The sequence below is a fragment of the Heteronotia binoei genome, chromosome 6, assembly GCF_032191835.1.
Source record: "Heteronotia binoei isolate CCM8104 ecotype False Entrance Well chromosome 6, APGP_CSIRO_Hbin_v1, whole genome shotgun sequence".
In the NCBI taxonomy this organism is placed as follows: domain Eukaryota; kingdom Metazoa; phylum Chordata; class Lepidosauria; order Squamata; family Gekkonidae; genus Heteronotia; species Heteronotia binoei.
The window spans coordinates 79,100,348-79,244,526 of record NC_083228.1 but is presented as its reverse complement, the minus strand read 5'-3'; the positions used below and the strand labels follow the sequence as shown (position 1 = coordinate 79,244,526).

Below are 144,179 nucleotides of genomic sequence, written 5' to 3'. Positions count from 1 at the left end.
GGAGGTATGTAAAAGACCTCCATCTGAGACCTCTGAGACTGCTTAAGAGCAGCCTGAGGGGTCATTTTTTATTGAGGAAATGATGCAGAGGAGAAAAGATAAACCCTTTTTTCCATACCTTCAATCCATATTGCCATCTTACTTATGGCTGCCCAACAGGCTTGGAGAAAAATGCCTTGTGCCTTTAACACCTCTTAACTTTTACTCAGAAACAAATCCCAATGATTTCAGGGGTACAAATTCATCAAAGAACTCATAGGATTGAAACCTTACTGTGTTTTAACATTCTTTAATTTTAACTTGATTCTTTTAAATCTGGTTTTATATTGTACTTTTTGCTTTTGTTAAACTCCCGGAGCCCTGTGAACTCATGAAAGGATGGTATGTAAATTGACTTTATAAATAAATAATAGAGGCTTAATATGCAGATATGGCAGGTGAAGTTTTTCAGGGCATGGAAATAAATAACTTCATGTGGTACATAACATCCCATTAAACCTCTACTATAATTATTGTATATCTGTATGTAGTAAGGGACAGGACTTTATTTCCTCCCAGCAGTTGGTAATGCTATCTAGGCACCAGGCATGGTTAATGCTTGCAGGGGAATGAAGTGGTAGAATGGACTGGACCAGCTCAGAGTGCAGGTTGGGAAATCACTCTTTGAAATGCTTTCCTCCTGTTAAAATTAACTGCAAATACAAAACCACCACAACAAACAAAAAAAGGAAGGACTTGGTTGCCAGTTGACTTGGAGAAAAATGTCCCATCCTCTTAAAAGAAGCTAAGTGAGATGGTATTTACTGGTGAAGTTACTTCCCTTCATGATACGAAAAGCTTTAGCTGCCTATTTCTACACATTAAGAAACCATAGGGAGAACCTTTCTCATGGTTGTGCTGTTTTTTTAAAAAACAACTGGTGTAAATTTTTGTTTTGTTTGGAACTTTGAAAGCTGAGTTCCTACACCTGCATTATAGGGCAGCTACAGTCCTTTTTCTGGGCTCTGCTCATTCTCCTGCATACATGAACTGTGCCAGAATTGGGGACATAAGTACATTTTAGTGGCAAATAACTCTACAATCTCTAACCCTTCCTTCTAGAGCCAGTTTGGTGGAGTGGTTAAGTGTACGGACTTTTATCTGGGAGAACCAGGTTTAATTCCTCACTCCTCCACTTGCAACTGCTGGAATGGCCTTGGGTTAGCCATAGCTATCTCAGGAGTTGTTCTTGAAAGGAAAGCTGCTGTGAGAGCCCTCTCAGCCCCACCTACCTCACAGGGTGTCTGTTGTGAGGGGAAAAGATATAGGAGATTGTAAGCCGCTCTGAGTCTCTGATTCAGAGAGAAGGGTGGGGTATAAATCTGCAGTCGTCTTCTTCTCTCCCTGTAGCACTGCATGTAAGAAATTTGCTATAAAACCTCATTCCAGATTGAATCCAATTTATCTGTGGTGGCTAGAAATTTCTGTAAGTAGTGGAGTTGGCCCCATCCCCCATCAGAACTGATGTGTAAAAACTGTGCTCAAAATCAAATTACAGGAGTGTGAAAAGGTCATATTGTCATTGAATCGGAGCAAGGAGGAAATGCCTTCACCAAGGAGCTGCTGCTACAATTTTATATGGAATATTTCATGTCAGTTGTATATGCAAGTGACACAGAGCTCCCGATTTACAGGCGATTAAATACAGTTAAGCAATTTCTCTTCTGAAAAGCAAATTGCTAATAAATCAAATTTTAACAGCTTGCTAAAGCACAGCTTTCCAGTGTCTGGGCCCCAGCTCTCACTGAGCACACTGTAGCCACAGCTCACACAGACTGCCTCTTAATCTTGGTGAAAGAGGTGTGGGCTAGGTGCTCACAAAGTCTGTTCTCCAGTTTATGCCTCATTCATGCCCAGAGAGCTCTCATCCAAAATGTCTGAAATACTACAGAATGCAAGATAAATCTTTTGAACCTTTTATAGTGCTGAGAGGAAGAGAACAACTTTTTATCATAACAGTCAAAGAAAGCTAAGCCTAGCTGCTGGGCATATTTTCTTTAGAGTCACTCCTTTTAAGGAGGGGAGGTATGTCTCCATCTTTAACAACAGTAATGCAGGCAGATATCAAGCAGGTACAGCATTTTCCCCAGAACAGCGTAAATAATATAGGGATACCTTCCCTTGTTGAATTTACTTGCCATGCAGCTCTTGAATGCTCAAGTTCACGAGTTACAGTGAACACATGTTCTATCTGTGTATAGTTGACACTTGAGTTTTCTTTATACTGCATTAACTTCCCCATTCCATTTAATGCATGCACAGCAGAATGTGTGAATTAAACCCCGTCTTTATCCGAGTACAAGAGCCCCATGGCGCAGAGTGGTAAAGCTGCAGTACTACAATCCTAAGCTCTGCTCACGACCTGAGTTCGATCCCTGGTGGTAGCTGGGTTTTCAGGTAGCCGGCTCCAGGTTGACTCAGCCTTGCATCCTTCCAAGGTCGGTAAAATGAGCACCCAGCCTGTTGGGGGGAAAGTATAGATGACTGGGGAAGGAAATGGCAAACCACCCCATAAAAAATCTGCCATGAAAACGCTGTGAAAGTAACGTCACCCCAGAGTCGGAAATGACTGGTGCTTGCACAGGGGACCTTTCCTTTCCTTTCCTTTCCTTTCCTTTCCTTTCCTTTCCTTTCCTTTCCTTTCCTTTCCTTTCCTTTCCTTTCCTTTCCTTTCCTTTCCTTTCCTTTCCTTAGTACTGGTTCCTGGCTTCAATTCCAAGGTAAACACCCACTGGCTCTTTCTTACAAATACGCTACTGTAACATGTGAACAGGGCTAGAGTGTCTCTCCATAAATTAGGTGTCAATTGAAATCTGTAGAGGAACTTCCTGGGCCTGTTCCCAGCATGAAGCTCTTGCAAGAAACAGAAACACTTCACACAGGGGAGAGGCAATGACTAAGTGGAGGAGCATCTGCTTGGCATGCAGAAGTCCCAGTTTCAATCCCTGGCACTTCCAGTTAAAGGGACCATAGAAGGTGATGTGACCTCTACCTAAGACCATTGAGAGCTGCTGCCTGGTCAGAGTAGACAAAGGGTGCCTTGATGGACATCTGACTCAGCACGAGGAAGCTTAACATCCCTGCTTATTAATAGATTGCACTGTGACCCCCCCCCTCCTCAAATCTATTGTACAGATGTGGCAGACACTATAGAAAGGCTAAAACAAAGTATTTGTGCTTTTAACTACTGCATGACATGAGGTAACTTTCCCCATTTCTGCATGTCTACAGGAAGCAACGCACCCTTCACTTAATTTCTGCCTCTCATGCAGCTGCTAAAGGTTTGGGAGCCCTGTGGGTGGCCTGTGGCTCATGTGCCTTGGATACACTGAAAGAGGTTGGTTTGTGTCAATGGGATCAAAAAGAGTGACTCTGGCCTGTTGGTGCACAAAGAGTCTTGTGGCACCTAAAAATTAAATAGATTAATTGCAGGCTGCTGAAGCCACTGAGTGGACGACAACAGACCCTGCTGCTCATGCTCCAGGTCTACATGTGCTAAAGTGACCAAGGAGCCCCACTGAAGCATCAGCTAGTAGTGTTTAAGAGATCTGCTGTGTGTTTTCGAATTCATCAACTGTGTGTGAAGGATCAGATACTGGCTACCCACCTGTATTTGGGTGCTTCAGAAACTGTCTGTTCTGGGTTTCAAACAGGCCTGGAGAAGCATGTCCTGCCCCAACCAGAACTTAATATGTGAAAATGGGCAACTGAAGTTTTTCATGACATGGAGATAAATAGCATCCAATTAAACCTCTGTTATCTTTCTCCAGGCCATTTGGTAACCCTTTGCCTCTTTCTTTGAGCATAAGGACGATGAGACAGACTATACAGCAATATTCCCTTCATGGTCCTCCCTGTATAGTCCTCTCTCCCACAATGAGATACTTGCTTTTTGTAGCAGGCATGGGAGAGAAGATAGAGTGACAAAACCATTGCCATAGGAGAATAAGAGGCACACTGCATCCAGTTTTGCTAGCCTCGCGCTTTTACAAGGTTCAAGCAAGTAGGAACTCACAAATTAGCTGTAGAGGCTGCTGCTAGAGTTGCTATGCTCATTGCTTTTAACAGCAAACTTGTGGATATGTCATGGTAAGCAATGTTTCTTTCAACAAAATTGCCTATAGTTAGTTTAGAGAATCTTCAAGAATATATTTTCATTTCAAGAAACGTAAGTGCCATTAGTAATGAGTGTTACTGGGGTAGAGTTTTGAATATGTAATGAATGCATGCATTCCTTTTACATACTTCAAACTTGAGTTCCAAGCAATTCTTGAACAACCTTCAAAGATAATAGTAACCACCTTTGGGATAAAAGAGATAAAAAACAGAGCTAACGTTTCCGGTGCAGGGGGCTTTTTGTGAAATGCCATGTGCAGGAGGGGCCCTAGTTTGTTGTAACTGCTGCCTGCAGAGATTACAGCTCAGTAGAGACATTTGGGAAAGAGGATGTAATTGGGATGTTCAAGACGTTTGTGTGGGTGGTGAACGTTTCCCTTCATCATTCACTACTTGGAACGGAGACAAGTATTTTTCCTAACAAAGGTTGCATGTAGCTGCATTGATCCAAAGCAAAATACAAAACTTAAAAGCCACGTGATACTAATTATTTGGAGTCAGATCAACTACAGTGACACTAAATAGTATGCAAGTTTTTGTATTCTCTAGAACTCTTCATTATGCTGGATGTTTTGGTGTGTGTGTGTATGTGTGTGTGTGTCTCATAGGATGATCTTAAGGCCTTGATTTATACAGCCTGAGACATCTTTCCCTTTTTAAAAAATCCAGACTTATGAGGAGTTCTGGAGAATACAAAAGCTTGCCATTGTTGTCAGGCCTGACAATAGGTATCATGTGGCTTTTGATTTTGTATTTTCCTGATACATAGTCTTGAGACTGTCCCTACACTCCTTGTATGTTGTAACAGAGTCTGGTCTTGCAGAGTATCACCCTTTTGATTTATACAACTGATATGACTATAGAAGAGATTAAATGAGTACCGGGACCTATTTTCCTGGGCCAATTCATTTTAGTAACAGTAGACTACTTCACAAGTGTGCCTGAAATAGGCTATACCGTTTTATATTACATTTGGAGGGTAATATTTTTGAATGTTTCTCTGCATTAAGTCCCCTGACAACAAGGCTGTTGGCAGAAATAATTTGGGTTGGGCGAGGGACTCTATTAATTTTTACTTCAGATCAATATGTGTGGGACCTGAGGAGGATAAACACTCTTCTTGCTTCCTCATAGACACCAATACCTGCCAGTAGAACATCACAAGGAGCTAAGCTACATCCTTTCTCCTTGATGGGCTAGATATTTTTTTTTCTATTTAAAATGTGTAATAAAAGGAAATTACACTGGCATCTTAAAGATTAACACAATTTATTTAAAGCTCATATTGAAATGTATTGTTAGTCTTTAACATGCCAAGCGACTTTTGTTTTATTTTGCCATGACATGGCTACTGTTTTGTAATTAAATAAGTGGGACAGAATTCAGTAGTCTGAAGTGGTACAATCCACTATTTCTTCCTGCCACATGGTTAGAGGCAACCTCCATCTGTACATTACCAAAGCATGTTTGTTAGGCAGACCAGAGAGCTAACTTCCCTTTTATAAATAGACCAACATTACTTACTAATTCTTAGGAATCGCTTCAGAGGCACTGTGTCCAGGATTAGAACAAAGCAGTAGACAAGTGCACCTTTAAGACCCACTAAGTTTTATTCAGAATGTAAGCTTTCGTATGCTCTTAAGCAGATGTCTGATGAAGTCTGCTTAAGAGCATACGAAAGCTTACATTCTGAATAAAACTTAGTGGGTCTTAAAGGTGCACTTGTCTACTGCTTTGTTCTACTGCTTCAGACCAACACGGCTGCCTACTGGGATGTGTCCAGGATGTAAGGGATCCCCCAGCCATCTGCACCATCACATTTAAAAACACTAAAATGGTACACTAAAATGCCATATATAAATGAAAACAGGTTTCCTGCCCATAGGCTTGCAATTCAAAAGAAAACCCTAAGCAAAACACATGTAATATACAGAGAATGTGCACATGTACAATCCTTCTACCTTTAAAAGAGAAGAGACTACATTCTCAAAAATATTTTCTAGCAGGGAAATGCATAGGCATCAGTCAAAACCAAACTACTCAGTGAGAGAAAATCCCAGTCTACTGCTAAGTTTAGTTAATGGGTTTTACACCATGCCTTAATAGTACTGACAATGATCTGGATAGGAAAAGGTCCTGTCCTTTTAATAGATTTAATGGAATGTTACCAGTGCCCGAATAGCCCAGCAGAGGCTGGGAGCTAAGCATGGTTGGCCATGTTCAGAACTTGTGTGGGAGACCACCAAGGAAGACTGAGACTCCTATGCAGAAGAAGCTCCGCTCATCTCTTGCCTAGAGCACCCCATACACAGGGTAGCCATGAGTCCTTTGTGTCTTGATGGCACATTCTTCTTCTTAGTGTAATGTTATATACCAGGGCTGTTACTTAGCTCCATCTCATGAAAAGTTTCAGCTGCCTATCTCCATGCAACAAACTTCTATCAAAGGGACAGGATATTTTTATCACAGCCTGTTGGCAACCCTATGCCTTAAGGAAGAGTAGCAAACATTAATGAAAGGGCTAAAAAATCTTGTAGGTACAAGTTGAAAAACTATTGAGAAAATGGTTGCAGCCCCACAGGAACCTGCCTCTAAGCCCCAGCCATAAAGACGTTGAGCTGCAAGCAAAGTGAAAGGCAAGAGGAATTTAGTGCTTCTTTCTAGACTAAGTCTGTTCCCCCTACTTTTCCAACAACACTGAAGAATTTCTGAGCTTTGTTGACTTTTAATGATGGTTCAGAGTAAATTTATGCCTCTCCATTTTCATAGTATTCATTCCAGAAACACTATCCTAAGTGCACTTGGACCAGTGGACTAATAGAGGGCCAGCAACAATGTTCTGGCTCATAAGCAACCTTCTGGAATAAATCAGTGTGCAGATTTGTGGTGTTGCTACCCCCAAAGTACCGGTATTCTTATCTCTGCTGTTTCCTTACACCAATCCAGCTTGTTTGATTCTCCTAAATTTCCCCCATCTGCCTTCTCACTGTACTCCCATCAGTTTATCATCCAGACCATTCTGTCATTAATTAATCCCATATTAATTAAATTTGTTATCTTACAATAAATTATGGGGTATAAGCACAAATATTTGTCTGAAAACCACTGATCACACTGTTCTTGAACTACTGAGAACCAGGCCAGTCTGTGGTAGTAGAAAGCAGGATGTTTCAAGCGTCTCACAAATTCAAGAGTCACTTCAAAGGATAATCTGGAAACTTTTAAACATGAGGCATGGGTGTAACTCTCAAGGTGCTGACTAAGTTGCCTAGTATTTTCTCAAAGCTGTATAGCAGGTGATTTGTAAATCCCACCAGTTAATGAAGATATTTAACCTCCATGCAGGCTAGTTTTTCACTGTGACCCTCTTGGCTTGTGTTCTCTCCTCAGTTACCTTATAGGTTGTGATAAGATTTCTTCACTGGTGGCTCCTTACATATAAGGTGGCACCTGCACACATAGTCACACAGTTCACCTATGTATGCCCTTTGCAGAAATCTTGCTGACAGGGTGGAAAGAAGGAACCATGTCCTTGCAATCAACCTTTGGGTGACCTTCCAGAAACATTCTAGAAGCCACTGGGAAAAAAATTCTTATTGTGTTGTCTAGGAGTTTCCAAGGAATTAGTCAGCAGGCTGGAATTGTGCAGCCTCCCCCCTCCATCTCTGGAGCTGGACCGCTCTGAGAGAAATGTTGCCAGGGTGACAGCAAGATGTGATGGATGGACAGAAAGTGGCTGCAGAGTGGCAGGGCTGCTGGTCAGTAACCCAGGCCTGTGTTTATATGAAGGAAGAGGCTGTTTCCTGGAGTGAACATAATGCAGCTCTAAAAACAGCAAGGGAAATACATCATGCAAGGGGAGGGTTGCTGGGGAGCTGAGGACCAGAGCAAGGCTCCAGGTCAAGGTGCCTCCGACAGGCTTTTTTAATGGACTGTTTGCGTGAGAGTTTGCTGCTGTTTCTCCATAGTCCCATTGGCAGTCCAAGGCCTAGCCAGGATTTGGGGAGGGCCTGGCTCTAAACTGCCTCTTTCCAGGACTTGCTGATTTATTTAGAAAATAAATAACCAGCAACTGACTATTGTTTAAGGGCTGTCAATGACAATCCCTCCCTTGTGCATTGGTCTTCTCCCTCTCAGTCCCACTGCAAATGGAGAACCACTCTCAAAGAGCCTGTTTTGTGGACAGAGTTCATCTGCCAAGGAAGCAGCAAGATGAATTTTGCTCTGAATGGAACACTGTATTGTTCCACCCATAACCTCCTCTGCCTTGACTGCCTTTGGCTGTGTCAACTCAGGAGGCAAGGACTCCATTCCATCAGCCACTCCAGAGGAAACAGAGTCTCCTGTCACCTTGTGTACCCCACAGAGTATTTTATTTCCATGTCATCTAATTATGAAATATCTATACACATTTAATTGCTTAAATGAACTTTATCTGAGACTATAAATCAAAGGAATAATTCATACTTCTTAAATCTGTGACTTGTCCTCTTGTTGTCAACTTGGAACCAACTGGTAATTGAAACTGTTACAAATTTTTTATATCTAGCATCTAGGAGACACTTAATGTATTTGCAAATTGCCATTTGATGGATGGATTGGTTCCCTGTTATGTTCAATATCATGCCAATAAAGGTTATTGTATTGTATTGAATTTTTAGCCCCACAAGCAAATTTGACACTGGATTGGAGATGTGCCACCAGGACAGATTTGCAAGAGAGGCAGGCAGATGAGATCTGCTAATATCTATATAGGGCTCTGAACACCATTCGGCAGCTATCTGAAACTAACTCTGGAGTTCATCTTCTCCTGGCATGAACAGTGACTCCCATTCTCCTTTCAATGTCTATGTATTTCCATCCTTTTTAATGCATCTTTCTGTCCAGAAGCCCTTTAGTCCAAAGTATCCAGCTGGCTAGGACCCTCATCTTAATTAATTTCTTTTCTTTTCTTTTTTAAACTTAGCCATTCTACCCTGTTTTTCCAGAGACAATGAAGTCTTCAGGAAATAACTTGTATTGATTCCAAAAAATGCACAAAATGTGGCTGGTGCACTTGATGTCCCCGCTCCCCTCACATTTGGGTTCCTGTTGGGCCTGCTGCTATCTAAGTGCTTTCAGAGAGGTAGACATTTTCTGTTTAAGGTGGGAGCAATTCTGAAAGCCAGGACCTGGGGGAGACTAAATACAGAGACTGGAACTAGGTTGATCCCTTCTCTCTCCTCAAGTCTGAAATTGTAGGAAACTATATGTAATGATTTTAATGATTTTATTATTAATAATATGTTGTTTTTAACTGTTGTTAGCTGCCCTGAGCTCATTAGGGGAGGGCAGGATACAAATATAATAAACAAACAAACAAATGAATAAATGAATAAGTAAGTAAGTCACTAGACTCTGAAGTTCCACTGACTGTTTGGGAGAGTGGGTAATCAGAAAAGCTACACAAGCTTCCAGACTTGTGGTGTGAACCACAGTGATTTCCTCCCTTTATCCAATCAGTGGGTCCAGGCAACTTAAGAAATTTTTTTTTTACAGTTTCAACTTTATCATATGTCCTGTTAAGCCTGGTTCTCTGTGCACCACAGCATCAAGCTATGGGAATAAGTGGGTGGCAATCCAAAACAGGGTTTCTTTCAGTAGTTGCATTTTGCCTTTGGAATGCCCCCCCTCTGTTACTGTTCTTTAGGTGCCAGGACATAGCATTCACCTAGGTTCACAGGATTTAATGTTTTCCATCTGTTTAATGTCTGATCCTATCCAGAGGACCATTTTATGAATATGATTTTAGACTGTTACATTTTATACACTTTTAGGTCAGGGCTTGGTTTTATTGGTTTGTTTTTATTTACTTAGGATGTTTTACTGATTTGTTTTTAATGGTATGATTTGCTTTTATTGCTCTGAGCTGCTGAGAGCAGATTTGCAGAAGCAAGTATATCTTCTAAATAAAACAAACATAGACTGATAGAATTGTCCTTCCACAGACCCAAGGATTGACTCCATCATCTCATCTATTGACCTCCCCTCTGTCGTTAACCTCATCCTTTAGAAATATTTCAGAGTGGTAGCTATCTTATTCTGCTGCAGTCAAAATAACAAAGAGCTTTCCTGACATCTTAAAGGCAAACAAATTTGCTGTAGCATAGACTTTCATAAAGCCAGAAAGCAGTTCATCATATTCAAAAAGTAATACATTCTGTTGACAGAGAACTGTACAGCCAAAACTACAGACAGTGGAAGGGGTGGGGGTGGGGGGCGGAAGGACTTATTATAAAGAGGGGTGAAAAGATCCATTTTCTCGGGACACTAGAGAACTATGCTACATTGTAGGGCACAGATGGAAGATCTTCCCTCCACTAAACATTTATTACTCTCTGGCCAAATCCTTATGATGTTCAGTGGGACTTACTCCCAAGAACATGAATGTAGCCTTTCCTAGCCTTTCTATCCAGAAAAATCTATCTAGCTAATTAGCCTGTCTTGTGGTTCATTTTGAGGTTTCCTGCATTTTGTTAATAATATTCACCTGTGTAATAGATAGTGAATATACTGTCCTTGAGCAAAGGAGAAGTTGTAGAGAATGGGCTGGCAATGAAGGATTCTATCCTTATTCCTATTGAACTTTGTTATAAAGTTCCAATTAAGCTACTTCAGAAGCAGAGCCATCATACAAAATTATCTGTTGCATCACTGGTGCTCTCATATATCAATGGACACAATGACTGCCATCAGCATAGTACCTATTGGCAGGGTATCTGAGCATGGTGTAGCCTATATCGTTGTGCCTTTGCTTAGCAGGCATATCCCACATAAATGATAATTCTCTGCATGTGGCTACCAGCCAGCTAATTCAGAGATGGTTTTGCTTTCAGACTGTATTTTTAATACTGTAGTGCTTAATACGTTTTTACTATCACTTCTGCCTCCCATTGTCATTAATTCATATTCTTTTCTGAATTAAATGCATATGTATTTCTTCTAGTACTTACAAGATAAGCACCCTGGTGCCAGATTACTTAGCTAAGTAATATATGTTGGTTGGAGTGGCGTTGCAACTACTTGGTGCCACTCTCTTTATAGTTTGCTTGTGACTCCTGAGCACAGCAGCAGGGATATTCCTTTTGAATATCTAGTACCAAATATGGGTCTTCTGTCCACATGATGCATTTAGAGGGCACATTAATGGAATTAATCCTTCAAAAAACATGAGGCTTAATTTATAATGTTTATTTTCTAGATCAATTTTCAGTGTACAGAGGATTTCTACTGTTCTGCTTTCCTGAGAAATGCAACTTGCAGAGTTTGTATATGGTTGATTTTCTAAATACTGATGGTAATTTAAGTTCCATAAATTGTATGTAGGGAAAAAAGAGAAGAGATATACTATGGGAAAGCAATGCTCAACAGTATAGCATCTTCACCCAATTCTGTCATAGCCATATTACAGTGTATACCTATTATAACTTATTCACAACTATATCTGATATTATCATTGCTACTATTTCTTATTTTTAAACCCTTATACACAAAAAATGCTACTCTCCCTATTCCTCTAGCCTAAAAGTATTTGTTAAATAATTTTGTTAGTAACATGGCTTAGGGTTTATTTATTTATTTTTGTAGATTTATAGGCTGCCCTTTCCCATAGTAAAGGGGTGACCAACGGTAGCTCGCCAGATGTTTTTTGCCTACAACTCCCATCAGCCCCAGTCAGCATGACCAATGGCTGGGCTGATGGGAGTTGTAGGCAAAAAACATCTGGAGAGCTAGCGTTGGCCACCCCTGCCATAGTGGGCTCAGGGCAGCTTCCAACACCTTAAAACAATCAAATCAGTTTAAAACAAAACAGTTAAAACAGTTTAAATTAAAACAATTATGCCATAACTCACAATTAGGTAAGGCGGCAAAGATGGTATTAACAGATCTCTTCAGCTTGCTTGTCCCAACCCAGATGTTCAAATCCCGGCTAAGAATCAGTACAATGGAGTCGGTGCAGGGGGGACCGTTTAAATGATAGGATGCCCGTCTGCCTCAGCCATAGGCCCAATGGAACAGCTCCATCTTACAGGGCTTCCGGAATGGTGACAGATCCTGGAGGGCCTGAACCTCCACCGAGAGCTGATTCCACCAGGTCACGGCCAGGGCTGAAAAAGCCCTGGCCCTGGTTGAGGCAAGGCGGACATCCTTTGGGCCAGGGATGGTCAGAAGGTGTTGGCCAGCCGATCGTAGTGACCTCCGGGGCTCCTATGGGGAGAGTCACATTCTCAAGGTGCAGGCAGGCAGGAATACAAAACCAGTCCAAGGTCAAAGTCCAGGAAGTCAAGCAGGAGCCAAGTCACCAATGCAGAATCACAAACCAGAATCAGAAGTCAATGTCCAAAAGCCAAAAGGCCAGGGTGCCAAGGAAATCAAGCAGATCAGGAAGGAGCGTGGATGCAAGCCAGAGAATAGACTTGTTGCTTCCACAAGGTTACCAGGTCCTGGGTGGGAGCTATATGGGAGCCTCAATCAGCGTGCTCCCTGGGTGGCAGTAACTCTGCTAGAACTCAGGGCTGAGAGATCTGAAGCATCGGTGTGCCTCATGTCTTCACTCTGAAAGTTCTTTCTAGAGCCTGCTTCGAACTCTTGAGATGGGAGGAGGAGAGCTTGGAGAAGATTGATCGTCAACAGCTGACACTGGTGCCTGGAGAGTGATTGATGGGCCAGCTGCTGTTTGTTCAGCTGAGGAACTGGCTGGCAACTCTTCCAGGTCTGTTAACCCTTCCAGCTCCCCCTCATCAGGGCTCATGACAGGGAGAGATGGTTGTTGAGGTTCATTCCCAATGCCTTGCATTTCTGAAGATTTGATCCTCTACTCATCTATTTCAGCTCCATTACAACTCTGCAGCCAGATCTGATGTTGGCAGGAACTCTGCCAAATCACTGCCAACTGGGCTTCTGCTATTGTTATTAATCTCCCAGACCAAACTCAGCTCTCTTAGCGCCCCCAAATTAGTACTGGGGAGGGGAGACGTGTGGAGTGTCCCACACATTTTATTGTCTGTGCTCTCACCAGGAATATTTTTGTTTGTGCAGTGCAAATCTATTCTTTTGAGAAGCCTGATTTTTCCAAGTTCAGATTCTTTAATGTTTTGGAGATTTCCTTTGCTTTGGCTAGGAAGAAGCTGAACAGTGATGTCTGTTCTGATAGTTGTTACTCCAGTTGAGCACACAGCACTGAGTAAGGTCCCCCCCCTAACTTTCCTGGTTGTCACTGAAAGGAGTGTTGTTCTGAATAGTAAATATGATTAAGCAGCAGGGATATTCCTTTTGAAACTTGGAGGATGCAAGTGAGCAGTGTTCCCAGTCTGTGGTAGGAGCAAGGCATGACTCTGCTTGTCTGGGAGAATAGCCTGGAGGTCTCTCTTCCATGGCTGAATGAGATGTTGGGCTCGCTTGCATTCTCCTGTCAATCTCTGCCAACGATTGGCCAAACACAGCATCTTGTCTGGTTAGACAAAGGGAAGACATGGGTGTTTCCTTTAAGGAGGTTGAGGCTTGCTGAGTGAAGTTCTAGGAATGAGACTGAGTCATAAGGCCCACAGAGATCAGGCTCTGTATTAAGAGCCTGGACTTGCTCTGGCTGAAGTCAAAGGAGGGTTTAGCAACAGTGAATCCAATGGGAGTGGGGCTGAACTGAAAAGCTGCATAGCTAGAGCACTGCCCTCTTGTGTTGGAGCTAGCAGCAATTTGAATGAACATCCTCAGCTACAGTAGTCCTGGAAGAAAATTTCAGATGCTTAGAATTCTCCCCCATACTTCCAGCTTTTTTCTTGGCAGCAGACTAAATACTTACCCTAGTTGCTGGAAGCAGAATCATTTAGTCTATTTTGGACCTTTTCAGATTTGGTTAAGAATTTTACTTATTTAAAATATTTATCCTCCATGTCTACATCAAACGACCTACATGGCAGCTTACATTAAAGCAAAAAACAAAGTACATTAAAATCAACATAATAAAACAACTGTGGCACAGGATAAATACAACAAATTGTTAGAACTGGTAAGAAAAAGCAGGAACATCGGCAGTCTATCCACATCCTCCTAAACCCTATGAAAAAATAATGTTTTTACTAGCTACTTAAAGCTTATCAATAGGGAAGGTGGATGAAGTTCTCTTAGCAGAGAATTCAACGTAGATCCTGCCCCAGAAAATTACCAACTACACATTGGATGGTGAAGGAATGTGAAGTAAGGCCTTCAAAGAAGAACTACAAAGAGTAAGCATGCAGAATAAACCTTTATATGAGAGAAGGTAGTAATTCAGATATCCTGGCCCCAAAGATACTTAGGACTTAAAGGCTGTGACCAAGCACACTAAATAATGCACTTTCAACCCACTTCCGATGCACTTTCCAACTGGATTTTACTGTGTGAACTGGCAAAAACCAGTTGGAAAGTGCATTGAAAGTGGATTGAAAGTGCATTGTTTGGTGTGTGTGATCTCAGCCAAAGAGTCAGTACCAGCACTTTGAATTCAGTCCTTGTATCAACTGAAAACTAGTGACATCGAAACAATATTAGAGTCAGGCCTCAGATTCAGTGGGAGCTCACAGGAGCGCAGTTCCTGAATCTTTCTGAGAGTTCCACCTCCTTCTTCTGAGAGTTCCACCTCCTTGTCCATTGAATAGTATGTACAGCTGCATAGCAATCCCTGGATGAGCTCCACCATCTATTTTTCTACAAAATGGCCCCTGATTAGAGTAATATGCTCCTTACAGTAAAACCTGTCAACAGCCTATGCTATTGAATTCTGGTCCAGTTGTGTTTCTAAACATTTTTCAGAATGTATAGAACTCATTTATTTGACTCCAAGGAATGACCTCTTATTTACATTGTCATGAGTAGTGACAGATTTTAATAGTCTGAGAAGTCAGACACCACTCACATTCCCACTTGACCGGTTTAAACAAGTCCAGCCATTATTTTGGATGAATGAACAACTCATAAGGGCTTTTCAGTAATGAATTTCAGAAGCTTTCATGAAGTGAGTTACTATGGTAGGAGAAGATCTGGGGTTGTAAAAAATCCCAAACCATGAGAACTGATTCAGGGTAAATTCCCATTCTGAGGTTCCACCCCCCCACACCCCATTTGTTGGTATCTTTCTGTTATCCCAGCCACTGACTTTAGGTGATATACCCAGTGATGACTGGTGCTATGGGATTTTCTTACTGTGTACTGCTAATGTGACCCTCATAAGTGGAAAGTCTAACACAAGCCAAACTGTGGCTCGGGAACCACACGTGGCTCTTTCACACATATTTGTGGCTCTCGAAGCCCCCCCCACCCCATCAGCCAGCTTGGAAAAGGCATTTTTCTCTTTAAATCACTTCTCCAAGCCAAGCCAGCCAGTGACTTGGAGAATGCATTTAAAGTTAAAATTGCTTTCTTTCCACTCTATCATCTATCTATCCATTATCCATCCATCCATTCATCCATCCTTCCTTCCTTTCTTCTCTCAAATATCTTATGTTCATGTCTTGCATCTCTCAGGTATCTAATGTTCATGTCTGGCAGCTTTCAAATAATCTGACGTTTATTCTGTGTGGCTCTTACATTAAGCTGTCTAGCATAAGCACCTTGACACTGGATTTCCCCCCCAGTAGTTTTTTAAATTTCCTCTAGAGTGGTAAGTTGAAACTAGCTGTAGTCACTTTCACATAAGGTCTTTGAATTGTCAGAGGAGATGATGGCATCCTATTCCCCCAGGTGCCTTGTAAATTCAACTTTGTAACAAAGAAATTGTCGTAATTAACACTATGATGTTGAAGACTGAAGCAGGTTATTTAACGCAAACCCTTGCATGAGTTCATCAAATTTTATTGCTGGATGGGACCAAAGGTTGTTTAAGTTGATCCTTGTCCCCAGGCAGGACACTTATAGCACTCAGTTCAATGGAGCAAGTAGCTCCAGCCTCCAGATGCCTTATACATGATAATTCTTTCATCCATGTGCTGCAGAGGAAAGCAACTCCCCCACGACAGTTCTCTATTTTTTCCCATTAGAAATGGAAAAAAGAGCAGTAATTCTACCTTTGTGATCAGGCCTCAGATTCAGTGGGAGCTCACAGGAGCACAGCTCCTGAACCTTTCTGAGAGTTCCACCTCCTTGTCCATTGAATAGTATTGCAACTGTATAACAATCCCTGGATGAGCTTCACCACCTATTTTTCTACAAAACAACCCTGTTTGTGATGCTTCTCATGTTTTGCTGTTAAAACTGAAGAATTTTCTTTAGCCATTGCAAATACACCATAAAGAGCATAGACAAGAATTTTGAAGCTATGCTAGTTAAAATGTATACAGTGATCATAACTAAGAATCAGTACTATCTACCACATCACTAAAATAAATTTAAACCACCCTAAATATTCTTTACATTATCATCACAAAAACACATGAAATTTGGAACTATTTGTTTGCCCTACAAACTGCTGCCTAAGCTAAGGGACTACCAACTCAAGTGGTTCTCATATATTTATTCGTTATGTGATAACTGACAAAGTGACTAGAGTCAGAGGAATAAATCCTACTCAAGAATGAGGGTCTAACAGTTTTTTAGATTTGCTGCATATATTGCATCATAAATAATTAGGAAGATCATCTACTTAAATTATATAAGAGAAGGTGAGCTGGAACTGACTAATGACCATCTAGTCTAGCATCCTATTTTCCTCGGTTGCCCTCCAATTGCCCCTAGAAAGCCTTCAAGCAGGGCATGGAGGCCGAAGTATCCCTCTATTGCTCCCACAGTATTGATAGTTTTACTTAATTTCATAATTGTGGCTAATAGCCTTTGAAGAGAACTGTGAACCAATTAGAGCCATAGAAACTCTGGAGGGTTTGTTTCAAAGTTGTTCTTTCAGACCTAATTGTAACAAAAACAGGCACTCCAAAATGTGGATTTTATTTATTTTTTTTAAATTACTACTACTATTACTACTATCACCACCACCATCACTACTGCTACTTGTTTATTGCCCATCCCAGCTTGCACCAGGTTCTGGGCAATACACAATATTAAAATAACATACAATAATCAGTTAAAAACAGCAACAATCCATTAAAATTTATAAAATTCAGATGGCATCCTATAGATGTTTTCTGAGGTTCTGGATGCTGGGTGATATGCTGATAGGGAGGGAACTTACAGACATTGAAGGGGGAGAGGAGGAAGGTGCCAGGCATGATAAACCATTCCTGTCCTCAGCCAAACACCTGGTGGAACATCTCTGCATTACAGGCCCTACGGAATTGCATAAGGTCCTGCAGGACATTGATGTCATCTGGCAGAGAGTTCCACCAGGATGGAAAAAGCCCTGGCCCTAGTCGAGGACAGCTGGACTTCCCTAGGGCCATGGATCACCAGAGCGTTGTTACCAACAGAGTACAGTGCTCTTCCAGGGACATACCAGAGATATCCTTGTTTGTGTGTTTGTTTATGCCCTTATTTCTTCCCAGGGGGACCTAAAGTGGATTAAACAGCAACTTTCTAAGGTTGGTTAGGCTGAGAGTATGTGCCTGGCCCAAGGTCACTCAATAAGCTTCTGTGACGGAGTAGGGATTTGAATCTGGGTCTCCCTCATCCTAGTCCTATACTTTAATAGGAGAGTGCTGTGCTGTGTGCTTTAGGTACACTGGAACATCTCATTACTTCTACATCTCATTAGAAATATCAAGAATAGATTTTTAACATTTATTGGAATTATCTCCATGTATTTAAAGTCCCTCTAACCTTTAATTCTTCTCTATACACAATTAGTGCACAAATCTTGTTTTCTTTAGGTTCATGGGAGTGATCATGTTTTGCTTTTTAAAATTGCATGGAACCCAAACAGGCTATGTGATAGTCAGGGAAGAGTTTACTTGACTATCAGTACTTGTATGCCCTGTAAGAGATGCAGGGTCTCTATTATATTTGAAGTGGAACTGATTAGTGAAACTTCTTCCTAAATGTGCTCTTCAGACCCCGTGTGGAGCAAGACAGGCCTTGGAACCAGGGTGTAGGTATGTGCTGGGCCTCCTCCCAGACATCTGGTAGGTCCTCTTCCCTCACTTAGCTTGACATTATCTCCCAAACAATCACCGCCAACTTGTTTTCTTTGGCTTGGCTTGTTATTTACAGTCCTCATCCTGCTTATGGTTCATGGTTTCATTTTTCTCTTGGTGTTTACAGAGATCCTTCCCGAATATTTGCGACATGATTTTATTAGGGGACATGAGGAGAGACTTCAGACAGTCACCATCTGTCTCATCAGCTTCCACCAGCATCCCAGCCTAGGCCTGTGGATGGATTTCTGGTCAGGCTGTTGGCTGTGGTTTCTGCTGGGAACTAGTTCATGTATTGCTGGATTACTCTGGGAGTCAGTCTACTGTGAATTCCGCATAGCTCAAGTAGAATCTGTAAAGCAGAATCATATGCATTGGGTGAATTGTAGGTTTCCCATCATACACATTTATTATGCTCATACTAGGGTTGGCAACTTCCAGGTGGGTCCTGGAGATCTCTCAGAATGACAACTGATCTTCATACAACAGAGGTCAGTTTTCCTGGAGAAAATGGCTGTTTGGAGGGCAGACTCTATGGCAGTGGTCCCCAACCTTTTTGGCACCAGGGACCGGTTTTCTGGAAGACAATTTTTCCATGGACTTGTGTGGGAGGGAATGTTTTTGGGATGATACAATTGTGCACTTTATTTCTATTAGTTTAGTGCGGTGGTTAAGTGTGCAGACTCTTATCTGGGAGAACTGGGTTTGATTCCCTACTCCTCCACTTGTAGCTGCTGGAATGACCTTGGGTCAGCCATAGCTATCGAAAGATTTGTCCTTGAAAGGGCAGCTGCTGTAAGAGCCCTCTCAGCCCCACCCACCTCACAGGATGTCTGTTGTGTGGGAGGAAGGTAAAGGAGATTGTGAGCCACTCTGAGACTCTGAGATTTGAAGTGGAGGGCAGGATATGAATCCAATGTATTATTATTATTATTACTACTACATTGTAATATATAATGAAATAATTATACAATTCACGGTCTGGTTGCTAACAAGCCACGGACCAGGACTGGTCCACAGACTGGGGGCTGGAGACCTCTGTTCTATGGCATTCTAACTCATATTATACCTTACTGAAATCTCTCCCATTCCTAAACCATGCCCTCCCCAGACTCTACCCCCCAAATATCCAGGAATTTCCTGACTGGGATTTGGTACCCCTAGCTCAGACCAAAGACAAATGCCACTCAAAGCATAATATTGCACATAATATATAGTGTAGCTTAATTTGGTGTCTTGCACTTAGATTGTTTCATGAAATTATGTTACATAGCATCAAGTAAAGATTCTATAGCCCGTTCCTACCACCCCAGAGTGAGACTGAAAAGCAACAACTCTATCTGTGTTTTTCTACTGCCAATTACTTCTGGTTTTGAACACCCCCCCCACCTCACTGTGATGAGGTAATAGTTTCAATTTTTCTTTTGCTGTTTCAAAATTAGTACTAGAAACTTATTTGCTTTAGTTAATCAATATATACATTTTGTCTGGCTGCAGGAACTGTTAAACCTCTTTGAAACAACCTTGCTTCAGTTTCATAATGTCTTTGATGCTGGCACAGCAGTGGCAGACTGGACAGGGTGTCAGCTTGCCCAATGGCAAGTGGGCCCCTGATGAAGTGGGCCCCCTTAAACATTAGACAATTTGTTAAAAATGTTAATGTTCTTTTAGTAGCTTGAAAATATAATAGAAGTTCTAATATTATTACTGTATTGCAACTAAAATTTACATTGTATTAGAATTGCCAGCCTCCAGGTCTGGGGATCTCCTGCGGCCTGGGGATCTCCCGCTTTTACAACTGATCTCCAGCTGGCAGAGATCAGCTCCCCTGGAGAAAACAGCAATCTGTATTTCCATTTAATATCTACTGCATACCACCAGTAAAATTATATATTATACATACATATATACACATACACACACACACACATTTATTTCACAAAAATTTTAATTGTACCTTTTTCCCATATTTTTTTTGAAAATTTTATTTATTTCTTATCAAAATTAAATGATAGTCTTATAGTTGTGGGTGGGCCCCCTTTGTTTCCTGGCAACCAATATTTTTAGACCCAGTCCATCACTGCACAGCAGCATATGTGGTTAGTGTATCCTTCTTGCAAATGCAAAAAGTTAATTATATTCTAATATCTGGAAAAAATCATCTAATCTGACAGAATACTTCTCTTCACAATAAATACCTGCCATTTTGCTGCAAGTCAGGGACATGATCCAGTTACAACTAAGTACTTTTAAATTCCCAGCATTTTGATAGGCAAGAGTGAAGTGCTTGTTTATTCTCTCATTGAAATAAAGTAAACTAAAAGAGCTTAATATGTTTGAATTGTACCACACACAAATATTGAATTTTTGGTATTTGCATTAAACGTATGGATGAAAAAATCTTATGTAAGAAACATACAGAAAGAGCATAATTACCTGTAAAATAGAAACCATGTTAAATTATTATACACAGCCATTGCAGGATGTTTCCCATATCCATTCTTTTAAATCTCAGCTGCCAGATTGTTTTCTCCCACACCCTCATGGAGTTTTGCCATACGTGCAGTCCAATGTTGTATAACAAATCCTTTTTTTGCAGTAATTCCTTTTCTTCCAGTTTAACTACCATAATTACAGCTTTCTTAATTCTGTAGGTCTAATTTTAAGTGCAATTGAGCCCAAAAAAGTACTTTTAATTTACAAGTATCTCAATGAGAGAGATTTCAGCAGATGTTTAATTTACCCACTGAAACAAATGTAAGCGGAAAATACTTACATTTTGGATGGATCATACCCTTTAATTCTTACAATACTGGATGAACTTAAAAAGCTCGTCAATGAAATGTGAGACAGGATACAACTGGCAGCTTAAAATACACTTAAGAGGGGACGGATGGCGCATAACAAGGTCTCAGTTAATTACTCTTCGCCCTCTACAATTAAGAGGGATACATTTATACATCTGTCTTCAATTCTAACATATTTATTTGCTTCACTGCCCCCCCACCGGAATTAACTACAAACAAATGGTGACCCTATAAATTTAGCTTATTATTTCTGTTTGTGTCTGTTAAAACATCTTTATTATGTTGTATGCTGATTTGCTATTCAACCTATATGTATGGACTGATAACTTCCATTTCAGTATATCTGATGAAGGATGCATGCACACGAAAGCTCATATCTTGAATAAAACTCTGTTGGTCTTAAAGCTGCCACTGAACTCAAACTTTGTTCTGTTGCTTCAAATCAACACTGCTATCCACCTGGATCTAACATGGCTGGATTACTGTAACACGCTCTATATAGGGCTGCCCTTGAAGACAAAATGGAAACTTTAATTCATACAAAATACAGCTGCCTGATATTTAATTAGAGCACACTGACATGGTCATATAAGATCTTAATTAGCGGCATACTTGTTTCTAGGCTCACTTTAAAGTGCTAGTTCTTATCTTTAAAGCACTTCACAGTCTGGGAATCACATATTTGAAGGATCAGTCTCTCCTGATATGAGCCCTTGTCAGATGCACTCCTTTCATTGGGTCTTAATTGTTTTGCCTGCTCATTCTCTGCCCAGCTGTAGGTTTTTGGGTCATAGTACCAATTTATTAGAATGGTTTGCCAGAGAATGGAAATTTGGTACTTACATTACTGGCATTCAGGAGGGGCTCTTTCAAAGGGCTTTTTGTTAATTAGGATGTTGAATTTATTATTTTTTTAAACTGAAGGGTGGATGGGATGTTGAATAATATAATCTATGTCGCTTGCATGGTAAATGGTTTGTGGGTGGGGGTGTTGTTTTATGGCTATCAAGTTACAGTGGTTGTAGATTTTTTATAAGATGCTTTGGGCCCTGTGTGTGCGTGAGGCAAAATATCAATGTTTTAAATAAAGAAATGCATTCTAAGGAAATGTGGCCAAAAATTGTATGAGTTCTTTATGAATGCCTCACCCGTGCTGTCCCTTGAACTGAGAAATGTTGTGATACAGTTTTTTAAAAGTATAATATCTGGATATTAAAACTTTTGTTATGATTACTATAGTTAGAATCTTTCAAAGATAGATACTTTCCATTACCTGATTTTGGAAGTGTATTGTCTTTCTAACTTACAGAAATTTAAAGGAGGTTAGTTTTGCTCCTCCAGATTTACTAGTCATCACTTCATAAAACATTCATCATTTCTGACCTGATGGGAGGTATCAAGCAGGTCTGTTTCCAGCAGCCTCTCAGCTTATGAGAATCTTTGCTTGGGGGAGAATAAATACACCATCTTCTAAGAATTTATGCTCCTTGATATTTTAGAATTTTAGAAATATCTAAGAATTTATGCTCCTTGAGAGCCAGTTTGGTGTAGTGGTTAAGTGTGCGGACTCTTATCTGGGAGAACCGGGTTTGATTCCCCACTCCTCCACTTGCACCTGCTGGAATGGCCTTGGGTCAGCCATAGCTCTGGCAGAAGTTGTCCTTGAAAGGGCAGCTGCTGTGAGAGCCCTCTCCAGCCCCACCCACCTCACAGGGTGTTTGTTGTGGGGGAGGAAGGTAAAGGAGATTGTGAGCCGCTCTGAGACTCTTCGGAGTGGAGGGCGGGATATAAATCCAATATCTTCTTCTTCTTCTTCTTCTTCTTCTTCTTCTTCTTCTTCTTCTTCTTCTTCTTCTTCTTCTTCTTCTTCTTCATTTATTATTTATATATTACTTGAGATTTCTATCCCGCCCTTCCCCGCAAGTGGGCTCAGGGCAGGTTACAATAATCAATAAGACAGATAAAAACAGTTCTACATAAATTAGAATATAAACCTAGAATCTAATTAACAGAGACGGTGAGCTAAAAAAACAGCAGAATCAACAAAGTCCCATGGGTGTATCGTAAAAATGTACAAAATATGTAAAGTCAATTGCATACACAGGAAACAACACAGCACTCTTTCTCTAGGTTTACTTTGTAGGTACAAAAGGCAATTATCTTTAAAAATGAAAGGTATTCTGCATATGCTCAGTGATGCTCTGCTCATAGCAACAAATATTCTTGCCCAAATGTTTGCCATCCTCCTGAGTAGAAATGGATGTCTGAGATCAGTTCAGCTTCTCCACAGGAATTAAAGCAGGTTGTGGTGGAAATTAATCAGACCTTGAATTCCAGGGGTGTGGATAGCCCTTTCCTGCCAGCAAAAGTGCTGCTATGCTTGTGGGAATGGGGCAGCCTCAGAGGGAGGGCAGTGTCAGTTCCTTTGTCTTCCAGCAGGAGTTTATCTCCAGGGATCTCACCAGGTTTCCCGGGTTAGCCTACACTTCTTTGTTATCAGCAAACACAGGAACAGCCCTCTCCAGAGCCAAACTGTGCACAAACCTCTCAACCTTCATGCAGGGGCAGGACACAATGCAGTCACACACACTCTCCCCCCCTCCCCCGCCCAAGGGAGAGAGAAAGCTGAGTGGAAGGCAGTGTCAGCACACTGATTAGAGTCTAGACTGTTCCTTCCAGGCCTTCCCAATTCCCACTCAGTCAGCACCGCCTTGCTTACTGGGTAATGTCACTTTCCAGCAAGTAAGATTTCCTCCTTATTGAGTTGTTCCCTTTAGCTTTGTCCAAAAGAACTATAGCATGAAGAGCCTTCATTTTTTCTCCTCCTGAGCAAGAGGCTATGGGATCTTGCCAAACAGGACTGTTTTGATAAAACTTGTGAAGCACTTAGAACACCAAAAATGCTACACAGATTTAAGACTGATTCTGCAGTCATTGTTTCTTCACCCCTGGGCTTCTGCTTTCATCAGATCAAGCAATCATTCTCCACCGGTTGCTGTGCAGCCACATTTGACCCACGGCTCCCTCCAATTTCCCTTGCATCTACTCGATCGCTAAAAAGCAGCCCCTGAACAAATATCTCCTCATGTAACTAGGAATCCCCTGATCTAGAACAATGCACTTCCCTGCTGGAATGATTGGATGGAAGCAAATGTCAGAATGAAGCCAGAGACCTCTCAGTGTATACTCTTGCTCCTCTCCCGAACACACACCTCAAGTCTGGTCCAAAGGAACAAGGGCATCCCTAGACAGTGTGCTCCATCTCCAGAGCCCCACCCTTCTGCTGTTTCCAGTGCACCAGGCATCTCTTCTGCAAGCACAAACTATTAATGTTTTCTATTCTAGCATTTCTAATAAATAACTGGAGATTCTGTGTCACAAAACCTGTGATTAGTTCAGTGTGGCTTCTGATACCAGGACAGACATGGCCACCCACTGCCTGACCCCACCACTTCATCCTCCACTGGGACAAGACTGCCTTTGTTTGAATTCCTGGATGAGTAAATGCCTGGGCTGATGCTGCCCAAACAAGGGGAAGCAGTTTTCAATACTATAAACCATGTTCCACCTCACTTTCAGCAGGGCCTAAAAGAGAAGTGACAAAGCTGGAATCATCATTCCAAAACCATTTGTCTGAACTTCTAAAAGAACCATCTCTTTTCCCTGCAGAGCCCAACAGAGATAGTTTTTTCCCACGATATTTTGCTTGGTAAAAATTTTCCACCTCTAGCACTGAGATGAGGCAGCTGGAACTTCTCCCATGAATTATTCCTTGGTCATTTTTCTCTGCCCCCTTTCCATGCTTACTCTGGTTATAAAAGTGTAGCCATGTTAGGCAGCAATTGTTCCAAAGCCATGTTAGGCTTCAAGGCTGGATGGGAGACAGCAAAAGGAGTGAATGACCATTAAAAAATGAGCAGAAGTGTGTGATAGATATGTGCAAGTTCTAAAAGATCTTTAAAAGCATGACACACTTTATGGATAGGCTGTAGAGAAAAGAATGGGTCTGTGATAGTTTTAAATTAGAGATGTCTTTAGACTGCAGTCTTGCCAAGTATATTTCAGATACTGACAGCTTCCTAAAATAGATTTTAGTTCTTTCAAACATGTTGGTTGTTTTTAATTTTTCTCACCATGGGAAGAAAACATAAACCACAATTTTTTACTGTGTTTGTGTGAGATAAGCTGCTGCACATGAAAGCTTATACTCAGAGCTAACTTTTGTTGGTCTTAAACAGGGGTGACCAAACTTGCTTAATGTAAGAGCCACATAGAAAAAAGTCAGATGTTTGAGAGATATGGGGAGGGAGGGGGGAGGAAACAGATGGGGAGGGAGGGGGAGGGAGGAAGGAAGGCGGGGGAAGAGAGACAGAGAGAAAGAGGTGGAAACAAAGCAAATAGGAGGGGAGAGGGGAAAAGAAAGCACCTTTAAATGTATTCTCCAAGCCCACCACCCACTCCCATTCCAGCCAGCTTGGCTTGGAGAGCAAATGTTTTCTCTAAGCCAAGCTAACCAGCCAGCGCAATGATGGGGTGGATCTTGGAGAATATATTTTAGAGGGGAAGGGAAGAAAGAAAGCAAATAGATGGGGAGGAGGGAGAGAGAGGTGGAAAGAAAGCAGGTTTAAATTTAAATGTATTCTCCAAGCTGCCAGCTGGCTTGGCTTGGAGAAGGGATTTAAAGAAACAAATGCCTTCTCCAAACCAGCTGATGAGACAGTGGGGACTTAAAGAGCCATGCAAAAGAGTCACATGTGGCCCCCAAGCCACAGTTTGGTCACCCCTGTTCTAGGTGAATGGACAGTTTGTAAAATATATTTTCCCCCACAGTTGAAGGGGTTTTTTTTTAAATCAATCTCAGTTTTTTTCCTGTTCATCAAGGAAATGGAGAAGACAGTTTCCTCTCTCTAAACATGGCAGATACAGCTTTGCTCTTATGATACTGTTTCCTCAGAAGGAACAGGCCCTTCTCCAAAAATGGAAGCAGGTAACCTAAAACAAGATGAATGCCTGTAAGACAGAGACAAGGCTGGAGTAACCTTTGGTGAGTCACCATGAATATGTGAATATGGAATTCGTTCATTCTGTGTGTGTGTGTGTGTGTGTGTGTATGAAGAGATTGTTCTGGAAATTGGAGGAGTAGTGTGGAATGGCAGCTAAAAACTGAAGACATTCAGGAAGTCATAAAGGAAAAGGAGGATACTTTGTGATTCTTTATGGTGATTCACAGACAGAAAGAGTGGGAGGTCTCTTCTTGGGTACTGGCTGTTATGGCAAGATTTGACAGAAACTCATATAGAGTTGAGGGGGCATAGTTTGTATTCATCTATTTATTCCATTGTATTTATATCCCGCCACCCTCTCCACAAACGGACTTAGGTCAGACCATATAGGGCTTTATATGCCAGCACCAGCACCTTGAACTGGATTCAGAATGCAACAGGCAGCCATTGCAGCGCTTTTGTTGTTGTTGTTCAGTCGCACAGTTGAGTCTGACTCTTTGCAACCCCATGGACAAAGTCACACCAGGCCCTCCTGTTTTCCACCATCCTCTGAAGTCTGCTCAAATTCGTGTTTGTTACATCAGTAACGCTGTCCAGCCATCTCATCTTTTGCCGTCCCCTTCTTCTTTTGCCTTCTGTCTTTCCTAGCATCAGGATCTTCTCCAGGGAGTGCTCCCTTCTCATTTGGTGGCCAAAGTATTTGAGCTTCAGCATCTGACCTTCCAGGGAACAGTCTGGGTTGATTTCCCTTTGGGCTGACAGATTTGATCTTCTTACAGTCCAAGGGTCTTCTCCAGCACCACATCTCAAAAGCATCTATTCTTCTGTGCTTGGCCTTCACACAGCCATACATTACTACTGGGAATACCATCACTTTGACTATACGCACTTTTGTTGGCAGGGTGATGTCTCTGCTTTTTATTACGCTGCCCAGGTTCGCCATAGCTGTCTTCCCAAGGAGCAAACATCTTTTAATTTCATGGCTACAGTCACCATCTGCAGTGATCTTGGATCCCAGAAATGTGAAGTCTGTCACTACTTCCATGTCTTCCCCTTCAATTTGCCAAGGTGTGATGGGGCCAGATGCCATGATCTTAGTTTTTTTGAAGTTGAGTTTCAAGCCTACTTTTGTACTCTCCTCTTTCACCCTCAACAAGAGGTTCTTTAGGTCCTCCTCACTTTCTGCCATTAGAGTAGTGTCATTTGCATATCTGAGGTTGTTGATGTTTTTCCCGGCAATCTTAATTCCGGTTTGTGCTTCATCCAGGCCAGCATTTCGCATGATGTACTCTGCATATAAATTAAATAAGCAGGGTGACAATATACATCCTTGTCGAACTCCTTTTCCTATTTTAAACCAATTGTTTGTTCCATATCCTGTTCTGACAGTTGTTTCTTGACCCTTATACAGGTTTCTTAGGAGACATGTGAGGTGGTCTGGTACTCCAATCTCTTTAAGAATTTACCACAGTTTGTTGTGATCCACATAATCAAAGGCTTTAGCTTAGTCAATGAAGCAGAAATAGACGTGTTTCTGATACTCCTGTGCTTTCTCCATAATCCATCGAATGTTGGCAATTTGATCTCTAGTTCCTCTACCTCTCCAAAATCCAGCTTGAACTTCTGGTAGTTCCAGATCTACACACTGCTGAAGTCTAGCTTGTAGAATCTTTAACATGACCTTGCTGGCATGTGAAATGAGTGCAATGGTGTGATAGTTTGAACATTCCTTGGCATTACCCTTCTTTGGGATTGGAATATAAACTGATCTTTTCCAATCCTGTGGCCACTGTTGTGTTTTCCAAATTTGTTGACATAATGTGTGCATCACTTTAACAGCATCATCTTTTAGGACTTTGAATAGCTCAACTGGGATACCATCATCTCCGCTCGCTTTGTTGTTAGTAATGCTTTCTAAAGACCATTTGACCTCACATTCCAGGATGTCTGGCTCAAGGTCATTGATTTCACTGTCATGGTTGTCTGGGACACTGAAATCCTTCTTGTATAATTCTTCTGTGTATTCTTGCCACTCTTCCTGATCTCTTCTGCTTCTGTTAGGTCCCTACCATTTTTGTCCTTTATCATGGCCATCTTTGCACGAAACGTTCCCTTGATTTCTCCAATTTTCTTGAAGAGATCTCTTGTCCTTCCCATTCTATTATTTTCTTCTATTGCTTTGCATTGTTCCTTCAGGAAGGCCTCCTTATCTCTCCTTGCTGTTCTCTGGAAATCTGCATTCAGTTGGGTAAATCTTTCCTTTTCACTTTTGCCTTTTGCCTTCCTTCTTTATTCAGCTATTTGTAAAGCCTCATCAGACAGCCACTTTGCTTTCTTGCATTTCTTTTTCTTTGGGATGGTGCCGATTGCTGCCTTCTGTACAATGTCACGAACCTCCGTCCATAGTTCTTCAAGCACTCTATCAACTCTAGTTCCTTAAACCCATCCTTCAGTTATGGCGTATATGCATAAGGGATGTGATCAAGGTCAAACCTGAATGGTCTAATGGCTTCCCCAGTTTTCTTCAGTTTAAGCCTGAATTTTGCAATGAGTAGCTCATGATCTGAGCCGCAGTCAGCTCCAGGTCTTGTTTTTGTAAGGAGTTTCTCCATCTTTGACTGCAGAGTATATCAGTCTGATTTCTGTGTTGCCCATCAGGTGATATCCACGTGTAGAGTTGCCTTTTAGGTTGTTGGAAGAGGGTGTTTGCTATGACCAGCTTGTTCTCTTGACAAAACTCTAATAGTCTTTGCCCGACTTCATTTTGTTCTCCAAGGCCAAACTTGTCAGTTGTTCCGGTTACCTTTTGACTTCCTACTTAGGCATTCCAGTCCCCTATGAGGAGGAGGACATCTTTTTTTGGTGTTAATTCTAGAAGGTGTTGTAGATCTTCATAGAACTGGTCTGCTTCAGCCTCTTCTGCATCAATGGTTGGGGCACAGACTTGGATTACTGTGATATTGAACAGGTTAAATGTGCTCCTGTCAAGGGAGCCTCGTCAACAATCTGGCTGCTGCATTCTGCACCAGCTGCAGCCTTCAGCTTCTGGATCTGAATCAAGGGCAGCCTCATGTAGAGGGCATTACAGTAGTCTCTTCTCGAGGTGACCATAGCATGGATCACCATTGCTAAGCTGCTATGCTCAAGGTAAGGAACCAACTGCCATATCCACCGAAGGTGGAAAAAGATGGATTTGGCAGTGGCTACTACCTGGGCCTCCAAGAGAGGGCTCCAGGAGCACTCTCAGGATCTTGACCTGACACCCCGTCAAAAGCCAGTAAGGGAATCTCCCTTCCCAGGCTGCTGCAACTTAGGTAGAGAACCTCCATTTTTGTCGGATTCAACTTCAGTTGACTTAGCTTGAGCCAAGACAATATGGCTTGTAGTCCCAGGTCCAAATTATCTGGGGTGCAGTCGGACCAGCCACCCATCAATAGATAGAATTGGGTGTCATCTGCATATTGATGACATCCCAGTCCATACTTTCTGACAATCTGGGCAAGGGGGTGCATGGGGGTTAAACAACATCGGGGAGAGAACCGTCTCTTGGGGCATGCAACATATAAGTGGGTGTCTCTGGGATGATTGCTCCCCTATCACCACCCCTTGTCCCTGACCCTGGAGAAAAGAGGAAAGCCACAGTAAGGCAGACCCCTGAATCCCCACATCGGCAAGAGGACTAGATAGTAGCTGGTGGTCAACTGTATCAAATGCAGACAACAGATCTAACAACAGCGACACTGCTGAGCTGTCCCAATCCAGATGTTGCAGGAGGTCATCATTAATGTATGGAAGCTTGAATTCTTATATATTTACACAAACATGTGAGTATATAAATGTAAAAAGAGGACTACTGTGTCATGTGGATCAAACCTGCTGAGTAATTTTGGGTGGACAATGTATTGGTATGAGGTTTACAAAATTATGCATAGAGTAGAGAGAATAGCATTATAGTAAGGACAAAACAGAGAGAAGATTATTACTTCTTTAGTGGTGTGTACTCTTGCATCATCCAAATAGATTTCCTACCATCCAAAACAGAAAATAATGTTATAATAAGTTTTAAAAGTTTATGCTTTGCATTCTCAAAGAAGGCTGCTACAAAAGTGGCTTCCAGTTTGGTGTAGTACCAGTTTGATGTAGTGGTTAGGAGCATGGACTCTAATCTGGGAGAACCAGGTTTGATTCCTCCACATGCAGCTGCTTGGGACAGTCACAATTCTCAAAAGAGCAGCTCTCTCAGACCTCCCACCTACTTCACAGGGTGTCTGTTGTGGGGAGAGGAGAACAGAGATTGTAAGCCACTCTGAGATTCCAAGTGAAGGGTGGAGTATAAATGCAATCATCTCCTCCTCCTTCTAACAATGAAAGGTAATAACTTTAAAAGTTAAATAACTTTAGATAATAACTTTAAAAATGTAATTGGTAATTAGCAATAAAACAAAGGAACAACAAAAAGTATTAAAATGTTTCAAAGACTAAGGCTGTATCAATGCATTATTTGATACTGTACTACAGGGCTTTTTATGTAGAAAAAGCCCAGCAAGAACATTTGCACATTATGTCACACTCCCTGACACCAAGCCAGCCAGAACTGTGTTCCTGCTCAAAAAAAGCCCTGCTGTGCTATAACAATTATTTGCAATTAGACTGTCTTGTCCACAAAGGAAAATCCACTTGCAAATGATTACTATAACTCAATGATGCAAATGATTACTTGCAAATGATTACTATAACTCAATGATTTCCAATGATGTATGGCTGCAGCCCAATAAAAGATTCAAAATAGCAACAAAAAGCAGTAAAATAGTAGAGCCTGTCCCAATGTTAGTGAGGACATTTCTTTTGCTTAAAAACAAGGAAACCTGAGTTTTATGCTTTGAATCAAATTCATTTTTAACTTAAGACAATCAGCCTTCTCATTACAAGCATCCCAAATCAAAGCTATCCAAAATCTAAGAGACCAGTTCCTTCTGCACTACATCTGTGCACATCCATTTTGCACACAGAGAACTAAAGCTGAAGGATAAATAACTTGCCTAAACCCAGAAAGTGAGTCCATGGCAGAGAACTTCCACTGAATTAAAGCAGAAGCTACAGATTTCAAGTTAGCTGCTCCTCTGCATACTAATACATCTTCTAGTACTTACATTCCCTGACTACATGGTCCTCCTCACTGATAACTTTTTTTCTCTTGTCTGGGTTAATTGCTGTGGAATGAAATACACTGGGGGTTCCACCTTCCTCACACACTTGTTTCTTCCAACCAGAGTAAAGGAAGAGAGTTGTTCTCTCACATTTTCTGTAGCTCTTACTGTTTGGTTTTTTCCTTTGACATCTCAGCAATTTTATATTTGTTTGATTAACCCAGATTCATGGATGACTGCATGATGTGATCTAATGTATGGAGAGATAAACTAGGAAATCTTGTCCAGTCACTTCAGAGTCAAGCTCATGTACTCACTTGAATAGCCTTGGGCAAGTCACTGTTAGTTCTCCCATCAGTAGAAACAATAAGTTACCAACTTCACAGAACTCTTCTGGTATGGTGACATAACACTACACAACCAATCACCTCACCTCAAAGAAAAGGATGATGTTAGTTAACTTACCTCCATGCTTGAGAGGAGACAGATGGAGCATAACAACAGGATCTCAATTGATTACTCTCAGCTTTCCACAATTATAGATAAATTTATACATCACTCTCCAGTTTTGAAAGATTTATTTGCTTCAGCATGTTATCCCCTGAAGTTAAAGCCAGATAAATGGTAGCCATGTAAATGTAGCTAGTTATTCCTATTTGATCCTTGTGTCTGTTAAAACATCTTCATTATGTACTAATTTGCTGCTTACCCTCTAGCTATATGTATGGACTGGTAATTTCCATTTCAATGTACCTGAAGAAGTGTGTGTGTACACAAAAGCTCATACATTTAATAAAACTTGGTTGGTCTTGGTCTTAAAGGTGCCACTGGACTCAAACTTTGTTCTAGGACTCTTCTAAGTACACTTGGAAGAACTAATGATTATGGGGGCGTGGCATGCTCTGCTGAGAGGAAGACGTGTTTTATTTGAGCTCCCGGTAGAATGCTAAAGGGAATTAAGTATTCCTTCTTCTGGTGATAAAAATAACAAAGCCTTGAAGACTTTAATATAAGCTGGTGATAGTGGTGAAGTGGGAGTCTGGAAGTTGGCTAGAGGCTAAAGTTAAAACTAATTGGTTTTGAGAGAAACGGCAATGGCGACCTTGGACTCAGAAGCTGAAAGTGAAGATAAGGTAATGAAACCGAAAGATTTTCAATTAGAAGTTAAGAAGGCAGTGGGAGCTGCCAAGCACAGCATTATTAAAGCAATAACGAAGATAGTGGATGAAAAAATAACTAATTTAGCTGAGGCCGTTGAAGCTATGGCAGAGACTGTGAATAGTGCATGGGAAATGGCGCAGCTAAATGAGAAGAAAATTAACTTGTTGCAAAAACAGTCCAGACAGTTGGAAAAGCAAAATAAATACTTTAAAGATAAACTGATGGACTTGGAAAATCGGGCCAGAAGGTCAAATTTGCGGTTGAAAAATATTCCAGAAACGGAGGATATGGATAATGTGATTAAATGGATGGCTGAAATGCTCCCAGACTTAGAAATTTCAAGGGAAGTTTTGGACCGTATTCATCGAGTTGGGAAGCAGACAGCTGAGTGGAAGTGGCCGAGAGATGTGGTAATGTGCTTTGGAAGAACTAATGATTATCAAGTCTGTCAGTACCCTCAAAAGTCAGGTATAAATGCTTAACCACACCACTAATGATTTGCTCTTATGTTTACTCCCATAATTGGCAGAAAAAAAGTATTGTGTGGACTGGAGGATGTAATAGAAAAGAGTAAGAGTCCAGCAGCACCTAAGACTAACAAAACTTGTGGTTGGGTATGAGTTTTTGTGAGTCACAGCTCACTTCTTCAGATTGTATTGAGAATAGTAGCCAATAGAGAACAGTCAGGATCCACTCACTCTTGCCATTTAAAGACCAAGGGTGTACATCTACTTCTGCGCAGACATAGAACTATCTTCCAGTTCCTTCTGTGTCTCTTCTTATGGCTGCAGCAATAATGCCTGAGTGCTCTCTTAAGACCAAGTATGTTTCTTTGACTTGGGAAGTTCACTGGAAAAGCTTAAGTGCATTGGCCAGAGGGGGGCTGTGCTCCTCCATTGTCTCAGGAATAATCTGTAGTCAAGTCCCAAAGGATCCCAAAGTAATTTAACTCTCCCTTTTTGGAAACTCAAACTCTAAACAGACCCTCCCCAAGCCAGAGAATTATTGTGTTCAAAATAGAATGTGAGCTAGTAGGCAAAGGGTAGAGAGGACTTTGCAGCAAAGGCTATTCACATACCAGACCAGTCCCCACAGCTATCCCTCCCCAGAAGTAATAGCTCAGACTCAAGCCAGGCCAGTTTTGCACAGAGAATGAAGAGAGAAAGCCCATTGTCCAGGATGCCTCATTTGTTCATGCCTGTCCTGGGATAAGAACCAGAGAGCCAGAGAGAGCAAAGCTACAACATGTTTACATTCCTCTGCCTGCAAGTGCTTTCGAAGAAGAAGAAGAAGAAGAAGAAGAAGAAGAAGAAGAAGAAGAAGAAGAAGAAGAAGAAGAAGAAGAAGAAGAAGAAGAAGAAGAAGAAGAAGAAGAAGAAGAAGAAGAAGAAGAAGAAGAAGAAGAAGAAGAAGAAGAAGAGGAGAATGGGTGGGACGAGATGGAAGCCATCTCAGCAGAAACTGATCATTAAGAAGAACTTACTGATTTGACTTGTGGTTTTGTAGATGGTGGCAAAAGCATCTAATGGTGGCTGCATTCCTGGTAACCATGGAAATACTGCTTTTGAGAGGAACAAGGCATTAGATGGAAGATTTGAGGCACCACAGAAGGATGGTGTTATTAAACTGAATAGAACAAAGTTTGAGTTTCAGTGGACCTTTAAGACCAACAAAGGCTTATTCAAGGTATGAGCCACTGAAATCAAACTTTGTTCTACTGCTTCAGACCAACAATACTATCCACCTGATTGAATTGAATAATTAGTTTGAATGGAAATGAATAGTTGTTGAATTGTATTCTACCTTTTTGCTTCAAGGGAAAAGGACAGCATTTCATTTTTTTGTCAGGTGGGGTTGTGGCCCAGCCTTGGAGAGGTTACAGGAAGATGAAGGCCTGCAGCCACTGGGATGTTTGCAGATCTGGAATTCCATATCTTTTGATCCATCTCACCTTTATCCCACCATTTCTTCAAGGTTTTCAGTGCTGTGTGTATGATTATCTCTCCTCCATTTTATCATCACAATTGTATTTATTTACAATTTATACCCCACCTTTCTCCCACTAGGAACCCAAAGCAGCTTTATCAGCCTCCTCTCCTCAGTTTTATTTTCACAATGATCTTGTGAGGTAAGTTAGTCTGAGTGTGTGTGACTGGCCCAAGGAGACTGGGACAGGCACAGAGGAAAGGACTCCACCATAGAACAGGCAAATAAGGTGAAGCAGGGCAACATTGAAAAGTGAACCTGACACAAGTTTAGGCAAGCTGACTACTCAGGTATTCTATTGAATGAATCATCACAAGGCTATGACATCCCTGTATGTTCTTGACTTTAGCCAGAATGGTTCTCATAGGTTGGCAGCATCACTGCCGTTCTGAACCTGGGTTTTGAATTCAGGAGGGGGGCTTGAAAACATCACATCTATTCTGGACTTGGTCTATCAAATGCTATCTTGGACTTGATTCTCACCAATAGGGAAGAACTGGTTCAAGAGGTGAAAGTAGTGGGCATCCTGGGTAGTAGTGACCATGTAATTTTAGATTTTACAGTCTTGGGGAAGGGAAAAGCTGTATGTAGCCAAGACATATAGGTTGGACTTCAAGAAAGCAAATTTTGACAAACTTAAACTTATGCTGGGTAGAATCCCATAGTCAGAAATACTTAAGGAGAAGGGAGTTCAAGAGGGGTGGGAATTTCTTAAAAGCAAAATATTGAAGGCACAATCACAAATGATTTATATAAGAAGGAAAAATGAGAAGAGTCTAAAGAAGCCAAGGTGACTCCATAAACAGCTTTCTGATAAATAAAAAAGACTCATTTAGGAAATGGAAGGAAGGCCTTATAACCAAGGATGAATTTAAACAACTAGTGCTGGTAGAGAGAAAGTTAGGAAAGCTAAAGCTCAGTATTAGCTTAGGCTAGTAAGAGATGCTAAAAACAACAAAAATGTTCTTTTATTATGTTCAAAGTTAAAAAAGATCAAGGGTATGATAGGCCCATTGAAGGGACAAGAAAGTGAAATTGTAACGGGTGATGAAGAAAGGGCAGAACTGCTCAATTCATACTTTTCCTCAGTCTTCTCTTGTGAGGGAAATGGTGCTCAACATGGCAAAAAACAGAACACATGATGAGGGAAAGGAATTGCAACTTCCAATATCTGCTGTTTTTTGGCATGTCTGCAACTTGTATGGAGAAACAAGAGACTGATAAGAGGTGAGACAGAAACAGGCAGAGAGAGGAGAGAATCAGATAGGGCCAGATATCAGCAAGAGGTACAGAGAGTGACTGAAAATATGAGCATATAACAAGTCAGTGAAAGCAATGGGCTGATAAAGAAGGAGAAATTTCTGAGCTAGGCTGTGCCTGTCATCTTCGCTACATACTCTGGCATAGAATTCCACATGTTAGTCACTTGTTGAGTAAAGAAGTACTTCCTTTTCTGTCCTAAATCTATTGTCCATCAACTATATTGGGTGCCTTCACATTCTAGTGTTTGGGAAGAGGAGAAAATTGTGTCTATTCTTTAGCCACTAGCAGTATATGTGTCTTTGTCACTAGCAGTATATGTGTCTTTTTTGTGTGTCATGCTTATGGAAACACAGCTCTAGAACAGTCAACACCTGTGATAAAACAATATTTGCAAATGGCTTCTGATGAGTGGAGGTGCCTAATAATGGGGTATACACTTTCCCAATGAAACCGCAAGCAGTATTATATACTTGTCTTAAGACTAAAGGCCATCCTTGTACATCTCACAATGCTGTGCTTTTGGCTATAATATCCTCAGCCCTCATCTCATGCATTCAGTCGTTAAATAATCCTGGGCTGGCAATGGTCTCACCCCTCCACATCACCCTACAGAAGAGACACTCATAATCTGTATGAGAAAGAAGGGAATGGTGGGTGCAGGACAATAAAGGGGTTAATACAGATTACTACCGCCACAGATCTGACTGATCTGTAAATCTGAGAACTGGCAGCAGAAAAAGATTCCTGACCTGATCTTGGGACTGAAAATGAAAACAGGCCACTCTCCCTACTTGGGAACAAACTGCCAGAGAACAGCTGCAGTCAGAAGAATGCTGATGTTGCTAGGCATTAAGAGTGAGGGGATAATGGGTGTGAGTAATATAGGAATGAAGTAGGATGCAAGTTGGGAAAGAAGGTACTAGACCAGGGGTGGCCAAACCTGCTTAACATAAGAGTCACATATAATAAACATCAGCTGTTTGAAAGCTGCAAGACTAGAACAAATATCGCGCACACATTTTTATTAAAACTGTTAATACTTTCTAATACTTTCTTTGCACAGAAAGATAAAGTACATATTTATGCACTTTACATAATGATCATGCTAGAAGGAGCCTTTTTTAAAAAAAACAAAAGCTGGGAATAAAAGTTCCCATAAGACCAGCATAAGGAAAGGTTAGCTATTTTTTTTTTTTTTGCACCAGTGGGAGAAGGAAACACATATATACCATATTGTAAAGTGAGTTCAGCCAGCTCTGAAGCAACCAAGAACACTTTATTGCGAGTAGAAACAGTCACAAACAGCATAGACACTTCACTCATTATATACACTCTGGCCATGGTTAACCACACCCCCCCCAACAGGCAACAGTTACTCCTATGAGTATTATTATGAGTGTATTATGAGTGTCTCTTCTGTAGGGTGATGTGGAGGGGTGAGACCATTGCCAGCCCAGGATTATTTAACAAGACTGAATGCATGAGATGAGGGCTGAGGATATTATAGACAAAAGCACAGCATTGTGAGATGTACAAGGATGGTCTTTAGTCTTAAGACAAGTATATAATACTGCTTGTGGAGCCAGTTTGGTGTAGTGGTTAAGTGAGTGGACTCTTATCTGGGAGAACCGGGTTTGATTCCCCACTCCTCCACTTGCACCTGCTGGAATGGCCTTGGGTCAGCCATAGCTCTGGCAGAGGTTGTCCTTGAAAGGGCAGCTGCTGTGAGAGCCCTCTCAGCCCCACCCACCTCACAGGGTGTCTGTTGTGGGGGGAGAAGATATAGGAGATTGTAAGCCGCTCTGAGTCTCTGATTCAGAGAGAAGGGCGGGGTATAAATCTGCAATTCTTCTTCTTCTTCTTCTTCTTCTTCTTCTTCTTCTTCTTCTTCTTCTTCTTCTTCTTCTTCTATTGGCTCACTCCAGAATCCTTCATTTGCATGACCTCCAGGAGCCACACAACATGTGTGAATGAGCTGCATCTGGCTTCTGAGCTGCACTTTGGCCACCCCTGCCTTAGACTGACAGTGCAACATTGCCTTCATCTGCTGGGTGGTGCTAGTGAAAATTCTTCAGAAGAACCCAGGAGATCATCTTTAGTATGAAAGGTGGTTGCCAGTCCCTGACCAAGAAACACCATTGATTCCCTCCAACAGCTTCAAGGGAGCAAAGTATTCTTCAACAACTGTGTCCCTTGTCCTACTGAGGTGATGATGCTCTATTCTTCTAGCGTAACCCCTACACTCTAATTTTCTTTCACATCAGCAAGAAGAACATACTTTTTCACATCACCAAGGAGAACTGCCAGTCAGAATACTTCACTGCTGAGGGGCTATGAAGGTTGTCCCCTGATCAAACATGTGTCATACTTGCTTTAAAAGCTAATTCTCTGTCTGGGAGAGTGTGGGGTATTGATTCAGTGGATGCTGAATTATTGACTGAGATGACTTCAGTCTGATTGACTGGCTGGCTTTTTCTGAAGGCCTAAGGTATGGTTAGGCACAGGAAAAATGACATTGACAGACTTTTTTTGTTCTGAAATTTGAAATAGTATATTTGGGTGTGGGACTGAGAAACTCCCCAGAAAGCAGTTCCTGGCATTAGAGTGCTTGTGCCCATTCCAGTTCTCCTCTTTCCAGCCCCTCCATCTTCTCTGTGGGGAGTCTTTTTCCAAGGCCTCCATGGTGGATGTCAAAACATAAACATGGATTCACTTCAGGGGCCTTGCATCAGGGTGGGGCAGTTTAAGTGCTTGATGGTGGAGGCTCTCTCTCTCTCTCTCTCAGCTCAGGTGTACAACTGTTCATGTTGAATGGCAGGTCATTTCTCTGTGTCAATCATAGCCAGGAGATTAAGGGATGGGGTGCCTCAGGGCCCCTTTCTGCATTTTCTCTTTGTGTATACTTTTCCATGGCAGCTTTTGTGTACTGGTGTGGGATTAAAACACTAGCGGGTAGGGAGGTTGAAGGTGGGGAATTAACTTTGATTTACTAGACTGCCACATGGTGGAGGGTCTAGATGCCCTCTGGTTAGGGTAACCTCATGAAACTGTTAAGGATTAATAATCCAGAATTGGTTCTAGGGCTGAGATTGTCTGAAGGGGGCAGAAAACAATGCATTTACCATTGCTTAACATTGCTCTAGCCTACAATACACTAAGTAAACAAGAACAGGGGACAGATCAATAATGATCCTTTCTGCTTCTCTAATACCCCAGTATTAATAGACTAGGAAATCCTAGAAAATGCAAATGGTAACACATGAGTAGTGAGATGCATTTTCATTGTGCTCTTAATTGTGACTCTGCATCAGTTCTGGGAATGCATAATTGTATGCATGAGTGGGCTGGAAGGACCCTGATTTCAATCCAGATCTGAAGCTTTCTGTACTAAATGCCACTTAGATTCTCCTAAAAGACATTGGGAAAGAGCCACTCTGGTTTCCCCAATACACAGTTAATGTCCTTTTTCTGTTCACAATAGCAAGCCAGCATGGCTGAATTCATGTGCTGCAGAGGAAAGGATTCAGAAGGAATTCTTCAAGTGAATCTAAGAACAGGGTTACAGATATAATGGAACAGCTAAAGTCCCGTAGCACCTTAGAGACCAACAAGATTTTTTGGGTATAAGCCTCTGGGAGTCAAAGCTCCCTTCATCAGGTATAATGGAAGGTTCTACTTTTAAGGGTGGGGCAAAACGCCGCATCGTGTAGAATCTTGCATACATGGAGGCAACAGTGTTTACACAGAACTAACACTTTCCTAGCATTTCTTGACCTAGCAGAGGATGAAGCCAGGTACCTGTCTTTAAGGAATATTCTGAGTATCTTAAATTTTAAATCCTTTCTCACCTGCACGTTGTTCATCCTTTGATGCCAATGTATTGTTAGATGGCAAGATGTTCATAAGAATTATGCAAAAAGTAAAGTTGAAGCTGATTGGATGAGATCAACTTAAGTGAGATCGGAGGTACATGTTTTATAGTCCTAACCTCTGCTCTCCAAAGTAGTGTCTACAACAGCTTTGCCTATAGATCGAGAAGGAAGTGAACCCATAGGGTTGCCAGCCTCCATATGGGGCCTGGAGATCTCCCACTTTTACAACTGATCTCCAGCTGGCTGAGATAAGCTTCCCTAGAGAAAATGGCTGCTTTGAAGGGTGGACTCTATGGAATTGCACCATGTTGAGGTCCCTCCCTTCTCCAAACCCCACCCTCCCCTGGATCCACCCCCAAAGTCTCCAGGTATTTTCTAACACAGACCTAGCAACGCTATTTCCCACATCTACAATAGGCTTCCATAGGGCCCCCCACCCCACCCCATCCCATCCCATCCAATCCAGTAGTCTGGGAGTTGCCTTTGGCACTGCCCGAGAGGCTCTAAACTGTGCAAATTCACTATTCCCTAGACAATCTAGAATAATAGAATTATAAAGTTGAAAGGGGCTGTATAGGCTATCTAGTCCAACCCTCAGCTCAATGCAGGATCAGCCTAGAGTATCTCTGGCAAATATTTGTCCAGCCGCTGCTTAAAGACTGCCAGTGAATGGGAGCTTATCACCTCTCTAGATAGCTGATTCCACTGCTAAATGACTCTTACAAGCTCCCGGCCTCTGTAATATCAGTAGTGCCTCAGGCATACTCTGGAGTATAAGGCCTAAATTTGCTTATAGGCTTACTTTGCATCTTGGTCGTCTTCATAACTGGCCTACAGGTTATAGCTTTACTGCCACCTAGTGGTTACTGGTTTTATTGCTTCTATTATTTTGAATCTTGTTTTTAGCTTTTGAAATTTTATGCAAATAAGAGGGACTGCTCTTTAATTTTTGTGATGCAACTAAAAAAACTGGATTTTGTTAGAAGCTTGTTAATGGTGTTTAACCTTTCATTTCCCCCGCTGTAGCATTAATTTAATGATAGAGAAACAGATAGCCAGACAGAAGACTAAAAAGAGACTGAGCTTTTACCTATTCCTACAACCCACATTAAATTAGTATGTCAAAAAGAATAACATTTTTCACCCTATTGACAAAACCTAATTTTATTTTATTTTAGGAGATTTATATTCTGCCCTACCCCACATGCTGCCTCGGGGCGGTAACATCATAATCAAATAATTAAAATATGTAAAAACATAAAGCAATTAATATCATCTGATGGTGGAGCAGGTGAGAATTTAATTCTCATTAATGCTATTTCCAGCTGGAACCAAAAATCAAGATGTCAATAAACTTTAAGACAGTATCTTTACATCAACGAGGACTGCAGATAAGCTAAATTAATTATCTGCATCTGTGTTTATTGTGGAAAGTACTGGGCATGTAATCTCAGGACCAGCAACTATTTTCAGGAAGGAAGTATGAAGAACTAAGTCAAACTAAGGTGACAAGAGATGAAACATAAGAAAAGTCCTGCTGGATCAGATGAGTGGTCCATCTAGTCCACTAGAGATGAATTTCTAGATGTACTGGAGGAATTAAAAAACAGTAAATCTTCAGTTCCTGATGGTATGCACCTGAGGGGTCTTAGGAAACTCATATGTGAAATGGTTGATTTAACATGTCACTAAAACTAGTCTACCAAAGGACTGGAGAGTGGCAAATGTTACATGGAGTTTTTAAAAGGGGCCCAAAGGAGAATCAGGAAATTAGAGGCCAGTTAGCCTAACATCTGTCCCAGGTAGCAGAAACCATAATTAAGTATAAAATTATTAGACACACAAAGGACCAAAGTCCTCAGAATTAAAATCAGCATGTCTTCTGACAAAGGAACTCCTGCCTCATTGGGAGTTCTTTTGAGAAAGTGAACAAATACTTGTATAACAGTCATCTGGTAGACATTATATATTTGGGCTTTTGACACGGGATCCCACCAAGGACTCCTGAGTAAGCTTGGCAGTCATGGGTTAAGAGAATGAGTTTTATGGATTAAAAACTGGCCTAACAAAAGTAAAGAGTAGGAATAAATGGACAGTTCTCTCACTGAAAGGAAGGAAGCAGTGGGGTCCCAGAAAGGTGGGTACTGGACTGGTGCAATTTAATTTGTTCATAAATGACCTTGAACTGTAGCAGTGCAGTGGCCAAATAAACCGATGATACAAAATTATTCAGGTTGGTGGCACCAAGGTCAATTGGGAAGAGCTCCAAAAGGCTACCCACAAACTGGATGAGTGGGCAACAATGCGGCAAATGAAATTCAATGTAGGTAAGTAAGCCTACAGTGAAGCACACTGAATCAAAAACAAATCCCTACTTTAAATACATGCCAGTAGGGTCTGAACTTGTTGAGACTGAGATTGAAAGAGGCCTTCTGGTAATGGATAACACAAAACTGTCAATCCAAAGTGCCACAGGAATTATTAGGAAAGGGAAAGAACATAAAACAGCCAATATTATAATGCCCCTGTATAGATCTATTGTGTAGCCTCATTTGGAATACTGTGTACAGATCTGGTCAATGTCTCTTTAGAAGGACATTGCAGAGCTCGAAAAAGTACACGAGAGGACAACCAAGATGGGATTTTCTCTTTCTGAATTTTAATAATACACTGATTCACAGATGTGTCCTCGGTATAGATGCAAACAGTAATAATTTGGTTTACAAACATAGCCATAAGTTGCAGGTTGTTTTTACAAAAACAAAACAAAACATGCTATCTCCCTGCAACAAAGCTTTTGTGAGAAATCCTTTCCTTCCTTTATCTTCCACCAAACCATAGTTAAATAGAGAAAAACACTCCCACCTCTCCTCTGATCAACCAAAAGCAGATTTGACTAGATTTCAAGGTTGGTTGATAAGATGGCAAATGTTTTGCACAGATCTGGCCAATTGCAACATTATCTGCACAGTGAAAATTGCACTTGCATCATAAACAGTAAATAGTTGCAGTCTCATGATTGTATCTTTAGATACTGCTGGGTAGAGTCCACATTGCTTTGGAAAGCATCTTTTTGAACTTTAAAAGCATGTATACAGAAATGTGGATTATTCCAGACCTAGATAAAATATCTAGTTATACATATAAAGCTTGGGCATTGCCAGCAACGAGTCAACAGAGACTGGCTTACTGGGGGACTTGCCATCTTATCAACTCTGAATAAAAATTGGATTCCAAATTAATAGAACTTCCTAATTGCCCTTGTCTTCTGACAGTTGAAGTTTGGCACGAGGAATCTTTTTTTTTTGCTAATTGTGGCTAGTAGTTACATTCCTAATAATTTCAAGCATATTTAAACAATGTTGGACAACAACAGAATTCTTCCATTGATTTGCTGGTGAATAATTAAGCAAATCTGGTAATGAAAGCAGAAGGCAATTTTAATGACCAATTGTGATCAGAGCTTAAGGATATTTTAGGGGGAGCGTCTGGAACCAAGGGACCTCAAGTCAATCCTCAACAGAACAAAACCACAGAATGATAACACGTTATTTAATTTTTGGCTCATATTTAGGAGATTACATGCCTAGATTCAGCAAAAATGACACAGTAGCACCCTCTACTGGTACTACCATGTCCTGACCTGGACAGCCCAGGCAAGCCTGATCACAGAAGCTAAGGAGAGTCAGCCCTGGCTAGTATTTGGATTGGAGATCACCAAGGAATACCAAGGTTGAGAGGCAGGCAACAGAAAACCACCTTTGAATGTCATTTTGGAGCTAGGAACTTTTGAAAAAAATTATATATAAACCATGGACATGATACAGTAGGATAAACAGATGCAGGGCATTTTTTGTCGAAAAAGCCCAGCAGGAACTAATTGCATTATTAGGCCATACCCCCTGACGTCACCATTGTTTCACATAGGGCTTTTTAATAGAAAAGGCACAGTGGAAACTCATTTGCATATTAAGCCATGCCAGCCAGAACTGCATTCCTGCTCAAAAAAAGCCCCGAATGTATAATAAGGAAATGGGAAAAGCAATTGATTCAATGCTATTGACCCAATAACAGCTGCTGAGGGCATGTGCAAATTTTCAAATTACAGAAAGCTCTAGGCATACTTTAGAGAATTATGACCTAATTACAAAATCTATTTTTCACTATGACATGTAATACATTAATCCAGTGGTTGCTGATGTGGCACCATGGTGCTTGCCAGTACCTTGTCTGGTGCCAAACAAGCGTTTTTAGAAAGTGGGTGTGGCCATGTTGGGCTCCTGCCTTAGCAGGGCTTCTAATTGGCCCCTGGAGATCCAGTTGGCTGTGTAGATTAAAGGAATCTTGTTTCAGCAGCTGCTACCACCACAATATTGGTTTTATTCTTTCCCATTCCTCTTTCACAGTGTATTTAAAAACTACTTCTCCGGGCACTGATGCTTCCTTTGCGTGTGTGGTGTGACCTCCTGCAGCAGCCATTTTGTGGTTGTGCCCACCATCCCTGTGTCAGAATTCCAAAGGTGCCCACAGGGTCAAAAAGTTGAGGATCTTTATTAATCAGTGGAAGACTTTGAATGGACATTGTAACAGATTAGTGAAATGGTTTCCAGTCTCAAAAGCTATTGCCAGTAAAATCCTAGGAAGAAAACTCCTTGTTTCCATGGTGACACATCTGGTCCATCCTTATTTTTCTATAACTGGAAGACTTCCAGCTTACGGGGTGGTACTTCCTTAGCACTGGCATCTCACACTTTGCAGGAATATCTAGAAAGGCAAAATATGGAGAAAGGGGGCAGATGTTTTTAAGGCCAGGTAGTATGCAAAGTAGCTTGATTATGAGCTTTTAAAAAGGAACTCAGCCTTTCAGCCATAAATCCCCTTGTATTGTCTCTGTTTCCCTGTTGTAAAATTTCAATTTCTGAATCTCCCCTGCCCTTCACTGCTGCTTCAAATTCTGTTTTCTGTCCCACTCACAGCTACTAGGATTGGTATTTTATTTTTTGTGCTGGTAGGACTCCTGTGTCTTTAACATTTGGCACAAACAAACAGAAAGTCAACATGTAAAGCATTCCCCCATCTATGCTGGGAAAAACTTCACATGACCTGATGCATTTCTGCCTGGCATGTTAATGGCACAGGAAACCTGCTATATAAAAATCTGCACCCCACCCCTTTCCAAGCGTGGAGGTCAGAATGGGGCACAGTGAAGGGGGCCACAGAGGAATCATAAGGATGGGAGGCCTTAGTAATACAGGAAGCCAGTAATCCAAACATCTTCTGTTATCTGACGCACTCTCACATCCATCGATGAAAAGGAGGAGGGAGGGAGGAGCCCAACAACCCAATCACTGAAAGGACAGCAAGGCAGCCTTAGATGGTATCAAAGGTTGCTTCATTTTTGTACCCCGTTATTCAGCCAAAAGCGACTCACAACGAACTCTCATTTCGAAGCATTCCTTGGAGATTCCACGTTGAGTGGGATTCATGCACGATGGGAGGGAGCCCCTTTGTCCTCCACTTGATGGCCTCAGCCTCCTCTGCAATTAACTTCTTACATCTTCTATTCCAGGAACAAACACAATGTATCCTCCTCCTTTTTTGACCGACACATTAAGTTGTTACCCACTTAAAGCTACGTCGAGAGTAAGTCCCGTCGAACAGCACAAGACTTACTTCTAAGCAACCACGTCTAGGATAGCGCTATAAAAATGCTTCTGCTTCAGTCACACTAGCTAGCAGTCGTCTGTACACCTTGAGATCCCCTCTGCTGCAAGCTCCAAAAGGCAGGCGGCACAATTGGCCTCTAGAATATAGTTGAGCGAGTCATTCGTTTTAGCCGCTGTGACGTTCTCATACAGCCGAGTGATTGGATAATAAAGTAACTGCCCGCCTCTGAGAAATAGAGATTGGCTAAAAAGCTGTCACTTCCATCCTTTGAGGTACCCAATTAGTCAAGCTGGCCGGCAGTTTTAAATCTTGTACGATTGGCTCTTTCACCTTGGACCCTTCGACAGCGGTGGTGCGATTGGACAGTGCGCGCCCTCCCTCGCTTTTGGCGTTGGCGATTGGTTCTTTCCGCCTCTTGCTGTGAAGGTGAAAGTCTCCTCTAGGCAGAGACTGAGACACCAGTCCCGGCAAAGTCTTGCAATGGCTCCTGTCGTAGGGTCCGTGTTTGCCTCAGTCCCACAGGCCGCGCCAGTAGCCGTCTTCCAGCTCACGGCGGATTTCCGCGCCGACGTCGACCCTCGCAAGGTCAACCTGGGAGTGGGAGGTGAGAAAGCCGGAGTGGCGAATTCGACGGTGTAGGGAGTGGAGAATGCCTGTCTGAGCTGTTTTTATACATTCATGGTCCATGGGAGTCAGTTCATGTTCACCCTACATGCTCAGACGACATATAGATATATAGTGAGACAATCGTTCATTCCTCCGCCTTCTTGATCTGGATTTTTATCAGGAGCAGCGTACCGGGCCCTGGTTACAAAATCCAAACGCACATTCTCAGAAATGTATGCGCGTCGTGAATGGATGCATTATCTGTTGTGACCTAAGCTAGCACTTGTATTTGAGAGGTAGAAGGCTTAATTCTGATACCATGGGGAGGTGTGGGCGGTAGGGAGGATGATGCCGTTCTTTGGGTGAAGAGTGGCTACTCTTGTTAGAAGGTAGGTGTCTCCTTTTTAAGACAGCCTCTGGAAAAATTCTGTGACAGCTGCTGATATTCTAGTTTAGGGCTAGAACTATCTAGGAAATTCAGCACCAAGAAGAAGTTGTTCAAAGTGGTGTGTACTTATGCATACATGAAGCTACTTTATGTGGAATCAGACTATTGGTCTATCATCCTGGTCAGTATTATCTACTCAGACTGGCAGTGGCTGTTCAGGGTCTCAGGCAGAGGTCTTTTCTATAACTTACCTGGTCCCTTTGGTTGGAGAATAGAGCTTGGGACTTTCTGTGTGCTAAGCAGATGCTCTGCCATCAAGCCACAGCCTCTCTCCGAAAGTCAGAATTCTGCAGCTGCTGTGTTTTGTAGGCTTTGACCTGCAATGGGACAGAAGAGTTCTTTGGTATTGTAAATGCTAACAGGTGTATTGTGATTCCTCATAGGCTACTATGTTCTATGTAAGTTTTTATCAGTCTGCTGTATTGGTATTTTCAGATGTTTTTCCCATACTGTGTAGTAACATTGGTGCTAGTTCCCATGAATGATCAGCATGGTGTAAAATGGTGGCAAAATACTGATAGCTGTGGAGATTGCCTTGAGCCTGATACTGTTGTTTGAGAGACCCATTTACAAAGTGGTAGTTACCAGAATGAGGGCTCTTTGTTGCAGTGTTGGGTCTCTAGACTTGTGAAGTGGGGCATTGGTACCAATACTTAATGCCAAGAAAGGAAGTGGTGCCACTGTGTGGGTGTTGGGGGTAGTAGGGTCAGAACAAGGATAATTTTTAGACTGGTAATTATTTTATTTTTTTTGTTGCCTTGCTCCTAGTATGATATTACATGATTAAAGTCTGTTTTGGGCCCAGAGAACAGAAAAAACATCTTCTACCTGCATTTCTCTCTGACTTAATTTCCCTTTCTACCTCACTCTTCTGGTTTGCTGTCCATCTTATGTCCTCTTCTGGCTTTGTTTCTGCCTTGTGCTGCCTCCTTCTGGTCTCTTTGTGGTTTGGTTTCCTTCAGGTATGATGCCTGCCAAGGGTTTCTGACATGTAATATTCTTATGGCTGGAGTATAGCTGTCAGGAGCATCTGGGCTGCTATCCAAGTTCAGCTTGAGCTAGCCTGATAACCTTGGGTAGATTATTTTCTGTGCCTTGAAGAAACTTGAAAGGGACTCTGTCCCGGTGCTAAGAATCAGTGTTCAGGCTCACTGCCAGCCTTGCAGCCTCTAAAACATTGCTCTATGCTCTGAAACAATTTCACCTGTATTCAATTTATTGCTGCTTCTTGGATCACTGCAGCTTTATCAAGGCTTAATATCTATCTGCTCATGTAAAAAGGTAAACTTTTCTGTTTGTTCTTGTGCTAGAGTTCTCTGGGATTTTTGTCTGTTGTTGTTTGTCACCTCTCCTGTACATGATGCAGAGCACCTGCTCAGTTGTGAGATACTTAGGGTATGGATTTTTGCAGCTGTCGAGATGGTCCCCCTGTTGACTTCAGGTACTGTTGGCCTTGGCACATGGGCATTCAGCCCTTGGCACCCCTGAGATGCCAAACATGCTGGACACAGGGAGCTTCCAAACTGACACAGTTGATAACCTCTAAGCACCAGTCATTTCCCACTCTGGGGTGACGTCGCATCATGACGTTTTCACTGCAGACTTTTTATGGGGTGGTTTGCCATTGCCTTTCCCAGTCATCTACACTTCCCCCCTAACAAGCTGGGTACTAACTTCACCAGCCTCAGAAGGATGGAAGGCTGAGTCAACTTTGAGCCTGCTACCTGAATCCAGCTTTCACCAGGATCGAACTCAGGTCATGAGCAGAGAGGTTGGACATCTCACAGAGGTCTGAGAGAGAGCAGAACAGAGCAGAGCAGCTCTGATATCTGAGACAGCTGGAGAAGTTGCTGAGAATTTCTGAGTTTTGAAAGACTTCATTCTGAGGTTTGTGGGATTGCTTAAAATTCTGAGTTGTGATAGCTGGGGAACTGCTGTTTGTTTGGTTGAGTGGGCTAAAGGTGAAAGTGACTGAGAGTGATTGCTGCTGATTGCGTAGGAGTGGCTCTGCTCACCCTCTTTGCATTTTAAGCTGTGCTTTGCCAGAGAGCTAAAGGGCTCTTGGCCTGTGGCTCTTCGCCTTGGGGCTCTCTAAGGACCAGGAACCCATATCCCTAATTTCCTTGTTCTCCCAATAAGGTAAGTTGACCCTCCAGAAGGGGAGCCACTTAAACAAACAGCATTTAAAGAGGACTGTATATTTTAAATATATATATATATATATATATCATGAAGATAGAATGCCAGCAGGGGGGTGGGGGCTTTCCAGTGTTTTGCACTGAGTGTCACATGTATGACTGTCTGCCCAAAGGACAGAAGTCTTGGGTGTGTGCTCGATGCAAGGAGCTCCTGGTCCTCAGGGAACGAGTTCGTACCCTTGAGGCCGAGGTGACTGCCCTGGAGAAGCAGAGACAGTCAGTTAGGCACTTGGGGAAGACTCTCGGGGGCGTATTAGAGCCCTGCTCTGAACGTAGCATGAGGGTCAAGAGGGAACGGCACCGTGCTGAGGATAAGGGGAATGCGCCTTCAGAAGGGACCTCTTCTTCGGTTGGTGAGCGGGAATCCTTTCGCGCCAAGGAACCATCCCTGGGCAGAGGGAGGGGGGGGGGGGGTTGGTAGTTGGTGATTCGATCCTTAGGCAAGTAGACAGCTGGGTGGCGAAACCGCGTACTGACTGTATGGTGACTTGCCTGCTTGGTGCGAAGGTAGCGGACATTACGCGTGTAGTAGATAGGCTGATAGACAGTGCTGGGGAGGAGCCTGTGGTCGTGGTACATGTTGGCACCAACGATGTGGGGAAATGCAGTCGTGAGGTCCTGGAGGAAAAATTTAGGCTGCTAGGCGGGAGACTTAAGGCCAGGACCTCCAAGGTAGCCTTCTCAGAAGTGCTACCTGTTCCACGTGCAGGGCAGGAGAGACAGGCACAAATTAGAAGTCTCAATGTGTGGATGAGACACTGGTGTAAGGAGGAAGGGTTTAAGTTTGTTAGGCACTGGGATGCTTTCTGGAACAAGCGGGAGCTGTACAAAAGAGACGGTCTCTACTTGTCCCCGGATGGAACCAGGCTGCTGGCGCTTATAATCAAAAAGATGGCAGAGCAGTTTTTAAACTAAATCTTGGGGGAAAGCCGACAGATGAAATGTCTCTGGTTCGGGAGGACTCATCTCAAAGAGATGAAGGGTTGGCTGCTATTTTTCTACCGGGTAACGGATCAGAGTTGTCCACTGTGATGGTGACAAACAGTATGGACTGTCTGCCAGAGTCTCGAGGCGACAGGAGGAAGGTGGCGGGCCTAGCTTGCCTGGGAAATTATAGATGTTTGTATGCAGATGCTAGAAGTGTTCGAAGTAAAAGTAAAATTGGTGAATTGGAGTGTTTAGTGTTGGGAGAAAACATAGACATAGACATTGTGGGAATTTCAGAAACTTGGTGGAATGAGGAGAATCAGTGGGACATGGTGATTCCTGGATATGTTATATCGGAAGGATAGGGAGGGAAGGGTTGGAGGTGGGGTGGCTCTGTATGTCAGAGAGGATATACGGTCCAGTAAGACTGAGGTCAGAGAATTAGATTCCCTTTTAGAAATGCTTTGGGTTGAAATAGAGGGCCCAAAAGGAAATTTAACTATGGGAGTTTGTTATCGCCCACCAAATCAAAAGAGAGAGGACAATTATAATATGATGGAAGGCTTAAAGATAGCACCTAAACGTAAAAACTGTGTCGTAATAGGTGATTTTAACTACCTGCAGATTGATTGGGTCAATATGTGTTCTGGTTGAGAGAAAGAGATTGAGTTTCTTGATGCTCTCAGTGACTGTGCTATGGAGCAGATGGTCTCAGAACCTACCAGAGGTGGGGCAATCCTGGATTTGGTCCTAAGTAATGCCCAAGACTTGGTGAGAGATGTAAAAGTGATTGCGCCACTTGGGAGCAGTGACCATAATGTTATTGATTTCACCGTTTGTATAAATAGGGAGTTGCCCAAAAAGACCGCCACAACCACGTTTAACTTTAAAAGGGGTAAATTCTCTGAGATGAGGAGGCATGTGAGGAGGAAACTGAAAGGAAAGGTAAATACGGTCAAAACCCTTGGGGAAGCTTCGAGACTATTTAAAACTATAATCCTAGAAGCTCAGATAAAATACATACCACAAGTTAGGAAAGGCACAAACAGGCATAAGAAAAGGCCTGCATGGTTAACAAACAAAGTAATGGAAGCTGTAAAAGGTAAGAAGGATTCCTTTAAGCAGTGGAAAACCAGTCCAAGTGAGATTAATATAAGGGAACACAGACTGTGGCAAATCAAATGCAAGACTGTGATCAGGGAGGCAGAAAGGGACTATGAAGAGCATATTGCAAAAAACATAAAGACCAACAATAAAAATTTCTTCAAATATATTAGAAGCAGGAAACCAGCCAGGGAGGCAGTGGGGCCCTTGGATGACCATGGGGTAAAAGGATTACTGAAGAAGGATAGGGAAGTGGCTGAGAAGCTGAATGCATTTTTTGCCTCTGTCTTCACTGTGGAAGATGAGAACTTTTTGCCCGCCACAGAACCACTAATTTTGGAAGGGGTGTTGAAAGACCTGAGTCAGATTGAGGTGACAAAAGAGGAGGTCCTACAACTGATAGATGAATTAAAAACTAATAAGTCACTGGGTCCGGATGGCATACATCCGAGAGTTCTGAAAGAACTCAAAGTTGAACTTGTGTGGATCTTCTAACAAAAACCTGTAATCTTTAATTGAAATCTGCCTCCGTTCCTGAGGACTGGAAGGTAGCAAATGTCACCTTCATCTTTAAAAAGGGTTCCAGAGGAGATCCGGGAAATTACATGCCAGTCAGTCTGACTTCAATACCGGGAAAGTTGGTAGAAACCATTATCAAGGACAGAATGAGTAGGCGCATTGATGAACACAGGTTATTGAGGAAGACTCAGCATGGGTTCTGTAGGGGAAGATCTTGCCTCACTAACCTGTTACATTTCTTTGAGGGGGTGAACAAACATGTGGACAAAGGAGACCCGATAGATGTTGTTTACCTTGACTTCCAGAAAGCTTTTGATAAAGTTCCTCATCAAAGGCTCCTTAGAAAGCTTGAGAGTCATGGAGTAAAAGGACAGGTCCTCTTGTGGATCAAAAACTGGCTGAGTAATAGGAAGCAGAGAGTGAGTATAAATGGGCAGTCTTCGCAGTGAAGGACGGTAAGCAGTGGGGTGCCGCAGGGCTCGGTACTGGGTCCCATGCTCTTTAACTTGTTCATAAATGATTTAGAGTTGGGAGTGAGCAGTGAAGTGGCCAAGTTTGCGGATGACACTAAATTGTTCAGGGTGGTGAGAACCAGAGAGGATTGTGAGGAACTCCAAAGGGATCTGTTGAGGCTGGGTGAGTGGGCGTCAACATGGCAGATGCGGTTCAATGTGGCCAAGTGCGAAGTAATGCACATTGGGGCCAAGAATCCCAGCTACAAATACAAGTTGATGGGTTGTGAACTGGCAGAGACTGACCGAGAGAGATCTTGGGGTCGTGGTAGATAACTCACTGAAAATGTCAAGACAGTGTGCGTTTGCAATAAAAAAGGCCAACGTCATGCTGGGAATTATTAGGAAGGGAATTCAAAACAAATCCGCCAGTATCATAATGCCCCTGTATAAATCGATGGTGCGGTCTCATTTGGAGTACTGTGTGCAGTTCTGGTCGCTGCACCTCAAAAAGGATATTATATCATTGGGGAAAGTCCAGAAAAGGGCAACTAGAATGATTAAAGGGCTGGAACACTTTCCCTATGAAGAAAGGTTGAAACGCTTGGGGCTCTTTAGCTTGGAGAAACGTCGACTGCGGAGTGACATGATAGAGGTTTACAAGATAATGCATGGGATGGAAAAAGTAGAGAAAGAAGTACTTTTCTCCCTTTCTCACAATACAAGAACTCGTGGACATTCGATGAAATTGCTGAGCAGACAGGTTAAAATGGATAAAAGGAAGTACTTCTTCACCCAAAGGGTGATTAACATGTGGAATTCACTGCCACAGGAGGTGGTGGCGGCCACAAGCATAGCCACCTTCAAGAGGGGGTTAGATAAAAATATGGAGCAGAGGTCCATCAGTGGCTATTAGCCACAGTGTGTATATGTGTGTGTGTATATATATATATAATTTTTTTGGCCACTGTGTGACACAGAGTGTTGGACTGGATGGGCCATTGGCCTGATCTAACATGGCTTCTCTTATGTTCTTATGACTGCAGTACTGCAGCTTTACCACCCTGCACCACCACAAAAAGCTTATGAGAAGTGGCAAGCCCTGGATGGGAAAGTTTGTCCCCAACTTTTTAAAAAAAAAACCCAAACTTTTAAAATCCTGGCTATGGTCCTGCCTGAGGAAAGGTTGATGGAGCTGGGTGTTTAGCCTGGAGAGGAGATGACTGAGAGGTGATATGATCACCATCTTCAAGTACTTAAAGGGCTGCCATATAGAGGATGGCGGAGATTTGTTTTCTATTGCCTGGAAGGTCAGACCAGAACCAATGGGTTGAAATTAAATCAAAAAGGTTTCTGGCTCAACATTAGGAAGAACTTCCTGACAGAGTGGTTCCTCAGTGGAACAGGCTTCTTCAGGAGATGGTGGGCTCTTCTCCCTTGGAGGTTTTAAAACAGAGGCTAGATGGCCATTTGACAGCAATGCTGATTCTCTGAATTAGGCAAATCATGAGGAAGGTAGGATGGGTTGCATCAGTGCTTAGTTCTTACATGCCCAGGGGAATGCTGATTGTCACTTTGTGGTCAGTCAGCAATTTTTCTCCAGGCTGGTTTGGCAAGGGATCCTGGAGGTTTTGCCATCTTCTGGACATGGATCAGGGGTCACTGGGGATGTATATGTATGGGGGATGTATCTGTGAAATTTCTGCACTGTGCAGGGGGTTGGACTAGATGACCATAAAGGTCTCTATGATTCTATGATTGTGGGAATAGTGCAGTAGTGGGCGCTGGACACTAATATAACAATAGATATTCCACAGTAAAGTTTTGAAGTAGAAATTGAAAACGTAGAATGAAAGAGGCAGAGCACAAAAGGATGTGTGTAGTAAGTGCTTCCCTACCACAGTAACATGTTTAAAGTAATCTCCTTCCCTACTCCCCTACAGCTTATCGCACAGATGAAGGGCAACCTTGGGTCTTGCCAGTGGTCCGGAAAGTGGAGCAGATGATTGCCAAGGACACCAGTTTAAATCATGAGTATCTTCCAATCCTGGGCTTGCCAGAGTTCCGTGCCAGTTCCTCAAGAATTGCCTTAGGAGAGGACAGTCCAGCCATCCAGGAGAACAGGGTGAGCCTGACAATGAGGAATTCCTTATTCTTAAACTGGTATGGGCTGGTGGAAGGAACTGGGAGTGTTCTGGCTTTCAATGGTATTTAGATAAAGATTTTTTTTGTTTCTTCCTGTTTCCATTGTGCTGTTTAACTATCAGGAATTGTAGACTGAATGCTGATGAATAAACACAGGCAACAGGTCTCAGATATCCTTAAAATGAGTAGCTCTCACCTAGAGGAATGGGCAGTGGAAAGAGACAACCTGAAGTAGGATGAAAGGTGGGGAATGGCAGGGCTATGTAGTGCCATTGCCATACCAGATGGCGTTGCTCAGCAGTAGAATCTCTGAGGCTCAGGGAGAATTTGGGTACAGTCCAGTGCAAGAAAAAAGGAGGTGTTACTTGAAAACTGAAGACTCGCTGAGAATAAGAATTCTTATTGGGGGAAAAGTATCAGTCTTCTGATGAAACCTTATTCCTGCTTTTTTCAGGTCGGAGGTGTCCAGTCTTTAGGAGGCACAGGGGCCCTGCGTATTGGAGCAGAATTCTTGATACGCTGGTATAATGGAACCAACAACACAGCAACCCCTGTCTATATTTCTTCCCCTTCCTGGGGTGAGCATTGAAGCCTGGCTAGCATCTTTGCTATGGCATGGAGCAGGGAGAGGGATGGCAGGCAGCTGAATAAAAAGAAGTGGTTGAATATCCCCACCACGTGAGGCTCTGCATGGCTTGAGCCTTGGCTCAGTGACAAATACTTCTCTCTTCCCCTCCAGAGAACCATAATTCTGTCTTCACACATGCTGGCTTCAAAGACATCCGAACCTATCGTTATTGGGATGGTGCCAAGAGGGGGCTGGACATGCAGGGATTCCTGGAAGACTTGGAAGTAAGTCAAGTTGCCCTACATCTTGGATGTAACCTGGGCAGAGATTGGAGTAAAGATGCAAGGATTAGGATTAGGTCAGCCTGGGAATTTGTGACCATGTGTAGTTACTCTATTGAGCATGGCTTTATGCTGCAGAGGGCTGAAGTAATTGGACTGGAAGATCTGATTCATACTTGGTTAGCCATATACTTCTTTGATGGCGCTGAGCTCTGCCTAATTACTTACAGTGATCCCTGGTGCATCTAAAACTACCAGTTGCCTGACACGGCTGTATAGCCTGAGTTCCAAGCAAGCAAGCCTTGGAGAAAAATAATAATGTGCATGTGCATGGCACATCAAAAATGGTCAGAAAATGACATCCATAAAATCTCATCTGAATGTGAACAAAGTGTCTGTGGTGTTTTTCTGGGTGCATTGCTTGATAGACTTCCTTCATGGAATTATAAACTTTTTGGGTCCCCTATAGACTTGATTTCCCATCCAGAATAGTATTCTGCTGCATGGTTGGCTTAGCAAAGATTTGCCATGTGTCATATGGGCACTCATCATATCTACTCATGCTTCCAGTGTCCTTTATATCCCCTGGGAAGCTAATTTCTAAAGGCAGGGGACTTTTCATAGCAGCCTCCTGGATGGAGCTGCAGTCATAAGCTGAAATCTGGAGTCCTCTGCTGCACTATAGACATGCTTGAGAATGTGTATAGTCCTTCTGGACTGGTGTTTGAGTGTATGCACATAGGAAGCTGCCCTATACAAAGTTAGATGACAGGTCCACCTAGCTAAGTTCTGTCTAGTCTGACTAGCAGTAGCTCTGTGGGGTGTTGGACAATAGCCTGTTGCAGCACCTCTTAACTGGAGACTAGGGCTTTTTGCATGCAACACATGTATTCTCTCCCCTCGCTTAATAGAACCATGGTTTGGGTGAGGGGTTGCCAGTTTCTGGTAGAAACCCTTCTGGCAGTTCCTGACCTATTTCTATCATCCTCCATTTTATGTAGGCTAGGATACTTTACTTCAGCATTCTGTATGGTAAATTGTGAACTAAATTACATACAAGTAACATCAATTATATAGAACATTTCTTCTAAATTAAGAGATTTGGAGAGATCTGAGAAGACATACCCTTTGTATGATATTTGTATGAAAGATTATGTGCCCTTAGAGATCATACAGATCTGTCCTAATAGCTTTACATACAGCTTTGGTCCTGTTTGCCTATCCATGCCAGTCTGCAGTTTTGTTTTGCTTTTTTGCTAGACTATCAGCAGCATGCAGCCATATGCACATTACAATTCTATCAGTATGGTTCACACATTAGTGGGCAGTGAGCACCTTGGATATACGCCAAAGCCTGTTTAATTTCTCTCTTTCCCCTCCTGCTTTCCAGAAAGCCCCAGAGTTCTCCATCTTCATCCTGCATGCCTGTGCACATAATCCCACAGGCACAGACCCCACCCAGGAGCAGTGGAAACAAATTGCTGCTGTTATGAAGGTATTTGCTCACTTAATGCAGCCAAAGGTCAACAAGACTGTGTATGCTTAGTAATGAAAGGCTAAATTTTGTGACCAGCAAGTTTTCTTCAACTCTGGCTGCTTCCACACCAAGGATTTCCCATATTTCAGCCACCAAACTGGTGTATTTCAAAAATGTTTCTATATGAAGTCATCTTTTGTTTGAGCACAGACCATTAATAGTCCTTTCAAAACTGAAAACCTGCTTTATTTTAAATGCTTCTTTGAAAAGAATGTATTTTCTGGGCAGGACACTAATGGTGGGAACAATTTCTTGTGGCTGAGGGAGAAACAGCATAAATTCAGGATTTCATGAAAAGCTAGTTACTTGCTCACAACACCAAGGGGACATTCCCTGGCAACAATCACGTAATGTTAACTTCCTGGTTTTAGATGTCTTTTAACTTGTTGATTTGTTTTTAATATTGTGAATTTTAGGATGGAACCTGCCCTGAGCCTGCTTGTGCGGAGGGTAGGATACAAATAAAAATAACAAAATTTCCTGCCTTTTAGGCAAAGGAGTGGGGATTTTCTGCAAATATTTTTTTTAAAGTTGTTAACAGGATTGTGTCATTCTTATACAGCATTACTCATGTTTAGTTTATTTAAAAAGCGAAATCATCCACAGCTGAGCCTGTCTTTTAGGATGAGGCTCCCTGGAAGTGTCTGCAAATATGTGGAGCTTGGTTTTTTAAAGTATTATTTCCATGCAGCTTTGGGTTACCCATGCTCCTCAAAATAAAATAAAAAAACAAGAGTGGGCAGAAAATTCTGAGGGTCACATGATTATGGGTGGAGGGCTTCAATTAACATCAGGCGTGAAAGAAAAAAACACAGCTAAAAATAGAAAACAGATTACCGTTGGCTGTCTGGAATCTCCATTGCAAGGGCAATTTCACACAGATTCACATCGGCAACCAGACTACCATGGAAAATTACTCTGGTGTGCAAGTAGCCCAGGACATCTTAACAGTGGAAGACAACTTGCATATTTTGTAAAAAGTTTCTTCTAGCTATGGATCTGCTGGTCTACTTGGTGTCAAGGGAAGAAATATGTAGGCACCAGCATATAAGTAAGTATTTCTAGGGATGGTGTGCAGTGAAGCTATGCTCACAGAAAGCCAACTGGCTTTCAAACAATTCCTTCCTTCCTTGCAGCGCCGGTTCCTGTTCCCATTCTTTGACTCTGCCTATCAAGGTTTTGCCTCCGGTTGTCTGAATAGGGATGCCTGGGCTGTGCGTTTCTTTGTTTCCGAGGGCTTCGAACTCTTCTGTGCACAATCCTTCTCCAAAAACTTTGGGCTTTACAGTAAGTGTCTTATATAGGGAAGGGACATGAAGGGGACTTCCTTCTCATTGTGGGCTAAAAGTACAGCACAAGAGTGCTTATGTAGGGCTTCAGGCTTATGGTCATTCTCTTTTTCTTGCCTCTCTTCAGATGAACGGGTGGGAAACCTGACAGTTGTGGCAAAGGATGCAGATAATGTGCAGCGTACCCTGTCCCAGATGGAGAAGATAGTCCGCACTACATGGTCTAACCCGCCATCACAGGGTGCTCGTATTGTGGCTACTACACTCACTTCACCAGAGCTGTTTGCTGAATGGTAAGGATCATCAGGACAGGAGGCGGACACTGATCTTTGTTTCACAGGAGTACAGGGTATGGCTTATGGTCCATGGTTGCTCCTAGACCCATGGGCAAAGCTGGTGTTGGGCCTAGCTTAAACTTTTTCTGTGGTAGGAAAGGAAATGTGAAGACAATGGCAGATCGGGTTTTGCTGATGCGAGCAGAACTGAGGTCTCGGCTTGAGGCCCTGGGCACTCCAGGCACTTGGAACCACATCACAGAGCAGATTGGCATGTTCAGCTTCACTGGGCTCAACTGTAAGTACACATCTGGTTGGCAGAGGGGGAGACAGAAGGGGCACCAAATGGTAATGGGTTGGTTAGAAGGAGGATGCTCCAGGGAGCCAGTCTTCCTCTTAGATCTGCTTTGGTGACCGGGCCTCACCCGTTTGACATTCTTATCCAGCTCCCTAGAGAGATGCATCGATTCTAGACTTCTGCTTCACTTGCAGAGGGCTGATGATGAACCACTGACTGCTCGTATTGAGGACTAAGCTGGCAAATCTTAGTAAAGATTGTCTTGGGTTGCTGGTGACAGTTAGGAGGGAACCTGATATTTCCCTTCCTCTTCTTCCTTCAGCTAAGCAAGTCCTGTACCTCATCAAGGAGAAGCACATCTACCTAATGGCCAGTGGCCGCATCAACATGTGTGGCTTGACCACCAAGAACTTGGACTACGTTGCTCGTTCCATCCATGAAGCAATCACCAAGATCCAGTAAGGCTGCAGCCAAATATTATGTGCGTGTGTGTGTAACTTTCTGCTCTGTTTTGCAGTAAAAAAGAAATACCCAGGAGCAGTCAGTGGAAAATGTGGGTATTACAGTGGAAGGAGGAGCAAGGGCTGAGTGAAAAATAGCTACTGCCCTCCTCTGTTTAGACCTGCAACCTCCTGAGGCTGCCCTTGGGTTAAAAAACCAACCAACCAGAACAGCTGAATGAAACTACACACAACTGCACGTAACATTTAGTCCCCCCCCCCCCAAAAGCAACCAAATCCTTCACCTTTGTATATTTGCTCCCTGAGCTCATCTTTTTCATTGTTGGAACTCAGCAAAAACTGTAATACCATCAGGAATAGGTCTCTTGGCCTTTATTTGTGTAGGAGACAGACTATGTGAAATGCATGTAAACTGTACATCTGCATACATTGTATTAATGGCTATTATTAAGTCTGGATGTCCAGCACATGGCTTCTTCCACCTACCTTGTCCAGACTTCTTCCACCTATCTTGTCCGTATTATGCCCCTTTGCACTTTATGTAACCAGTCCTACTGCAGTAAAACAGCAGGGTTTGGGGGAAAAGATACCAAAATGGGTGTTCTGTGTTACTGGCAGCATTGATTGTTTCAGGGAGCAAGGCTGGAGCTGGTTTCCATTTTCCAGTCTTCCATGAGCAAAGATTGTAACCATAACTGTACCTTTTCTGTTAGTACAATAAACAGTTAAACAGTCTTCATTTTCATCTTGTCTGTTGGCTGACATGAAATGGGGCTGGGTTGGACTGAGGTGAACAGAACTAGCTGTGTAAAACAACTTCCCTGAATGCTGCAGTCCCTCATTTGGTGCACATATAACTTCTTCCTGAAGCTTAAAGGTGGGAAATTGAGCCCCTCACAAGTGTCTTAACGGGGTATTTCCTTGCTAAGCTATATTCATGCCAGTGCCTGAGGCAAGACAAATGTTTCCTGTGTTCCTTCTGAGGCTGATAAAATTGAGAGTAAAAGGCCTATTAGGTGAGTTTGTCAGTTATCAAGAATAGTTTTGCTCCAGGCGAGGCATCCTCTCAACAGCATAGCAATGGAAAAGGTGCTTATAGATCAAGTTTCCATCTGAAAAGAGCTTTATTGAGAGCAGCTGAGATTTCCATGGGCTTAAAAATATAACATTGCTGTGACTCTTTTGATCTTGCAGGCCTTGGTTCTCCTTCACAGGTTTTCTGCAGCCCTATAAAAGACACCATGCCTTCCCAGCCAAAGGCACACAAGCTGCTGGAGGTAGTTAGTTTAGGCAGAAGCAGGCCCCAAGAGAAACTTCTCTCTGAGACACTTAAGAAGAGTCAATAAAAAATGGCTAAGTTTGGCAGAAGTGCCTCACAAAACCAATAAGGCAGATTCTTGAACACTAACAAAAACACCTAAGGTTGAGACACCACCGCTTTCCAGTTTCTACTGACACTGGGAATGCCAATTTCAGTTCCTCAGTCTCATACTGATATGGCTTCTGTGCTCACTGCAAGGCTAGATAATTCTAGCCCCAAATCCTGGGATGAAAAAAAAAATAGGGAAAAATATTAAAACACTTCCAGACAGCCCTTTTAGGCTGCTTACTTCCAATAAAATACCTGGCTAACATAGTCCAGATGTACTTTTCTTCCTTCTCCCCAATATACATGCTCAACATTCTACAAAGAAGAGATGGACAGACTTCATGTAAAACAAGTACATTTTATTTCTCCCTTATTGATGTTTGACTTCAAAACTCCCTCTTTCTTCTGAACTGAGCTGGAAGGCCAGGCTCTGTTTGGAGCCACACTCCTATGTTTGTTTGATTTTGTGCTCACAGATGAAAGGTGATCAGTGTACTGGTCTGTGAGACAAGCTGCAAACCCAAAGCCAACTGGTTCTAGACAACAATAGATCTCAGACATGTCCTGGAGAATGCTTGTATGTTGATGACTACAGGGGGAGTGTTACTGCACATACATGCACAGGAGGGAGTCCAATGTGCAGGACCATGCGTAAGGAAGGGTAGATACTTCCAGCTGGGATTGTGTGCCTGTTCTCATTGGGCATTACCCTGCTGGAAGTAATTTGTGATGGTGAGGTTTAAGCTACCCACAGGGTCCTACACCCTCCAATGCTCTGCTACCTTTCTTTATCCACCTTTTGTGAAGACCCGATGGTCAACTCTTTTAAGTTCTGGCTCCACCTCTCCAGCTTGGCTCTCAAACATCTGCCATCTGAATCGCAAGCCCTGGAGGCGTGACAGATAATGTGGGAGAGAAGCAAGTGCCATCACACGCACACATGAACCTTGTTCAGTTAGATGTCATGCTGCAAACCTGTGAAGAAAACAGCTGTTCAGAATGGTGCACAGCTGTAAAGAGGGTCTCATGCAGCCCCCGTATGTGTACAGAATAATACAAAGGCAGCATGGAAGATGCCCCCCTGCACAGCATTTTAAGTTTAGGACCCTTTTTTTTACTATCAGTTTCTTAAATGCACCCTATTCATAATGCAATACTCTCAAAACAGGCTGCTATTTGCCCCCTTCGGATAAGGCTGGATGATCCTCTAAAATCTGCTTCATACAGCAGGAAAATGCAAAACCACTGTTGAACCTTAAGCAGCATGGGAAGACTCAAAAATGAGGGGAAACAGTCCTGAGAACAGCCTTGTTGTCTTTGCCCCAAGAGCCATCTAGCTTACTATCCTGTTTTCACAACCAAACCTCCACAAAGGAGGCATGAAGGCAACAGCCACACTTCGTTGTTGCATCCTAGCAGCTACTGTTTAGAGAGGGCACTGCGTCTGAACATGGAAGCTTCATCTGGTCCTGTTATTCTTCACACATCTATGTGCTTCCAGGACTTGGGACTGTATAGCAAAAAGCCCCTGAAGAAATGAAAAATTCTGCAAATTAAAAGCTCACAAAATGTGTGTGTGCATGAGTCCTTAGGCCAGAGCTTGATGCATAGCTGAGGAGATGGGCCGCTAGGGAAATGACAGCGTACATCACTCACCTGTGGGAGGCTCAAAAGCTCTCATGTGATGAGAGGGGTGAAGTTGGAATTATCATCAGAACTCTTTTCACTCTCTGCTGATGGCTTTCTTCTCCTCCCACCTGCCACACCAAGTGGTTCACAGTCAGTGCTGAGGAAGTGTAGTCTGTATCCTCCCACATCAGTCTTTCTCCTCCGTGCCTCTTCCTAGTCAGTACATCCCAAGCAGCTGCTGAACCTAAGACTGTCAATTCCCTTGGAAAATGCTCCGAGAGAAGGGATGCCTCTCAAGGGATGCATATGTCTAACTGGAGCAGTGAGCCCACTGTGGAAGCACATGCACCACATATCTGAAACATACAGCTGCCTTATGAGGATAAGGCTTGAGGAAGAACCTGTTGTAGCTTAGAACAGAAACTTAATTTGCACAGCACTACCTGCCTGACCTGCATATCATAGTGCTGACTAACATGTATCTGTTAAAATGCCACATCTCCCCTCCTTCCCTAACTAGAGCAGATTTCAAAGTTTAAATATAAGCTGGGGGGGGGGGAGTTTTGACAAAATTAAACAAATATGCAAATGTTTGCATATTCTAACATAATGGGTGGGCACTTGGCAATAGAGCAAAGCAGACAGCTTGACTGAAGTGGGAGTAGGGAATGCCTTTGATCCAGAGCCTCTACACCAGATTAAGAGATAGGGAAACAGGAGTTTCCCCCATGGTTGAAAAGCCTGCTCTTGATGTCTGTACATGCATAAGAGTGAGCAGAATTGGGCATCAGCAATCAAAATTGTACACCTGTATCTCTCAGAAATATGATGGGGTCAACTCCCCTCCCATTCTCCCACTTCAAGAGCTGTGGTGTGACTCACTGAGGGTACGAAGCAGTTTCTTGCCTAGGGGCTCCTCTGGACCACTGGGGGATGTGCTGGTCTCCATTTCTCTCTTTGAAGTCTCAGGTTCCAATGTGACACCACAGCCTTCATTTTCTGGAAGGTCACGGCAATTAGCATAAGGCTGCAATCAGTTCAGACCCTCAGATATCCATTTTCCCCCTCCCCCCTGTTTGCTTGCATTAATGTGCTCCTCAAGTACTCACTCTGCTGTGTGTTGCTTTCTGTCCCCCTTGCCAGCTCCTCTTGGATGTGCGGGATTCCCTCCATGTGCAAAAACACAGAGTCTGTGGGGCTCTTCAAGCGCCCATCTGAATGGCTAACTGCAGGATGCAGATGGGGGAAACCACAACTGTATGTGTGTCAGGGCATACACATGACCTTTCATACACAAGTGTGATCACATGGCTAAAGATCAGGGGTGACAGTGCAGTCATACAAGACATTCTTTTGACCATGTAACATTCACATTAGCTAAACCTTCCCAGTTTGGTCTGCTTTTGACAGTTTGGTGGTTGCAAATTTTTTGCTAATTTACATGTTTCAAGAACAGCCTCTGATTTTGCACAGAAATGTGCACTGTGAAACACACAGCTTTGTGCACAAGTGCTCTGTTGGAATAGAGTATATCCCTTTGCTGTACCTACCTACAATGCTGTTTCTCATATTCAGGAGAATGGCAGGATCATCCTTGGGTGTCTGTGGAGTGCCCCTGACTGTGGGAGCCTTTGTGGAGTCTCCATCGTTAAAAACCTCCATGTCGGGGGTCTGGGGTGAGCTATCCATGTGGCTAGCACCCAGTGCTTTCTGGTACTGCTGCCGTGTGATCTAGGCATGGGGCAAAGGAATCAATGTTCAAATGGATGATGCCTGTTTCATCTTTTTCAGTGTCTCTAAAATTCTTCCATCATCTGCTAAAGCCTACGTCTAGGTCACTTCCCACCTTACTACTGGAAACTCTCCTATTTGTTTCACTATGACATTTCTCTTTCCATTCAGAATGGTGCTGCTAAAAACCATCTCTCTCCAATCTTAGGAACCTTCTGCAGGTCTGTTGGTTCCCTTGCATTGTGACCTCTATCCTTACACTTAATATGCTTTCCATCACTCGGACCCTCACTATATTGCTTTGTCCAAGCATCTTTTGTTTTCCTCAGCTTTTCCTCCTCATAATCTCACTTCCTTTCTTCCCTTCTTTTGCATCCATTGTCTGGAATGGCCTAACTAGACATCAAACCTTTCCTTCATTATCTCCTGCCTTCAAAATTTTGCTTCAGTCACACAGTCTAGAAGATACCTTGACAAACTGTACATCACAGAGGATGTGTACAGAGTAGTCTGGTGTGTAGATGTTGTTGTTGCTGCCACTGTGGAGCTGGGTGCTGCTGCCTCCATAGTCATTACGCTCTCGGATAGGGGATTCAGAGCGATTCAGGCCACTGCATCGCGAAGGTGACTGGTTCACTGGAAACAAAAGAGGAAACAGTGAGCAAAACAGTTAAATGAAGACGCAACAGCAAAATTGCCAAGACCGTAAAAGGACTGCTTTATTGCTCAAGGAGATATTGCTTGGTCTCTTGGGCTTCTTATGAGAAGCTGCTCTTCCTTTAGGTTTGCATTTTTGCTTATTTGCAGTGATCATCAGCTGTGCACATTACAGTAGTGCTCTAGGGTGGGGGGAGGGGTAGCACCATACAACTGCTGTGGGGGAAAGTGCTGAACATTTGCAGAGAACAGAATCATGGATCATGGCAAAAGAAGAAACAGGGCAGTGCAGCATGCAAACATCACAAGCCATGCAACAGTGCTGGAGGGAGCAGGGGGTTTGTCAAAAGTCATTTTTGTTTCAGCACCCACCCTCCTCAAAAACCACATAATGTATGCACTGTGCCCCCTCAAGCAGATGATGCAGAGAGAATATTAGCAAGAGAGATGACACAGAAAAAATATTAGCGGTAGGGATATTTGAAAGATTTTTCACATGATGATTCAGGTCACAGCAGTAGCTCAACCTTTTGCAAGAAGAAAACAAGATGGAATAAGTATGGGGCAAGCAAAAAGGGGAATGCCTGCTCCCTTTCACTTGTTTAATAAACAAAACAGGACAGGTTTACCAAATGGATTTGATGACATGGGACTGTTACTATTACAGTTAGGACTTCCCACTTTTTAAAAATGTGTGTGTGTGTCTGCACCTGGAAGTCCTAGTGACCTTTGGTGACTGATTGCTTCTGGGGGCCTGGAGGATATTTAGACAGGTGGTTGAATAAAGTCTACCCCATCCTCCCAGCTACAGGTATTCCAAGGTGATCTCCCATCCATGTACTTGCCAGAGTTGACCCTGCTTAACTTCCAAGATCAGGCTTGTCTGAGCTATACAGGGCACGGCAGGACTTCCCAGTTTTGAGTGGCAGATGTGACTGCAATAATAGGGCTGCACTGAGCACTGGGCAAAGATCAGCAATAAAACCAGCTGGATATGTTTATTTCCCCGACCCACTCTTCTAAGAACAGCACTCTATATGTGTCTGTTTGTCTCTGTCTAATGAAGGAAGAAAGAATCTAGTAGAACCTGGAAGCCCACAGAAAATTAAATTACCAAAGCAAAAATATTCTAACTTGATAAATATGGGAGAAAAAGCATCCTGATGCTTATTTCATCGCAGCTTTGCCTATGGGATTGGTTTCTCTCAGCCTAGCACTATACCTTCACCTTCCACTCATATAATCAGAGGACAGTAATACCACCTGCACAGACCATGTGATTTATCCTAGTAGTACATAACTAAGTGATCTTCTTCTGACTTAAAAAGCCCTGAAACCTCATGATCCGTTCGCCAAATGCCCCACCTATGTCAATTTAACTGTCTGAAAAAGTTCCTCACATAAATCACTAGCCTCTTATGTAATAATACATTCTAAAGGCCTTGTTATCATGTGACACTTTTTATGCTACTTTAGACACAGTTGTTTAAGTTTCTCTATTGTCTTTATTTCTGTGTTCAAGTGATTATTTTTCATACTTTACAATTTCAGGAAAAACCAAAAGTTGTTCTTTTTCTTTTTTGTCACAAGAGTACAAAAGTTGTTCTTTTTCTTTTTTGTCACGAGAGTAAAATCCCCTCCCCCATCTCATCATACGTTGCTAAGCTACATCATGATAATGCATTAGCCAACACAGTAAGGTTGCTAAGAACTGTGAGCCAGGATGTCCCCAGTTCAAATCCCTCCACAAATTCACTAACCACAGGCAAGCCACTCAGCCTGTGCAATATGAAGATAAAAACACTGGCTTAATTTAAAGGACTGCTTTTGAGTCCAGTGGCATCATTAAGACCAACGAAAGTTTATTCACAGTATCAGCTTTTGTGGGCAGGCACACTTCAGATATATAGAAGTGGAAATTCAACTTTTCTCATATATATATATATATATATACACATACACACACACACACACACACACACAAAGATGCCTCTAAGTACATGAAGAGCAAATTAGCAATAATGAAGATATATGGAAAGACATTTAGCAATAACAAGCTAAATTTCTGGGTCACAATACGTTTGGATTTTATTATGGGAAAAAACTCAGTGGAGCGACAAATATGTAAAAGAAGAAAACGATACAATTATCTTTCTTAATTGATAAGAGTAATTGAGACTCTGAAGTTATACTCCACTTGTCTCTTCTCATGCATGGAGTTAGATATCATCCTTTCCTTTGAGGTGGGGTGCTGTGTTATGTCAGAGAAACATGTTCCAATATTCATTGCATTATATTACATTTGTTATTCAAATACACTATTCCAAAAACAAATACGCTAAGATACAGAGGATATTTAGCCCCTCTTGGTGAGAATACATATGTAAGATCTGGATCAGTTCAGCATACGTAATGAGATAAAAAAAAATCTCTGTTAAGTCTAGGGGGAGGGGGGTTCCCAGTTTTGTAATAATTTGTAGTTAAGCAACATATTCCTCTGACATAGCACCCTACCTCAAAGGAAACGATGGTATCAGGTAACTCCATGCTTGAGAGGAGACGAATGGAGTTTAACTGCAGAGTCTCAATTACTCAACAATTAAGAAAGCTATTTTTACAGATCAGTTTCCTACTTTGGCATATGTACTACTCCACTATTTTCTCTCCATAATTAAATCCAAATATATTGTGACATAGAAACTTACAGCACAATCCGGGAGGGGGGACAAGTCTTTTGGGAGCAGACAAGCTGCTATGTGGGCGCAGGAAGGGTTTGCGCCAACATATGACTGGTGCCGCCACAGTGGAGGGAAGTTACGTAGGCAGGGGGCCACCTGAGCGCCACTCTGCCCGAAAGCAGCGGCGCCTGAGGGCTGCGCCCGAGCGTGGGCGGAAGTGAGGTGGAGTGCGGCGTTCAGGCGGAGGAGGGGGTGGAGTTGGGGGCATGGCCATGCTTAGGCGGCTTCCTGAGCAGTTTGGCCCATGACACACCCCCCCCTGAGAGGCACAACGTTATGCCTGCAAAAATAACGGCATGTCCCATAGGCACTCATTGAAACCAAAAACAAAGTTCGCCTCCACCGCTGTGGAAGCTCACAAACCCTGTAGGGAGCGGCGTGATTGCCTCACCAATCTCCTAGCGCCTTGGCCTGGCGAGCCCCCTCCTCAGTGCCCAATAGTGGCCCCCCCTCCTAGAAATACTTCCGCTCTGCCTCGTACAACTCAGTCGTTAGGGTCAAGTTCGCGTGGCGGGAAGCTCTGCCGGTGAGCTTCCAGCCATACAGACTTAGAGTGAGGGACAGGCAGGCACGTTGGTGATGGGTTTTGCACCACACGGTTGCTTTTGACAGTATCTTTGACATGAGAGGGGGAGAGAGAGGTCTGTCCCCTGGGGCTAACTGCTCTTGTTTCCAGGTCTCCACAGATTCCGGGCTCCTAGAGGCTCTGAATGTGAGGACTGTCACTCATGACTGGGTAAGTTCCACTGTCCCCCCCCCCCCCCAGCCTCCCCCTCCCCTCGCTCTCGACTGCTCAGTGTGCGAACATCTCTGGCACTTGAACCCGGCAGTGGGCTCCAGCAGGGGGCATTTGCTGAGCCCATTCCCTTGTGCTGCTGCCTGCTCCCTTCCCTTGGTGTGCCCTCTGCCGCATTCCCAACCCCTGGAAGGGCACAGGGTGTGTGTGTGTGTGGCAGCTGCCCCAATGCGGGGAGGTGGATCAGAGACTGTCCCTTTAAGAGAGCACTCAGCTGAAATGCAGCCTGCTCTTCCAGCTGCTGCCCCTGCAGGTGCTCTTGATCTGTCTCCGTTTTGCAGGTGGGACTCCAACACAGATGCTTCCACGTGTGTTGCTCCACTGTCCCCCCCACTCCCTCAGCTGCTTCTGCCTGCCACTCGGAATGGAGCCCCGCCTACAGCAAGACTGCCCAGCGCACTCCAGGGAGACTGTTGCACTCTGTTCCGGAAAAATAAAGTCTGAGCTATGCCCTCTGTTGTCTCTCCCGCTTGGCATCTGCTGCACATTCCTGGGGCAACCCCCACCCTGGTCAGTGGCCTCTCCGAGGGAATGCCTGGGAGCGTGGGCAGACTTGGTTCTTTGTGTCGATGCGCGTAGAGAGACCCAGAGGGTGATGCTTAGCGACGCAAGAATGAAGGCTGTACACAGTAGCTGTAAAACCACTATATACATTTATTTACACCAACTCACTCTCCTGACTGACAATATGCTCCGCTGCACTCCAACTCCTTAAACCCACAATCACCACAGTTGCTCTGTACATTTATACATGGGACAGCCAATCAGCAACTTGCTGTGTCATGCTGACTCTGCTTGGCTGATGCAATCCTTCTGGCAGCCAGCCACCGCTGTCAGGTAGATCATCTAAGCCTCTCCGATCTACTTTCTGTTTTGCAGCACATGCTATAAGCTGTCTGTTTACACATAATAGTGACACCCCTCCTCAGGTTATAGCGGTGCTGACATCCATCCATTACAAAATTGCTTATACATATTGATTATTTCTTCATCAATATATTGATTACATAGCCTTCCATATATACATTACAGTTCAGTTACTTCCATTCTTCCTGGACACATACACATTTTTCTCCGCTTGCCAATTAACTTGCAAGCACATTGTTATCAGTTGGCACTCTGCCCAGACTGACCATATCTCCTCAGTTGGCTCTCTGCCCAGACTGAGCACTTGCCTTATCTTTTTTGCTGGCTTGTTTCCCAGACTTGTTAGTAACATACATTACCGTACCTTGTGGTGTAAAGGTGCACATACATTTCAAATCACATTTGCTTGCAGACTTGTTACAGATTGCAGGGTTTTTTCACACATTTTTACAGTTTTTTAGAAATTGTTACATCTCAGTCCAGTTTAATTTTACAATAGTCACATAGTTTAGTGACATTTTCAAACAGTAAGTTTGTTTAACATTACAGCATTGTTTTTACAGCACATATTCATTGTACATTGCAACCTTTTAAAATCAGTTATTGCTTACAGCCTTGCCTTCCAGGCTTTGCTCAGGTGTCTCCTTCTCCAAGAGACATTTCATTCAACAGTTCCAGCACACTGGGATATGTTTTAGGATGGTCATCGTATACATAAGTATAACCATTTTCCTCCCTAGTGAAGGAAGTATCCACATGTACCTCTGGTGCACTTACACTGCCTTTTGGCTTTGAATCTGGCAAACTGTTTCCCTTGCCCAGATAATTCACATCAGTGTCATCACCATATCTTTTTGGCGGCACCCCCTTATTTTCTCTTGCAGAGACTCTGACTTCAACCGGCTCCCTTTTTACAGCCTCAGAAGTCTCTTGCTGTTGACTGCTGCCTGCTCTGCTGTCACTGTCTTCCTCCTGCTTCAGTGAGCTTTCTGGCTTTTGCCCCTCCTCACTTGTCAAAGACAGTTGCAGTTTATTATCTCCAGGCATTTCATTGGCATGAATCTTTGACCAGTTTTCATCCTCGCAAAACGAGGCAGACCTACTCAGCCTTATCAAGTTATTATTGTCCACAAACCTCCAGGACTTCATGCCATTTTGGTACCCTATAAACACAAGCTTTCTGGCTTTGGGACCTCCCTTTCTCCTCTCATCCAGAGGGATGTTCACCCAAGCCTTTGAGCCAAATATTCTGAGGTGATCTAGAGATGGCTTTCTCCCATACAGAACCCTGTAGGGTATATCGTCTATAGCCTCTGTCCATAAACGGTTGGAAATATAACAGGACACCTTTAAGGCTTCCCCCCAGTATGCCTGCCTGAGACCACTATCTTGCAACAAAGCATGGCAAATACCTTGGAGTACTCCAGCTTTCCGTTCCACAATCCCATCCTCCCACGAGGAGGAAACATTGGCCACCCTGTGCTCTATGCCTTCTTGCCTCAAATAGTTGGCAAACTCTTTATTCAGGAACTCACCCCCCTGGTCAGTCTGTATTGAGGCAATCTTAGCATTTAGCTGTTTTTGCACTCTCCTAGCTCAGTATTTGAAGGTGGCACAGACATCACTTTTGTGCTTAATGGCATATACCCACGCAAACCTGCTGTGGTCATCAACCAAAATTAAGCCAAACCTATTTTTAGAAACACTGGGTGCATACGGCCCTACCAGGTCGGCATGTATTAATTGGAGTGGTCTCTCCGACACACGCACACTCCTTGTGGTCGATGGAACTGCCCTTGATTTGGATTCTTTACATACATTGCAATCTAAAAAGGTATTGCACTTGTCAACCTTCACTCCCTCTAATATTTCTAGAGTTTTGTTTATTGTATTGTAGCTGGCGTGGCCCAGCCTTCTATGCAGCCTGTGAATGCACCTGTTGTGTGGCTGCCTATTCCACACAGTATGAGCTTTCCCCACATTTTGCATGAGCTCATACACATTGGATTTCAGAGTGCCTTTAGCCAGCTGTTTACCTTGTTTCAGAATTGCACAGCCCTGCTTATCAAATACTACGGTAAACCCAGCTTTTGCCAGAACAGAGACACTTAACAAGTTAGTTTCTAGCTCGGGGACACATAGTACATTTTCAAACCTGTGTTTGAGTCCAGGAAAATAGACTGCACCTTGGCAAAGAACACTAGCTTGTCTCCCATCAGCTAAGCTGACAGTCTTCTGATCAGCTGGCTTGCAGTCTTGAAGCTCCTCTTCACAGCAGCAGAATATCTGAGTAGCCCCAGAATCCACAACCCAAGGCTGACTCTGCAGTCCCGGACCAGTTCTTACCAGAGTCACCTGGGGAGTCCTTGAAGACTGCTGCCGACTCTTCCTCTGTTGCTGGGGACAAAATCTTTGTAAATGTCCGAGCTGTTTACACCGATAGCAGCGCCTCCTCCGCACCTGCAAGGCTTTTTCCTCCTCCTCGGCTTGCCAGCTGGAACCAGCCCCGACAGACCTCGGCTTCTCTTCTTCCTTGGCTCGAGTCTGCTCTCTCTTGCTTTCCAGCTGCTTCTGCTCTTCAGCCAGGAGTTTGCCGGTCACATAAGGCAAAGTTAGCTTGTCAGCATCCTGCCCTTCAAATGCTAACACCAGCATGTCATATCTCTCGTCCAGAGAGCTCAACAAGATGTACACCTTATCTTCGTCAGCCACGGCCTTCCCTCTTGCTTCAAGGTCTTGGACACAATTAGACATACCGTCGAGGTGGTCCCTCATCGACTTCCCGGCCAGCATACGTTTCCTGTAGAGCCTCCTCCATAGGGATATCAGCGTGCCGGCTGACTTCTGCACATACACAGCCTTGAGAGCTTCCCAAGCCTCCTTTGCTTTCTGGTGCCCACGGACATGCACCAGCTGGTCGTCTGCAACACTTAGAATGATGTTGGCTAGAGCTTTTTGATCCTTAACGGCCTCTGCCGCTGTGGGATTAGCTGGAGGAGCTGACACACAGTCCCAAAGTCCCTCTTTCTTCAGGAAATGCTCTAACCTCAGCGACCAGGTGTTGTAGTTGGTAGTGGTGAGCTTATCCACCAGCACTGTAGCTGCTGCTGTAGCCATCCTGCTCAGACTCCTTTCAGCCACTGCTGGTCTCACCTCCTAGGCAGCCTCTGGAGCAAGTCAGCGTCCTTTCTCTACCACCTCTCTCTCAGGTCTCAGGTTCTAGGCGCAGCGGAAGCGTGCTGGGCCCATAACCCTGTCGATGCGTGTAGAGAGACCCAGAGGGTGATGCTTAGCGACGCAAGAATGAAGGCTGTACACAGTAGCTGTAAAACCACTATATACATTTATTTACACCAACTCACTCTCCTGACTGACAATATGCTCCGCTGCACTCCAACTCCTTAAACCCACAATCACCACAGTTGCTCTGTACATTTATACATGGGACAGCCAATCAGCAACTTGCTGTGTCATGCTGACTCTGCTTGGCTGATGCAATCCTTCTGGCAGCCAGCCACCAGCTGTCAGGTAGATCATCTAAGCCTCTCCGATCTACTTTCTGTTTTGCAGCACATGCTATAAGCTGTCTGTTTACACATAATAGTGACACTTTGGGGGAGGGATGGGCTACAAGCCGCCATGCTGCCCCCCGTGTGGCTGGACAGGGGAGGGGGGGTGCCGCCCCTCAGTCTGCCCGGGCTGACGGCCTACCCGACCACACAGGGCTGTTGTGCGCTGGGCACTTGGGGGGGCTCGCTGAAGTGGATGCATGCCCAGCGGCTTGCACTCTGAGTTCTGCGGCCCCCAGGGGAGGTGTTCCTTGCACATAACAGGGGACAGCAGCAGGCCAACATCGGGGTGGGGGCGTGGGCTCCAGAGGCTGTCTTTCAGACTTGGTCTGGCTGCTCTCAGACATACATTCCAGCTGCTGTCTAGGACAGTGAACTCCTGCACTTGGCACTTCCTGCTTGTCCGTGCATGTCTCTGCCTGCCTGCCATTGGCAGAGTCTCTTGACAGCGGGAGGGAGTGGGGGGACTGACGGCCTCTCAGGAGCGAACTTTCCGCCCCCTCGCCCGGTCACGTGCAACAGGCTGGCCAATCCCATGGTCCCGCGACTCCCCCACCACCGCCTCAGCACCGGGCCAATGGCATGTGCCTGGGCGGAATCACCATGGCGACAGGTTCTCGCTCGCTCGTCGGGCTGCTCTTCCCCCTCCAAGCATGATGTAACGTCTCCCCTTTGGAAGCCAACAAGCGGCACTGTAGATCCGCCCGTGCCTGAGCGGCCGGCTGCTATGTATATCTGGATTGGGCTGCCCGTTTGCTATTGCTATCTAGTCTTTGCACGTGTCAAAGCATCTTCACTGAGCTGGATGCTAATTTGCTTTTCACCTATGTAGAGGCATTTATCTATATATATGAAATGTTAACTTCCATTTCTATGTATCTGAAGAAGTGCCTGCACATGAAAGCTCATACCTTAAAAAAACTTTTGTTGGTCATAAAGGTGCCACTGGACTCAAAATTTGTTCTACTGCTTCAGATCAACATGGCTGCCCACCTGGATCCATCTTAAAGGACTGCTGTAAGAATTGCAGATATAATGCACATAAATTGCTCTGAAATCTGAAAGTGCTATACTAAGTATTAAGAATTGCCAAAGTTATTAATGTATTTTTATTTGTAATGACTGTTATTGACTTCCTTTCCTTTATAATTGAGTCTGTGGTCTTATGAATCTCTGGCTATCAAAACACAGTCAACTTTGTCCATTGGACAGCAAGGGCTGGAAACCCTACTGATCAGCCAGCCATTCAGCTGCATGTAGGCTCCTTCTCCAAAATAGCATGCAGCATATTTGTCTGTCTGTCTGTCTCTCTCTCTCTGAGGCAAACCTCTGCAGAATTTTGGCTCCCAAGGTTGGAAGCTGCCTGAGCGGTCTCTATGACTGGAGTGGCCCACAACAATACAGCATCTCATCTGAGCATGAGCATGGACACCAGTACCAAAACTTGCAATAAACCCAAGTGCCAACTTTGCTGCCACATACACCCAGACAACACCATCACTGGGCCTAAGCATTAACTACACGATCTCAGGCTCATTCACTTGTTAATCTTGCAACATTATATACGCCATTAAATGCCAACAATGCCCTTCAGTTCTCTACATAGGGCAAACAGGACAAACCCTAAGCCAAAGGATAAATGGACACAAATCTGACATTAGGAATTACAGAACTGAGAAATCTGTGAGAGCACACTTTAATCTTCCAAAGCATTCAGTGGGTGACCTCAAGGTAACTGTTTTACTGCAAAGGAACTTCAAGAACAGAATGGAGAGAGAAATTGCTGAATTACAAATTATTATGAAACTTAGAACAAACACCTCTCCAGGACTGAACAGGGACATTGGTTTTTTATCTCATTACATATGCTAAACCCACTCTCAGTGAGTATTGCTATATACCCACAGTATTCCAATGTATTTCTCTTTTATAATAGTGTATCAGAATAATGTTTTATATTGACATACTCAAATAAGGGATATTGGCTATTTATCTCATTACATATACTCAACCCATTTTCATTTTATGTATTCTTGTTTCTAATGGCAGACTAGAATGTTTAATATGTATAGAATGATGTTGGTAAGTTGATTGGGTGGACTACAAGTTGAAAATACATGTCCTTTTGTGATTCACCTAGATTTGCAAAAACACCATTTGGCAGAGAATTTTATTACCTTTTATGGCTATTCAGACAAAATGGCCTAACCACAGTGTTTTATGTGACCATGTGACCTGTTAGTTTGCCAGACTGCTTGTATTTCAGCTCACAATACCTGATCCCCTCATCTGATGAAGTGTGCATAAGAGATCGCACGAAAGCTTACATTCTGAATAAAAATTGGTTGGTCTTAAAGGTGTGACTTGATTCCTGCTTTGTTCTACTGCTTCAGACCAACACGGCTGTACACTTGGATCTATCTACATCATCTGTTAGTAAGATATTCTTTGTTCTACTTATTCATTGAAATTACTCAGTTTTCAGTTTTGAATCCCCTTAAGATCTGACTCCTTCATGAACTCTACTACTGTTCTCAAGACTTGAAAATTCAAGTTATTTCTACCTTGCTTCTCCTCTCAAGGGAGCCCAAAGCAGCTTACAGTATTATTCTCCCCTCCTCCATAAAATCCTCACAACAATCCCATTCACAACCAGCCCAGAGTTACCCAGCAAGCTTCCATGGCAGACTGCAGATTTGAACCTAGGGTTCCTAGATCCTCTAACTTCTACACCACACTCCCAGATCCTCCAACTTCTATACCACACTGGTTCTAAAAGAATACAGCTGCAGAAAGTGAACTTGCATCCTTCAAATGGGGAACTGTGCCTCTGGATTTCCACTGGGCCAGATTTTGTCTTGGAATGCATTTTCTGGCTCTAGACAATGTGCTTCTACACATGCGTACATCCGTACAGTACATTCATCTTCATATGTGGCAGATCCAATTGCATGCTTATCTATGATGCAGTATGAAAGCATAGTAGTCTATCTACAGCTCAGGGTAAAGAACATTGCTTAGCACTGGAAAAGAGGTACAGATCTCTGAAGTACTAAATGTGTAGAAGCATTCACCAAATATTCAGTTGCGCATGCATACTGAAGCATGCACTCTTCCAAACCTTTTCAATATTTTGTGTTTTGCGTAAGAAGTTGACAGATAAGACATAGATTAAGGCAGAATGGGAACCTGTTCTTGGATGCTCTGTATACAGTTACCTGGGGAGCCAGCCAAAGATTCCCCTCTGCTGAAGGCGAAGGTACGAGACATGGACACAGGTACTAGAGAGGCAGGGTAGGATCAGTAGACAAGAACCAGGGTAGGAAGGGGGGGGGCAAGATAATGGATTTAAAAGGAAGAGAGCGTGAACTTGTAGGATTGACATCAGGACACTGACTTCATGATGCCCCTACAAAGCAAGATATAGTCCACACCTGGCCTATGACTAAGGGAGAGCTGCATTCTTTGCAGCTATAAAATGAATAGGCAGGCACTGAAGGATTCATCGGACAACCTCCCGTATGCAGGACAGAAGAGAACCTGCACAAGCCCTCATCTCTGACTTATTTGTGGGCCCAAATAAAATGTAGAAGAGATTCATTGCACATGCCACACCCTATTTCATTGCTCATTAGCGTCTTTAGATTCATGAGGGGGAAAAGTGGATTTAATAAATACTTCATGAGTATTTATAGATGTATGATGCAATTCCACAAAACACCACAGGGTGGCACATGATAAGGAATGCAGATAGCTAAATAGTTGGGTTATTTGGGGAATTTATTTACTCCATTTCTATACTGCTTATTGGTCAAAACAGTTCACAGTAAAACCAGACAGACAGTTTAAAACCAACCAAAACCCAACAAATTAAAAGAACAACCAAAATATATATCATCTTATTAAATCAGACAAAATATCACCTAAATATCACACCAATAACCAACTTGTCATTTGAAAAACAGAACTGGCAGCCCATTCTATGGGGATATGGTTGCTACAGAAATCTCACAAAGGATTACTATTTTTTTCAATGCAATTCACCATGATTAACATGTTTTATTATTGTGTTTTATGAGTTATGTGCTGAAAACAGCTTCAAATAATAATACTTTGGAAATGGAGATGACCATATTGGAGCATCCCAAGGAAAATGTAGAATACAAGTTCCGAGGGTGTGAGGGGGAGAGATGGATCACAGTATTTCCCTGACTGAAACAGGAAGCCCAGTCCTTTATCCCTTGACCCATAGCCAATGGACTGAGGAAGGCCCAGCCCAAAACACACCCTGTTCGCCCTCTCACCAACAAAAGAATAGGTCACAGAGAAGATACATACACAGGAAAGATGATCCTGCCAGGCTGCTCATTTTGCGCACATCATTATCTGAAAATACAGGGAAGGTGAATCCCAGTCAGTCAGAGCTTTGTTGTAGCACCCCTACCCTGTACAGGGAAGAGACATTTTCTCAAGGGAGTGAGAAGGCAGATGTGTTATACCATGGTGGCCAAACTTGCTTTAATGTAACAGCCACATAGAATACATGTCAGATGTTTGAGAACCACAGGACAGAAAGGAAAATGGATAGGAGGGGGGGAGAGATGGAAAGAAAGCAACTTTAAATGCATTCTCCAAGCCATCATCTGGCTTGGCAAAGTGATTTAAAGAGACAAATGCCTTTTCCAAGATGGCCAACGGGGCAATGGGGGCTTTGAGAGCCACACAATGTGTGTGAAAGAGCCACATTTGGCTCCAAAGCTGCACTTTGGCAACCCCTGTGTTATACCAACTGTAGCATCTTTAGATTGGCATCAGATAAGTGACACTTTTTTCCCACAGGCACAGTTTGACTCTTTTTTTACAAAGCTTGTGTTTAGAAGGTGAAGGAAGTGTCTTCCCAATAGATGTCTTTAATCCAAACATGCAACTTTCTGGCATTATTTCCCATTCCTACTGTCTATATGGCTATAAAGAGCTTCCCCTAACAAGCCATCATTTGTTCCATGGTTCTGAAACCATGGGACTTCCACCAGACCACCTTCATCATTCCTTCTGGTTAGACTGATCACGTAGAATAAAGCGAAAAATACAAGTTCAACTTTCCTTCAGCATTATGTTAACATTCTCATTTCAAAGTTTTAATCAGAGGTTTGAATGCATCCACAATGTCTTCTGAAAGCTCAAGTCTTCCTCTTATTATGAAAATGCTACTGGCAAAGTTACTCAAATTTACCCATTAAATTTATATTTTCTTTCCATGAATATTGGTGCCCTTTCTAACACCTTCTTTGACGCTAAAGTCATTTTGGGGAACATCCAGATTTATTAAAATATTTATACACGCCTTTCCTTTATGGTTCAAAGTAACCAGGAATGAATTATGTAGATTTGTAACTAAGTTCGAGTTCAGTGGCACCTTTAAGATCAATCAAGTTTTATTCAAGGAATAATTTTTGTGTGCATACACACTTTTTCAGATACACTGAAATGGAAGTTACCAGTTCATACATATAGGCAGAGGATGAGCAGCCAATCAGCATTCAACAGAATGAAAATGTTTATTGGATTGGACTTCCGGGGGAGGAAAATGCCAAGCTGAGCTGCTTCTCATAATGGGAGCAGGCTGGAACTTCTGTTCGGGGTAGTGGAAAGCAAATTAATGCCTACTGCCTACTTTTCTCAGTTAAGAGAATAGTCCAAGATATGCACAGAAAACTTTGAGGAGATTTACCTTGGCTAAAAGGGAGTCCTGGGGGGGCTCCTTTGAGGGGTCTCCGGGAAGAGTTGCATTTTCATCATCTGCAGAAGCGCTCAGAGTCATTTATTTTACATAAGCTTGATGGAATCCTAACCTTCTTGGACATTATTAAACATCTAAAGCTACACAAGAGTGGTGTGGAGCTGGATAATTGGCAGAAAAGGTACAGATTACTATCTTTCATTCTGGGACTATTTACAGTTAAATAGAATAAATTCCGAAGGAAATTGGAAATCTAGAAAGCTTGGAAGAAGAAGGGAGGAAGAGGTGAAATTTGGACTTTGTAAATTTAAAGGACAGTGCTAAAAAAGTAGAAAGGAATTTATTGTTTGGTCTACTTGTGGTTTTGAAAAAAAGAGCACCATCGTCACAGACCTGCAGTACATACAATCAACACAGAAAGTATGTCAAGCATCGTAAGATCTCTTTACCAGTGAAAATGAGATTTGGTGGCAAGTAAAGCAGAAAATAGCGGATGAAAAGCCTACTCTAGGACTATAATACCATTGAGAAACATCGGTGGCCATTGCTTGGACGTAAAAATTAAAATAATGTTTTTAAAGTGTTTGGGACATTAAAAATTGTTGGAATTAATTGAGATGATGACAAGAAGATAAATACTATTGGACATATTGTTTGTAATGAACTTTAGAAGCCTTTAAAAGAAAAAGGGGGAAAAGTTGTAGAGAGAAGCAAAAAGTCGCGACCGCCATTTTGAAGGATTTAAAAATTTAAAAAATTAATATCTCGGCCTGGGAAGCTCTGAGGACGGTGAAATTAGGCTTGTTATAAAAAGCAAGCTCTAATCTTTTGAATCTGATAGTTAAATTTGAAATTGGTGAGATCAAAATTTTCGGTGTTTTTAAATGTCAGAACACAAGCAAACCCGTACAAGGGCTGCTTCATTGGAGAAAATGCAAGGATCAATTAGAGGCAATGGAGGCCAGAATGATGAAAGGCATGAGAAAGATGATAACTGCATCAAAAAAGAAATTATAGAAGAGATTAAAAAAGATATGGAAGATCTCAGAAAGGAAACAGAGGAAACATCTAAGAAAGTGCAGGAGGTAGAAGGGAGAATGAAAGTACATGATTCCACCTTGTCAAAAATGCAAGAAAAAGTGACAATCCATGACTGCAAATTCATGGAGACTCTGAGAGGAGTACCTGAAAAGGAAGATGGTGACCTGAAAGAATATATAATAAAAATAATTGCAGAATTTTTAGAGGAAGATCCTGAAGAGACTAAAAATATGTATGGCTATATGTATAGAGTGAACTCACTCTATGCCAAGAAAAATAATTTACTAAGAGATGTTGTCATAAGATACATGACAAAAGAAATGGTGGGAAAGATCATGAATAAAAACTTTGAAAAGACATTGATAGTGGGAGGCAGCAGAGTAAGAATTATGAAGGAGTTGCCAAGGCAAGTGATAAATGATAGAAGAACATATAAAAAACTGACAGAAAAATTACGGGACAATGAAATGAGGTTTAGATGGATAATACCTGAAGGCTTGAGTTTTGAACTTCAGGGGAAAAGAATCACAATTACAAATGCACAGGAACTGCGTAGATTTTATGAAGAACATAAAGAATTTGCACCATGATGGATTACAAATTATTGTCTTGGAATATAAATGGACTAAATTCACCACAAAAAAGAAGGGCAACATTTCATTGGATTAAGAAGCAAAATTGTAATATAGTTTGTTTACAAGAAATGCATATTAAACAAAAGGATTAAAAAATTTTATGGAATAAACAATTGGGGTTAGAATTTTTTTCATTGGCTGAACAGAAGAAAAGGGGAGTGATTTTTTATATTAAACAAGAATTGGAGCCAAAATTAGTGTTTAAGATTTAAATAATGACTATAAAATATATACAAGAATCTTGGCAGAATGGCTTAAACAACATTTGATAAATTTTATAAAGGAAGATCAAGCAGGGTTTCTTCCCAAAAAGCAAATAAGAGACAATATCAGAACTGTTGTAAATATTGTAGAATATTATGAAAGACATCCAAAAAAGGAAGTAGCATTATTTTTTGCAGATGCAGAGAAAGCGTTTGACAATTTAAACTGGGACTTTATGTTTGCAGTAATGGAGAAAATGGAGCTGGGAGAAAGCTTTATAAGAATGATAAAAACAATATACACTGAACAACGTGCAAGGCTATGTATAAATGCAGATCTTACAGAAGATATGATAATTAGCAAAGGTACAAGACAAGGTTGTCCGCTTTCCCCACTGTTGTTTATAATGACTCTTGAAATATTACTGATGCAGATCCAAGAAGAAAAAGAAATAGAAGGATTAAAATAAAAGGATTTACTTACAAATACAGAGCATTTGCAGATAATATAATGTTTACAAATGAAAACCCCATACAAGTCACACTTTTGTTGTTAGCCAAAATACATGAATATGGGGAGTTGGCGGGACTTTGTATTAATAAAGAAAAATCAAAACTTCTATGTAAAAATATGCAAATAAATAAGCAACAAGAATTGCAGAGACTAACGGGCTGTGAAGTCACCTCCAAGGTAAAATATTTGGGTGTGGAGAAAACAATGAAGAATACTGATCTGTTTAAAAATAATTATGAGAAGCTATGGCGTAAAATGGATGAAAATATGTTAAAATGGAATAAACTTAATTTGTCACTGCTGGGTAGAATAGCTGCAATTAAAATGAATATTCTACCAAGAATAATGTATTTGTTTCAAACTATTCCCATTGTGAAAGATAGTAAACAATTTGATAAATGGCGAAGAAAAATTTCAGAATTTGTGTGGGCTGGGAAGAAACCAAGGATCAAAATGAAAATTTTGAAATATGCAAGAGAGGTGGATTTCAATTACCAAATTTAAAATTATATCAGGAAGCATTTTGTTTAGTGTAGATAAAAGAATGGATAACGCTGTTAAAAAAAACCTCTTCGTGCTGGAAGGTCACGGAAATACATTGGGTTGGCACGCGTATTTGTATTATGGAAAAAAGAAGATGGATGGTTTTTTCTCTCACCATTACATAAGAAATAATTTGCTAAATACATGGATGAAATACAAGAAATATGGAGATGAGAGAAGACCGTTATGGATAGTGCCAGCTGAAGTAATAAAAATAACGGCTGAGATAGGTGATGAAAAGTGGTTGTCATATAATCAATTATTAAAAATACAAAGTGGCAAAATAGAATTGAAAACTGCTGAAGAGTTGAATAATAAATATGATTGGTTCCAAATGCAACAAATAAAGAGCTTGGTGGATAATGATATCAAAACTGAAGGAATAAGAAAAGAACAAGAAATGGAAAAAGTTCTGCTTGGAGATAATGAAAAATTAATTTCAAAAATATATAAATTACTTTTAAAATGGTCTACGGAGGATGAAGTAGTGAAATCTCAAATGATTAAATGGGCAATTAATGTAAATAAAGAAATACAGATGGAAACTTGGGAATACTTGTGGAAGAATTCTATGAATTAGAATGACATGTCATAGTATTAAAGAGAACTGTTTTAAAATGATGTATAGATGGTATATGACTCCTAAAAAATTGGCAAAGATGAACAATAAGATGCCAGACAGATGATGGAAATGTAAAAAACATGAAGGTTCTTTCTACCATATGTGGTGGACTTGTGAAAGAGCAAAAAAGTATTGGCAGATGATTTAGCAAGAAATTTTTAAGATCTTGGGATATGAATTCAAGAAAGTTGCAAAGACTTTTCTGTTGGGTTACAAATGGAAACATTTCCAAAAGAAGATAGAACTGTAATTTGGTACTTGCTTTCAGCTGCTAGGACATTATATGTGCAGTTGTGGAAGCAAGAAAAAATACCAGAGAATTGGGATTGCATTATAAAAGTTATGACATGGAGTGAAATGGACAAATTAACAAGAATATTAAGAGACTATGATTTAGAAGTTTTTAAGACGGAGTGGAAAAAGTTTAGAAGATATGTAGAAAAAGAGTGGAAAATAAAAGGACATTGGACAATTTTTGATAATGATTAGGTTTTAAAAAGAAGAAGAATATACATTTTTGTTTTAATAGTTAAGGGTACCTTTAAATATTTGCATTTTAAGTAAATAACACCGGCGGGGGTCAAGTAACGGGGGGAGGGGTGGGTAGAAAGTAATATATAGGGTAGATAAAATAAGTTATTGAAGATGTAAGAAATAGATTTATTACCATATGTTACCAATAAAAATTGTTTTAACTTGAAAATGTTTAACGGATTAAAGGATCAAACAGGAATAACAAGCTTAGTTTATATGGTTACCAGTTGTTTGGGTTTAATTTTGGAGGGAACATAATGAAGGAAATAAATATTTCAAAATTGGAGACCAATGGGCAGATGTGCCCTTAATTGTGGGATGCTAAGAGTAATTAACTGAGACCCTGCCATTACGCTCCACCCGTCTCCTTTTGTTGGAATCCACAAGTGTCCCCACTTGTGTCATGAAAGGGTTAATCTGTTGTTTGTGTTTACAACTAGTAGGTATTAGCACAGGGCCAATTAGGCATCACATAGATTTTCCAGCTAGAGAAAGAGGACGAGGTATTCTAAATAAGGGAATCTAGGTTTCTGTATTGTTTTACTGGGATTATTGCATGCTTTTGGTCATGTAGGCAGTTTTAGGGGGGGGAATGTTTTATTTGTTCTAGTCAGAAGAAGGGTTTTAGGCAACATGATGTTTAGATCAGGAGCAGTTAGACAATTTATTATTTTATATCCTCATTTAACCATTCCTTTTATTTCTTAGTAGTTTTCTTTTTAATCAAACGCACAAGACTATGTGCTGCTTTTATTTCCACTGTGCATTTTTAGTCCTCTGCTAATTTTTTTCCCAGCACCTCTCAGGCATGGAGGCAACTTTACAGCATCCACTTCTTTGAGCTGGGGCAATTGGCTGTGCAGTGTATCCTCTCTGCCCCCAGACCAGAGAAATACATTCCAATCTATCATTCCAAATTATATTACATTCTACTGGACACTGGTATCATGGACACTGGTACCAGAGTTTGCAATAAAATCAGATACCAAATCTGCTGCCACATAAACCTTAGACAACTTGGTCACTGGACTTAACATCGACACCAATTCAGTCTCATTCAATTGATCATCTTCTAACACTGTATATGCCATTAAATGCAAACAATACCCTTCGGTTCTCTACACAGGACAAACAGTTCAACCTCTGCGCCAAAGGATAAATCGATACAAATCAGACACCAAGAATCACCTGAGAAACCTACAGGAGAACACTTCAGCCTTCCAGAACATTCAACAGGTGACCTTGAAATAGCTGTTTTATTGCAAAGGAACTTCAGAAACACACTGGGAAGGGAAATTGCTGAGTTACAATCTCCCCACCTCAAAGAAGAGAATGCTGTCAGGTCACCTCCACACTTGAGAGGAGACGGATGGAGCATAATGACAGGGTCTCAGTTAATTCCTTTGAGCATTCTACAGTTAAGAAGGGATCATCTCCAATTCTGATATATTTATTTTCTTCACTATGTTTCCCCACAAAATTAAACCTGAACAAATGGTAACCATATAAGCTAAACTTGTTATTCCTGTTTGGTCCTTGAATTTGTTAAAAATCTTCATTATGATGTATGCTAATTTACTGCTCAAATCAGCCTCTGCCTTTATGTATGGACTGGTAACTTCGAGTAAGGCTTTCAAGTAAGGACAGCAACAGTTGCCAGCTGGCACCTCATCCCCCCTGACCCTCTAAGCTCTCCCCCTCAAGATGATGCACAACAGCAGCTTGAAGCAGAAGAAATTGGGAGTACCATTGGAGATGGGGGGTGAATAATATAATACGTTTTAGCTTGAATTGTTTTATGGGTTGTAATGTATGTATTTTTCAGAGCCCAGTGGTAGCTAGGATAGGACGATTAATAAATAAAAAATAACAACTTCCACATGCATTTCTGCTGGGCCTGAGTGGTTCTATTTAGTCTCTCAGCTACTCCATTCTGTTGTGGTGAATAAGGCATAGTGGTTCAATGCCTTCTTGCTTCATTAATCTTTGGAATTCACTGCCACTGTATTCAGTTCCATTGTTTGTTAACAATATTTCTGGAACGCTGCTAAATTTATTTTTCATAGTTGCAAGGTAAGCTCTGAACTTGTCAAAACTCCACTTTGGTGTAGTGATTAAAAGCAGAGGACTCTAATCTGGAGAACTGGGTTTGATTCCCCACTCCTCCAAATGCAGCTGCTGCGTGACCTTGGATCAGTCACTGTTCTCTCAACAGCAGTCCTCTCAGAGCTCTCTCAGCCCCACATACCTCAAAGGGTGTTTGCTGTGAGGAGAGGATGAGGAGATTGCAAGCTGATCTAAGACTCCAAGTGAAGGCCAGGGTATAAATTCAATCTCTTCTTCGCTTCCATTTCAATGTATCTGAAGAAGTATGCATATACATGAAAGCTTATACCTTGAATAAAATTTTGTTGATCTTGAAAGTGTCACTGAACTTGAACTTCAGACCAGCATGGCTATCCAGCTGAATCTATCTGCAGATTTATGTAAGCTGTGCATTTTGGCTACTTTATGGGGAATAGTGAACAAGAGATTTTGTTACCTGATATGTCCTACCCTGTGGACTGGCTCTGGCTCTTACCTGAGCAGACAACAGCCATGATGGCTGGGACACCATAGTAGGTAAAGGCTCCATTCTCAAAACGCAGGCCTTCCTTTCCTACTTCCACCTCCACTCTTCCCTAGAAAGAAAAGAAAATGCAACTCAGTGACACCAACATTCCCTGTCCATACAGGACAGTGTCATTCATTAAAATTGCTGCAGAATCTGAGGTTACATGAGCTTGGGACTTCCTGTTTTTCTGTGTTATGTAGGTTTTGCTACCACTGACTTTGGTTTATTGGTTCTGAAATTCCATAAGCCTTTGTTTTTCTGCTAGCAGCCTAGGTGTAAAATATAAGGCCATGCCCTGTAAATGCACTCTTGCCTGAATTTGAATCTGACATTCCCCATTCTCCAAGTGCCAGGCTCCAAAGCCTAAATGTATACTGCTATGAAGATGCCGTAGCTGTCTGGGTGTTGCTAACATCACAGTTAATAAAATGCATCTGGGCAAAAGTTCATCCTTGCAAAAGTTCATGTTATCACCATACAGTGGGCTGGCCTTGTACATTCTGGATTGAAACGTCCATTAAATTATATAGACTGGAAAGAGTATAAAAATGTGGCTCTGGATTTTGTTCTGGGCTGTTTGGCCAACATCCACAAATGTGTGTAAGGGTCTTGGTCCTGCAGTCCAGGAACATTCCTTGTGCTTTCTAAGAGTTCACACTGTATCAAGTATATAGACTTTTATATGCTATTGAGTATTGTGTATGATTTTAAAGAGTTAATAAACTGTTTTAAGTTTTAAGCTATTATTCTCTCTGGTCCTTTTCCTCTGGAGGCCTGTGTTCCCTAGCCTGTCTCCATCCACCCATTGAAAAGAACCCCACAGGGTTTCGGAGAGTCCCCAACAAAAGCAAACAAAAACTCTGCAGCCTAACAACTTTACACTAGGCAAACAAGCCCTTAGTCAAAGACAACTTAGACTTGTAGGTGATTCTTCACAAAAAACAGAAAATAGGAGATGCACGTCAAGAATGTTGGCAATATCAGAGGGGTAGGGCCTGGAACAATGGAGAAAATAGGCTAGGGGAGAATTGATGAATATCAATGAAAATGGTATTAGGAAAAACTTTCACTCAAAAGAATTAACAATGGCACACTGATTTTTTTAATCATGTCACAACTATGAACATACATATGTATGTTATATAAAGTTGCCTTGCTCTATCTAGTCAGCACTGCCTACGCTATTCTGACTGGTGGTGGAAGTTCTCCAGGGTCTCAGACAGAGAAATGCCTTTCCCAACACCTGTTACCCAACCCTTTAACTGGAGATGAGAAACCTGAAGTAGTCCTACACTGTACTCTCTTTCCCATATACCGGAGGTCCTGAGGCAGGAAGCTGAAGAGTTTGTGGGTGGAAAAAAGGATAAGTGGGCCCCCTGCACACAAACCATGTGCTTGTACCACCAAGCTGCAGCCTGTCCCATGACACCACTAAACATCCACTGCTGACAGAGGACCTGAAACTTGAAAACTGAATATCCAGATGAGTGTTGTGGTTCTGTAATATCAGAGCTAGGACTCTGGTATTACAGATCTTTAGGATAACACCCCACCACATGCTCCAGTCTTTAGAGTGCACCTTTAAAAAGTATTGCTAGATAAGTGAAGCCACAGTACAGAGGTAGGGATGCCCATACTACATAGTTTCCACCCTCTGGGATGAATGACTTCTACCAGAGGCCTTGACAAACCTGCAAGATGAGCACAAAGTAGTCAACCGGCCTGTTGCGCTGATAGAGGTAGTGTTCAGGGGCTCGTTTGTTCTTGTGGTCAAATTTCATTTCTTGGATGACATTGGGCTGTTTGAGGAGCAGCAGCAGGATCTTCTCTGAAAGATATGGTGGCTTGAAGGGTTCCACCTCTGCAGGAGAAAGAGGCAGGAAAGCAGCAGGTGTTTATGAGGGACTTAAGTGTTCTTACTTGTTTGACTCATCATGGTCACTGTGTGTTATGGAAGCTCAGGCCAGGAAAAGCTCCAGTACAGGCTGCACATGTGATCACGTGAAGTAGCTACACAAAATGGAAGCCCAGAGTAGCCCTGCACTCCATTATTTTTCATATATAAGAGAAGTCTTGAAGTAAGAAAGCTGAAGAACTCATGGGGAAAAAACATTAACTGCTCAAGGCATTCAGGTACTCATTCAGACAATACTGGTCTGAGGCACAGAGAGGGATGCCAGCCTTCAGGTGGGACCCAGGGATCCCCTGGAATTACAGCATCTCCAGAGTAGAGAGATAAATTCCCCTGCATAAAATAGATGTTTTGGAAGCTTGACTATATGGCATTGTACCCCACTGGGGTCCCTATCCTTCCAGGCTCCATCCCCAAATCTCCAGGAGTTTCCCAACCTGGATCTAGCAACCCTAGACCCCACCAGTAGCATGGAGAAACCAAGCAACCCTAGGCACAGAATTGCCAGAAGTACAAAGAAAGGACAATACCAGTTTTATTTCTGGTATTTTAAGGTCTGGATACCTGGGAAAGGATGGATACCTGTAGCCATGAAGCGATGTGTGGCCAGCAGAAGCTGAGGAGAAATCTTCACTCTTATCTCACTATCTGAAAGCTGGAAAATGGAGAAGTCATGGGGTTTCCGACCCCGATGGGGTGCTCGCTCCTTCTTCCGATTGTCAGCTAAAGGTGAGACCAGCAAAGATCATACTTGTAGTAAAGGTACTGTAGATCCACAACAGGCACTCTCTTCCTCCAGTCTTCTAGCCTGAAACTTCTGGGTTTTTAGTTAAGCAGATTTCAAGACTAACATTTCAAGACTGATCTGAAATTTTGAGACTATGATGCCTCCTCAAACGTTTCCAGGATTTTCTGATCATGTTCAGGAAGCTGCATTTAAGCTGTGATTCACTTAGCTACACCCCCCACCCCCATCTCTATCGAGCAGATCCAATTAGATGTTCTTCAATATTCCTGATTTCAAGGGCAATAAAGTTATTGTATACAATGATTATGATGCATACATGTCTGCAGGAAACACATTTTAATTTCACTTAAACAGATCCATGAAAACAATTAGTGGTGAGGTAAAGGCATTTTGCACATCCTGAGATGTACTGAGATTGATGTTTCCAGGTTCAGAGATGTTCAAGAATAGAACCAGCTGCAAGAATTCGGATTCCCATATCCACCCAGGTCTGTTTTTCCTATGAGGAAAGCTGCTTACAAAGCACTGTCACAGCTCTTGCCGGGAGCAGCAGCTCCAGTCTTTGTATATACTCCATCCATAGAGTCCATCCTAATGAGAGAGCTACCCCATGAAAGCTGGGTCTCAGGCATTAGAATTTTTTCCACTGCCAGGGCCAGCTGTGCAACATTCACTATTTCTCCCTGCCATTTGTTTGCAGAGGGGACACACAGCTGGACATATAACAGAAAAACATTTAAAATGTAATATAATAATCAACAGACTCCAAGATATGGATGAGGGGGCTTATATTTCAACACCTTTGGGATTCTGACTAGACAAGCCTTTCTCCAGTCCTAGGGATATAGCAAGAGTGCATCAAATACTCACTGTAGAGGTCGGTTTCATCCAGAATCTCTGATTTGATAATTTCCTCAATCACATCTTCAAGAGTTACAATCCCCATCACTTCATAGAAGGGGTCTCCTTCACCTTCATTATTCACCCGCTGCACAATTGCCAGATGTGACTTTCCTGCAAGGAGTGAAATAACAGACATAAGAAGCTCTAGTGCACTGCCCATCCACACACACCAAAGGCCAGAAATTAAATATTTGAGAATCTGCTGTTGACACCAGTGAATAGCAAGTCCCTCTTGAAATGAGTTATATACGCAAAAGATGGGAACAGATTCACCTTGACTAAATTTCAGGTTTTAGTTACAATGTGAAGTTTGGGGGGGGGGGGGAAGAGGTACATTCCTCTTGTTGCAAATGAAGGAACTACAGACTAACGGAGATGAAGCTATAATACTCAGCAGTGGTGAAAGTGAGTTTATAATAACATGAGAGAAAAAAAGGCTTGACAAGGAATCACTCATTCTGTGACAACATAAAACAACCAGTCAAGGAAGTCAAGAAACCTTAGCAATTGGCCCAATTTTTAAGTTTCCAGTCACATATATAAAGAAGTATTCTCTCACTGAGTACAGTCCTAATTGTAAAGCAGTAGCTATGTTAGTCTGTTGTAGTAAAACTAAAGTCCAGTGGCACCTTAAAGACTAACAATATTTATTTCAATACGAGTTCTTATAAGTCACAACTCACTTTGGATAAGCTACAATGTACTATGTGTCCATGGAAGTCTGTGGTGTAACTTTTCTTAAGACTGCACTGTCAGTCAATGGTTATGAACTGAAGCACTATAATCTCTTAGCAATTTTTTATTCTAATTTTTTTATAAATAACCATTTGTTCAAATAATATGAAACAAAGAGGATTTAGGCTAGGTTTCCAATAATCCGGACACCGGCGGGTAGGGAAGAAGAAGAGAAAAAATGTCCTGAATTTAGCTCTACTGTATACAGAATTCTCTGCTCTATAGCAAATAACTCTATGGGACAATACTGGCAACTGCTGTTTTCCAAATATACTGCTTCAGGCAGAGACCTCTATATGAGAAATTGTTCACTAAGAGATAGTACTGAGAGAAAAACAAGTCAAACATGACTCAGCAAGATTATTCTACACCGCATCAACCAAGTCAAGTCATGCAATACAATGCTCAGTACTAGTGAGTGAGACCTTTGAGAATTATATGCCATTTTGAATCCCACTTCAGTAGATGTTTTTATCTGTCACAGAAATACTCATGCCCCCCTTATTACAGTTCTAAGGAAAGCAATATCCTTGCTATTTGCCTCCTGCATTCTGATGGCTTTTAAGTTCTGCATTTAGGTATTTATATCCTGCTTCTTTCCCTAATAGGAACCCAAAGTGGCCTGCATAATTTTATCTTCCTCCACTTTATCCTCACAAGAACCCAGTGAAGTAGTTTAAGCTGACAGAGAGACACTAGCTGAAAATCACACAATGATCTTCCATGACAGAGTGAGGATTTGAACCTGGGACTCCCAGATCATAGTCTGACATGCTACCCACTACATCACACTGATGTATTGCCCTTTATCTTCCTTTATAATTGCACTGAATGGCTAGAAACTGAACTTAAAAAGAAAAGATTAGAGCAAAATTCCCAGTATTTTAGTTGTTGGAGCTTTATTACAAGGTTTGCAATAAAACGTTTGCAATATCACAAGATTTGCAATAAAACTGTGAAAGCTGGTGACCATGAACAACATCAAGGACCCATACTAGGCTCCATATGACCTAGGCAAAGTTGTCAAGTATCAAGGGAGTCTCAGTGTACACTTGGAGATTAAAGAAAAAAATCAAACATTTAGTTCCTCTATGATAAGAGGAATAAGTAACTGTCTTAGGTTGCCTATGTTTGAAACAGCGGCCAGCCACTAATCAGCACAGCCATTCAGGAATGAATGGACACACTCAGCAAAACTGAAGGATATAATGAACATATGAAGCACCCTTACCCTGAATCAGATCACTGGTTTTTCAAAATCAGTATTGACTAGAAATGACTCTCCAGGATCTCAGGCAGCAGTCTTTCATATCACCTACTACCTGATGTTTCCAATTAGAAAAGGATAACAGGAAGCTGAGTCCCACAGGGGACTTCTCCTTGCCTGGCTCACTTGGTTTATTCGTTTAATTTAAGTGGAAAACATTGTCAACAGTCTTTTCATCAACACAGCAGAAGCCAAAAGTTTCCAAGCAAAACTCTCCATCCTCTCTTCCCCAATCACCATCCCAACTAAAAACATGCTAACATTCCCATTTATTTGTTAGGCGTTTGGATTCCATGCAAAACTAATGCAGGCAAAATGTAAATTGTTTTTGTGGATGTTGCTGCCTCCAAAATGAGTTCCTAAATGCCCAAAACTTCAAGGAAACATTCTAAGACTTTGTGGTAAACAGACATGCCAGCTAAAATTCAAACAGACAACCACTGATTGCACTAAAGTATTGCTTCTTGATTTCATGTTCCATTTCACATTCACAAGTACCAAACTTGCATATATTGCACAGGAGAGGATCAAATGTTCAGTGCCATGCTTGAAAATTAATGACAATGGTGCAGGGAGAAACTGGGATTCATTTAGTTGCAGCCAGTATACCTTAAAACTCAGAGAATAATGGATAGGTAGCTGTTTTCAGCAGCTATCACATTGTGAATACATAGAATATCCATAGCACACCATGATCTGACCCAGGTTAGCCTGATCTTATCAGATCTTGAGAGCTAAACTGGATTGGCCCTTGTTAGTATTTGGATTGGAGACCACCTGAGAAATTCAGAATCACAATGCAGAGGAAGGCAATGACAGAACATCTCTGAATGTTTCCTGCCTTGAAAATCCTATGGGGTCACCACATGTTCCACCAGCACCCACAATGCTGCCAAACTCTACTGGCATGAGTTATGATGGAACCATCTCCTCTTTTAACAGAGTAAGAAAGCCACTTCACGTGCGGCCCCTTGCATGGGGTCAGACCACTCGTCTGTCAAGGTCAGCATTGTCTACTTTGACTGACAGTAGCTCCTCAGAAGCTTAAGTGTCTCACCGTTCACATCGCTCCCTACTTGAGTCTTTCAAATGAAAATGTAGGGATGGAACCTGGCACCTTCAGCATGCAAAGCAGATGCTCTACTGCTGAGCCACAGGCAATGTCATGCAACTCAGAGTCCTTGTGTGAACAGTGAATGAGAAATATGTGGGAGCAGTTAGTGTAAGCACTACGCATATTAGGTAGGACAAAGGCAGGGGCAAGAGATGTCTTTATGGAGATGCCTTCATCCCCAAGCAACTTTAGAAAAACATCCTTTATACCCATGTGGACAGAGTCAGCTAGAAGCTAATCTAGGGTTGTCAAGTCCTCTTAGCCCTCCAGTGGCAGGTGGGAGGAAGCTCTATGGGAGTGCAGGGGTGGGGCTATGTAATTGCATGCAGCACTCCAGCATGATAGTCACCACGTTGAGGATGCAGCACAGAGATGCTTCTAAAATACTAGAACGTCACCACATAGCCCCCCCAGCATGATTAAATCACTTTCACATGATATCACCACACAATGAGGATGTTGCACTGTGTGGTGGGGCTTCCCCCCCACTGGCCACTTAGTTGGCAGCAGATTGGAGCCCACCAAATTGTAGGATTCCCCCACTCCCACCTGGGGGCTAGCAACCCTAACCAAATCTCAGTGTAATTCCGGTTAATTGCTAGGGGCATGCAGAACCAGACTTCACACATGCATGCGCACATGCATGCCTGAGTACACAAAGACCCAGGTTAGGCAGCAGGTAGAGGACAGGGCAAGGCAGGAGGGAGCACTGTGGAGTCCCAGGGTACCTCGCAAGCAGGGCACGTGGGGAGCAGAGAGGAATGTGATGCTTGAGGGAGGTGAGCGGCTGGGGCCCCAGGCCCTCACCCTTCTTGAACTCCTCCAGCAGAGCATCCAGTCGTGTGTCATGGAACACGCAGTGTAGTGGCCGACGGTAGAAACGGGTGACGGTCTGCAGAGGGGTGCAGTCATCAGGATCTACAAAGGCCAAGTCCTTGACGAAAAGCAAGTCGACAATGTTGTCCCGCCGCTCGCCTTCGTAGACTGGGATGCGTGTGTAGCCCGAGCGAAGGATCTCAGAGATGGTGGCAAAGTCCAGCACGGCATCCGAGTGCAACATGAAGCAGTCACTCAGGGGCGTCAGGATGTCCTCAACGGCTTTGGTACGCAGTTCCAGCGCGCCCTGCACCATGGCCAGCTCCCCACTCACCAGGTCCCCATGTGGGTCAGCCGAACGCAGCGTCTCCATCAGCCGCTCCCGCGTGGAGAACGTGCTCAGCTCCTGCCTCAAGGCCCAGTCCAGCAGACGGCTGAGCGGATAGCAGAGCGGGAAGGTGGCAGCCATGAGCAGGCGGGTGAGGCAAAGCGTGTGCGCAGCGATGGCCAGCCCGTGGCGGGAGCACACCGAGTAGGGCAACACCTCGCCGCCCAGGAAGACCAGGCCGGTGCAGAGGAGCACAGGCACCCAGGGCACGCCTCGGCCGGCCTCCACCAGGGGGCTGGGGTCGCCGTGCAGCGCGGCGCACAGCCAGCCAGCTAGCACGGCGTTGGCGCCGGCCTGGCCCAGCAGCAAGGTGCACAGGAGGTGAGTCCCGCTCCCGCCGCGGCCGCGCGCCGCCTCCACCTTGCGCGCCTGCTCCCGCTCGGCCGCCGAGCCGCTGTTGCGCAGCACGCGCAGCTCCAGCGGGTCCAGCGACAGCACCGCCAAGCGCAGGCCGCTGAAGAGCGCCGACAGGCCCAGCAGCACCAGCGCCACCAGCGCCCGCAGCCAGCCCGCCGCCGGCAGCGGGACCAGCCCCGCAGCCAAAGCCGCCGCAGCCTCCTCCACCTGCAGCACGAAGCCGCCGGGCGCGCCGTGCAGTTGCCAGGCGCGCCCGTCCCAGGCGCACAGCCAGAAGCGGCGGCCCCCCCGCGCCCCGCCCGCCTCGCCCTTGCGCGGCTCCCGCACCTTCACCTCGGCCAGGGCCGAGCCGGCCGAGCCTCCGGGCAGCAGCGGGCCCAGCACCTCCACCTCCGAGGCCCAGGCGCTGCGCTCGGGACAGCGCTCCAGCTCGGCCGGCTCCTCCACGAAGACCAGCCGTCGCTCGCTGTGCTCCTCCAGCCCCCTGCTGCTGGCGTTGCCGTCGGCCGTCGGCTGGAAGTAGAGGCGCAGAAGGAAGCGGGACCCCTCGGCCGCCCGCAGCGCTCCCCCTTCGAGCCACACGCGCCCGGGCGCCGTGTCCTCCGGCCGTAGCCCCAGCAGCCACGCCGCTGCGCCCGGGGGCCGCGGCGACAGCGAGAAGAAGAGCAGCAGAACCGCGCCCCGACTCCGGCCCCAGCAGCAGCCGCCGCCTCTGCGCCCCAGCCCGGGACCCAAGCCCGCGACCATCCTCCACATCCCAGGCGCGCTTCTCAAAGCCCGGCTGCGAAGGGCAGGCACCGTCCGCACGTGACACTGCAGCGGAGGGGGCGGTGGGAGCGCTCGCCAGCCACGTGGGTGGGAGGCGGGCCGACCAGCCCCTTGGCAGGCCTCATTGGCCCTGCGGCCCCCTACCAGCTGTCACGTGGCCCCGAGCCGCCTCACGGGACCTCCAGCACAGGGACTCCGGGCAGGAGGGTTGTGGCCCGGGTAAAGGGTTGCCTTCCAAAGTCAAGTCAGCGTTCCGCCTTCCAGTGGCCTGGTCCTTTGTGACGCCGATGGATCTTCTGTAACCAAGGAGATCATCTGGCTATACACGCACACGCCGAACTGCGATCGTTAACGATCATTTAGTCGAGCGCAGGAATTCATCCTTACTGATAGCTAAAAAAAAGTTGTGCAGTCGGTTATTTCGAGTTGGGCCTACCGCCTTAAAAAAAAATTGGGAAAAAGGATGCTGAAAATGGAATTCTGAATGAATTTGTGTTGTAGTGGATGTGAAATGTTTTCCAGGCATTTCCTCTGTTCTGGTTTGAAAATAAGCATAGAAATAGAAAATGAACTTTGTAATACAATGATTTATCAAATCCAAGAGGCCTAGAAGGACTTAGCCAAACATTATTAGGACAACTGGCACGTGTGAATAGATAAATCCATAAGGTCAATACAAGGAAGAAGATATTGAAGAAGATATTGGATTTATATCCCGCCCTCCACTCCGAAGAGTCTCAGAGCGGCTCACAATCTCCTTTACCTTCCTCCTCCACAACAAACATCCTGTGAGGTGGGTGGGGCTGGAGAGGGCTCTCACAGCAGCTGCCCTTTCAAGGAGAACCTCTGCCAGAGCTATGGCTGACCCAAGGCCATGCTAGCAGGTGCAAGTGGAGGAGTGGGGAATCAAACCGGGTTCTCCAGATAAGAGTCTGCACACTTAACCACTACACCAAACTGGCTCTTAACAGCATGCTTAACACTAGTAACCTTAATAAATTACTTTGGGACGGGTCGTTTTGTAGAAAAATAGGTGGTGGAGCTCATTCAGAGATTGTTAAGCAGCTGCAACTACTATTCAATGGACAAAGTAGGTAGGTGGGGAGGAGGAGGAGGAACTCTCAGAAAGGTTCGGGAGCTGTGCTCCTGTGAGCTCCTGCTGAATTCAAGGCCTGCTTTGGGATTAATTTCTTCTGTGCATGAAGCAGTAGTCTGGTGGCCTGTTGACCACAAAAATTTCATCTAGTTATTGAACTGTTGTAGAAACTGACTTTAGAATACAGCAAGGGGGTTTATATATTGCCCCAGTATAATTAGATTTACTAATCCAATTTGGGGTTTGAATCCATGTGGGGGTGGTATTACTGCAGCTGTCAATGTGTTGGGCATTTGAGTTGTCTGAAACATGATGATTTTGCTGAGATTGCTGGGTGACAGGTTGTTGATAAAAGGAACTGTGACATCTGGGAGCTGTAGATGTCTGCGGTCATCACCTGTAAGAATGGGATCTCAAGCAGTGCTCTGGGGGAATGTTGTGTATGTTTATGAGAAGAATAAAGTACATCCCTTTCCTCATCAAACCACATTCCAAAGTGACAGGTGCCCCGCCCCCACACCAGCCCCCACCTCCTCACCCCACAAATGAATGCCTGACGTAGTGGGATTGTACTTTTTTGCTGCCCCTTCTAATACATTAATTGTAACCATCCCAGCATTTTCTTACACATTAAATCCTAACATTTACCTAGCCACCTAACAGCATTTTAGATGCCTATTCTAATACATTAATTGTAAACATATAGCATTTTCTTACACATTAAATCCTAACATTTTTCTATCATCTTCAGTGCCTGTTCTCAGAGTGAGACAAAAGTATTTGACCTTAAAAGGTCAAGTGCTGAAATGTATATCTCGCAGACGTGGGAGGATATTCACCCTGTGAGAGAGAGCAAGAATCTTAGCAAATTATTTAATGCTGACACAGTTTAGACCTGGACAAAATAAACAGATGAAATTAGGTTCTCACGCAATAAATTTCCTGTTCTTATGGTCTGTGATTTAAAATAGCTTTTCCATCAAATTTATGTATGGGCTAATTGTGAGAATAGTGTTTGACCCCCAAAAATGGTCCTAAGAGGTCAAGGGGTTTTATGGCTGTGAAGTGCAGAAAAATGTAGACTTAAGAAAAATGCAAAAGCAGGACAGAGATATACAATTTAGGTTATTTTAAATATAAACAAAGATAGGATTTTCTGACATGTATAGAAACACACAGGTTACAGAATGCCCCATTGGTTTTTTTGTGGATATACTCTGACTGTGTCCAATATGTAGATAAAATAAAATTTTAAATAAAAACAAGCAACAGTAAGCAGTGTTTTAAATGATTTTAGTTCTACATGCCCTGTTAAATGTGCATTCACCCCATGTTCCCCAAGTATTGTTGACAACACAAATATTTACTGCCAACTTTGGTGATTTTTGATATGGTTCCACCAAGATCAGGATCTGAGCCTTTAATTGTATTCAAGTAGGCATTCATTTGCTTTTGATGGAACTCTTAACATCAGAAGATCTGGGGCTTAGTTCTGAGCCATGCAGCTCACTTAATATCTTGGCACACAATACAACTTTTTTCCATCGTCAGCATCCTCCACCTGTTAGCACTCCAAGGAGCTGTCTGGGGGGTTACTTGAGCAATGAACAGGGCCCCGGCAGTAGGAGGTTGCCTAGGATTCTATAAGAAAAAGAAGAGCTTATCGTTGCTGCTTTAGGGAGAAGAGGGGGTTGTGGGTCACGGGCAGCCTAGGAACTGATCTCCTTGATGAACCAAGGGTGCAGAGAGAGGAGCGAATTCCACATTTTAATCACTCTCTGTGTAAAATAGTATTTCCTTTTGTCCACCCTGAATATGCTATCAGCCTCGTTGTATTGAGTTCTAGTATTTTGAAAGGGGGAAAAAGTTCTGTTTGTCAACTCTCTCCACCCCTTGCATAATTTTATAAACCTCTATCTTGACCCCACACCCTCCCCCTCCCCTAACATAGCCATCGCTTTTCTAAACTGAAAAGTCACTCATCAGCCTTTCCTCATAGAGAAGGTGCTCCCCCCCCCCAACCCCCCCCAATCAACTTTGCTGCCCTTCTCTGTACTTTTTCTAGCTCTGCAATGTCCTTTTGGAGATACGGTGACCAGAATTGTACACACTATTCCAAACAAGGCTGCGATATAGATCTATATGGGGGCATTACAATATAGGCTGTTTTATTCTCAATCCCGTTCCCAAGAATACCTACCACAGACTTTGCCTTTTTCACCGCTGCAGCACACAGGGTTGACACTTTCACCAAACTATCCACAACACACTTGGGATTTTCCCCCCTCTCAGTCACAGCAAGTTCTATCCCTATTAGCTTATACGTGAAGTGGGGATTTTTTTTGACCCACTATGCCATCACCTTACACTTACCAGCACATCACCCCTTAGTTCCTAATCATTTATGAATAAATGAAATAGTCTTGCCCCCGTACCAATCCTTATCGGACCCCGTAGCATACTTCCCTACATTGTGAGAATTGTCCACAGATCCCCACTCTTTACTAACAGTCATTGAACCAGTTTTTTAATCAGAAAGAGAACCCATCCTCTTATCCCATGACTGCTAAGTTTACTCAGGAATCTCTGGCGAGTCTTTCTCAATGAACTCTAAAAGGTTGGTGAGGCAGGACTTCCCTTTGCAGAAGCCATGTAGGTGAAGAGTAGGTGGAATTCACTGCCACAGGAGGTGGTGGCGGCCACAAGTATGGCCACCTTCAAGAGGGGTTTAGATAGAAATATGGAGCACGGGTCCATCGGTGGCTATTAGCCACAGTGTATGTGTGTATATAAATTTTTTTGCCACTGTGTGACACAGAGTGTTGGACTTGATGGGCCGTTGGCCTGATCCAACATGGCTTCTCTTATGTTCTTATGTTCTTAAGATTAAAAAAACCAAAACAAAAAAACCTGGCACGATTGTGATCTGAGGGTGGAAAAATGTTTTTGTTTCAAACAGTCTTATTAGTAACATATGGCAATAAATTTCAATTTCTTACATCATTAATAATTACTTTTTATCTATCCCATATATTACTTTCTACCCACTCCTCCCCCGTTACTTGACACCCGCCGGTGTTATATACTTAAAATCTTAATATTAAAGGTACCCTTAATTAATAAGAACCAAAATTAATATCCTCCTCCCTCTTGTACTTAGTCATTATCAAAAATTGTCCAATGTCCTTTTATTTTCCACTCTTTTTCTACGTATCTTCTGAACTTTTTCCACTTCATCTTAATTACTTCTAAATCATAGTCTCTTAAGGTTCATGTTAACTTGCCCATTTCACCCCAGTGTCATAACTTTTAAAACCCAATCCCATTTTTCTGGTATTTTTTCTTGCTTCCACAACCGCGCATACAACGTCCTAACTTTTTCCACTCCATCTTAATTACTTCTAAATCATAGTCTCTTAAGGTTCATGTTAACTTGCCCATTTCACCATGTGTCATAACTTTTACAATCCTACCCCATTTCTCTGGTATTTTTTCTTGCTTCCACAACTACGCATATTATGTCCTAGCAGCTGAAAGCAAGTATCAAATTATAGTTCTATCTTCTTTTGGATTTTTTTTTTCCATTTGTAATCCCAACAGGAAAGTCTCTGCAACTTTCTTAAATTCATATCCCGAGATCCTAGAAATTTCTTGTTGAATCATCCGCCAATACTTTTTTTGCCCTTTCACAAACCCACCACATACGGTAGAAAGAACCTTCATGTTTTTTTTTTTACATTTCCAACACCGGTCTGGCATCTTATTATTCATCTTTGCCAATATCACCCAGTGAGTTGCATTTGAACACGAGTCTCCTAGGTTCTTGTTTAGCACTTAACCCGCTAGAGCCAGCGGAGTATTTTACTTACTTTACTGTAGCCCCCCCTTTTTTGTTTTTGTTTTTTTGCTGAGACTGAAATGTAAGAACAATGTTCTCAACTAGGATAGGCATTAGAGGACCACACTAGGATCCGGAACCATCAAGTTCAAATCCTGACTCTGCCACGCAAGATTGCTGGTGACTTTGAGCCTATCACGCTCTCTTGCCTTAGCCTACCTCACAAGGTTGCTGTTGCGAAGATAAAATGGAAAAGGAGAAAAACAATTGATAAGCTGCTTGGTATCATGATTAGGGAGGGAAACAGGATGTAAAAACTAAGCACTACACCACAATGGTTTCAATGAAATGTGGAGGCTGGACAGTTGTAAGAGACCGCAGAGGCTACTGTTACACGGCTAACCCTACTGACGTCCAAGCTCTGACAAAATTGGGCTAGTCGGTTATATTCAGGCTTCCCATGAAACATTTACATGCGGATAATTAGAGAAATAAGAGCCCCAGTGGTGCAGAGTGGTAAAGCCGCAGCACAGCGGTTCTAACCTCTGCTAACGACCTGAGTTTCACGGTTAAAACAATTTTATTTGGTAACAAATTATATGTCCTGCATCATTAATAACTTCTTTTAACTATCCCACATATTACTTTCTAGCCATCCCTCCCCCGTTACTTGACCCCCGCCGGTGTTATTTACTTAAAATACTAATGTTTAAAGGTACCCTTAACTAATAAAAAATGAAAATTAACATTCTTCTTTTTTTTCTAAGACTTCATCATTATCAAAAATTGTTCAATGTCCTTTTATTTTCCACTCCATCTTAAAAACTTCTAAATCATAACCTCTTAAAATTCTTGTTAACTCGTTCATTTCACACAATGTCATAACTTTTACAATCCAACCCCATTTCTCTGGTATTTTTTCATGCTTCCACAACTATGCATATAATGTCCTAGCGGCTGAAAGCATGCACCAAATTATAGTTCTATTTTCTTTTGGAAATTTTTCCATTTGTAATCCCGACAGAAAAGTCTCTGCGACTTTCTTAAATTCATATCCCAAGATCCTAGAAATTTCTTGTTGAATCATCCGCCAATACTTTTTTGCCCTTTCACAAGTCCACCGCATACGGTAGAAAGAAACTCCATGTTTTTTACATTTCCAACATCTGTCCGGCATCTTATTATTCATCTTTTGCCAATTTCTTAGGAGTCATATACCACCTGTACATCATCTTAAAACAATTTTCTTTAATACTATGATACGTTGAGAGTTTCATAAAGTTCTTCCACAAATATCCCCAAGTTTCCATATATATTTCTTTATTTACATTAATTGCCCACTTAATCATTTGAGATGTCACTACTTCATTTTAAAAGTAACATATAGATTTTTTGAAATTAATTTTTCATTGTCTCCAAGCAGAACTTTTCCCATTTCTGTTTGTTCTCATCTTATTCCTTCAGTTTTAACATCGCTTTCCACCAAACTTTTTATTTGTTGCGTTTGAAACAATCATATTTATTATTCAACTCTTCGGCAGTTTTCAATTCTATTTTACAGCTTTGTATTTTTAGTTTATACGACACCCTTTTTCCCTCTCCCATCTCCGCCGTTATCCTTATTACTTCCGCAGGCACTGAGGATAGAGAAATGTTACGACCGTTCCTTTGTCATAGATTGCTATTTGATCGTGTTTTGCGCGCTTCGGTTTTAATACAAAGGCACGCAAATCGGGGCCCTCGGCGGTAGTTTCTAAAGCATCCGCGCAATTCGATGTTTTGATTACGCGTGTCTTAGACGGTCGCTGTATATAATCGAATAAAATATAATACGCGATCGCGATGTATAACGTTAGACAACCTTGTTACTCTGACTTTTGACAACCCCGAGATAGGCCCCCTTCTGCGAATTCGGCTCCGCGGCCCGTCACCAATAGGGGAGTCGCCGTTGTTCAAACGCTCCAGCGGGTGCGGGGGGGTCGGCGCAGGATTCTCTTTAAATACGGGAAACCCGAGCGCCGTTCTGACGGCTCCGTACCACCATGGCGAATACACCTCTGTCTGTTTTTAATCCCGTGGCCCCCGGAGCACCCGTGAGGAGGAAAACTACAGCGAGGATTCAAAAACCTAGCACCGATTCTGACAAGGAGAATGTACAGCCGGTTCTTGCTAAACGCCTTTTTGCTTCCCCCGAGAAAATGAAAGATGGGGCAGAAACCTGTACACCGAAGCGGAGTAGATGTTTCCAGGATGGTGAGAGTTGTGACTCCGTGAATCCGTCACAACAAGATACATTTAAGGTGGGTAGAACAACATGGGAAAGATGTGTAAAAGGTTGTGTTGTTTCTGTTTAGACTCCTTTTCTCATTTTGTGTGTTTGTGATTTTTTTAGAAAATTTGTCTCGTGGACTTGTCCGGTGTTCAGACGTCGATTCAAACCGTCCTGCAAAAATACGTGGGAGTGTCCGATGAAGACGTTCCACCTGTGGACAAGCAAAAGTCACGTTCTGCGATGTACAAACTGATAACTGCCACCGCTTATTCTGTTCTCAATTATTGCTCCAACGATCTCTCTTATTCTATGTGTGACGGATGCATTTTAGATAGACCCGGACAGAATTCTCATGTATGTTTGACGTGGTCCTCTGCTTTTTACGATGAGAACTTAAGATATGTTTGTCGTAATCTGAATATGAGCCCCGTGTTGTATGTGATCACGGTTATTGCGTGTTTTCTTGATTGTTGTGGTATTAACAAGAATCATGTCATAACATTGGCCAACCTGGTGGAAGGCGTACGAACATCCCCGACCCCCTGTGAACAATTGAGAACGTTGTTTCAGAAATGCCACCGACCCTATGTGACACTTGTTGAGAAATTTCTGCATAATACATTTCAGAATGGCACATCTGTGAATACCTTTCTTTTCCCCCTTTTGTAAATAAATTTAAAAAAACTTTCTGTAATAAATGTACATTTTATACATTCACATGTATAAAAATAAAAATGTATTTAGAAGCCGTTGAGTTTGTGCAAATTTTGATACTAAAAAATATTCGATATTAAAAAAGATCACGCTGCATTTAGGGAGGTCGCTTTTGATCAGTAAGAGGGAGATTGACGCCGATAGAAGTATGGTTTTACCAATAACGCTGAAAATAACGGCTCTGCACCGAGAGAACTTAAAATAGACCGAGAGCTATTTAAACACAAGTCCTAATACCGACAGCGTGTTTTCACGGGTTCCTTACTTTAAAAAACAACACCGTGCACGCTCTTCCCCACATAATCCTGAACAGCTCTTTAAAAGTTCTTTAAAAGCCGGAGCAAGTCTTTTTCTGTAGCGGTTCCGTTCTTATGCCCCGGCTGAAGGCGGGGGCCGTCTCTTCTCTCAGCCGATACCACCAACACAGAAAGTCCTTCTCCTGGTTTGTTTTAATAATGTATAATCATGCCAATTTTTGGCTAATGGTTGTTTTGTAAAACACTTTGGGCAACAAAGAAACAAAGTATAAAAATGCATTGAATAATCGGACACTGCCGGTTATTACATATAAGCTTTTTTTCTTTATTTTCACTTTACGGTGAAGCACTCCCCTGTAAATATGACCTATTGAACAGGGTAGGAGTGATGGTGTAAAGGCTGCGGATCGCAATTGTGGGAGGATAGGTTTCTTCGGCGTTTGCATGAGCGGATTAAAATTAGCTGGGGCAGGCGGGGTAAGAAACGGAGGGAGTCTATCTGATTTTATATAGGAAAGCTGGTGTAATATCGTATAAAGATGGCTACGAATCAAAGGGGCCGAGGGTGAGCATAATGGGAAAAGGTGAGAATGGGGGAGGCCGGAATCAGGCTGGGGTACAATAAACATATTACAAAGTAACACACGAGCAACAGCGTTATAGTCCGCCGCTGGATCATGTTAGGGAAAGGGGGGGGGGGTATGTTCCGTGTCTATACACGTAGGTAATCCCATCATTCTTTTACCCGTGTTCTTTCGGCCGGTACTTCCTCTACATTTCTATGACCGTATCTATTACGGATGCTTAATTTGTCGGCTTCTCGGTTTGTAAGAAACCTACCGATTGGGGGAAAGTAGGTTGTAAAATCGTATCTGTATAGAACCGGCGGTACTGGGGCACGGTTGGAGCAGGCCGACGTATTCATCGGCAGTCATCGAAGAGTCGCTATGCTGAGCGATCTGACAGCCGAGACAAGGCGACTGGTGGATGGCTACTTGCGACGCAACCTGAGTGGTTCGGTGCTGTCTCACAGCCACACGGCCAAGACCCTGCGGAGAGTGGCTGACAAGCTGGAGAGCCGTGAGAAGACATTCTTTCACTCCATTTGCTCCACGGCAATCTTGCCGGAGCCTGGTAGGGCAGACGTCCATTTGAGACGTGTGGCGGTGCAGATGGCATCTGATGGCGGGCTTAACTGGGGTCGAGTAGTGGCGCTGTTTGTGTTCACCGGCACCTTGGCAACAGCTCTGGCTGAGCGGGGGGCCCACGAGGAGATCGGCGGCCTGACAGAGGCATTGGTCATCTATCTGTCTGTGGAGAAGCGCGAGTGGCTGGAGGCGCATGGTGGCTGGGAAGGGTTCTACCGCTACTTCAACAAACACGGTTCTGATTCAATCAGCCGGTGCGATACCAAAAGCAACACTATCATAGCGACCGCCGGATTTGTCCTAGCAGGATTAGCTTTCCTCATGGCCGTGAGATAAAAGTACATCGTGAACTCGAAACTATGAACAAGCGCTATGAAACTATGAACAAGTACCCGTGATGAGTCCGCTCTATATTTTTACAATTTTAATAACGTTGCTTAAATCGGTGTCTAGGCCTGAATGTTTAAATGAAGCACAACCCACCTTGGCAACGTCAAAAAACCAAACAAATGGAAACAAAGATTGTTCAGGTCCTAAGTTTGTATGTTTTGTTAGTTCCATTCTAGAGAACTGAGGCGTTATGCTAAAATACGTTAGATGACCTTGCGGTGCAACCGGCGTAACGATGTGTGTTTGGATTTTTACGGTGGGAATTCTAAGTTTATTTCAGTCGAGCACACCACGTGTTTCATACCGTCATATCTAATAGAAAAGCATTTTATTAAAGCGAGAATATACAAAGCGTAGCTTTTTTTAATTAACAACAATCTGCATCCCGACCCACGTGTCTACAGTTCCCCGCGAATGAGGCGTCTTCCACTTTGGTGTCGAATAGGAGGGAAGGGGGGATTGCCGGGAAATCCTGCAAGGGGGGGGGGGCAGGGTAAGAAATACACGGCGTACATCTTTGTCGTGTTGCGATTCACAAGGATTAGACACGTGTGTATGTACAGAAAGTGTAGCAACGATACATCCGCTTTATCAACGTGAGAAAACAAAAACAAGCGTGCTATTTCCCCCACCCTACTGAAAAAATACAGTTCTTACTATCCGCTTCAGGATACGGGTCTTATATACAAACAGACGTGTGTGTTTTCTCATCTACATGTGGTTGGGACATTCTCGATTCTAATCTGTATGTTTTTCCTTCTTTGCAACCTCTTCTTCTTCCTCCATGAGGGAATCAACCTCCTTTGGAGACTCCGGTGTTTGCGCTTCATCAACCGGGGGTTCCCTCGCCTTTTCCACAGCTTCATCCTTCGTGTCTGCTTCAGAATCTCCAGAGGTATCCTCCATGTCCGCTCCGGAATCACCGGCGGTATCGTGCTCGGCATCTGCTAGGGAATCTTCCTCATCTGAATCTTGAAAGTGTGCTAGACCCCCGCAGTATGGGCAGTGACAGGTGTCCGGCCTCCCTGAGTTGACCGCTGCCACATTCTCTACCTAAAAGTTTGAAGAACAAAAAAAAAAAAATTAGTATCCGGTCTCATGAGCGTGCCCCCCACCCCCAATTCCACACACCTTGGGGGTTTTTTAGGCCTTACATTCGGAAAGAGCGCTTTCAAATAGACCGTTTCCTCCACAATCTCCATATTTTCTTGTGCCTTCCCTCCACGTTCTGACTCCTTGATAGAGACGCCATTCTCAGTGAGCTCTGACTTTTCCCAAGCCTTCTTTGTGGAACTCTCCCTCAAAGGGGATTCATTATTCTCCACCTGTGTTGAGTTCTTGAGATTAGAACCACGCTTTCTTAAAGATTTGAGCAACACCAGGGTTAGCATCCCACACATGATCAAATCCTCTAAATCAGCGACTTTGGTCTCTGATCCCTCCGCCGCCTAATTTAAAAAAAAAGAAAGGGCATAACGCTACATGACCCGCCATTGCAATCCTCCCAGCTTTCCTCTTTTCTCACAACTTACCTGTGCATCTGTTTCTGCTTCCTGGTTCTCCAAACTCTCCTCTTCCATGTTTTCGGGTACAGATTCTAGAGGGGTCTTCTCCGGGGCGGTGTTCTCCGCTTCTATCTCATCACCGTTGCCTTTTCTTGAATGTTTGTGAGGCTTGATGCCTAGGGGTCCCTCCATGTTAGAAAATTTCTCCATGGTGGTACGGAGCCGTCAGAACGGCGCTCGGGTTTCCCGTATTTAAAGAGAATCCTGCGCCGACCCCCCCGCACCCGCTGGAGCGTTTGAACAACGGCGACTCCCCTATTGGTGACGGGCCGCTGAGCCGAATTCGCAGAAGGGGGCCTATCTCGGGGTTTTCAAAAGTCAGAGTAACAAGGTTGTCTAACGTTATACATCGCGATCGCGTATTATATTTTATTCGATTATATACAACGACCGTCTAAGACACGCGTAATCAAAACATCGAATTGCGCGGATGCTTTAGAAACTACCGCCGAGGGCCCCGATTTGCGTGCCTTTGTATTAAAACCGAAGCGCGCAAAACACGATCAAATAGCAATCTATGACAAAGGAACGGTCGTAACATTTCTCTATCCTCAGTGCCTGCGGAAGTAATAAGGATAACGGCGGAGATGGGAGAGGGAAAAAGGGTGTCGTATAAACTAAAAATACAAAGCTGTAAAATAGAATTGAAAACTGCCGAAGAGTTGAATAATAAATATGATTGTTTCAAACGCAACAAATAAAAAGTTTGGTGGAAAGCGATGTTAAAACTGAAGGAATAAGATGAGAACAAACAGAAATGGGAAAAGTTCTGCTTGGAGACAATGAAAAATTAATTTCAAAAAATCTATATGTTACTTTTAAAATGAAGTAGTGACATCTCAAATGATTAAGTGGGCAATTAATGTAAATAAAGAAATATATATGGAAACTTGGGGATATTTGTGGAAGAACTTTATGAAACTCTCAACGTATCATAGTATTAAAGAAAATTGTTTTAAGATGATGTACAGGTGGTATATGACTCCTAAGAAATTGGCAAAAGATGAATAATAAGATGCCGGACAGATGTTGGAAATGTAAAAAACATGGAGTTTCTTTCTACCGTATGCGGTGGACTTGTGAAAGGGCAAAAAAGTATTGGCGGATGATTCAACAAGAAATTTCTAGGATCTTGGGATATGAATTTAAGAAAGTCGCAGAGACTTTTCTGTCGGGATTACAAATGGAAAAATTTCCAAAAGAAAATAGAACTATAATTTGGTGCATGCTTTCAGCCGCTAGGACATTATATGCGTAGTTGTGGAAGCATGAAAAAATACCAGAGAAATGGGGTTGGATTGTAAAAGTTATGACATTGTGTGAAATGAACGAGTTAACAAGAATTTTAAGAGGTTATGATTTAGAAGTTTTTAAGATGGAGTGGAAAATAAAAGGACATTGAACAATTTTTGATAATGATGAAGTCTTAGAAAAAAAAGAAGAATGTTAATTTTCATTTTTTATTAGTTAAGGGTACCTTTAAACATTAGTATTTTAAGTAAATAACACCGGCGGGGGTCAAGTAACGGGGGAGGGATGGCTAGAAAGTAATATGTGGGATAGTTAAAAGAAGTTATTAATGATGCAGGACATATAATTTGTTACCAAATAAAATTGTTTTAACCGTGAAACTCAGGTCGTTAGCAGAGGTTAGAACCGCTGTGCTGCGGCTTTACCACTCTGCACCACTGGGGCTCTTATTTCTCTAATTATCCGCATGTAAATGTTTCATGGGAAGCCTGAATATAACCGACTAGCCCAATTTTGTCAGAGCTTGGACGTCAGTAGGGTTAGCCGTGTAACAGTAGCCTCTGCGGTCTCTTACAACTGTCCAGCCTCCACATTTCATTGAAACCATTGTGGTGTAGTGCTTAGTTTTTACATCCTGTTTCCCTCCCTAATCATGATACCAAGCAGCTTATCAATTGTTTTTCTCCTTTTCCATTTTATCTTCGCAACAGCAACCTTGTGAGGTAGGCTAAGGCAAGAGAGCGTGATAGGCTCAAAGTCACCAGCAATCTTGCGTGGCAGAGTCAGGATTTGAACTTGATGGTTCCGGATCCTAGTGTGGTCCTCTAATGCCTATCCTAGTTGAGAACATTGTTCTTACATTTCAGTCTCAGCAAAAAAACAAAAACAAAAAAGGGGGGGCTACAGTAAAGTAAGTAAAATACTCCGCTGGCTCTAGCGGGTTAAGTGCTAAACAAGAACCTAGGAGACTCGTGTTCAAATGCAACTCACTGGGTGATATTGGCAAAGATGAATAATAAGATGCCAGACCGGTGTTGGAAATGTAAAAAAAAAAACATGAAGGTTCTTTCTACCGTATGTGGTGGGTTTGTGAAAGGGCAAAAAAAGTATTGGCGGATGATTCAACAAGAAATTTCTAGGATCTCGGGATATGAATTTAAGAAAGTTGCAGAGACTTTCCTGTTGGGATTACAAATGGAAAAAAAAAATCCAAAAGAAGATAGAACTATAATTTGATACTTGCTTTCAGCTGCTAGGACATAATATGCGTAGTTGTGGAAGCAAGAAAAAATACCAGAGAAATGGGGTAGGATTGTAAAAGTTATGACACATGGTGAAATGGGCAAGTTAACATGAACCTTAAGAGACTATGATTTAGAAGTAATTAAGATGGAGTGGAAAAAGTTAGGACGTTGTATGCGCGGTTGTGGAAGCAAGAAAAAATACCAGAAAAATGGGATTGGGTTTTAAAAGTTATGACACTGGGGTGAAATGGGCAAGTTAACATGAACCTTAAGAGACTATGATTTAGAAGTAATTAAGATGAAGTGGAAAAAGTTCAGAAGATACGTAGAAAAAGAGTGGAAAATAAAAGGACATTGGACAATTTTTGATAATGACTAAGTACAAGAGGGAGGAGGATATTAATTTTGGTTCTTATTAATTAAGGGTACCTTTAATATTAAGATTTTAAGTATATAACACCGGCGGGTGTCAAGTAACGGGGGAGGAGTGGGTAGAAAGTAATATATGGGATAGATAAAAAGTAATTATTAATGATGTAAGAAATTGAAATTTATTGCCATATGTTACTAATAAGACTGTTTGAAACAAAAACATTTTTCCACCCTCAGATCACAATCGTGCCAGGTTTTTTTGTTTTGGTTTTTTTAATCTTAAGAACATAAGAACATAAGAGAAGCCATGTTGGATCAGGCCAACGGCCCATCAAGTCCAACACTCTGTGTCACACAGTGGCAAAAAAATTTATATACACACATACACTGTGGCTAATAGCCACCGATGGACCCGTGCTCCATATTTCTATCTAAACCCCTCTTGAAGGTGGCCATACTTGTGGCCGCCACCACCTCCTGTGGCAGTGAATTCCACCTACTCTTCACCTACATGGCTTCTGCAAAGGGAAGTCCTGCCTCACCAACCTTTTAGAGTTCATTGAGAAAGACTCGCCAGAGATTCCTGAGTAAACTTAGCAGTCATGGGATAAGAGGATGGGTTCTCTTTCTGATTAAAAAACTGGTTCAATGACTGTTAGTAAAGAGTGGGGATCTGTGGACAATTCTCACAATGTAGGGAAGTATGCTACGGGGTCCGATAAGGATTGGTACGGGGGCAAGACTATTTCATTTATTCATAAATGATTAGGAACTAAGGGGTGATGTGCTGGTAAGTGTAAGGTGATGGCATAGTGGGTCAAAAAAAATCCCCACTTCACGTATAAGCTAATAGGGATAGAACTTGCTGTGACTGAGAGGGGGGAAAATCCCAAGTGTGTTGTGGATAGTTTGGTGAAAGTGTCAACCCTGTGTGCTGCAGCGGTGAAAAAGGCAAAGTCTGTGGTAGGTATTCTTGGGAACGGGATTGAGAATAAAACAGCCTATATTGTAATGCCCCCATATAGATCTATATCGCAGCCTTGTTTGGAATAGTGTGTACAATTCTGGTCACCGTATCTCCAAAAGGACATTGCAGAGCTAGAAAAAGTACAGAGAAGGGCAGCAAAGTTGATTGGGGGGGGTTGGGGGGGGGAGCACCTTCTCTATGAGGAAAGGCTGATGAGTGACTTTTCAGTTTAGAAAAGCGATGGCTATGTTAGGGGAGGGGGAGGGTGTGGGGTCAAGATAGAGGTTTATAAAATTATGCAAGGGGTGGAGAGAGTTGACAAACAGAACTTTTTCCCCCTTTCAAAATACTAGAACTCAATACAACGAGGCTGATAGCATATTCAGGGTGGACAAAAGGAAATACTATTTTACACAGAGAGTGATTAAAATGTGGAATTCGCTCCTCTCTCTGCACCCTTGGTTCATCAAGGAGATCAGTTCCTAGGCTGCCCGTGACCCACAACCCCCTCTTCTCCCTAAAGCAGCAACGATAAGCTCTTCTTTTTCTTATAGAATCCTAGGCAACCTCCTACTGCCGGGGCCCTGTTCATTGCTCAAGTAACCCCCCAGACAGCTCCTTGGAGTGCTAACAGGTGGAGGATGCTGACGATGGAAAAAAGTTGTATTGTGTGCCAAGATATTAAGTGAGCTGCATGGCTCAGAACTAAGCCCCAGATCTTCTGATGTTAAGAGTTCCATCAAAAGCAAATGAATGCCTACTTGAATACAATTAAAGGCTCAGATCCTGATCTTGGTGGAACCATATCAAAAATCACCAAAGTTGGCAGTAAATATTTGTGTTGTCAACAATACTTGGGGAACATGGGGTGAATGCACATTTAACAGGGCATGTAGAACTAAAATCATTTAAAACACTGCTTACTGTTGCTTGTTTTTATTTAAAATTTTATTTTATCTACATATTGGACACAGTCAGAGTATATCCACAAAAAAACCAATGGGGCATTCTGTAACCTGTGTGTTTCTATACATGTCAGAAAATCCTATCTTTGTTTATATTTAAAATAACCTAAATTGTATATCTCTGTCCTGCTTTTGCATTTTTCTTAAGTCTACATTTTTCTGCACTTCACAGCCATAAAACCCCTTGACCTCTTAGGACCATTTTTGGGGGTCAAACACTATTCTCACAATTAGCCCATACATAAATTTGATGGAAAAGCTATTTTAAATCACAGACCATAAGAACAGGAAATTTATTGCGTGAGAACCTAATTTCATCTGTTTATTTTGTCCAGGTCTAAACTGTGTCAGCATTAAATAATTTGCTAAGATTCTTGCTCTCTCTCACAGGGTGAATATCCTCCCACGTCTGCGAGATATACATTTCAGCACTTGACCTTTTAAGGTCAAATACTTTTGTCTCACTCTGAGAACAGGCACTGAAGATGATAGAAAAATGTTAGGATTTAATGTGTAAGAAAATGCTATATGTTTACAATTAATGTATTAGAATAGGCATCTAAAATGCTGTTAGGTGGCTAGGTAAATGTTAGGATTTAATGTGTAAGAAAATGCTGGGATGGTTACAATTAATGTATTAGAAGGGGCAGCAAAAAAGTACAATCCCACTACGTCAGGCATTCATTTGTGGGGTGAGGAGGTGGGGGCTGGTGTGGGGGCGGGGCACCTGTCACTTTGGAATGTGGTTTGATGAGGAAAGGGATGTACTTTATTCTTCTTTTATGTGTAAAAAACAGGAGTTGGCAGGGTGTTTTTAAAAAGTTGATAGAGAATTCTACCAGGACTAAAGGTGCTGCCTGCAGGGGAGGGGGAAAGGGTGCCACATGCTCTCTGGGTGTCTGCTGCCTGCTGAAGGACTATATATGTAATGTGATCTACTTGTATATTTGTCAATAAATCAAATATTAGAAAGGCACTATAAGTCTGTAGTTCTCTGTGATCCACAAGAAGCTAAGCCGCTGCTGCCACTAGAAATTGAAGGAGTCAACTTGAAGGAGACGGGAACATTTAACAACTGAACAGACTGCAAAATCTTCTGTTTGAGTAGATGCAATATTGTTTAAGATGCCACTGTTGCTGCAGCAGATGGGAATGGCTACCCCACAGATTCTTAGAAGCTATGAGCTCATTTTCTCTGACACTAGACTGTACAGATAAACTTTGATGATGATGATGATGATGATGATGATGATATTGGATTTATATCCCGCCCTCCACTCCGAAGAGTCTCAGAGCGGCTCACAATCTCCTTTACCTTCCTCCCCCACAACAGACACCCTGTGAGGTAGGTGGGGCTGGAGAGGGCTCTCACAGCAGCTGCCCTTTCAAGGACAACCTCTGCCAGAACTATGGCTGACCCAAGGCCATTCCAGCAGGTGCAAGTGGAGGAGTGGGGAATCAAACCCGGTTCTCCCAGATAAGAGTCCTCACACTTAACCACTACACCAAACTGGCTCTCCCATTTAACAAATTACCATTTTCTTGAACAACCAGGCACGCTCAGTCCCATTCCATGGGCAAGTGCATGATATACCCAGAATTAAAGAAGTGCTAAAAGAAATTTATTTTATTTGTAGCCTGCCTTTCTTTCTGAGAGCCAATGTAGAGTATAAGGCACACACCCTGCATGCTACAAGATAAGATGCACATCTGGAAATGTACTGTGTGAAACCTACAAAAAATAAGAACTAAGAAAATCCAGCTAAATGTACTACCTTCAATTCTGTGCAGCTTTATTTCTGATCTAGTTTAGTCTAAAACTACTTTAATTTGCCGGAAATTGTGAGCCCAATTGTGTACAGTTAACAGGAAGTTCCAATGAAATCAACAGGGGTATTTCCAATATGCTTATGATCAGGGCATCATATTGCATTCCAGCAACCTCTTTTGCTAAGGACACATCAGCTTGCCTTATAAGGAGTCTCTATTGGTCTTTCAAGGTAAGTATTATTGACTGGCAGCAGCTGTTCAGGGTTACAGGCATCAACAATGACATGATCTTTTTGACTAGAGATATTGGGATGGAACCTGAGAACTTGTACATGCAAAGCAGATGTTCTGCCACAGCCACACACACCCAGCCCAAGGAATAAACATAACCCTTTTTAATGAAAAAAATAACCATGGAGACAATAGAATTGTAAAGCTGGGAATCAAATAGCAAAAAGCAAGACTCTGCGGCAGGGCTTTTTTTTTTTTGTAGGAAAAAAAACCCAGCAGGAACTTAGAACATAAGAGAAGCCATGTTGGATCAGGCCAACGGCCCATCAAGTCCAACACTCTGTGTCACACAGTGGCAAAATTTTTTATATACACACATACACTGTGGCTAATAGCCACTGATGGACCTGTGCTCCATATTTTTATCTAAACCCTTCTTGAAGGTGGTTATACTTGTGGCCGCCACCACCTCCTGTGGCAGTGAATTCCACATGTTAATCACCCTTTGGGTGAAGAAGTACTTCCTTTTATCCGTTTTAACCTGTCTGCTCAGCAATTTCATCGAATGCCCACGAGTTCTTGTATTGTGAGAAAGGGAGAAAAGTACTTCTTTCTCTACTTTCTCCATCCCATGCATTATCTTGTAAACCTCTATCATGTCACCCCACAGTCGACGTTTCTCCAAGCTAAAGAGTCCCAAGCGTTTCAACCTTTCTTCATAGGGAAAGTGCTCCAGCCCTTTAATCATTCTAGTTGCCCTTCTCTGGACTTTGATTAAAGGGCTGGAGCACTTTCCCTATGAAGTTATTTGCATGAACTTATTTGCATATTAGGCCAAACCCCCTGATGCCAAGCCAGCCAAAACTGTGTTCCTGCTCAAAAAAAGCTCTGCTTCAGGGTAATATAATTGACAAAGGAATCATCAGTTGTCCCCCAGAAAACATGCTGTGCTTTGCATCACTGTAGCCTCCGGGTGGTGCTGTTATTGCAGAAATGTTTTTGTTTTGGCTTGGTGGGTTTTGGTACTGTAGAAATTAGATATATGAGAGTCTCTCTTTTTGAGAGGCGTGTGTGTGTGTGATTGATCCCTGATTCTGTCTATCTGGAGAGATGCACTAGCATAACTGGTTCAATGGGTTGTTATCTCGGAATTTGCCCCCAGTATGCGAAATAGTTTTTGTGACTATGGAGGTTCTAATAAGAAACCTTGGTGAGAGAGGAATATGACAAGAGAAAATATCTGGGTGGGAGACAGTACAGAAAAATCTGAATCTTAAAATGTTTAAAATTTATAATGTTGCTTCAATTCATATTAGAATGCAAAAAAAAAGGTCATGTGTTATATGCTGTTCAATCATACTGGAGCAACATTATGAACCAAGTTCCTGCAATCAAATTGGACATTTTATTGCTTATTTCAAAAAGCTACGGTTGTTTTTCCTGCACTCAGTAATGCAATTCATGGGTTGCATTTTGTGAAGGATTATGCTACCATCAATGAGTTATTCTTTCTTGCTTAGGCTTTGCTTGGAACTATGATGGCCACCTTGTGGAGAGTAGACGTAATGGCTGAGGTTGTTTAAATATTGCCCGTTTGGTACCCATTCCTGACGTAATATGACAACCTAAAACAATATTCAAACACGCTGTCAGCCAGATCTACCTCATAGGGTTGTTGTGAGGATAAACTGGAGGACAGGAGAACAAGGTAAACTGATTTGGGTCCACACTGGGGAGAAAGATGGGATTATTCATCTAATCTTACCTACAAACAGGCCTCAGATTCAGTGGGAGCTCACAGGAGCGCAATTCCTGAACCTTTCTGAGAGTTCCACCTCCTTCTGAGAGTTCCACCTCCTTGTCCATTGACTAGTATGTGCAGCTGCATAACAATCCCTGGATGAGCTCCACCACCTATTTTCCTACAAAACGACCCCTGCATACAAAGTTTGAGTCCAATGGCGCCTTTAAAACGAAAAAGTTTATTTCTGAGTATGCGCATTCTTGTGCATGCACACTTCATCAGATGTGTTGAAATAGTTTTCTCAAGCCTTACATATAGGTAGAGGGGGTAGTTGCCAGGAAGGGCTAGTTAGAATCAAGATGTATAAGCTGGGTGATAAATATATCTGAAATTGATTAAAGCAATTGCTAAGACCTATGAATGGCAGTAAATTAGCATACAGATAATAAATGAATTAACAAACAGATGTGAGAATTATGTTTGGGTACAGTTGCACCTCCAAGACTGACAAAGTTCCATTCTGGGTATAAGCAAGACTTAGCAGTATAGATGCACACTTCCTCAGTTCACCAAAAAAGGATGTTGCCATTGCTGTTCTTTCATCAGGTATTGCTGCAACTGTTTTGGCAGGAGGAAGAGCTGCTCATCCAGTATTCAAACTACTGCTAAGTATTGTGAGTGCACCAGTTGGGCAGGCCCCTGGTATAAGCCCTCATAACGGTGTAAAAGAAGCACAGAGACATATATGTCTACCAATGCTCCCTCTAAGCTGCAGAATCTTGTGAGCAAAAATTCTACTTCGTGAGCTACTGGCATTAAAGTTGGGAGCTACTGGCATTAAAAGTTGGGAGCTGCTGCATAAATTAGTGTGCTCTAGGGGTCATCCTTCCTGAACTAAGAGAAAAATGTGTGAGCTGGAGGCTGAACATCTGTGAGCTAGCTCACGCTAACTCAGCTTAGAGGGAACACTGTTGTCTACCCATGTAAGATAAACTTCTTTCATCTGATGAAGTGAGCTCTATTTCACACAAATTTAATATTATGATAAATATTTAGTAAGCAAAACAGTAAGAAATCCATTTCAATTTACCTTTGTTCCTTTACCAAGCACAAAAGCAGGGGCAACATGGGTTATGTAGTGGTACCTGATGAGAAGTACTGGGACCATTGGGACTGATTCTACTAATATATATTTTTAAAGTACATATTTTTCAATTAATATGAAGCTTAATGTCTATATTAGGAAAGCAGCATTTACAAAAGGATATTAGATGTCCTACCAGTACAATAATAATATGAACTCACTGTTTGAACAGTGTTTAAAATGTTATTAAAGAATTGGAAAGAAGAGAAAAAAGGAATTCTAACTTCTTTTATAACCACTAGATCATGGGGGAAATATTAACTTGGCCCTCCCCCCTTCTGTTCATAATATTAACAAAGGTTTGCTGCTATATTATTCTTAACTATTCTTAACTATCCTAAGTTGCTAAGCATGATATGAGTGAGAAAGAATGGAGACCAAAACTTGAAAATAAGGGGATAGGGACAAAGAAAAATAGAATGTGAGAGAGGAAGAAATAAAACCAAATTATAAAAGGAAGAGAGCAAATTGTAACAGGAGAAAACTATGGAGCTGGGTGGAAGGAAAGGAAGAGAGAAACAATAGGCTGATGGGTACAACAACCTTGTTAGATTTCAGCTTGGTAATTTGTAATGAGTGGCCGTCAGTTGTGCCTAATGGTCTTGCCTTGTGCCAGTGCAAGCTTGATTGATAAGCTAATATCTCCTGATAGGGTAGTGTTTGCCTTAGCCTTGTTGTCCTAAAGCAGGGGTGGGGCCTAGAAAAGTCACTGTCACCGTTCAGGTAAGTTTCCCCCTAATTTCTTTAATTCACTTTCATTCTATTTCTTCCCCCATTTCTTTATTTCCCTTTATTCTCCTTCCCCCTTTCTTTATTTTCCTTTATTACCCTTTCTTCCCCCATTTTATTTCACTTTCTTTCCATTTCTTCCTCATTTCATTTTTCATTTATTTTATTTGATTTGATTTATATCCTGCCCTACCCCACCGAGGCTTCCCCTTATTTCCCTTTCTTTCCATTTCTTCCCCCCATTCTTTATTCCCCTTTCTTTATTTCCATTTATTCCTCTTTCCCCCCATTTCTTTATTTCCCTTTATTTTCCATTCTTCCCCCATTATTGTCCTTTATTATCCTTTCTTCCCTCCATTTCATTTCCCTTTCTTCCCCCCATTTGTTTCCATTCCTTCCTTCCTTCCTCTCTATCTCTCTCTCTTCCTCTCCGTGGAGTCTTAGTGGTGGGCATTGTGAAGGACTGCTGCTGGGGTATATGGGTGCCTTTAAAGGTCTCTGAGAGCAGCTGCAGTTTCCGCATGAAGGGAGGGAGGGATTGCAGGGGTGGGGAGTGGGAGCCAGCTACTACCAGTTCAATTTGCACTTGATTATCCCAGATGGTGTGGCCTAATATGCTAATGAGTGTGTGACCTAATATGCTAATATTAGGGAATGTGGTCTAATATGCTAATGAGTTCCTGCGGGGCTTTTTCTACAAAAAAAGCCCTGGACCTAGGCATTTGCCTAGGGCGGCAGCCAAGGTGTGTGTGTGCCAAATTAGGTTCTCTCCACATGACTTCAAATAGAAAAACAATTATTTGCATTAATTTTGCTGACCTGAATTGTTATCCCTTGGTGGAGAACTGTTTTTTTAGGTTGATAATTTTGTATGGCCCGCAAATGATGTTATAAATATCCAAATGACCCTTGGCAAAAAAAAGGTTCCCCACCCCTGTCCTAAAGAGTTTGGAAGGGCAGGGTCAGCAAATGGTCAAAGCTATTGCTGTTTGATCTGTCTTCTTTGTGCCCCTAGTGGCTGCCATGCAGAACTGCATTAAAAGTAAAATAAATGGAAATAAATTCATTCTCTAAAATTTAGAGTCTAAATGCAGCATCTCTCTGGCTTCACAGACACTCAAGCTGACTTGGGCTCCATGAATTTTGTACTCCTCAGCAGCCATGTCTGGTGATGTCACAGGTGGTTCTAGTTCTCCTTCCCAGCAAATGTGTAAAACCAGTTAATGCTTGTCACCCACAGAAACTTATGAATCCGATTGGTTTGCAGAATGCCCTGGATAATTCTGAAAGTCTTCTGATGACTTGATATGCAGCCAGGTAGGGGTTTTGGAATAGTTCACTGTATAGGATTTTGCTCCTTGTTATCCTCTCTCCTTATCTTGCAAAAGCTCTGCTCTTTGGTTTCCATCTGAGCTGCATGGGTTGAGAGAGTTTGTGGAAGAATCTTACTGAATCAGACAGAGCTTGCCAAAGAACCCATCTGAAGCCCCATGATGGTAGCAAAGAAAGCTTTTACTTGTTAACAGCTAGATCCAAATTTGAGGAAGAAGAGGATAATTTGACTGATAGCTGTGATGCATTTGGTAGATTATTTGCAGATGTAAATCTCTCCTACCTGGTCTGATTTAGGACCAGTTCACATTTTACAAAGATACAGAAACAAGCAGGCTGACTTGGATTGGGATGAAAGTATACAAGAAGAGCAGGTTTAACTTGGCTCCCCCCACTTTCCATTTTCCTGATCTGAAATGGCCCCAGGAAGCCATTGTTTACCCCAGTGTAGAAACTTACATGTGTTGATGGCTTATGGTTACATGTAAGTCTCCCTCACAGGGTAAATAGTGGTTGCTTCACTCTGATATTCTACTTCATTTCATTTATTTCAAGGGGAATCCAAAGCAGTTTATATCCTCTTCTCCATTTTATCCTCACACCAATCCTGTGAAACAAGTTAGGAAAAGACTGTTGGTGGGATCACATTGGGAATTTGGCGTGGCAGTATCCCATCTTGAAAAAGCCAGTGTTCTTTGATGCATGCTACAGCAATCACACAATCCCCGCCCTGCTGCCAGGAAAGACATGGACTGCACATGTCCACGAGAAGCATTCAGACTGCTCCTGCGCGTGCAGGGCAGGTACATCTTGCACCCTGACCATTCAGATAGCTGGAAGACACACCCTGCATGCACTTTAGAGATTTGCCAGTAGCTTCCTGGTAGCTATTTAATCCGGTCCCAGTCCATCCTAAAACAAGGTAAGGATGGGTGGGACATAGGGGGCAGATGTGCACATGTGATCGTGCACATCAAATCCATAGGGGAGGCATGGCTGAGACTAGCCCAAGGTCACCCAGCAAGCTTCCAGGGCAAAATTAGGATTTCAACCTGGATCTCCCAGATCCTGTAACCACTACAGCACACTGGGTGTTCCACAAAGTTAAATGCGTTTGTAATCTTTCTCCTGGATACCTATTAAGAATGCAAACTAAGGAAGCCAGTTCCCCCCAGCATGCTAATCCCTCAATGACTGCAACTTCAAAAGATAAGTCTTGTGTGAATGGGGTACTGCTATACTCTGTACCCAGTATCCTAGAGAGGACATTGGTATCTTCTCTGATGCAGGGCTAAAACTCCACTGTAAAGCCCTGCATCTGTGATGATATGTAAATTGTGTCCAGGTGTTAAATCTTTTAGCCACAGGTTCTCAAATCTTCACCAATCGTACAGAGAAACCAAAAAGCAACCCTGCGTGCATGGGCATGTAACCAAGTTTGCCCTTTGCCAGTGCTGTGCATATGATGAAATCAGCCTTGCCTAAACCAGAATAAGACAGAGAGCCCCAGGGAAACTGAATCTACATATGATGGAGGTGACACTGGACAGTAAAGCTGATTTTTTAGGTGGGATTGACCTCCTTCTTGACCTTTTATATTTGGATAAAGTTATCTTTAAATAAGCTAAATGGAGGAATGAAGCAGCATCTACACCACCCTGAACTTGTTAGAAGAAGAGTGAAATAAAAATGTGATCGATGACCTTGAAGTTAGATTACAATGACATGCTTTATGAAGGATAGCTCTTGAAGACAATTTGGAAACTTCAGTTGATTTAAAATGTAGTTATTCATTTATTGACTGGTTCTGGCTGCTACATGTGCATACCACCTGTGCTTAAACAACTGTACTGTCAGCGTAATTTTTTCTGGGTTCAATTGAAGGTGCTGGTTGTTACCTGTACCTTCATACCCTAAGACATGCATATCTGTAGGAGCACTCCTACTATGAACCTGAGCTCAGCCTTAAATCAGCTCACCATTTTCTGTTGTTGACCTGCCCTTTTGAATAGTCTGTCTGCAGGCTATTTAGTAGGCTCTGTCTCTGTTGTGTTTTAGTGGGGCTTGCAAAACATTTCTTTCTCAAAGGATTTGAGGCTAGCATTGGACAGTACATAGTATTAATGGTGGATATATTTTGGATGGCGATGCTGTGTTTGTGAGTGATTTGTTTTATCGTGATTAGGGACTGGGTTTTTTATATACAATTTTTGATTGGACATTTATTTTGTAGTTATTGTTTCTTGTTGTCAGCTGCCTTGCATCCTTCAGGCACAGGTAAAGTACATGTTATAAAACAAATCCTTTGATCCTTCATGCAGTTAAATGGCTAGATCAGGGGTTCATGGATGCCATGGTGCCCACCAAGTGTTTTTAGTGGGTGGGGCCAGATGGGGCCTTTGCTTGTGATTGGCTCTGTTGTAGATTGGATTTGCAGATTTTAAAAAATGTTGCTTTGGCAAGCTGCTGCCATAGCACCAAGGTCTTCACTGGGTGACCAAAGTAAGTTATGTGTATGTACAAACATATTCTAAAACAACATTATTTTAAAGGCATCCTGTTCATGATAGCTTCTGCCTGAAATGTATGGTATCTGCCTCCTGCAGCAACCATTTTGTGGTTTTGCTTACCATCCTGTGTGTCAGAATTTCAGAGGTGCCCACAGGGTCAAAAAGACTGGGGACCCCTGGACTAGGTTATGTCGCTGCACACTTTCAGCTTGTATTTCTATCTTAAGCCTGATTTCACAATATTTCCAGGATCTGGAACCATCCCTTGAACAGGATTGCCTCTCTCTCTCTATGTTTTAGAATGGAACTGTCAGTAACTAATTAACCAGCTAAGCGAATAATCAACATTCTCTGGATATGGTGACAAGCTCAATGACACAATAAGAAATGCAAACTGGATACAGGGGCTAGATTCAGGTGGGTAATGGTGTTGGTCTGAAGCAATAGAACAAAGTCCAGTGGCACCTTTAAGACCAACTAATTTTGGGTATAAGCTTTCATGAGTATGAACTTTACATCAGCTACAGGGATACAGGAAAGTGAGAAACACAGAAGAGGCCATAATAAATGGACTCATGTGTAGATTCCTTTGGTCTTCATAGTAGAATCATTGCAAGGTCCTCTAGTCCAACATTCTGCCTGAGCAATTGGTTGTTTATGTGACCCACTGAACTGAAGGGCTGTCAAACTCTTTTGACTTCAGAGACTGATAGTTAGCTGTAGTTTCTGAAACTGGAATCTATTACTAGGTATACGGTTATGTATTCAAACCCTGGCAATGTTACTCAGTTGTACTCAATCTACATTTTTGGGAACAGGTTTAGCTGATTCTTAAATGTTTTCTCACTTTTCTGGATTTTCTGACTCTGCCCTCTTCTGTGCATATTGGAAAATAACTCAAAGAACCATAAGGTGGCTCCCTTTCTCTTTGTTTCTACCATTAGAGCAAACCTGCAGTTCTGGGGATTTTCAGAGTTTAGATAGGCTGTGAGACTCTTTAGAGGGGCTGACTCGCAGCTGTCATGATGCTTGCTTTACCATGCTGAACTGAATCATTTTCCATCGCAGCTGAATCCTTCCAGGCAAATAAAATAAATAAGAGCCTGCTGAAAGTTGATCCATTGCCTGTGTTCCCATTGTATTTGGGATGTATGCAGGGAAGAAGATTTTTTTTTCATGGCAACAAAATAAATAAATCTTAGTATCAGTTGTCTTAATTTCGTGGTCCTCCCACTTATCCTTGAGAATGGAATTGGTGAGCAATTGAGAATGGAAATGGGTAAGAATGGAATTGGGTGAGGACTGTAAACTTGTGGAATGGCCTGCCCCAGGAGATCAGGAAAACTCCCACTCTCTTGGCCTTCCACAAACTATGCAAAATGGTACTATTCAAGAGGACTTTTCTGCACAGGTAATAGGGCTGCCCTTCAGAAAAGGGTTTTTACAAATTTTCTTGGATAAATGATTAAAGACTGTGGTCTATACTGTGGTTTAGCCTATTGCAAGTAGGATCCTATTGATGTAATTTCTGTCCTGCTTTATGTGAATACTTATGTTACACTTCAGTTCTTTCTGGTAGCCCCAAACTTTTAACATCCTAATGCACTTGTTATTGAATATCTAATTTGTCAATTCTCCAGGCTCACTATGTGTAATCTGTCTTCAATCCCTGTGAAAAAGTAAAAATAAATAACTTGCAGTGTTGTTTCACCTGCACTTTGTCTAAGATGATGTTGTTGGCATCTAAACAGCTTAGCATTATATGCAGCAACTAGTAACATGGATAAATCACCTTAAAGGCAGAGTTTCTTTTCTGCTCACTAACGTTTTCTTATACATCTCAAGTGAGCCTGCATCTCCCAGTGTACAAGCTATGGGTTGTCAATCTAAGAGGACATGATAAATGGGATTTCTATGATAACTTTTCTGAGACCCAAAAGTCTATTTCCAAGTGTGGCTAAATCTAGACATGGGATTTTACCATAAACTGCTATGTTATGCTATTCTGTTCTAGACATGAAATCATGACATACGCTTAGTGTCAGGGACTTAGAAGTTGAAGCCTGAATTTAGCCCAATACATGGGTTGTATGTACAGCAAGAATGTACAATACAAACAACTGGCAAACAGAAGAAAGCCTCTGGAATGAGCAAGTCTAGTTCAAGCATTAGTAACCTCAGGCCTTGAATTCAGCAGGAGCTCACAGGAGCACAGCTCCTGAACCTTTCTGATGGTTCTCCCTCTTCCTCCCCAGCTACCTACTTTTTCCATTGAATAGTAGGTGTAGCTGCATAACAGTCCCTGGATTAAGAGAGTGGGTGGGCAGCCAGCCACCAGGGGCTTTGCCACGCTCCCAGCAGCCCTTATTAACCCCTGGAGAAGCCCATGCCACCCTTTCTCCACTTCTTATGTGATTTTGGGTGGTGGGTGGCTTGCTAGCCTTTTGACTATGGGGTGGGTGGGGGTGGCCAATGAGTACCCTAAGTGAGTGAGGCCGGCTTGAGTTGGCTGGATCACTAGCCAGCCCAAGCAGGACTCGCTCGCCTTTTCTTGCATCGGGTTGGTTTTGGCTGATGTGTGTGGGAAGTGTGAATGAGTTATGCTAATGAGCTCTACCACCTATTTTTCTACAAAATGACTCCTGAGTAACCTTGTCAGTAGAGTAGTACCTTTTGCTTGCTGAACTCCAGCACTAGCCCCTAGTCTATTGGAGGGTATACCTTATTATGGGTCTGTATTTTTGGGTGCTCTCACCTGTCCTGCTCCAGGCATTCTCTTGTTTCAATGCACTTCTCAACAAAAGAGGGCTTTGTAATAAAACTCTCCTCCAGAGTACAGCATAGTGTGAGCACAAATGAAATACAGATATTCACAATTAACACATTCCCCCAGCATTGATATGGAATCATTCAGGCTTCCATTGCAGATATCAAAATGTTGTCCACTAAGATAGCTATGATTTAGTCCTTGCATTTTAGTAAGGAAAGAGGAGACATGATGTCTGCACAGAATTATTGTTTGGGGTAATACTAGATGAGACCTCCAATGAAAGATGGTCCGTTCCCCTTTTTTGGCTTATGCTCATTTTTATATTTTTATAGGCAACTCAGAGAAGTGTGTGGGACACCCAGAAATGTTTGGGGGTTGTATTTAGGAACAAACTGAAATGGAGACTCAGGAAAGGAAGCTTCCTGTCTGCAAATTCCAAAATGCCTTTTTGTTTGGACTGAATGGCCGTGTAATTCATCTAGAAATCCTTTGGGCAGTGCCTTACAAGTTGTGGGGCAGGTCTGGGACAGTGGCCAAGGGCAGTCTGTTCTCACAGGGAAGTTAAGGAAAGGAAGTTGTGGGGTTTCATTTAGTTCTACAATTTAAATATATAATCAGTGACAGATGGGAGTACTAACTGCAGAAGGAGCTATTGTATATTTCAATGTTTTGCACATACCGAAAAGTAAATAGCCTGAGCATAAAATTAAATAGATCACCTTTCTGCTGTGCCCACAGCCCAGGCCAGAATACACATTTTCCCAAACATATTGCCTCAGTCTTGCATACTTTGCCTCAGAAATTCAGTGACCAAGACAGTAGTATCAAACATATACAGTTTTAGATCAGCAGCTATATTGTATTGTGTCAAGAGTACTATAGTAGTGAAGCCTCTTCTCCTAGAGTGGCCATGTGATGAATGGGACTATGTTATATACACAGCTACTTTGAGGTCAGAGTTACGTTGTTCAGCCTCAACAGCTATGGAGAACTTTCAGTATTCCCATCTCCCAGGTTAGCTGCTGTAGTGAGTGTTCTATATGCACAAATTTCTAGAAAGCTACAGCTTTCACTCACCAACTTTTGCTGCAGTCAAAAGATCTTCCCTGTCAGTGGCAGTGATTTGTTCTCTGCATAAACATCTGACACGGGGACTGGCAAGTGTAGAGAGGCATTCCTGCAGGAATGAACTGGCCATTTTGCTCACAGGGGAAACTTCTCGGTGGTCCACTGCCCTACAGGGCTGCTGGTGGCCAGGAATAAGCAGAACAACTCTGCCAGCGGCAGCACCTCAGCCTCGGGCACCACTTGAATCATATTTACACTTCAACAGCATATTTACACTTCAATAGTCACCTCACCAATTGCCCTCTCCTGTACTGCCTTCAGATGGTGGAAGAAAACAGTGCTTCCCGGGCCCGTAGCCAGAAATTTTTGGGTGGAGGGGTCCAGGTGAAAAAAAATGATGGGGAGGAGGGGCCTGCAGGGCTTGGCTGCTTCTTCAAGGTTCTGCTTTCCACCTCCATCTGCCCCCAGGCGAGGATCACTTACCCCTACTACTCAAGAGAAAGCCCATGCCTGCCTGCAGCAGGCCAGAGTCTGACCGTGGGGTGGGGAGGAACAGGGGGGGGAATGCTAACAGGGAAGAACCCCCCCCAACCTTGTCACACCTAATATGCGCATTTGCAACGCTCCTACAAAACCAGTTACATTGAAGGATCACAAGTGACTAATTTTCAGTCTGCTACGGCAGGTAGCTAAAATCCTTGTACTGAAAAATGCTTTCCCCCATGAATCGCTTGGCAGTCCGCAGAACAGTCAGCTGCTTACAGAAGTGGGATGGACCATTGATGGACGCGGGTTAAGGCTCCTAGCGACCCTCTCGGTCTTCCCCTCTGTTCAGGCAGTAACATTTGTTACCGCTCTCGGCCCTCTAAGAAGGTTGGGTTGCAACATGCTATTATAGCAGGGAGGAGCAAGATATCGCGGTGTGTGCAAAGTCCTTGTCGTTTTAACTAAGCCACCAGTGCTGAGTGACAGCCACTAAATGGTCATGCAGTGCTGAGCAGACTTTCACTTGTTGCTGAGGGCTTCAGGAAGGACATAACTCTCTCTCCCCCCTTTGGGATGCAAGTTGTTCAGCCCAACGGGCAACCACTTCCTCCTTCAGCTCTCTTGCCTTTCCAGATCTTTGCTGCCACCGCCTCAGAGGCAGAGGACAGTTTGGGAAAGGGCCTGTGGTAGCACGGAGTCCCTGTTCACGCGGGCCCCAAGATGTCTGTGGTGTTCGCAGCCCCCAGGTGTTGTTGCTATCTCTCTCTCACTCTCTCCCTCGCTCTCTCTCGCTGTCCGTCTTTCTCTCGCTTCCCACCCCCCGCGCTGTTGCTCTCTCTCTCTTTCTTGCTCACTCTCTCCCTGTTTCCCCCCCCTTTTAACTCAGCTTCACCACCTCCACTCAGCAGACCCTACTTGGAAAGAAAGTGCATCAGGTTCCTAAAAGGGCTCCAATGGAGGGGCCCCATAGAGGGGAGGAGGGTTTAAACAGAGGGGCCATTCCCCCCATTCCCCTAATGTAGCTACGGGCCTGGTGCTTCCTTCATTCTACATGTGACGTTTCTGTTGCTTATTTCCTTCATTTATACCCCACCTTTCTCCCCAGTGGGTACCCAAAGTGGCTCACGTTGCCCTTCTCTATTTTATCCTCACAACAAGGGGAGGTTAGGCTGAGAGTGTGTGACTGGCCCAAGGTTACCCAGCAAGCTCCCATGGCTGAGTGGGGATTCAAACCTTGGTCTCCTGGGTCCTTGTCTGACACTCTGACCACTATGTGACTGGCTCTTAATTTTGCTGCACCTTTCCCACCCCTACCTACAGCTCCACTCTTCTGACTGAATAGGCAGCACTCTCATCTTGGTAGTGTCACCCTCTTCTGCTGTTTCTATATATGGGATCATTCCATTTGCTGGCCAACTGTGCAGGGCTTGGGGCAATGGGGGGCGTCATGTTTCCCAGACTCTGATACCTTCCAGATCCTTTGGAAGCATGTCATGTTTCCATGCACAGAGCTGATTCCATATTTGTTTCCTTTCAAGACACAGAGAGCAAAGAGTACCAGGAAAGTGCTGGGAATGATGATTAAATTAGTGAAGGCAACAAACAAGAGTCCAGCTATGCTCTTTGAGTAAGAATGACAGACTCTCTTTATGCAAAAGAGCCAAAGTTACTTTAAGAAACGCTGAGCTTCCCATCCTCCTCTTAAAGGTGCCACTGGACTCTTAACAATATTCTGTTGCTTCAGACCAACACAGCTACCCACCTGAATCCATCCTCCTCAGTTTGTCCCCGGCAATAAATAGCTTGTTGGCTCAACTACCACACTAACTGCTGTTTCTCTGCACCCCTTAAGGTTGCCAGCCTTGGCTTCTGAATTCCATCCCGTGCATTTAACACCAGCTTGGCATTAGCAAGTAATCCTGACTTCCTGAAAAGCTACTGGTTCTTTCTGACATACCAAGCTGTAATAGGCTGAATAGAAGTAGACCAGACTGTATTTATCTATGTTAGCAAGTCTGTGTGCCATCCTAAATGGCTCTTTCTTCTGATTTCCCATGGCTTTAATGGGGATGTGTAAATGCTGAAGTGTGTGTGCATGTAGTGGGGTGCTGAATCTCCCAGTTGCAAAGTACTGGATAGACTTTCCTTCAACAAAGAAATTGCAGACACAGACAGACTTGCTAAACTCTTCCACTCTCCCCATATCCCGAACCATCTGGATGTGATCTACAGCAGTGATTTCAGCACCTGGCTATTACAGCGATTGGGCTGTAGAAATAGTTTAGATAACTTCAGTGCTGCAGTCTCCGAAGGATCAGAGGTGGTGTGGGCATTCCTCTTTCTGCGCACTTCTTTGTAGTAATAGCATTACCATGCCTGGACTGTAAGCAGTGCTATTCTTTAGATACAAGCACTTCCTTTGCTCTCTTGATGACAACACAGCTTCCCTTTGAAGCCGATGGGAGAGACTCTCATTGGTTTTAAATAGGGCTGGATCATGCTCCTTTGTATTTAATTCTGCAATTATTAAAGATTCAAGCCTTCTCTTTGAAGAGGTGACACCATAATTGGGTAAGTATTATCCTAAAAGTATGCTTGCAAACATTTTCTTAATGAATACCTTAAACTTTTGATGCTGGGAGTGATTCTCTGTACCACATAGACCTCCACCGTTTCAGACATGCTATTTTAAAAAGGAGCTCCAGGGGGGTTGGCAAGCAGCTGTTCCTTCAAAGACACCCAAGTCATTCATCTATCCCCCCCCCCCCCGCAGTAGCCAGATGCTGGGCAGTAGAAGACACAGAGGCAAGGCCTCAGAACTTAAGGGAAGCTGAGAGTCCTGTTCCTCCTTGTGGGCAATTCCTTGAAAAGGGGCAGCTGGTAGTGACTACCCTAGAGAGAAAGAAAAGCCTCTCCAGGGAGTTGGAAACCCATAGGAGGGCAAGCTGGAACAAGGTCTGCAGACCAGTTCTGCCACAATTGACACCATTTGTGCCCTATATGTACCTTATGTCAATGGTTAGCAGTGATAATTAGTACAATAATGTGCAGGGGGTTGAACTAGATGGCTTGTATGGCCCTTTCCAACTCTATGATTCTATGAATACTGTCCAGAGGAATGTAACATCAGCAAACAATCCCCAGATGTTAGTGCACAAGCTTAAGATCATGTAATCTGACTGTGTTTATGGAATGTGCACTGTAACACCTACACCATTATACTGTGTGTGTTTAATTGGAAGAAAATCCAGCTGTGTCGAATGGTACATGTGCCAAACAACCTCCTCCTCATTTTTAACTGGAGTTTTGTAGAAATACAGAACACACTAATTTCTTTACAACTTTTTAAACTGATGCTAATAAAGGTGTTGTGCTTTTGCCACTTTCCCTTTTAAAAAATGTACCAATACATCTACCTTGAATTTGTTCCTATTCCAAATTAAATGTTCAATATTCCTATGTAGGGTTATACTCTTCTAGATACTTAGTTGGGTGTAAACATGACTGAACTCAGTGACACTTCCTAGTTAAAGTCCATAGGAAATAACTACAAGTTAGCTGAATCTGGTGTAAGGCCCCCTGTGAGTCCCTGCACAGGGCACGCTGGGTAAAAGATGTCCCTTGTCATCCTTCACCCCCAATTCTCTCAATGTACAAGTGCCAGTCATGTCTGATTTAGGAGTAATCCAGAGTGTGGCCTGGAAGTGTACAGTAAAAACTAAGGGAGTAAAGCCAAACAAAATGGTTCCTAGCAGCTAAGCACGTCTGACTTGCTATTTTGTGAGGTGTCCATAAGGAGTCTGTTAGGCTAATGGTCCCCACCCCAATCTAAAAACAAAGAAGAATTTATCTGCATTACGGAGCCCACAGGAAAAAACCTCCACCCTATTGCAAAACTCAACCAACTGCTCCCACCTTTCCTGACCGTACCACCCTGATCAATAGGCCATTCTCACAATGGGGTAGACTTTTCTCTCCAGCCATCAAAGATCATCAGCAAATGTTAACAAACCTACCTTCAGGGCCGGCTCGCCCACTAGGCAAACTAGGTGGTTGCCTAGGGCGCCAGGAGGAGGGGACGCCAAATTGGGTTCTTCCTCGGTGCCCACGACAACCACTTAGTTTGCCTGTCTGCCTCCTCTGCCCCTGCCATGCCCCCCCGCTGCTTCCTGCTTTCCCTCCCTCCCTCTGTTGCCCCCCCTCAGAGCGCACCATGCTGAGGCTGGGCCCTACCAGCTTCGATGCGACTGGCACACCATCTGATGCTTTGAAGCCCACGTGGGAGAAGGCTTTGCTCCCCCTCATTTCCAGTTCCAGGAAGGAGGGAGGAGAAGCCTTCTCCGCGTGGGCTTCAATCCATTAGATGGTGCTGGCTGCATCGAAGTCAGTAGGGCCCAGCCTCAGCGCTGCGCAGCACAGTGCGTTCTGAGGGGGGAGGGTGACAGAGCGCCGCTGCATTGTAGTGCCAGGGAGGGAGAGAGGGAAGGTGGGTGGTGCTGGGGGAAGAGCTGAGCCTCATTGTGTGTGTGTGTGTGTGGGGGGGCAGCAAAGCGCAGTGCCGCATTGTGGCGCTGTGAAAGCCAGGGGGGCAGCAGGGGGGGCAGCGGCCAGGAAGCATGGCTGGGGTGCTATGAGCAATCAGGCCGGCACTGCCTACCTTCTTGGCAGCATTGCATCAAGAGACATTAACAGTTCTTGCTTATATCTAGAGACCCATCCATTTACACAGATGCAAATATGACAACATCTTTGCCTTTTCTTGGGAACCCCATTCAGCATTTCCCAGCATATTGTTTTACTCTCAGCTAATCCCATCACTACATTGTTCCAAGGGGTAATCATGTCATCCTACCTCAGGAAACATTTTTCCTATAAAAATAGCCCCATAGTTTAGTTCATTGTGTGTTTTCCTGGATCCAAACTGCACACCCAAGATGCTAGGACTTGCCCCTCCCCTGGACAGGTAATTATCACCCTTGAAATCCCTCCTATAATCCCTCTCACCCCTCTATTTCTGCAACTTGTATGTCTGTTTCCAGTGTGCATTTATTCTCTATGTGTGGGTTATTTTATTATTTTCCCTTAATAAACCAACCTCCCTTGGTTAAGCAACAGTCTGGTTAATTTTGAGTGTTCACTGGGGGAAACTCCTCGTATACAAGTGAAAAGATCCCACTTTTACCCCCTCTCACTAAGCCTAAAGTTTCCTTTTAAGAGCTAATATTCCCCACCCCTTTGGGTAGCAGTGGGGAGGCACAGCTGGCTACTCTCTTGAAAAGAAGATGCAAAGTGGAAGCTACCACTTCTAAAATACACACCCTGGCACTCTTGGGAAGGAGAAAAAAATGCTCAGCCTTCTTCCTTCTCAGATGTCCTGGTCAAAGAGAATGGGCTATACTGCTGCAGACAAAGCAACATTTGTGGCATCTTAACGACAGAGACTGTGGGCCAGAGCCCACAAGTCCAGAGAGTAGAGCAAGTTAATGAGCAACAACATGGCTTGCAAAGCAAGTTAAACAACAGGAGAGAGGAAAGGGAGCACCATTCTACTGCACAGAACTCAAATGAATGTACTTGCACTGGGTATTTTCCTCATCACATTCCAGGTTGGCCATGCAAAGACTGTTATTGATGGGGATCTCACGGTCATACAGCTATTAATGTGTGTATGTACCGTATATATATATATATATATATATATATATATATATATCTGACTTGAATATTGGTTTTTGGATCCAAGAGCCAATAAAAATAAATTAGCAGCCAGACTCATTTTTCAGTCTTGTTTTGTATTTTAAGACAACATTTTCTGATTGTTGCTGCTTGCTACCACAAAACCGAATCCTAACCTCTTTTCTGGGCCCTCGTAATTCTATTAGTGCTATGAAAAGTATTGTGGTATGTACAAAAACATAGGGGTAGCTCTGGTTATCATCACACAAATGAAAGATAACCTTTAACCCAAATGCATTTTTGAAGAAATATAAATAAACAAATGAAAATGAATAGACTTTTAGGGGTTCAGTTACAAGTATTTAGTAAAGTCACTCTCAAGAGATACACCTCTTCTGGGCTCCAGCTCCAGTACTTAAAGTGTCCAGTAAGGCTGAGATCAGAGAATTAGATTCACTTTTAGAAATGCTTTGGGTTGACATAGAGGGCCCAAAAGGAAATTTAACTATGGGAGTTTGTTATCGCCCACCAAATCAAAAGAGAGAGGACGATTATAATATGATGGAAGGCTTAAAGATAGCGGCTAAACGTAAAAACTGTGTTGTAATAGGTGATTTTAACTACCCGCAGATTGATTGGGTCAATATGTGTTCTGGTCGAGAGAAAGAGATTGAGTTTCTTGATGCTCTCAATGACTGTGCTATGGAGCAGATGGTCTCAGAACCTACCAGGGGTGGGGCGATCCTGGATTTGGTCCTAAGTAATGCCCAAGACTTGGTGAGAGATGTAAAAGTGATTGCGCCGCTTGGGAGCAGTGACCATAATGTTATTGATTTCACCGTTTGTATAAATAGGGAGTTGTCCAAAAAGACCACCACAACCACGTTTAACTTTAAAAGGGGTAAATACACTGAGATGAGGAGGCATGTGAGGAAGAAACTGAAAGGAAAGGTACATACGGTCAAAACCCTTGAGAAAGCTTGGACGCTATTTAAAACTATAATCCTAGAAGCTCAGATAAAATACATACCACAAGTTAGGAAAGGCACAAACAGGCATAAGAAAAGGCCTGCGTGGTTAACAAATAAAGTAATGGAAGCTGTAAAAGGTAAGAAGGACTCCTTTAAGCGGTGGAAAACCAGTCCAAGTGAGATTAGTAAAAGGGAACACAGGCTGTGGCAAATCAAATGCAAGACTGTGATCAGGCAGGCAAAAAGGGACTATGAGGAGCATATTGCAAAAAACATAAAGACCAACAATAAAACTTTCTTCAAATATATTAGAAGTAGGAAACCAGCCAGGGAGGCAGTGGGGCCCTTGGATGACCATGGGGTAAAAGGATTACTGAAGGAGGATAGGGAAATGGCTGAAAAGCTAAATGAATTTTTTGCCTCCGTCTTCACTGTAGAAGATGAGAACTTTTTGCCCGCCCCAGAACCACTAATTTTGGAAGGGGTGTTGAAAGACCTGAGTCAGATTGAGGTGACAAATGAGGAGGTCCTACAACTGATAGACAAATTAAAAACTAATAAGTCACCGGGTCCGGATGGCATACATCCGAGAGTTCTGAAGGAACTCAAAGTTGAACTTGTGGATCTTCTAACAAAAATCTGTAATCTTTCATTGAAATCTGCCTCCATTCCTGAGGACTGGAAGGTAGCAAATGTCACCCCCATCTTTAAAAAAGGTTCCAGAGGAGATCCGGGAAACTACAGGCCAGTCAGCCTGACTTCAATACCGGGAAAGTTGGTAGAAACCATTATCAAGGACAGAATGAGTAGGCACATTGATGAACACGGGTTATTGAGGAAGACTCAGCATGGGTTCTGCAAGGGAAGATCTTGCCTCACTAACCTGTTGCATTTCTTTGAGGGGGTGAACAAACATGTGGACAAAGGAGACCCGATAGATGTTGTTTACCTTGACTTCCAGAAAGCTTTTGATAAAGTTCCTCATCAAAGGCTCCTTAGAAAGCTTGAGAATCATGGAGTAAAAGGACAGGTCCTCTTGTGGATCAAAAACTGGCTGAGTAATAGGAAGCAGAGAGTGAGTATAAATGGGCAGTCTTCGCAGTGGAGGACGGTAAGCAGTGGGGTGCCGCAGGGCTCGGTACTGGGTCCCATGCTTTTTAACTTGTTCATAAATGATTTAGAGTTCGGAGTGAGCAGTGAAGTGGCCAAGTTTGCGGATGACACTAAATTGTTCAGGGTGGTGAGAACCAGAGAGGATTGTGAGGAACTCCAAAGGGATCTGTTGAGGCTGGGTGAGTGGGCGTCAACGTGGCAGATGCGGTTCAATGTGGCCAAGTGCAAAGTAATGCACATTGGGGCTAAGAATCCCAGCTACAAATACAAGTTGATGGGGTGTGAACTGGCAGAGACTGATCAAGAGAGAGATCTTGGGGTCATGATAGATAACTCACTGAAAGTGTCAAGACAGTGTGCGTTTGCAATAAAAAAGGCCAATGCCATGCTGGGAATTATTAGGAAGGGAATTGAAAACAAATCAGCCAGTATCATAATGCCCCTGTATAAATCGATGGTGCGGTCTCATTTGGAGTACTGTGTGCAGTTCTGGTCGCCGCACCTCAAAAAGGATATTATAGCTTTAGAGAAGGTGCAGAGAAGGGCAACTAGAATGATTAAAGGGCTGGAGCACTTTCCCTATGAAGAAAGGTTGAAACGCTTGGGACTCTTTAGCTTGGAGAAACGTCGACTGCGGGGTGACATGATAGAGGTTTACAAGATAATGCATGGAATGGAGAAAGTAGAGAAAGAAGTACTTTTCTCCCTTTCTCACAATACAAGAACTCGTGGGCATTCGATGAAATTGCTGAGCAGACAGGTTAAGACAGATAAAAGGAAGTACTTCTTCACCCAAAGGGTGATTAACATGTGGAATTCACTGCCACAGGAGGTGGTGGCGGCCACAAGTATAGCCACCTTCAAGAGGGGTTTAGATAAAAATATGGAGCACAGGTCCATCAGTGGCTATTAGCCACAGTGTATGGAGCACAGGTCCACCAGTGGCTATTAGCCACAGTGTATGTGTGTATATAACATTTTTTGCCACTGTGTGACACAGAGTGTTGGACTTGATGGGCCGTTGGCCTGATCCAACATGGCTTCTCTTATGTTCTTATGTTCTTATGTATTTCACGCAATATGAAATGTTATTCCTTTTCATTCCACAAATATTGTCCTTGCCCCAGTGATGTGGATGGGGTAGAACTTCCAAAGCTTCTTGGTTCCTCCTCTATCTGGGGAGGGAAACAGATGAGCTATTGCCATCAATGGCAGCTTTAGCTTGGCTACCACTGCTCCAAAAGTTCTTGTTCATTCTGTGGCCAAAATTGGACAGAGTCAGCTGTCTTCAGCAGGCTCCTCCCCATCCTCATCATTAGGTGTGAGGTGGAGCTTTCCAAATCTGGTAGAGTCCTTTCAATTATGAAGAGGAGGAGTGGAGCGGAAGTGAACAAGAGCTTGTGGGAGCAGTGACAGTCAAGCTGGGAAACAATGTTTATTTTGAAACAGATATCAAGGACTTGAATTTGTCAAAAATACTAGGCACCATGACAAAAATTTCTAGGTGCCATGGGAACATGGTGCCTAGGATTTGTCACCTATCAATAATTGTTTGAATTTCCCTTTATACCCCAATCATATTGCATTATGAATCTGTGTGTGTACGTAAATGTGGCTTTCCTTCAAGTAGACCATGGCTGTATTACTTGCATTCTTTACTTAACCGCTATGCCTCCATAGGAAAGATAACTGCCTGCCAAGCTGCTGTTAAAGGCACCACAATATGCTGGGCCAGTTCTTCTTCTTGCCAGTTGGCAATCCTACCTCAGCATCAGGGGCTGGCTTTCACTGAGCATAGGTCACACATCCAAAGACTCATATACTATTTTATAGTTCATTCTTCCTACATACACTGGGCAAGCATGGAATGCAGGCATCCAACTTTTCACATTTTGCCAGCATCTGTCTTCAAAGATTTGCAACCAGTTTATTGAGTAATGTTTCTCTTGGGTTTTAACTATGTATTTTAACTATGTATAGTTTGTCTAGTACTTTTCATGTAGTTTCCAATTCTTAACATATTTATCACTACCACCAGATTTGTTCTTCTTTCTCTTTTGTGTTTGGCTTAGAGGCAAAACTGCCTCCACAGGTTCTCTGATCTTTTAAAAAGATTTAAGAGCATAAGAAGAGCCTGGCTGAATCAGACCAATGGTCTAACTCTATCTTGTCCATCATCCTGTTTCCCACAGTGATCAAACAATAAGACAGAATAAGAAACAATAAGAAACCCACCAATAGGGCATAAAGACAGCAGCCCTTCCCTACTGTTACCCCTTCCCACAGTATTAAGTTTATTGAGGAACTCTGTACAAGGGACTTCCATCAAAAGGATTCTTAAAGTCCAATTATATAATAGATCACATGCATGTAGATACTCTGAAACTGTCAAAATTTTGATGATACAGGACTTCCCTCTACAGAAGCCATGCTGGTTCTTTGCAAGTTTGTTCTTCTGCATAATCATTCTATTTTTAACAATGCTTTCCATTGATTAATCCAGTATCAGCATTGAGCTAACTGTCCTGTAATATTTTAGAGAAATTAAATATGAAATTCCTCATCTGACAAAAAAGTGCATAATTGCTAAAATCAGCTTCCTTACTGGAAGACTGGAAAGTAGACGACATAATGCCAGTATTTAAAATAAAATTGGGGGAGGGGTAACAAGCTGATTTTAGTGATGCTGCATATTTTTGTTACATCAGCCATTTCACACTTAAGTTCTTTACAAACCCTGTTGTGCATTTCATTCAAAGCAGTGACTCATTAATTTGTATATGATATTTACTTAGACGTATACTTCACTGTTCTATGGGGCAATTCTACTGGGGTTGCCTGGGTAGTCAGTTTCAATGTAAGACCCCTTCCACACTGGGCACATCTTGAACTGTGCTATTTCAGATTGATCTTTTGCTGAACAGTGGTCAAAGCCCTGCTTCCTCAGTATCTGCACTAAGGATTGTATCCTTAGTGACAAATCCCATTCTGTTTGAAGTTAGGTTTGCATACGACCCCCTTCTTCCTCTCTATTATTTCCTTTTTTCTCAAAGGCTGTTTTTATGATTGAAAACAGCATACTTAGAGGAGGAGAAAGTGGGAGGGGAGGTTATTTACAAGCCTTACAAAATCATGGGCTAAATATTTACAGGGGGAAAGAGTTTAAAAGGAGCAAGGCTTTCAGAAGTAATTATGATAATGTCTGAAAGAAACAACCCACTCACACCAACTGGGTGCCAGATCTTCAGCTGGTGCAAAATGATGAAGAGCTTGGCTGAGGCCTGGCCCAAGCTGGATTCTTCTCTTTTTTTTTTGCCCGCTGTGTCTGATGCCAAGAGATGTTCTTGCTGCAATATTGCTCCACCCAATTATTCAGTTAATCCTCAGAACTCAGACTTTTTGGTTTTGAAATTCCAACTCACACACTTGCCTTTTTTTTTTTTTAACAAAAGAGACAAAAATCCCCAAACCCTCTTTCTTATTGTTTAGCAATTGGTACAGCAAAGAATCCTTTAATTCTCCTCTTCTTCATCTTCCTCTTCTTCTTCTTTGATTTATTGAGGCATTTACTTGATTGATACCCATTACAGTCAGCAGTTACCAGGCTGGTTCAAACCCAGTGTGCCAGCTGATCTTTGTAGCCTTCCTTCCTCTCTCTCTCTACAGCCTGAAATCAGTTCTGAAGCCTTATACCATTTATACTAACATCATATGGTCAATAATTTATTTTGTGAAAGTTGCAAGACATTTTGCAAGGCAAGGCTTTAAAGATTCTCTAGTGCTTCAGAAATGAACACCGTGTGGTCTAAATATCCAGGTAATATGCTCTTGAGGCAAAGCAGAACACATTAAAGGGGTGGGTGCATATCACTGTTGCTGAAAGAATGCCACCAAAATTGCCTTCTTGCGGAGTGCCAAGAAAGTGAAAAGGGACAGACAGAGATTCTTCTTCCATGGACTTCTGTCACACATACACAATCTGTCTCCCTGACATAGCCAGGGATCCAAAACTTTTAATGGCTGTTGAAACACCATTTTGGAAGTTCAGGCCTCCAAAGCAAGCTTATGGCAAGCTTTCCATAGACAGGGCCAGTTGTAGACTGTCTGGCACCCTAGGCAAGGATAATTTCTGGTGCCCCCCATGCACTGATAACATCACTGAGTCACATGGGGGCAGCCAATTTGGTATCCCTAGAAGGCTGGCACCCTAGGCAATCACCTGGTTTGCCCTGCCCATAGAAAGAGCAAAAGCAGAAAACACTACCTCCCTAGATAGGGCATAACACTACTTGAGATATGGTTTCTGTTCAGACCGTTTCAAAATGGAGACAGTTAACATGCTCTTTCAAAATTCAGAATTAAGCAAGAGCAAGAACTTCAGCCCAGTTTAGCACAGAATCAACACAGAACTCCTCCTACAAGAAATGTCTGTGCCTTTGAATCCCACATGCTGTTCCTCCTGGGTAGGGCTTACCAATATGTGAAAAGGACTATAAACTGGCAAATGAGCCCATCAGGTAAAGATATGCAAATGTGGTTCTGAAACCATATAAGGATAACTTTGTACTAGAACCTGTGAAATGTATCAATATAGATGGGGGATGGCTTAGGAACAAAATGGAAACGTCTGCTTTGAGCAGCAGATGCTACGTTCACATATGAACAACCAAGGAACCCAAAGGCAGCATAGTTCCATGACAAATTTTCAGTCGATGTGTATTGTTTTCCCTCTGAAAACTTCCACCTCCACACTCACTTTAAATCCACTAAGGGGAAACTATAAGTTTCATCTTAGCAGAATCATAGAATTCAGCAGAATCTAGCCTTAAAAATGTGCAGCTGTTGTCATTAGCTGGTCAAACTTTAAAATCCTGCCTATAAAGGTCTGATGTTGTGTAACAGAGTGCACTCTAGCTCTTAGGGTAGGGATCTGGGCCAGGCCTTAGTAATATTTGCCAGATTTTAAGTGTTTTTGTTCTGAACTGTGGAACACACAAAGCTGTGGATCTCCAGAGTCTCTGGCAGGGGTCTTTCACATCACCTAGTACTTGATCCTTTCACTAGAAGTACTGGGGGGGATTGAACCTGGAACCTTCAGCGTGCAAAGCAGATGCTCTGTCACTGAGCCATAGCCATTCCACCAAAGTGTGACAGAGGTATGTACTTTTCCTTCCCATCATGAATGGCCTTCTGTTCTTTGCAAACTTGGAGCTATTACTTGCCACTAAATTCTTATAACACCAGTCATTTCCCATCAACTGATCTCTGACCAGCCCTAGCTGGTAAAAGATACATCCTGAAGAGAAGAAACAAGTAACTATGCTCTTCTCTATAACTAGCCATTGTATTTTTAGACGCATCAAGAAGCATTGTGCCAAAAGTTTTATGGCAGGAGTCAAGTACTACAGTGGTATATAGAACAAAATAGGAGTCAATTGCACCTTTAAGACCAACTTAATTTTATTCAGAACGTAAGCTTTTGTGTGCATGCACACTTCTTCAGATGATGTATACCCTTCTGAAGAAGTGTGCATGCACACAAAAGCTTACGTTCTGAATAAAATTAAGTTAGTCTTAAAGGTGCAATCGACTCCTATTTTGTTCTGCTACTTCAGACCACCATGGCTGCCTACTTGGATCTATCTACAGTGGTATATTCTGCTGGTCCCAAAAATTTACACAAGCAAAACAAAGTATCTGCGGGAGTAATCTCTCATGTACTATTTGCCTACAGATTACTATTCCTCCATGAAAATGAAGTGAAGCTGACACATTGTTGCCCTGGGGAATTTGCTGCCACTGGACATAGATTGGAAACTCCATTCCTCCAAATGGTCAGGACATCCCAGTTACTAGAAAAGAAAAAGGGGGTTCTGTGACTAGCAATCTACTCCTAAATATAGTTTATACCCTTCCAAGCCCACCAAATTCAATGGATTGAGAATGGTGGAACTTTCGGTGCATTCACACTACACTAAATAATATGTTTTGCAACTGGATTTTTACTGTGTAAGAACAGCAAAAATCTAGTTGCAAAACACATTATTTAGTGTAGTGTGAATGCACCCATTGTTTAGGATTGCACTGTGGATCTCCATTTTACTTAATGTAAAGTAGTGGTGGTGTTTCTAGATAGACTTTGCACCTGGATCACAGTGCCAGAGCAGGTAGATTAACCCTAGCAGTCTTCAGCATTTTCTAGGGGGGAAAATCCCACCCAAAGTAAGTCCTAGTAAGGAAAAAGGCTTGACTGAGATTTCTCCTAAAGGAAACAAAGGCTTACTCCACCTCCTGTACCACAGCCTTCCTTCAACTCCCCCTCCCCACAACCTGGTTATGGATGTTTTCCAGTTAGGTCCTCAGAACAGTGAGCTGTAGAAAAAAAGAAACTACTTCAGTTTATTGTGGGAAAAGTGAAGCAAAATTTATTAGGGAAAAGTTTTTAAATGTGACAAGAGAAAAGGCAACAAAGGCAGGCAGGGCTTTGTGTATTCTGTGGTTCTGCAAAGGCTTTGATACTAGATTAAAGAACCCTGGGAACCTCTTCTTTCATGGTTTCAAAAAAACAGTTTCTAGCCCACATGGTTGTGAAGATAACTATTGTGGGCAATGTCTGCCAAAATTGTGGGGGAGAAACAGCTGACTATTGGTTCCCCAATGATCAGTGGAGTTTCTGACTTGTAGCTCTGGAAAGAATCCTGCAAAAGATAAACATATGTGCATAGGTGCATCATTCATCTTTTGCTGATGGGAGAGATTGGCTTATTTATTTATTCATTTGTATCCCATTTTCTCCTCATTACAAAACCAAAGTGGCTTACATTGTTCTCTCCTTCATCTTATGGTCTCAACAACCCCGCGAGGTAGATTAGGCCCACGGAGAGAACACTCAGTAAGCCTCCACAGCATGAGTGGGGATTTAGAAGCAGGTCTCCCAGATATTGTTAGTTCAGTACACTTAACCAAGATACCATACTGGCTCTCTATTTACTTTGATACAGAGTAGTTTGTTGCAAGGGACACATGGCCCCAAATACAGGCCACAAAGAAACAAATATAAAGTGTAAATTAATCAGGCTGTTATCTTGAAACCTGCTTTTAGGACTGAAGTCCTGAGCCAAAGCCTTCCAAGGGCAAAGGTGCAGAGGGAGGCACCATCCGCTAGGCTTCTGTGGTGAGTCTTCTGGTTGTTTTTGACTCGGATTCCTGGCTCCTCTCTCATACCTGCTTGTTCTCAATTTCTGCTCCTCACTACCTCCGTTATGTCACCTGCTCTGTTTGCACTTCTTGTGCAAGACCACTCCCTTAGGCCTGTTGGGGGAGGGGCAATACAATTATACTTTCTCTCCCGGAAGGATTTCAGGGCAGAGATGAATTTTGTAGTAGAAGAAATTGCTTGGTAAAACATGCACTCAGTATGGGGAGAACCATATATGTTTGAGACATATAACATTTTATCACACATTTTAAAAAAAAGTTTTGTGCAGTTCACATGCAAATATTGCCTGTTCCTGCCAGAAAGGCACTCCACTGACACAGCCAGAATCTGTTGAGGATGCCTGGAATTTTGTCCTCACTGCCTGCCTCATAAGTATGTATGCCCAGTGAGGTTAGTAGTGGCTGCTGCGGGAGAGTCATATTCCTCCCATCTGACTTGCCACCTAGCAGAGCAGGTGGGAGAGCAGAGCACCTCAAGGTAAAGCAGCCTATGGCTAATGATCTCTTTGATCATGCACCTGTGACCCTGGCGGGCAGAACCCAGGAATGTCAATTGAATTGCATCAGCACCAGCTCTTGTTTGGCACACTCAGCCGAGGGCTTCTTTGTAACCATCTCTCCTTGGGCCTGTGGCAACCCTAGACTTTGGGAACCAGGTTCCATGCAAAGGTTTCCGCCAGCACACACCGCTGCAGTTAATTTAGCTTGCCTGCACTGGAGAGGCCAGGGCAAAGCTGGCTTCTGTGAGATCTTATATGGTCTGACGCCACATCCCACCAGCCCTGCCCTCCTCCCCCTTCACCCGGCCTGGCTTTCATAGAACTGAGAAAAGAAATGGGGGAAGACACTTTTTCCCAGCATTCTCTATTTATCTTAAATGAGGCCCAAAAAGAAAAGGAAAGGCTTCATCAGTCTGTTTGAAACACTATCTGAAGCAGAGCCTGGCTGCGAGTGAGCACCACTCCATCAAAGGCTGGGCTGGAGTCTCCACGGGGCACAAGCCCAGGGCCCTGAGGGCAACTTTATAATGTGCAGGATTCCCTTACATCATCTGCTTTCTGTAAATCTTTTCCACCCACAAAGAAACGATTAGAACATCCAAAGCCTCAGCCTCTGAATTATCTTATACCTCTTTGGGGGTGTGTGTGTGGGGGAGAAATATATGGGGGGAAAGTTGTAATGATTAAAGTTATGAGTTGTTGGGGATGGGTGGGGGAATCATGTAAACATTTGGGGCATAATTCACTTTGGTTTCAACAAAAGAAGTGTCCATATTGTGCTTATTTAATCTCCCAGCAAAAGAAATGAGATTTCACTTTGTTTATTGATTTCACTTTGATTTTGTTTATTGTATTTCTTTATACTTATATCCTGCCTTCCTCCAGGAATGCAAGGAGACCAACATAATGCCAAAAGGCAAAGATAACACAATAAAATCACATTGTTTTTTTTTTAAACCAGCTTTGCTGGACTTACCTTGGGCTGATCACATACTCTCACTCTAACCTGCCTCACAGGGTTGTTGTGAGGATAAAATGGAGGAGGAGAATGATGTAAGCTGCTCTGGGTCTCCATTGAGGGGAAAGGCAGGGAGTACAAGAGGGAAGTACATGAATAAATTGGAACTATATTTTTGGACCAGGACCTCACATATATTTGCCTGTGGTGCCAAAGATGGAAGAAGGGGGTCATGAGCAAGTTTGAAGGAATGGACAGGGCTAATGGTGTACTTACCTTCAGTGGCTATATTCAGGTGTCATCAATCTCAGTCCAAGCTTCTGCTTAAAAACACCCATCTTTCTCATCAGACTTTTGACTGTTCAATAACAGGAAACATCAACCGATAACATTTTAAAACATTGGTTAGAACCTTCACACATTTAACAAGATCAAGGAGACAGTCCTTTTGCAGAGCCACGTCCCACCAAACCCCTTGGACTGGCTTACTTTGGCGCGGATTTGTTGAGGATTCAGGACTACTGTGGGGCTTACTCCCAGACAAGTGCGGACACTTACTAGGAAGTGTTGCGCCACTGAACTCAGCTCCCTGCCAGCGCACATGAGAGATCAGGGCACCTGCGTTGTCCTTGACCCACAAGCCATTGGCATCAGTGGCACATCGGACTAAAACACGCCAGTTCCCAATGATTTTAATGGCTGGCATTTCTAGGACTCAAACTTGTAGATGGTAGGGATTGCAAAGGCGCTCATCCAGTTAAGTTGCGCCTGGAGTGACTATTGATGGCGATCGGAGGCACAGGATGCTCTCTCATCGGATCGAGGGAGTACAAACCGACTGGGTTTGCCTGCGCCTTTCAGCGAATTTGTCCCTCACCAGCTTAAAAAATATTACAGCAACTTAGCGGAGATCATCCTTTGAGAAGATTTCATTCATATAGCAGTTTTTCTCCATTTAAAACACTCAGAATCATTGACCGAAAATTATAATTGAGACCTGGAGAGTAAAACGTTTACAGGGCAGCGCATGGCAACATTGGAGTGGCGGAACAACGACAGCAATGCCACTGGCCACGCAAATGCTCTGTGGTTCTATTCTCTGTATTCTCTGTGCTGGGAAAATCTGTCGAGTACTATTGGGGAGGGCCCGGTTTGGGTGCGATTTGGAGTGGACTGCGAAAGGGACCAGGAGCCCCTGGCCCTGACCTCTCCCCTCCCCGAAGTTGATTTTCTTTCTTCAAAAAGCAAACAGATAAGCAGATGGGGGCTTGTGTTTACCGGCAGCTTGAAAACTTTTTTAAAAATAACCAGAGCTTCAAACCCAATTAAAGAGGGCCGAAACTATCAGTTGTGTCAGTTTCTCCGAATATTCTTGAGGAAGGCCTGCCGATGGGTCTGAGCGGATCCCAGACCGAGGGGGAGGACAGACACACGTCAGAGCTAGTCTGCAGCAGCAAATAAACGCGATTTCCTCGTCCAGACTGGGGCTGAACTCTGCCAGGCAATCGGCAATCTCTCCCCCTCACCCCAGCCAAGCCCTTGTAACTGTTTCCGGAATAGCTCCGCTGTCCCTGGGGGTGGGTGGTGGTGGTGGTGTGTGTCTTGGAGACTCGTCTGTGGGGAGGATCCCTCGGCTCGACCCCTCTGCAGGCCTCCTGCTCTCTCCGACCGCCTAAACACGTCCTAGGTGCGCGAAATCCTGAGGAAGGAGCCACGCGGGTCCTGCGCTCTAGAGACCGTGTTGAGGAAGGATTCCACCCCAAGCAGGGAGGTGCCTTTGCAGACAGCCCCCTCGAGAGATACCCTCGCAGGAACTGCTCCGGCCAAGAGCCCAGGACAACCCGGAGAGCATTGCTCTGGATGGGCTGACTACACCCCTGCCTCCGTTTGGTCAGGCAATACTTCCCATTGACCTCCGCCTGGGAAGAAAGTCCGCGATGCTTCTACAAAGCCGCAGCAGCAGAAGACTGGGGCTGCGATTACACATGCTGAATAATGCACTTTCAATGCACTTTGCACTTTCCAGTAAAATCCAGTTGAAAAGTGGATTGAAAGTGCATTATTTAGTGCGTGTGATTGCAGCCTGTCTCCAACCTCAGGGCAAATCTTGTGCGGTCCCGCCTGACCCGAGTCGTCGTGATCCCACCCTGCCCCCTCCCAAGATCACCCTTCATTCTGCGGATTCCACGCGGGACCAGGCCTGCCGATGGGTGCGCCGTGGAAAACCCGCAGATGCGCTGGCCAGCGAGATGGGAACTCCTTGTTCAATCCGATCCAGGGCCAATCCAGCCTGAAGAAGCCGGTTGAAAAGATCAACGGGCCTTTTGCTCGAGGGAACTCCCCGCCCCCCCCCCCCCCCGGCGAGATTCCAGTGCCTCGTCGCAGACACTGGAGAGTACTGGGTTCAAGTTGGACCAGGTTTTGTGGGTTCCTCCCTGGGCCTTCCTAGTGGCTCAGGATCGAACCTCCACCAGAAAAAGCACCGCGATTACCCTGACGGTTTTGCAGTTCTGCAGCCTTCGCCGCCCCCTTAGTTAAGAGAACGTGGAGCAGAGTTTGCGCTTCTCTAATTCGGAGCATGAAATCAGTCCGACATGAGACGCGCTTGAATTATGTCCGCTCTGCCGGTGCGCCTGCTCCGCTCCGCTCGCAGAGTCAATTCCGCTTTAAATGGGATTTCACGCTGTTTTCTAAGGCTCGTAATTTAAATCCTTGGCGTTGCATAGTCTAGATCTAGTCAGATGGAAATGTAGACGATTACTACAATTGAGAGGTTTGAAACTCGCGGGAGTGTCTTGCAAGGAAAGAGCCTCCAGTGAGAGTCTCATTAGAGTCAGGTCAAATGTTCGCTTTCCCCCGGATTTACACCCAAACTGCCGCCAATTTCCGCTTAAAGCCCAAGGCATATTCCTATATAGAGTTCCACGTCTAGATCCACTGACGTTTGGGTTGACAAGGGTTAACTGCGTTCAGGATCTCACCGTGCGTACGGCAAAGGGAGGCAGGAGGGTCATTGCCCGCCGTCTGTGAATATAATCGCAGGCGCAGGGTCTGGGTGCAGGCAGAGATATTGGATTTGGATCATTCCCAGCGAACACCTCGGGAGGAGGTCTGTGAAAGGACAAATCTCTGTCCCTGACCGTGGTGGGTGGGTGTGAAAACCTGCTGCGTAAGGAGGATCGATCCCCTGCCCACTCCTGTAGTGAGGCACTATAAAAGCTAACCTAGAAATATCCTACAGAGTTCAAAGGGACTTGCACTAAAAGATCAAATCAAACAGGAGTCCAGAACGCATCGGCCGAAGTGAGTTCAGAGTGGCCAGTTTAGGTTGGAATAAGCTATGTTCGTCTCTAAAGAGCAGCCGGACTCCTGCTCCATTTTCTGCTGCTGCCTTTCGGGAATGGCTGTCACGGAGCTCCCCGGGATATTCCATCCTGCTTGATAAAGTGCGCGTGCACACGAAAGCTCACATCTTGAATAAAACTTTGTTGGTCTTAAAGGTGCTACTGGACTCTAACTTTGTCACATTGCTTCGGACCAACACGGCCGCCCACCTGGATCTATCCCCTCCCCGGGAAGTGTCCTTAGAAGTATCTGTGCACTCTGAGATTTACTTCTTTTCATTTATTTCAGTGGGGACCCAGAGAAAAAACCCAATGCAGGAGTTTCTGGTCTTTCTACTGGATACTTACTGAGAACGCAAGCCCCTCGAGTCCGGTTTCCTCCTGCTTGCTAATAACACCAGGGCTGCGACTTCAAAGGACGAGCCGCACGCGTGAATGGGATGTAGCTACCCAGTATCCTAGAGGGAGCGCGGCTATCTTCTCCCGCGCACTGCTAAGACTCCACTGTAAAGCCCAGAGTTTGGGGCAATACGCGCTGAACCAGGTTTGCAATTCCCCAGTGCTGCGCATGTGATGAAATCAGTCATGCCTAAACTAGCACAGGAGAGGGAGCCCCAGGGAGAGACGCATCTCTGGGCCCGCCGTCTCCGGGTGTGCCACAGCCTTTCAGTGCCAGGTGTGCTAGCAGGTGTGCCCCGCTCTTAAAGCCCATCCGAGGGACGGATGCAAGAGCAGCCGCGCCCGAGGATTTGAAGGACGCTCATACCGGCCGCCAGCTTTCCTATCGCTAGGGGGCGTCGGTGTGCGGACACCCCTGGACATGATGTTGTCACAGGCCCGCCACCGACCTCCTTGGGACTGGGAAGCAGGCCAAGAGCCCCCCGCATCCATGCATGGAGTTCTCTTGCTGGCCCCCTCTTGCTGTTCTTTGCTTTTTCTGGGTTGGATTCTCTCTGGATAGACCGGCCCAGAACCCCTCAGGGTCTGGGGGCTTCAGCCCGCTCGGAAGCCGGAGAGCCTCTGCTTAGGTACTGAACACTGCGGCAAGAATGCCTTCACGAAAGCAGCGGCAGGGTGGCAAACTCGGTGCAGATGCTTAGGGTGGGACCCGGAATCGAGCAAGGGCACTCCTAGGGCCCTCCCGGCCCCGCGCTGCTTGACTTCCCCAGCAGATCTCGACCTTACTGCAAACCAGCCCAAGTCAGGACTTCGATTCTCCAAAAAATATGTTCACAGGAAAAGAGGGAAAACCCGGGTGTCTAGAAATGCACCCCACCACCCCGGTGGCATTTTGTATTCCTTTTAGCAATGCCACCAACTGGATGCTTCCACCAAGACGGCCAAGATGAGGGGCTGAAACCTGGCTTCCCAATTTGCCATTTATTATTACACATTTCCCTAACGAGAGGCTTTGTCCTTGGAGCATGTGTTCCCAGTTATGGAAATATCACAGTAATGAACGAC

The 144,179-nt window shown here is 43.1% G+C and overlaps 2 protein-coding genes across 2 annotated transcripts; one reads left to right on the top strand and one right to left on the bottom strand.

Moving 5' to 3' along the window:
- Nucleotides 1-45,518: 45,518 nt before the first annotated feature.
- GOT1 (glutamic-oxaloacetic transaminase 1) lies at nt 45,519-58,997 on the top strand. Its single transcript, XM_060241876.1, has 9 exons — nt 45,519-45,758; nt 53,352-53,533; nt 54,008-54,131; nt 54,293-54,405; nt 55,793-55,897; nt 57,076-57,226; nt 57,356-57,521; nt 57,659-57,801; nt 58,124-58,997. Exons 1-9 carry the CDS (start codon nt 45,635-45,637, stop codon nt 58,261-58,263), a joined length of 1,248 nt encoding a protein of 415 aa, XP_060097859.1. The 5' UTR covers nt 45,519-45,634; the 3' UTR covers nt 58,264-58,997.
- A 972-nt stretch (nt 58,998-59,969) lies between these two features.
- CNNM1 (cyclin and CBS domain divalent metal cation transport mediator 1) lies at nt 59,970-93,051 on the bottom strand. The gene is made up of 13 exons (XM_060242679.1): nt 91,551-93,051; nt 87,595-87,738; nt 86,559-86,699; nt 85,756-85,925; nt 84,032-84,131; nt 75,957-76,004; nt 74,837-74,899; nt 63,461-63,627; nt 62,811-62,991; nt 62,370-62,486; nt 62,143-62,259; nt 61,288-61,388; nt 59,970-60,606 (listed from the first exon to the last, which is right to left on the bottom strand). Exons 1-12 carry the CDS (start codon nt 93,049-93,051, stop codon nt 61,309-61,311), a joined length of 2,829 nt encoding a protein of 942 aa, XP_060098662.1. The 3' UTR covers nt 59,970-60,606; nt 61,288-61,308.
- Between the last annotated feature and the right edge of the window lie 51,128 nt (nt 93,052-144,179).

Coding starts and splice junctions, on each gene's coding strand:
- GOT1 (XM_060241876.1), top strand. CDS start 45,635: ATGGCTCCTGTCGTAGGGTCCGTGTTTGCCTCAGTCCCACAGGCCGCG. Junction 57,227..57,355: donor CAAAAACTTTGGGCTTTACA/GTAAGTGTCTTA, acceptor GCCTCTCTTCAG/ATGAACGGGTGGGAAACCTG. Junction 57,522..57,658: donor CCAGAGCTGTTTGCTGAATG/GTAAGGATCATC, acceptor TTTCTGTGGTAG/GAAAGGAAATGTGAAGACAA.
- CNNM1 (XM_060242679.1), bottom strand. CDS start 93,051: ATGGTCGCGGGCTTGGGTCCCGGGCTGGGGCGCAGAGGCGGCGGCTGC. Junction 84,132..85,755: donor ACTTTGTGCTCATCTTGCAG/GTTTGTCAAGGC, acceptor TTTTCTTTCTAG/GGAAGAGTGGAGGTGGAAGT. Junction 62,487..62,810: donor TATGAGAAACAGCATTGTAG/GTAGGTACAGCA, acceptor TGCATCCTGCAG/TTAGCCATTCAGATGGGCGC.